General features: G+C 41.7%; 16 protein-coding genes, 1 long non-coding RNA gene and 2 pseudogenes across 22 annotated transcripts; 8 read left to right on the forward strand and 11 right to left on the reverse strand.

The window, feature by feature from the left end:
- Window positions 1-12,846: 12,846 nt before the first annotated feature.
- LOC115690794 (pathogenesis-related protein PR-4-like) lies at window positions 12,847-13,824 on the forward strand. The gene is made up of 2 exons (XM_030617257.2): window positions 12,847-13,266; window positions 13,407-13,824. Exons 1-2 carry the CDS (start codon window positions 13,000-13,002, stop codon window positions 13,569-13,571), a joined length of 432 nt encoding a protein of 143 aa, XP_030473117.1. The 5' UTR covers window positions 12,847-12,999; the 3' UTR covers window positions 13,572-13,824.
- Window positions 13,825-18,418: 4,594 nt separating this feature from the next.
- Window positions 18,419-19,067, forward strand: LOC115690817 (pathogenesis-related protein PR-4-like). The gene is made up of 2 exons (XM_030617297.2): window positions 18,419-18,698; window positions 18,776-19,067. The coding sequence occupies exons 1-2, from the start codon at window positions 18,438-18,440 to the stop codon at window positions 18,935-18,937; spliced, it is 423 nt and encodes a 140-aa protein (XP_030473157.1). The 5' UTR covers window positions 18,419-18,437; the 3' UTR covers window positions 18,938-19,067.
- Window positions 19,068-22,073: 3,006 nt separating this feature from the next.
- On the forward strand, window positions 22,074-22,661 carry LOC115665400 (pathogenesis-related protein PR-4A-like; annotated as a pseudogene).
- Window positions 22,662-24,692: 2,031 nt separating this feature from the next.
- LOC115665401 (pathogenesis-related protein PR-4-like) lies at window positions 24,693-25,280 on the forward strand. The gene is made up of 2 exons (XM_030587292.1): window positions 24,693-24,953; window positions 25,116-25,280. The coding sequence occupies exons 1-2, from the start codon at window positions 24,693-24,695 to the stop codon at window positions 25,278-25,280; spliced, it is 426 nt and encodes a 141-aa protein (XP_030443152.1).
- Window positions 25,281-26,892: 1,612 nt separating this feature from the next.
- On the forward strand, window positions 26,893-27,480 carry LOC115665399 (pathogenesis-related protein PR-4-like; annotated as a pseudogene).
- A 9,102-nt stretch (window positions 27,481-36,582) lies between these two features.
- On the reverse strand, window positions 36,583-37,305 carry LOC115664894 (uncharacterized). The gene is made up of 2 exons (XM_056312713.1): window positions 36,984-37,305; window positions 36,583-36,866 (listed from the first exon to the last, which is right to left on the reverse strand). Exons 1-2 carry the CDS (start codon window positions 37,303-37,305, stop codon window positions 36,583-36,585), a joined length of 606 nt encoding a protein of 201 aa, XP_056168688.1.
- Window positions 37,306-46,531: 9,226 nt separating this feature from the next.
- LOC115666675 (probable prefoldin subunit 4) lies at window positions 46,532-48,681 on the forward strand. The gene is made up of 3 exons (XM_030588360.2): window positions 46,532-46,694; window positions 46,780-46,890; window positions 48,239-48,681. Exons 1-3 carry the CDS (start codon window positions 46,686-46,688, stop codon window positions 48,497-48,499), a joined length of 381 nt encoding a protein of 126 aa, XP_030444220.1. The 5' UTR covers window positions 46,532-46,685; the 3' UTR covers window positions 48,500-48,681.
- Window positions 48,682-49,322: 641 nt separating this feature from the next.
- LOC115666674 (PRA1 family protein F2-like) lies at window positions 49,323-50,911 on the reverse strand. Its single transcript, XM_030588358.2, has one exon. The coding sequence runs from the start codon at window positions 50,838-50,840 to the stop codon at window positions 50,202-50,204; it is 639 nt and encodes a 212-aa protein (XP_030444218.2). The 5' UTR covers window positions 50,841-50,911; the 3' UTR covers window positions 49,323-50,201.
- A 1,122-nt stretch (window positions 50,912-52,033) lies between these two features.
- On the reverse strand, window positions 52,034-53,363 carry LOC130134578 (uncharacterized). Its single transcript, XM_056312546.1, has 3 exons — window positions 53,195-53,363; window positions 53,019-53,098; window positions 52,034-52,350 (listed from the first exon to the last, which is right to left on the reverse strand). Exons 1-3 carry the CDS (start codon window positions 53,267-53,269, stop codon window positions 52,260-52,262), a joined length of 246 nt encoding a protein of 81 aa, XP_056168521.1. The 5' UTR covers window positions 53,270-53,363; the 3' UTR covers window positions 52,034-52,259.
- Window positions 53,364-53,578: 215 nt separating this feature from the next.
- Window positions 53,579-57,759, reverse strand: LOC115690821 (uncharacterized). The gene is made up of 5 exons (XR_008816832.1): window positions 57,597-57,759; window positions 54,975-56,266; window positions 54,767-54,820; window positions 54,326-54,410; window positions 53,579-53,645 (listed from the first exon to the last, which is right to left on the reverse strand). It is a non-coding gene; the product is annotated as an uncharacterized LOC115690821 (long non-coding RNA).
- A 1,606-nt stretch (window positions 57,760-59,365) lies between these two features.
- Window positions 59,366-65,758, reverse strand: LOC115690822 (uncharacterized). The gene is made up of 14 exons (XM_056312545.1): window positions 65,607-65,758; window positions 65,367-65,429; window positions 65,062-65,232; window positions 64,704-64,859; window positions 64,356-64,495; window positions 63,260-63,346; window positions 62,618-62,746; window positions 61,921-62,070; window positions 61,661-61,732; window positions 61,417-61,485; window positions 60,644-60,745; window positions 60,339-60,486; window positions 60,143-60,222; window positions 59,366-59,722 (listed from the first exon to the last, which is right to left on the reverse strand). Exons 1-13 carry the CDS (start codon window positions 65,635-65,637, stop codon window positions 60,212-60,214), a joined length of 1,329 nt encoding a protein of 442 aa, XP_056168520.1. The 5' UTR covers window positions 65,638-65,758; the 3' UTR covers window positions 59,366-59,722; window positions 60,143-60,211.
- Window positions 65,759-74,111: 8,353 nt separating this feature from the next.
- On the reverse strand, window positions 74,112-80,193 carry LOC115690823 (uncharacterized). The gene is made up of 14 exons (XM_056312714.1): window positions 80,163-80,193; window positions 79,912-80,049; window positions 79,607-79,777; window positions 79,274-79,405; window positions 78,858-78,997; window positions 77,766-77,852; window positions 77,111-77,239; window positions 76,426-76,575; window positions 76,170-76,241; window positions 75,803-75,871; window positions 75,074-75,175; window positions 74,746-74,916; window positions 74,573-74,652; window positions 74,112-74,205 (listed from the first exon to the last, which is right to left on the reverse strand). The coding sequence occupies exons 1-14, from the start codon at window positions 80,191-80,193 to the stop codon at window positions 74,112-74,114; spliced, it is 1,566 nt and encodes a 521-aa protein (XP_056168689.1).
- Window positions 80,194-81,817: 1,624 nt separating this feature from the next.
- Window positions 81,818-87,391, reverse strand: LOC115690816 (uncharacterized). Its single transcript, XM_030617296.2, has 13 exons — window positions 87,231-87,391; window positions 87,047-87,109; window positions 86,748-86,918; window positions 86,232-86,363; window positions 85,807-85,946; window positions 85,535-85,621; window positions 84,879-85,004; window positions 84,172-84,324; window positions 83,671-83,742; window positions 83,007-83,108; window positions 82,645-82,815; window positions 82,477-82,556; window positions 81,818-82,157 (listed from the first exon to the last, which is right to left on the reverse strand). The coding sequence occupies exons 1-13, from the start codon at window positions 87,259-87,261 to the stop codon at window positions 82,103-82,105; spliced, it is 1,383 nt and encodes a 460-aa protein (XP_030473156.1). The 5' UTR covers window positions 87,262-87,391; the 3' UTR covers window positions 81,818-82,102.
- A 2,170-nt stretch (window positions 87,392-89,561) lies between these two features.
- LOC115690824 (uncharacterized) lies at window positions 89,562-91,092 on the reverse strand. The gene is made up of 2 exons (XM_030617303.2): window positions 90,375-91,092; window positions 89,562-89,912 (listed from the first exon to the last, which is right to left on the reverse strand). Exons 1-2 carry the CDS (start codon window positions 90,946-90,948, stop codon window positions 89,833-89,835), a joined length of 654 nt encoding a protein of 217 aa, XP_030473163.1. The 5' UTR covers window positions 90,949-91,092; the 3' UTR covers window positions 89,562-89,832.
- Window positions 91,093-92,311: 1,219 nt separating this feature from the next.
- On the forward strand, window positions 92,312-95,484 carry LOC115690806 (receptor-like protein kinase ANXUR1). Its single transcript, XM_030617281.2, has one exon. It carries the CDS (start codon window positions 92,691-92,693, stop codon window positions 95,274-95,276), a length of 2,586 nt encoding a protein of 861 aa, XP_030473141.1. The 5' UTR covers window positions 92,312-92,690; the 3' UTR covers window positions 95,277-95,484.
- An 834-nt stretch (window positions 95,485-96,318) lies between these two features.
- On the reverse strand, window positions 96,319-98,192 carry LOC115690808 (40S ribosomal protein S15-4). The gene is made up of 4 exons (XM_030617284.2): window positions 98,062-98,192; window positions 97,791-97,939; window positions 97,575-97,632; window positions 96,319-96,741 (listed from the first exon to the last, which is right to left on the reverse strand). Exons 1-4 carry the CDS (start codon window positions 98,062-98,064, stop codon window positions 96,493-96,495), a joined length of 459 nt encoding a protein of 152 aa, XP_030473144.1. The 5' UTR covers window positions 98,065-98,192; the 3' UTR covers window positions 96,319-96,492.
- Window positions 98,193-102,516: 4,324 nt separating this feature from the next.
- On the forward strand, window positions 102,517-103,563 carry LOC115690807 (histone H1-like). Its single transcript, XM_030617283.2, has 2 exons — window positions 102,517-102,672; window positions 102,767-103,563. Exons 1-2 carry the CDS (start codon window positions 102,613-102,615, stop codon window positions 103,304-103,306), a joined length of 600 nt encoding a protein of 199 aa, XP_030473143.1. The 5' UTR covers window positions 102,517-102,612; the 3' UTR covers window positions 103,307-103,563.
- A 607-nt stretch (window positions 103,564-104,170) lies between these two features.
- Window positions 104,171-109,002, reverse strand: LOC115690830 (uncharacterized). 4 transcript variants are annotated; one of them, XR_008816831.1, is made up of 10 exons: window positions 108,510-109,002; window positions 107,983-108,252; window positions 107,385-107,511; window positions 106,848-106,909; window positions 106,510-106,740; window positions 106,064-106,185; window positions 105,486-105,624; window positions 105,089-105,268; window positions 104,619-104,690; window positions 104,171-104,524 (listed from the first exon to the last, which is right to left on the reverse strand). XR_008816831.1 is itself a non-coding variant. In XM_056312544.1 (9 exons), the coding sequence occupies exons 1-8, from the start codon at window positions 108,882-108,884 to the stop codon at window positions 105,107-105,109; spliced, it is 1,488 nt and encodes a 495-aa protein (XP_056168519.1). In that variant the 5' UTR covers window positions 108,885-109,002; the 3' UTR covers window positions 104,533-104,690; window positions 105,089-105,106. The 4 variants fall into 4 exon arrangements, 2 of the variants coding, with proteins under 2 accessions (XP_056168519.1, XP_030473165.1); XR_008816830.1 differs by having other exon boundaries at window positions 104,615-104,690; XM_056312544.1 differs by lacking the exon at window positions 104,171-104,524 and having other exon boundaries at window positions 104,533-104,690.
- Window positions 109,003-109,979: 977 nt separating this feature from the next.
- Window positions 109,980-114,306, reverse strand: LOC115690797 (protein WVD2-like 2). Of its 3 annotated transcripts, none has more exons than XM_030617264.2 (7): window positions 114,152-114,306; window positions 112,306-112,777; window positions 111,789-111,877; window positions 111,591-111,693; window positions 111,425-111,496; window positions 111,160-111,270; window positions 109,980-110,635 (listed from the first exon to the last, which is right to left on the reverse strand). In XM_030617264.2, the coding sequence occupies exons 2-7, from the start codon at window positions 112,771-112,773 to the stop codon at window positions 110,321-110,323; spliced, it is 1,158 nt and encodes a 385-aa protein (XP_030473124.1). In that variant the 5' UTR covers window positions 112,774-112,777; window positions 114,152-114,306; the 3' UTR covers window positions 109,980-110,320. The 3 variants fall into 3 exon arrangements, with proteins under 3 accessions (XP_030473124.1, XP_030473123.1, XP_030473122.1); XM_030617263.2 differs by having other exon boundaries at window positions 114,141-114,295; XM_030617262.2 differs by lacking the exon at window positions 114,152-114,306 and adding an exon at window positions 113,039-113,408.
- Between the last annotated feature and the right edge of the window lie 9,920 nt (window positions 114,307-124,226).

Raw genomic sequence — 124,226 nt, forward strand, 5'->3', positions numbered from 1 at the left:
GCCATTGCCACTTCAGGCGCTTTTTTGAAATAAGATTTATTTTGAGCCCTTATTTGAGAAAATAGGGACACTTCATATGCTTATTTAGAATATTCCCTAATTACAATGATATATCAAAAGTTTCTAGCAACGTGAAAAGTTTTTAATTGCTTGTGAGACAACCTAGTTCTGATACCTTGAAAGTTAAGTTTTTCACTAACAAAATTTAATTATCTAAGAAAAAGTTTAGTAGTTAATTATAAGCACGTACTTACTTTTCTGGTATGAAAAGTTACTTTTGGACCTGAAGAGGTTTCTCGTTGTCACTAGATAATATATTGTAGTTTCTTTTACGTGCAAATTTATTAATCATATGGAAATTTACTAGTATTCATAAAATTAGATTTCCTCTATTAAGCTTACCAACATTACTGGAAACTTCAGGGTACATGGATTTCTTTAGCAAGCCCTTCTTTAAATGAGATTTTCAAACTTTGGCTAAGTTAAAACTTAAGACCATATCTCTTTATCCATTAAGCAAAAAAATTATTTAAATTACGAGATAAAAGATAAAAAAATTACAGTTCAAGAAACTAAAGTTCACGAAATTTTGTTTCTTATTGATATATTGATACATATCAATGACGAATTGAGTGAACTTTTAAATCGAATTGCTTTCATGATTGTCCTGAATTAAGTGGATTTGTTGAATCCATGAAAGATATCTTATTAGAAATAAGTGTATCCCAATAGCAGGTAATAAAGCTAAATAAAACGTAAATGGTCTATCTTTTAATAAAATGTGGTTTTCAATAATTTTTATTAAGGATTTGATTGTATTCTTAAGATAGATATTAATTACTTTGTAAGAGTATCATGATTTTTTTTATTCTGTTGAGTTTCTTCATAACTGAGAGCAAGAAATATAAAAAAATTTAGTGAAATAAGCTATAAGCTATTAAAACTATCTTTGTTTTTCTAAATTAATGATATCATTTTAAGTAAGAACACTATATCATCAAGGAAGATATTCATATTGAGAATACTCTCTCTTGCCCTTGTTATTAAGTGTGCAAAGTTCTATGCTTGACATGTGCTTTATATACGATTATGGTCACCTTCTTAGCCCAAGCATCACAGGTGAAATAAGGCGGAATCGGAACCAAAAGCCAAGCAAGTTAAACTCGATGAGTTTAACACCTCCAACTCAATATGCATGCTTCTGTTTCCTCGCTGACGTTCGGGATCTGCAACATAAGGAACTATGCCGCGAACGACAGCAGAGATCAGGGAAACAAACCCAGAAGCATTGCTCCAAGATAAGAACTCCACCCATGTACCTTGATAAAGCCGCATCACTCGAGGAAACGCAAATCGTTTCTTGACATAGAACTGCTTAATCAGTCACTCTTGTGAAGTCCTACTGTTTCTAGTTCGATATCAGAAGCTACTTTCAAGATGCCGCCTTTGTACTTACCAAGGAAGAAGACAAGAAACGAGAGCACTTGAAAAGGAGAAAGAAACAAAAACACGCTTTTGATATATTACAGAATAAGCCTTGTGTTTTCATCGTTTGCTTAAATGACAGAAAAAATGCTTCCAAAAAAGGACATTGATGATATCTTTACTCGTCTGTCATCTTCTAAATAGGACAAATTAAATTTGATTTTTTTTTTCTAATGATGAGGAACGCCACCACTTTTGAGCCCATAAAATACCCCACTAATCTCATGAATCAAATAAGATGCGAGTTAAAACCTGGGCGGGTGAGCCATATATGAAACTTGAATTTGGCTGCGTGGACTATGGAACCTATGTTGTGCATCTAGCCCGCACATACAAGTCTTCTTCTAAACACTAAGTCAAACCCAAATGGTTTCGTTTAAGCTATGCACATATCATAAATAAGTCAAATTTTTGCAGGTAAGCTACACTTTCGAATCAGCACACATGTATACGTATATATATCGACGTAAATAAGAAGACATGCGTATCTCTTATGTCATTTAAAGCTAAATGTAGCTTCTCCTATAGACTTTTCTGAAATACATACTATAAAACATAGCTTGCTTCATTACAAAAAATTTCACTAAATGCAGTAAAGAAATTTATATGATGTAACAATATAACAAAATACAGATCACCTCAAATAATACAACGTACTTATGATATGTAGAGTTCTATTTCATGCTTTTAAAGTCCACTTAAATCAAAATTGAGAAAAGTGTCAAAAAATTCCTAAACATTTTGCATTTGTACCAATTTAGTTCTAAACCTTTTGACCTAGTGTCAATTTAGTCCTTCTAGCTAATTTTGGCAGGATAATGCTGACGTGGACGTCGGCCAGCTTACGTGGCACTGCCGGTGTTATCTTGGACAATTTTTAATCATATTTTAATATTTTTTGATTTTTTCTTTTTTCATTTCTTCTACTTTTTGCCGCTGACCGACCACCGACCATGGCCAGGTAGGCTAGCCTTACCTGGACGAGGGTCGTTGTCACTTGCCACAGGCGAGGTTCGGCCGATCCTCGCCTGGGCGACGGCTCCTCTGGCCAAATCTGGCGAGACCGGTCCTCGCCCAGGCCAAGACGGGCTCGCTAGCCGTCACTTTCGCCCGGGAAAGCAAACTTGACATATAATTGAGAAAGGAAAATAAAATCGAAAGTATCTTCAGAGAAATCCGATTGATTGAAACCATACATTGCAAAGTAAAGAAAGAAAACTGAAGGATATATGTAATTATTGTATAGCGTCGGTGGATTTGGAAGCATACAATAATAATTCATCTGCATGGAGATTGCAGAGCTTGCAGACACGACTGTGCTCTTCATGAGACAGCAAATCTTATCTTTGTACCAATTGGATTGTGTGGATGAGCGATTTCGTGCACATGTTTCACGACTCCTATTATTTACCACCAAGCCTCGGAAGAAATTTGTCTTATTCTTACCCTTTTTGTTACTTGCAATTTTTTACTAATTAGACGCGACTACTAGACGAACCCGCTCAAATAACGCGCGATGTTTTGCTAGGTCATACGGTCATAAGAGTTATGGAGCTCAACATATCGATTTCAAAAGAGATGACGTCAGAGACGATCTATGATGACTACATTTTCTTTTACGTCAACTAACGGGACTGCACTTTTAATCTTGTAATCGAACACTATAAATGATCATGTATTCTTGAATTATCTATTACCTCTTCCTATCTAACTTATCGGGGATAAATAAGGTATATATTGCAAGGTCAAGTATTGAATTCCTAAATAGTCTGAAAGCTACTATTGTGCCTTTGCCGTCAGAAGCGGTCTAAATCAGTCCAAAACATTCTCTCATTCTTTCTCCAACAATCAAATTATGCGAGTTTTGACTGGCTAGCTTTCTATGGTGTTCCATGAGTTAGCGTGATTGAAGCTAGCCAGTCAAATCGGTTCCGAGACAAAAGAAGAAAAACTTTGCATTGACCCCGCGTGATCGACAGTTGAAATGGACTCAGATCCGACACACTCGGTTTCGATTCGAACAAGTGATTCCTCGATCTTGGATTCTCCATTAGACCTGCACTTAGTAGCTGGGCTCAAACCTCTCTAATGTTAGCTTGAAGGCCCTAGTTAAGTTAAGATGATACGCGTGTATGCCGTCCTAAATTTTCCGCCAAATGTACCAAATTCGGCTTTAAGATAAGCCTTTCGTTATGCTCCGTGTTTCAGTCGCTATCCAATCATCGTGAATGGAGGACCCTCCGATCCCAACCTTTCGCCTTTTCTATGGTACCACATAATTGGGATGCATATAACTTTACTCCCAAATTTTTTTTGAAAGGATTGATACTACAAAAAATCCAAAATTGATATACATGTGACAAATTTATCAAAAACTAATATTTTGACCAACAAAAATCCCGAATTGGTACACATGTAACAAATTTACCCAAAATTAATTTTTTGACCATTAAAAAATCCAAACTGATATATTTGTGATAAATTTACCCTCCGTTAGTTTCCGCTAAATTGGATTAATACCACGAAAAATCACAAACTTATACACGTATGACAAATGGAGGATAAAACTCCAAACTGGTATACCTGTTATTTGCCATATGTCATCTAACTTAGCAATTTGACGGTAAAATTTAATGAAAATTAACGGAAGATAAATTTATCACAAGTGTACAGTTTGGAGTTTTTAATTGTCAAAAAATTAGTTTATGATAAATTTGTCATAAACATACCAATCTGAAGTTTTTCGTAATATTAAGCCTTTTTTAAAAATGACCAGTTTTCAATTAGGATCACATCGCATAGGTTTTCCACAGGTCTGTTGCTTGATGTAATAGTTACTCCCTGCCTCGCACAAATTCCTTTTCCCAGAAGGATCGAAGACTGATGTAACGAAAATGATGTAAGAATTTCCTAATGTGGGCTTTATTAATTGAAATTAACTGAATTAGTTTGGTCTAATAACGGTAAGATATATGGGTTCTTAATAAGTCTAATATGGGGCTGGCTGGTGTGGGCCGAGTACGGCCCGGCCCGTAATGAGAGGGCCCGTGATCGAAGACTCTATAAATAGCGCTCAAGTCCCTCCCCTAACCTAATAATGCACAATTTGACTCACATACGGATCTAGAGAGAACTTTCTTCTCGTGAGTGGCAATCTCATTAGGCCAGTGTTCTAACGAAGGGTATAGGGGAGAACAACTTGAGTTCGTGTTCGGAAACCGTCGCAAATTCCGCGTCAATTTCGATGGATTCCAAACCAGGTACGCGAATCAACAATTTCTCCATTATAGTATTTTGGTTTCTGATTATAGTGATCCTGGGCGTGCCATTTTCATGGCCAACATGTGGTATCAGAGCCTGCCATAGATTAGAATGAAACATGCGGATTAGGACCGTTTTCGTTATGTCCGAGAGGTTTTTACCCATTTTCGAAATTTTTTGTCGGTTGAATGTAAAATTTTATTACATATTCGGAATCTACTCGTTGAGACGAGAAGATTGATAGGCGGCGCGTCACCGGAGGAGGACGCACGCGCCCTCACGTGCCGACACGCACCGTGGGCGCGGGAGGCGCATGAAGGCCACGCACGGCCGTGCCAAACCGGCGCGTTTTTCGCCAATAACCGCAGGCTAACGTCAGCATGACATCAGCGAGGGTGCGGATCCGGTTGACTCGGATCCTGACTCGACCCAGATCCTGAACCGACTCGATCGTTGACCCGACCCGAGTTCGACCCGACCCGATTGTTGACCCGACCGGTCAACCGGTCGGACCGGCTGTTCAGACCGGTTTGACCGGCTGAACACGCGCACACGCGCCGCGCCTTTCGGAGGCGCGTGAGGGCGTGTCCGACGTCCGTTTTGGACGTTCTTGGTACCGACGCGCTCGTATCGAGATTCTCTAGATTGTGATGTATTTATTTTACATTTTTGAAGCTTTTACAGATGTGAAAATACGTATAGAACCCTATATACACGTATTTTTAGGGTATTTTTGTGTATTTTCTTGTATTTCTCTATGGTTTCGAAAATACATATGGTAGCTCACATGTATATCACCACATAAGGATTGTGTAGAGTGTAATTCATTGTCTATCAATGAATGGAACAGTATAATTAGCATGACATGTAATTTCAGAGACATACGCCCCTGTCTTTACGTCTAGCATTACATGTATATAGTGAATGTGATACATAAAGTTCATATCCCCAGTATGAGAGATTTTCAAGGATTCAGTTGGGTAGTGACCGCCAAAGTGGCACACTTGACTGGGTTTGAGAAATATCGGTCTCATATTGTGGTGGGATGTCTCCTATTCTATTGCGTGATCATACTCCCAAATGAGGTGATCTTGTATTGGTTCATGGAGGGGTGCATGTATAGCATGTGCTTGAGAAATAACTGATCTTAGTGGTTCATACACCTAAAGGTGGTGATTTCACGAAAGATTAGAATATTTTCTCATGGCCGCTGTCATGTGGAGAGTGTACAACTGCATGTCATATTTTCTGCCCAAAGGTGATTATGTGATGATGTATGTAACTCTCTGGATAAGTACTCACATGATGCTGATTGTATTATTTGTTTGTTAACCAGTCACCTTTTCTGTAAACGGCAATTCCATTTCCATTGAGGTCCTTACTGGGTTGAACTTTAAGAAATGGAAAGAGGATTTTCTATTTGGAATGGAGCTGACGGATGTTCACATTGCTCTTACAAAGGATAAGCCGACAGATATCACGGCCACCAGTACTGAAGCTAAGAAAACGAACTATGCTGCCTGGGAAAAGAGCAATCGGATTTGCTTATTGACAATGAAGAAATCCATTCAAGAACACTTAAAAAGTGGTTTGCCAGCTGACTGTACTGCTAAGGAAATGATGACAGCCTTAGAGGCTAGAAATCGCATTTCATCTAATGCTGAGGTTGGTACACTTCTTCAAAAGCTCTTCAATATGAAGTATGATGGTACTACTGGGGTTAGAGATTATGTCCTTAGGATGGTAGACCTAAAGACAAAGCTTCAAGCTCTTAATGTTTCCATTCCTGATGCTTGCATTATACATCAAGCCCTGAACATCCTTCCACCTGATTTTGGGATTATAAAGACAAATTACAATTCCCAAGATGAGACTTGATCAGTGAATGACTTGATAGCAAGGGTGGTGGCAGAGGAAGAGAAACTTAAGAAGTAAAAAGGGTATCTAGCCTTATATATTTCTGGTTCCCACAAAAGGAAGGATAGGAAGTCCAAAAATCGTACTCATAAAGGAACTCATGACACTACCGGTCAATCTGACAATATGGGTCCAAAGAAAACATCCTTCAAAAGGGATGATGACCACTGCTTCTTTTGTAAGAAGAAAGGTCACATAAAGAAGGACTGTGGAAAGTTTAAAGCTTGGTTGTCCAAACGTGAGCCTACAGGTAATGATTCTTTGGCACTTGTTTGTGAATCCAACCTATCAGAAGCACCATCCAGTTCTTGGTGGCTCGATAGCGGTGCAACTAATCATGTTGCGTTTACCATACAGGGATTCATAAACCGGAGGAAGCCAAATCAGGATAAGTCAAGACTCACCGTGGGAAATAACGAGAAAGCTGATGTTGTGTTTGTGGGAGATGTAATCTTGAATCTAGACTCTGGTTTTAGATTAATGTTGAAAGACACTTTTTATGTACCTTCATTTAGACGGAACTTAGTTTCCGTATCGTGTTTGGACATGTATGGCTACTCTTTTGAAATCAAGAACAATGTTATTTCTTTGTTTCTTAATTCGAATAAGGTTGGGTGCTGTTATATGTCCAACGGCTTGTACAGATTGTGTTTGTCTCCCAATGACATATACGTCGCTTATACTGCTGAAAAGGTTATTTCCAAAAGACCACTACCTAAGGAACAGTCTTATGCATTGTAGCATAAACGGCTTGATCATATCTCTAAGGATAGAGTAGAAAGGCTGATAAAGACTAATATCCTGCCTGCTCTTAAAGATGACTTAGAGACATGCGTAGACCGTTGTAGAGGTAAAATGACCAAGATAAGGAAGAAAACTCAGTCAAGTTCGACTGTTGGAGGTCATTCACACCGATATAAGTGGACCCTATACGGCAACCTTGTGTAGAAATTTTTATTTCATTACATTTATTGATGACTATTCTCGATATGGCTATCTGTACTTGATTAAAGAAAAGTCTGAGTCTCTTGACAAGTTCAAGATTTTCCTGACCGAAGTCGAGAAACAGTTGGGAAAGGTCATAAATGTTGTTAGATCTGACCGAGGTGGAGAGTATTATGGCAAGCATGGCGATGCCGGACAGCTTAAAGGGCCATTTGCCAAATACTTAGAGGATTCTGGGATAGTGGCTGAGTTCACTATGCCTGGGAGTCCTGAGCAAAATGGTGTAACCGAAAGGCGCAATCGCACCCTTATGGAAATGGTGAGGAGTATGATTAGTAGGACAAATTTACCTGGTTTTCTGTGGGGTGAAGCTTTGAAAATAGCTTTGTACATTCTGAATCGTGTACCTACTAAAGCTGTTCCATTGACTCCTTTTGAGTTATGGACTGGACGTAAGCCTAGCTTAAACCATCTTAAGGTTTGGGGATGTCCTGCAGAAGTAAAGTTATATAATCCAACATTAAGTAAGTTGGACTCCAGAACCACTCGGTGTTACTTTGTATCTTACCCGGATCATTCGAAAGGATATCGGTTCTATAATCCCAATGGAGGCATAAGAATTATGGAATCACAGACAGCCGAGTTTCTGGAGTTTGATGTGGCCGAAAAAAGTGGCTGCTCATAGACTATTGAGGATAATAGTATAGTGGATAATGTTGTATCTTTATCTCCTCCCATACAGATAATTGTGAAGACTCCCACACCACAGACTGAACCTGTTGAGGCTCGGGATCTTATTGTCGAGACAGCTCCTAATGAAGTTCCTCAAGGCTCTCAGGTGCAGGATGAGGCTGTTGCTGCTCCAGTAAGGAGATCCGTTAGGAAGAGACGATCAGCTATACCACCGAACTATTTAGTCTATATAGGACAGCAAGACTACGATATCGGTTCTGTGGCTGATCCAGTGACTTATGTGGAAGCTGTTTCTTGTCCTCAGTCCGAACTGTGGTTGGATGCAATGAGAGATGGAATACAGTCTATGAAGCATAATGGTGTTTGGGAACTTGTTGAATTACCGGAAGGTCATAGACCCATTGGCTGCAAATGGGTGTATAAGACTAAAAGGGACTCCAAAGGAAAGATTGAGAAGTTTAAAGCCAGACTGGTAGCCAAGGGTTTCACTCAGAGAGAAGGAGTAGACTATGAAGCAACTTTTTCTCCAGTCTCTTCTAAAGATTCTTTCAAAGTGATCATGGCATTGGTAGCTCATTTCGATATGGAATTACACCATATGAACGTTAAAACTGCCTTTCTCAATGGAGACCTTAATGAAGAAGTTTATATGATGCAACCCAAAGGCTTTGCGGCAGATGATTCAGGTACGCTTGTATGTAGACTGAAAAAGTCTATTTATGGTCTCAAGCAAGCTTTTAAACAATGGTACTTGAAGTTTCATAATGTTATCGCTTCATTTGGTTTTGTTGAGAGCAAAGTAGATCAGTGTATATACTGCAAAGGTCAGTGGGAGGAAATTCATTTTCCTTATACTCTATGTGGATGATATCCTGCTTGCAAGCAGTGACCTTGGTTTACTGCATGAGACAAAACAGATGTTGTCAAAGAACTTTGATATGAAGGACCTTGGTGAGGCGTCTTTTGTCCTTGGTATTGAGATTCATAGGAATCGTTCTCGCCGACTATTGGGTTTATCTCAGAGGGCATATGTTGATCGTATCTTAGAAAGATTCAACATGCAGCAATGTAAGCCAGGAATTGCTCATGTTATTAAGGGTGATAAGTTGAGTCTGTCACAATGTCCTCATTCCGATTTTGAGAAAGCCCAAATGAAGAATGTACCTTATGCTAGTGCACTTGAGAGTATTATATATGCTCAAGTATGTACTAGACCAGATATTGCTTTTGCAACAGGAATTCTAGGCAAATATCAGTCAAATCCAGGACATGATCATTGGGTTGCTGCCAAGAAGGTTTTGAGGTATTTAAAGAGGACAAAAGACTATATGCTGATTTACAAACATGTTCAGGACCTACACTTAGTTGGGTATTCGGATTCAGACTTTGCTGGCTGTCAGGATGAAAAGAAGTCGACAACGGGTTACATCTTTAAGTTAACAGAAGGTGCAGTATCATGGAAAAGTGAAACAGAAATCAATGACATCCTCTACCATGCAAGCAGAGTTTGTAGCATGCTTTTCGGCCGTTACTCAGGCAATTTGGCTCCGGAACCTCATTAAGGAGTTGACCGTATTTGATTTTGTGGATAGGCCCATACAGTTGTATTGTGACAATAACTCTGCAGTGTTGTTTGTTAACAACAACAGAGGTCTCAAGGGGTCTAAGCATATAGATGTCAAGTACCTGACTATAAAAGAAAAAGTTCAGGATGGTGACAATACAGTAGAGCACATTTCAACAGATGATATGATTGCAGATCCGCTAACTAAAGGCATTCGCCCTTGTGTATTTGATCGACATGTCATGAACATGGGCTTAGGAGTATCATGGGATATTGTTAATTAGTTGGAGCTGTTTAGTCTTGTGTTGCTCTTATGAAGTTTGTATCTAATTTTGTTACATTTTGTAATATTTGAATATGTATCAACTCTTTTGCATTCAATGAGGTATTTGTGAATGTAGATTTATCAAGTTGAGTACATATATTTGATGAAAATCTCGAGGCATTGTGTAAACCTTGAGTACAGGCTATAGGGCATTCTTGGTATTAGCCTTAACGATATGTCTTGTTACACATAAAGTACAGTTAACTATCAAGGTAAGACATATGCAGGTTCGTTGGAACCATGAAGGATATTCTCTGGTGACACACTAGGTTTTGTGACACTTAAGGAGAGAGAATTTGGACTAACAAAATGGATGACACATGAAGTATCACTCATTTTGAGGTATTATCCATTTGACACACTACCATATTGAATCCATATCAGTAAAGTTGAAAGCACTCGTTACCATGGAAGGCTTTGCGTGAGTACATGCAGTTACCGCCATGATTCGGTGTTCGAGACTTTATGGGATCGGATTGACTATTAAGAATAATCTCTAGACCAATATAAGGGTGCGCACACAGTTCTGTTTCAATTAATATCGCCCAAGTGGGAGAATGTAAGAAATTCCTAATGTGGGCTTCATTAATTGAAATTAACTGAATTAGTTTGGTCTAATAAAGGTAAGATATATGGGTTCTTAATAAGTCTAATATGGGGCTGGCTGGTGTGGGCCGAGTACGGCCCGGCCCGTAATGAGAGGGCCCGTGGTCGAAGACTCTATAAATAGCGCTCAAGTCCCTCCCCTAACCTAATAATGCACAATTTGACTCACATACGGATCTAGAGAGAACTTTCTTCTCGTGAGTGGCAATCTCATTAGACTAGTGTTCTAATGAAGGGTATAGGGGAGAAGAACTTGAGTTCGTGTTCGGAAACCATCGCAAATTCCGCGTCAAGTTCGATGGATTCCAAACCAGGTACGCAAATAAACAATTTCTCCATTATAGTGTTTTGGTTTCTGATTATGGTGATCCTGGGCGTGCCATTTTCGTGGCCAACAAATGAAACGCAATAACATCGCTCTCCCATCTTCTTTTTGACTTCTCTACCTTGCCATATCATTGCTTGCGTAAGGTGGATAATTCAAGAACACCACCGAATCGTCTTACACTCGATAACATGAACTGCCGAACTTTGTTTGTGGTTTAGTAGATCATTGTGGTTAGATGAATGCATTGAATGATTTGAACTCATAACATTTTACTTTGATATTATGTGAAATTTTAGGGGATAACTTTCAACTATTCTAAAAGCTTAAATTATTATATGAAGACGTGATTAATTATTTAAATATTCTAACACGGCCATATGATCGAATGAGTAGTGCCCACGATCTAAGTAGCACCGACACGCGACACGCGACACACGACACGCGACACGACACGACACGTGACACGTTATTTCTCAAAAATACAGAATTCCGACACGTTGCGACACGTTGTATATAAAAAGTAAATTTTTATATATACATGATAAATTAATTTGATTCAAATTCACAAATAAATAAATAATAAAAAAAGGAGCCTAAAATGAATTTACAGTAAAAACATTAAACCACCATTTGTTAATATAATTCATTGTTTCAATTTAACAAATTCAACTACATTCAATTTCAATAATCCATAAAACTTGGAGAAAATAAAACAAGCAATCCAAAAACCACCATCAAATTTAAAATTTAACAAAAACAAAAAAAGCAATCCACACTTGATCATCCCTCTGGAGGATCACAACCAGAGGAGGCAGAGGCCTCTTCGAAAAGAAACATACATCTGAAGGTACAAAAAGAAAAGGGGCAAAATGACCGAAACTACCCAAAGAGAGCGATCATTACTAGCAATGCAAAAGGGGAACGACGTCGACTGCGACGGTGGTGGTGGGGTAACGAGGAGGCGACGTCGGCGGCGGAGGATACCCTCCGGCGAAATATCGCTGGTACCCCTCGAAGGGAGGTTGAGGCGGTGGCGGCACAGGCCCTGGGCAGGCCTCGAGCGGCAGCGCCGAAGGGTAATTTGGTGGCGGGTGGGGAGCAAACGGTACCCAGCAAAAAGCGAGATGCAAGAAAACGTTCAAGAAAAGCAATCACGGCGGAGGAAAGGGTCTTGAGGAGATCCGGCGGAAGAAAGGGTCTTGAGGAGCTATGCGGAGGAAAGAAGCTTAGGGCAGACAGAAGTAATCGAGCTTTCCCTTCTTTTTTTTTCTTTTTACTTTTTTTTATAAATTTACATTTTGACCCCTAAATTTTTTGAAATTTGTAAAATTAACCCGTGCGTGTCGAAAATCGCGTGTCGGATTCCCGACTCGCGTGTTACCGGCGCGTTGTCCGCGTGTCGGATCTCCGACACGCGTTGACCGCGTGTCCGAGCGTGTCCGCCACGTGTCAGAGCGTGTCGGACACGCGACACATGTCGGACACCGATTCAGAAGCTCAAATAGCGTGTCGATGCTTCCTAGCCCACGATTCGAGCGCATGTGTTTCCGGATCCAACGAACCCAAGTCGATACCTTCCTTTACGGCATGTCCGAACGTCGTGTCGTGCGAAAGGAAGAAGAGTCCAACAGGAAAAAGAGTCCAAAGCTGTTTCCTTTTAATAAAGCTGTGTAAAAACCCTAGAAACATCAAAGGTGGTAACCATCACAGTTCAAAGAACCCCACCTCGCACGTTGAGCGGCCCTAAATTGTGCCGAATCACAAGGGCTATCCCGTAATGTTCCACTTCTTATCCCCCTCAAATATAAATCTCTGTCACCCTCCTCGCGAAAACCGCACAGAAAATCATCAAAGTGCAGAAAGAGAGAGCAAGAAATGGAGGGTGATCACAAGTTGAGGCTCTTCCTGGTGGTTTTGGCATGCGTTGCCGGAGCCTCTAGAGCGCAGAGCGCTTCCAATGTCAAGGCGAGGTACCATTACTACAACCCCGAGGAGAACCACTGGGACTTGAACGCCGCGCACGCCTACTGCGCGCCGTGGTACGCGAACCAGTCGATGGCGTGGCTCCAGAAGTGGGGTTGGACCGGGTTCTGCGGCCCAGCCGGGCCGACCGGGCAAGCGGCCTGTGGCAAGTGCTTGAACGTGAGCAACACCCCCCTCCCACCCTCTTTCTCAGTTTGGTTAATGAGCAATCAATCTTTTTGTCTCGTTTGGTGTTTCAGACCCTCGTGCGTTCCTCTTTGAAACTCAGGTTTTATTCATGGTGTTCTACTGCATGGCAGGTGACGAACGCGAAAACCGGAGCTAAGGCGACGGTGAGGATCGTCGACACTTGCAGCGACGGAGGGCTGAAATTGGACGCCAAGGTGTTCCGAATGCTAGACACGACGAAGGAAGGATACCATTTGGGCTATATTATGGCTAACTACCTGTTCGTGAGCTGTTAATCCATGGGACTTTCATAATCAGAATCAGCGGGTGATCGGTAGAGAGTTCTGGTTCCTATGCCTGTGTGTACTTAATTACAACCGTTGACTGATCTTATAATAAAAAAAAAATGGGTGCTTTTCTTCGTACCTTCTAGGGAACTCTTACCATATGAGACCTAAGTGTGATTTGTCCACTCTCTTATTTTGTCTTTTTTTCCCATGTAAACCGTGTCTAATGGTATTATATATAGATGTAATTATATATATGAAATTTATATCTTAGGCACGAAATTATTTTCCATTTTCAGAACGAAATTTACCGAAATAATTATGCGAAAATCAAGTTGCGAAGACTAGGGTGTCAATAATTGTACTAAAGTTCATTATTGTTGCTAAAGTTACCAATCAAAACAAACTTGTACGTACAAGTGAGATAAAGTTGCATTATTGATGGTAAATAAAGTTCACCCGGAGAGTAAAATGGAGCCATCGTACCATTCTGCCAAATGGTGCAGTCGACATCAACGAGGAAATTGCATTATCCATGTAAAAGCGATTTTTCAGAGAACTTGCTTGTGTTGTCCATTATAATAATAATGCTCATGCCCAATTTTTTTCCAATGATATTAGCGATGTTATTTTAAAGATGTTGTTCAAATTTTCGTGCCGATATGGTTTAACATTTAAAATTATGGAAAGCTTTCGCAAGGTCCGACCTATTTTTAAGAACTAGGGTTTCAAGACGAGATTTTTTGGTTACGATATTCCTGACTAGTTTGCTCGGCTCGTTAGCTCTTTTTGCTTCGTGCATAACTTGATAACTTACATTTTTCCTAGTAAAATTAGTTCCGTTCGATTCACTACTTCTCTTAAAACTTTTGAACTCCAGATTGAGTGTGGGATTTCCCCATACTTCCATCTTTTGTATCATGTGAAAAATGTAAGATGCTGGTTGTGATGTGATGCCACGGGAATATGTTAGGAATATCCTGTCCAATTTCCACGAAACACAAGAGACCCTTTCCAAGGTACGACTGGAAAGGCGATATTGATTCGTGATGGGTCATCTTTATTTCATCTTTGCAGTTCTGGTCCCCTTGAACTTATCACGATTCAATTGTCCATGAAATCCAATCACATGCAATCTTAATCTCATCATGACCTTCGACTCATAATTAGATTCGGGATGCAATCGTCCAATCTAACTGCGGTGATCATGAAACCAGTATTGCACACGGACCCAATTCAGCAACCAGTTTTCGAAGTAAAGATTAGCCTAAGTCGATAAGGATAAGGATGTAGTCGCTTGTCCAACCATCCTCAAGATAATAGTCCTCGTCAAGGTCATATTCCAACTAGCATTTAGCTATTAGCTACGACCGCAGTGACGACCTCGTCGTTCCAGGTCTAGGCTCTCCGGGCTCTTTTTAGGATCTCGACTTCAATGGATATAATTGTGACTAGAATCAGATATCCTCTATGGTAATGCTTAACGAGGGTTACCGATATCGTTTGTTTATTCGCGCCCTCCTCGATAGATAAAGAAAAGCCCTGACTATATTATCTTTAAAAATGTCGTTTTAATTTTCGTGCCAGTACGGTAAACTATTTAACATTTTGCAAGCATTCGTGAGGTCTAACTCATGATTTCTCTTAGATGTTTGCTCGGCTGGTAACTCTTTCTTCTTCGTACGTGTCGGGGAGAACTGGAAAACAATTCACCAAAAACTAACCCAATCCAGAATCAATATCTTCCCCAAAACTAAATTGACCAAAATTGACTTATTCCCAACAACAACTAGGAAAATATTCCAGCAATACAACCTCGCAATATGTAAATATAATGCTGAAATGATAGGGGGATACAGGCAACGGCAACACCAAGATTTAACGTGAAAATTCAATGCGGGAAAAACCACGCACGACCAATAAACTTCTACTAATCACGAAAAATAGTAGCATACAAAAAGGGTCCTTCTCTAGTTACATACTAGAGGCTCAACATTAATAATACAACAGTTTTTTCATCACCATAAAGATGAATTAATACAAATGAAAAAAGAAACCCAAATCATAATTGAGAATTTAGAGAAGGTACCCACCAAATATAATCAATCAATTCGTAACCTTCGATATCACGAATAACATATTGAAATTTGAGCCAATTCCAACATAGTTTGACCTTCGAATCAGGCCGCAAAGCCGCAGCCTTTTTTTCCTCTCTTCCCCTCTTCTCTACGTGCTCCCGGTGAGCAGCTCTCCCTCTCTCTCTCTCTCTCTCTCTCTCTCTCTCTCTCTGTCACTCTTTTTTTCTCTCTGCTCTCTGGCTCTCCACGAAGCAGCACCTCTTTCGTTTTCTTTTGTTTGCTTTTACAACTTTTTTTTTTGTTTTATATGTCAACTGGGCCCCACAAATGAGGCGGACCCAATCAACAGTACATAACTCGATAACTTAAATTTTTTCAGTAAAATTAGTTTCATTAGATCTATTAATTCTCTTAAAGTTTAAAATCCAAATTGAGGTTGTGACTCCCAAATACTTCCATCTTTCATATCATGTAAAAAATGGTGGCGTTGCTTATGATATGATGCCATAGGAATGTCTTAGGAATGTATAAATTTTGATCCTTCCACATTAAAAGTATTTGGATTTCCTTTTCCCCGAATAGTCAATAATTGTGAAGGGCCATCTCTATTATCAGATCACATAACCAGAAGATGTCACAAAACCGGTTAGCATCATGGCGTTATTAGGAAAATTGATCATAATTTGATCGCAAGTATATAAATCTTAGCCATCCGTTGAAAATATTTTTAATTATATATATGTATAACGAAATTTTGTATGAAATTTACGACAAAATGCACTTGACTACAATCGGTTATAACGGTGGATAATTCCTCCGAAAGTCGAAGACCACTACTGCATCTCGCCTTTTGTAAAAATCTCTTATGCCCATTCTTCTTGTCGATTCCCGTACCCTACTCTTTGAAACACTTTCGTGTTTGCAATAAGGGATGATGACATGACGTAATTCCTTAATTACCTCAACTTTCTTTTCATGTTCAGTGCGGCCTTTAAATTTTTTTGTATTCAATCTAGTCTTTGATAAAAAATTCAATCGATGTAGTCCTTCCATAAAAATTTTTAACATCGTTAGCCGATGAGGCCAGTATTTCTGTTAACTAGAAATTAGATTTGCCATGTTGGCTTCCACGTGGCTCACATGTGCCTTCCGCGATATATCCCGCAATCCCTCATTATTTTGGCCCAAGAAGAAAGGAAAAAAAAAAAAAGATATGCTAGCTTGAAAAAACGACGTGGCAGTTCCCATCATTATTTTGACCAAATAAACGCTAACGTGATAGTTCACGTCAACATTGAAGAAAAATTAAAAAAGTTCAAAGAACCACATTAACATTGAAGAAAAGTTATGGTTAACCCATATCATTTCTTCACTTAAAAAATAGCTAAAAGGAACATTTTACCCTCATAGCTTTCGCATGACAAAAAATGTTTCAATTTTCAATTGACATGAGGACAGTAACGTATCAAAAGCCGCAAACTAGCCTTATGTGATTGCTTAACAAATTTATCTGAGGGCGCTCGTCCATAAAATCCTTAACACTGATATATTTTACTTAGGCTCCACATTTTGAAAAATCAAAATTTCTGTACCTAATAGTGCATGCACGAGCAGTGCCCTAAAAGTATCAAAACATTAGTCTACTTAATTGCTTATTTCTCTCTATGAAGTCTCCTGCATATATAATTACACGTGACTTGGTCTTCTTGGTCCTCCACCACCACGTGCAACCTTAGACTTATCAAAACCTTGGAGTCGTAATTAGATGTGAAATTAAACTTACGTGGCAATCATCCAATTTAACTGCGGTGATAATGAAATCTGTATTGCACATGGACCGAACAAGATAGAATTCAACCTTTTGATCATAGGGATGAGTAGGTGGTAATAACTTTTTTCTTTGAAGTGCTAGTCCGTTCTGCAACCAATTTTCAAACTAAAGATTATTCCAACTCCATGAGGGTCGAGAACGTTAATCTCTTTTTGCTTGTTCTCGCCCTTACCAGTCCCAAAAATACAAAAGTTTTGAATAAGCCGGTTCATCGAGAACAAAAAAAAAATGGATGAGCTGTGATATCGAAACACATGTATCATTTATGGAAGCCATTTAAAGATAGAGGTGATCAATAGGAGGGCGGCCCATTCAGCCCGCCTAGACCCGAAAAGCAAATGGGCAAATTTGGGCAATGTCCTTACATGAGAAAGCTCAGCATGTCCAAATTTGAATCAGTTCAGCCCAATCCAGCCCGAACACTTATATGTACATTTTATGTTATGGGTACATTAAGCCCGACATTTGGACCGGCTTCGTGATCACCTCCATTTTTGAAGAATTGGTAAACAAAATCGGTTAAACTTAAATTAAATGTGTGAAAACTTTGTGTGGGGGACTTTTCTTTGAAAAGTATGACTGAGTTAATCTGACTGAATTAGTCTTCACACGTTGAATATGTATTGCCTCCCACTAATCTTGGTTATGGGGGGACTCCATGAAAGCATGTATGTTCAGAAACGAAAAACAGTTTCCAGTCAGGACAAAGACAGACACATATGTTCTCGTGTCGATACGGCTGCTCAGAATTCTTCCGACGGGTAACTTTAATAATTTCGAAAGAGCTCTCTCTCTCTCTCACTTTAATAATTTTAGAAGAGCTTTTTGAAAGAGCTCTCTCTCTCTCACTTTAATAATCCTGAAAGAGCGCGCTCTCTCTCTCTCTCGTCCCCTATAAATCCACCGTCCTCTTGAAGCACAATCTTACACAAGAACGCATCAGAAACATCAAAAACATCACATGGTATGGGGAGGCTTTTTAGCTTTTTCATGGTAGTTTTGGTTTCTGTCGTGGCCGCTGCTCTTGCTCAGAGCGCTTCCAATGTCTTGGCAACGTACAATGACTACAACCCCGAGCAGATTGGGTGGGACTTGAACGCGGCCCCCGCTTACTGCGCGACCTGGGACGCGAATAAGCCCCTGGCATGGCGCAAGGAGTACGGTTGGACTGCCTTCTGTGGCCCGATCGGGCCTCGCGGACAGGCATCTTGCGGCCAGTGCTTAAGGGTAAGAACTAAGAAGCCACAAAGATGTACCACGATGATGTAATCTTATGTAAAGGTTTACGTCTTTGGCATGCACAGGTTACCAACACGAGGACCGGATCTCAGGAAACAGTGAGGATCGTCGACCAGTGCAGAAACGGAGGGTTGGATTTGGACACCGGTGTGTTCCGCAGGTTGGACACTGATGGAAATGGCAACGCTCAAGGCCATCTTATAGTGAACTATCAGTTTGTCACTTGATAAAAGCACATGCAAAATGCAACCATTTCAAGAGTTCTCCATAATATGTGTACCGCAAGAAGATCATATTAATAAAGAACAATAACAGTAAGTGCTTTCAATCAGCAAAACCTGTGGCCAATCTCTTCCCTTGAAATATACTTCCACCTTTTATATCATGTGAAAAATTTAGATGTTGGTAATGATATAATGGCATGGGTATATCTGATAAATATTTGCTTCTTTTTCACGAAATAGACGAGTCCCTTTTTAGTTATAACTTTTGATCTTTCATGATTAAATTATGGCTTACGCTATTATCACCCCTCAAATAGCTGTAGATACAACCTAAAATTTAAATGGTCCAAAATAGCCCTCATTGAGACTTCATTACCGGTAAGATTGATGAAAGAGGAAAAATTATTCATCTCACATAGGCCAATAGATCTAGTAATTTCAATTTACCTTTCCTAAACTATTGTTTCTTCTTCTTTTAGGTTCAAATTGGAGAAGTTTACATGTTTATTGCTTTTTTACAAGAATCATCTAAGATACGAGCATTTTGATAAATTTAATGATCGAGATTTTAATTTAAAACAATATCGATAAAGTTTATTTATCAACAATATTTCTCCAAAGTTTAATATGGAATAACTCGTTGTAGTATACAATTCTTTAATTCAAGTTTTTCTTGAACTCTTATAAGTATAATTTATATTTAAAATATGTTAATTAACAAAGTTAAACTACAAGATACAAACTCACTACAAAAAAATCCTTAATAAAAATCAACTTGAGCACATTAGTAAATAGAAGAGAGGAAATGAAGTCTGCATATATAAAAACGAGTGGAAAATAATATAAGGTTGTGAAATCGTTGTTTTGACTACCACGGACAATCTTATATTTTCATGATAATGTGGGGTTTTTGCATTTTAAATAAATAGAACTTTCAGCATTTCCATTTGTGATTTTGATCGATAAGTTAGCTTGAGATTATTTTCATCAACTCAATAATTTATGGAATGTTATAGCCATTTAGAAGTTGGAAATTGCGTGAGCCTTTGGCTTTCTTTTTCCCCGAATAGTCATTAATTGTGATGGGCTAGCTTTACTATCAGATGACATAACTACATGATGCCACAAAACCGGTTGGTACACTGGGATTTTCTATAGTTCTTTCGTTGCCAAGGTAATTGATCATCTCTAGATTGCAAATAAATAAATCTTAACTGTTCTTTGAAAACATTTTGATGGTATATATGCTTAGCAACATTTGGTATAAAATTTACGAATGCACTTCAATACAATCAGTTATGACCGTTGATTGATTCCTCGAAGAGTCGGAGACCACTTCCACATCTCATCTTTTGTCTTCTTGTCAATTCTCCTATCCTATTCTTCAAAACAACTTCTTCTTTTCAGTAAGAGATAATGACATGGATAATTCCTGAACTTTTCTTAAATGTTCAATGTAATCTTTGAACCTTTTTTTTTTTCAATCCAATCAATGTAGTCCTTCCGCTATAAAATTTCAATATTGTTAGCTGACGTGGCCATAGTTTTTGTCAACTTGACGTAAGATTTGCCATGTAGGTGTCCGCATGGTTTACATGTGGCTTCCACAATATATTTCTCTCATTATTTTGGCCCAAAAAGAAAGGAAAGAAAAGATCTGCTAACTCGAGAAAACAACATGGCAGTCCACATCATTATTATGGCCCAATAAATGTTAACGTAGCAGTTCACGTGAAAAAAATGTGGTGATATATGTAATGGAAGGACTACGTTGAGCGGATTTTTGAAAGTTTAAGGAACCACTTGAAACATTAAAGAAAAGTTCGTGAACATTTACTCTTCTTGTTGAACCTTCATTGATGCGTTCTGAAAATTACACAAGAATTACTTTTACATGACAATGAATTTTCTTATGATATCTCATATATTAAGATCTCGTTAATGAGTGTACTGGGGCACCTGTTAACAGCATACCCATGATACAAAATGTTTCCATTTTCAAATGACAGGAGCAAAGTAGTGTATTAAAAGCTGCAAACTGACATTATTTAAGGCTCCGTTCGTTTGGCGGAAAATATTCTCCCGGAAAATATTTTCCGGGTTTTCCGGTGTTCGGGGGGCGGAAAACGTTTTCCGTGGGAAAATATTTTCCTTCCCCCCTCACAAAATAGCCTAAGTCTACGGAAAATGACTTCCGCTTCTTCAAAAGCGGAAATCATTTTCCAGAGCTTCTTCTTCTTCTTCTTCTTCTTCACTAAGGTCGCCGGTCGCCGCCGCCGGTTGCGGCCGCCGGTCGCCGGCCGCCGGACGCCGCCGCCGCCGGTCGCCGGCAAAAAATATTTTCCGAAACTTTTTCATATTGGTTGCCGAACACCGGAAAATTATGTTCCGGGAAAATATTTTCTAGGAAAATGACTTCCGGGAAAATATTTTCCAAAAGGAGAATATTTTCCGCCAAACGAACGGAGCCTAAATTACTTAACGATTATCCAAAAGGCGCTCATGATAAAAATCTCAACATTGGTCTATCTTGTAGAACATGCTTTATTTCGTTGCCCAGAACCAGTTTTTCATAGCTCAAACTTGCAGCAACACGAGAAGTTTGAGCTAAACTTTAGTTGACTCGCTAATCGTTTTCGAAAATACTTAGGGGCTGGTGGTGCAGACATTGACCCGGTTAAGCTCGTATGCAATTCCATGCGGGGGCAATGATTGTCAATCCGAATGGACTTCGAAAGCATTTGTCTATATGATCATTGTCTGGAGTACAGTCCAGCTACTACAATGGACAAAAACCTAGTGTGCTTTGTTTGGCAAGTAACCAACCAATGAGCGGAAACAATTGGAGTATCCAGAGCACTAAATTTTAATTCATGTCGTTGCGCTATTTGCACGTGTTGTCGTATCAGTGCAGCCACTGGAGTTCCAATCATCGTGATCAGCACGGTAATATCTAAGGAAAATATATCTAGCCAAGATAAAGACATAGACATAAGTTCATATGGCTGCTCAGGATTCTTTCAAGGGGTCAACCATTTGGTAGTTTCTGAAAAGCTCTCCCTCTCTTTCGTCCCCTATATATAAACCCTCCTCTTGGACAACGATCTTACAGAAGAACATATACGAAACATCACACGGTATGGGGAGGGTCATTATTATTTTCGTGATAGTTTTGGCATCTGTCGTGGCCGCTGCTCATGCTCAGAGCGCTTCCAATGTCTTGGCAACGTACAATGACTACAATCCCCAGCAGAACGGGTGGGGACTTGAACGCTGTCCACGCTTTTTGCTCGATGTGGGACGCGAATGAGCCCCTCGCATGGCACGAGGAGTATGGTTGGACCACCTTCAGCGGCCCGGTCGGGCCTAGCGGGGAGGCCTCTTGCAGCCGTTGCTTAAGGGTGAGAACCAAGAAGCCTTACGGATGCATGGGGATGATGCAATCATATGCGCATTTATAACTTCGATCCGAGCATATGATCCAAATATGTAGTCTTAGTATTCTAGAAAACATTATTTAGCGGACTTTTTAGGTAAAGGTTCATGTCTTCAGCATGCTCAGGTGACCAACACAGAGACCGGAGCTCAAACGACAGTGAGGATCATCGACCAGTGCAGCAACGGAGGGTTGGATTTGTACACTGGCGTGTTTCAAATGTTGGACACGGACGGAAGTGGCTACGCTCAGGGCCATCTTATTGTGGACTATCAGTTTATCACTTGCTAAAAGCACATGCAAAATGCAACCATTTCGAGAGTTCTCTATAGTGTGTGTACCGCATGGAGATCATAACGATTATAAGTGCTTCAAATCAGCAAAACCTACTACTAGTCTCTTCCCTTGGAAAGAAACTTCCATCTTTTGTATCCTGTGAAAAAATGTTGATGTTGGTTATGATAAGACGCCATGGGGAATATCTTAGGAAAATTTTTTGTTCTATTCCACGGAATAGACGAGTCCCTTTCCTGGTATAACATTTGATCTTTAGATATGAAACTTAACATTATTTGGATTCCTTTTTCCTTAAATATTCATTAATTTGTGACAGGCTAGCTTTACGATCAGATGTAATAACAAGATGCCACACAACCGGTTAGTACCGAGGTATTTTTCTATAGAAAATCATTACTATGGAAATGAATCATCGCTGGATTGTAAATTAATATATCTTAGCCATTCGTTGAAAGCCAGTCAATTATATGTGTATGTGTGTAGCGACATTTGGTATAAAATTTACGACAAAATATAGTTGAATACGTTTAAGGCTGTGTTTGGTTGTCCGGATTTCTAAACAGGATAAGACTGGATAGGATAGGATAAGAAATCTTGGAATTTCTTCATATCCTATCTATTGTTTGGTGGACTACGGATTTAAAGTCGGATATGATAATTTTTTTTTTGGCTATTCACGGGTCCGGAGGAGTCGGTGAAGGAAAAAAAGCAGAGAAATTTTTTTGGTGAAAGAGCACAAGGTGTGGGGATGAAGATGACGGCGAGTGGAGCGTAGGGTTTCTGGAAAAATAGGCATTAGAAATCCTATCCAGGTTTATCCCACCCTCCCTCGAATTTTTTTATCCGGGCTATAACCGGTCTATATCCGACCTTATCCTATCCTGGACCACCACCAAACATAGGATAGGATAAAACATATCCTATCCTGACTTTTATCCGATCGACCAAACGCAGCCTTAGTTTTGACAGTGGATTGATTCCTCAAAGTGTGGAAAACCGCTTCAACATCTCATATTTTCATCTTTTGTAATTATCTCTCGTGCCCTTGCCGATTCCTCTCCCCTACTCTTCAAAACACTTTCTTATTTTCAACCAGGGAAAATGACATGGGGTGATTCTAGAAAAGTAGCCTTTGAACTTTTCTCCTTCAATCTCATCCTTGAATTTTCCAAATCCAATCAATGTAGTCCCGCCGCTAAAAATTCCAATATCGTTAGCTGACGTGGCTATAGTTTTTGTTAACTTGACATTAGATTTACCATGTAGGCATCCACCTGACTTACATACACATGATAGAAAATGTTTCGATTTTCAATTGACATGAGAAAAGTAGTGTATTAAAAGCTGCAAACTGACCTTATTTAATTGCTTAGCGATTATCTAAAGGCGCTCGTCGATAAAAATCTTAACATCGATCTAATTCGTAGAACACGTTATATTTGTTGCCCAGAACCAAAATTTTCATAGCTCGATGTTGCAGCAACACGAGAAGATTGTGCTAAACATGTCGATTTTAAAAAGACTTGAGGGCTAGTGGTGCAGACAATGACCCGGTTAAGCTCGTGTGCAATTCCATGCGGGGGCGATGATTGTCAATCCTAATGGACTTCGAAAGACGTCGTCTATACGTGTATTGTCTGGAGTACGATGCAGCTACAATGGTCAAAAACCTTGTGTGCTCTGTTTGACAAGAAACCAACCAATGAGCGGAAACAACAGGAATATCCAGAGAACTTAAATTAGTTCCATGTCGTTGTGCTATTCGCACATTCGCTTTTGAATGTCGATATCGTATCAGTGTAGCCACTGTAGTTCCAATCATTGTGATCAGAACGATATAATCGAAGGAAATGTATCCACGTTAAGATAAAGACATAGACATACAGTTCATATGGCTGCTCAGAATTCTTTCGAGGGATCAACTATTTGGTAGTTTCTGAAGAATTCTCTCTCTCGTCTCCTATATATCGACCCTCCTCTTGAACAACGATCTTAAACAAGAACACAGCAGAAACATCAGATGATATGGGGAGGTCTATTAGCATTTTCACGGTAGTTTTGGTTTCTGCCGTGGCTGCTGCTCTTGCTCAGAGCGCTTCCAATGTCTTGGCAACGTACAATGACTACAATCCCCAGCAGAACGGGTGGGACTTGAACGCGGTCCACGCTTTTTGCTCGACATGGGACGCGAATGAGCCCCTCGCATGGCGCGAGGAGTACGGTTGGACCTCCTTCTGTGGCCCGGTCGGGCCTCGCGGGGAGGCCTCTTGCGGCCGTTGCTTAAGGGTAAGAATCAAGAAGCCTTACAGATGCACGGGGATGATGCAATCATATGCGCATTTATAACTTCGATCCGAGCGTATGATCCATATATGTAGTCTTAGTATTCTAGAAAACCATAATTAGCAGACCTTTTTAGGTAAAGATTTATGTCTTTGGCATGCACAGGTGACCAACACGGGGACCGGAGCTCAGGCGACAGTGAGGATCATCGACCAGTGCAGCAACGGAGGGTTGGATTTGGACACCGGCGTGTTTCAAATGTTGGACACCGACGGAAGTGGATACGCTCAGGGCCATCTTATTGTGGACTATCAGTTTATAAATTGCTAAAAGCACATGCAAAATGTAACCATTTCAAGAGTTCTCTATAGTGAGCGTACCGCATGAGGATCATAATAGCAACAATAACGATAATTACAAGTGCTTCTACTCAGCAAAACCTATTCCTAATCTCTTTTTTCCCTTGTATATCCTGTTAATTTTCTGAGATCGTGTTCCTCTGCGTTAATGGCGATGACCTGACAAGAAGTTCCAAATGGTGGATCATGTCTAGCGAGACCAAAAGTTTTGTTGATGCTGTCGTGTGTTCCATTAGTCATAACAAGCTAAAGCTTGCGTTGGAATAAATGCTGCAACTCATTTGTGGAAGCGTGGAATAATCTCAAAAGTATCTTTGGTAGAAGTTACAGTTTAACAGAAATATTAGAAATTTTCCTTATATACTTTGCAACCTCACCCTAAAATATACATTTTAGAGGATCGGGCTACGTTAAGTTATACTTCGAGTGCAAGAAATATAAAAAGTGAACAACGCTTAGTTAAGTTGTCTTTTGAAATAGACAGAGCAAAATATCAAATTTTGAGACTAAAGAGTGTTATAATAGATTTAAAAGTCGAAGATACAATGTGTAATTGAGAGAACGTTGATAAGGTTTTCATAATATTTTACAGCTCTGAAAATTGTCTCAGTTAGTTGCTAAATCACTATTATTATTGACATTCACGTTCTATGATTGTGTCGTTTACTACCATACTTCTTTGGAATGAAAAATCTATCTCGTCGAGGGAAAAAAATAATTTCGTTTAAATGTACGAGTAGGTGCTAAGTCACGAAAATGTGCAGATAATCCAACCCTGTCCAATCCCTTTTTGGCCCCGAAAATGTGCTAGGTCACAAGGTAGAGGTACTTCATGATTCAAATATAAGAGGATTTTGATGGATTGGTTTTTCACCTATTGATATAAGGTATGGCAAGATTGATTCATTGGAATCGATGTTTACTTACGGTCCGGTTACACATCCGATAATCAATGTAATGGATTAGCTTTAGTATGTTTTAAATACCTTGCAATCTCACACAAATAAAAATCAGAAATGTTGGGATTAACCATATATGGTGGAGACTTGACATGAAAATATATCATCAAGGATAGAGAAAAAATGAAATGGTTTGTAGAGTTCAAAGCTTAATGTTGCAGCAAAGTTTTGAGCTAAATTATAGTTGACTTAATCTAATGGATTGGGAAAGAATATGCCTATATGAGCATTGTCTGGAGTACAATCCAGCCACTACAATGGACAAAAACCTAGTGTGCCTTATTTGGCTAAGTAAACAACCAATGATCGGAAACATCTGAGTATCCAGATTACTTAATTTGTTTCATGTCGTGGTGCTATTTGCGAATATGCTTGCGAATGTCGTTATCGATTCGGTATAGCAACTGGATTTGCAATCATCATAGCACGATAATATCGAAGGAAACTGCATCCAGTCAAGACAAATGCATTGACATATGTTCATGTTTGCCGCTCAGAATCCTTCCGAGTGGAAACTTGATAGGTTCAGAAGAGCTCCCTCTCTCTCTCGTCCCCTATAAATCAACCCTCCTCTTGATGCACAATCTTACGCAAGAACACATCAAAAAACATCAGATGATATGCATGGGGAGGCTTATCAGCATTTTCATGGTAGTTTCGGTTTCTGTGGTGGCTGCCGCTCTTGCTCAGAGCGCTTCCAACGTCAGGGCAACATACCATTACCACTATCGCGAGCAGAACGGGTGGGACTTGAACGCGGAACGTGCTTATTGCTCGACCTGGGATGCGAATAAGCCCCTCGCATGGCGCAAGATATATGGTTGGACCTCCTTCTGTGGCCGGTCGGGCCTCGCGGGCAGGCCTCTTGCGGCCGGTGCTTAAGGGTGAGCACTAAGGACCCTCAAAGATGCACGACGATGGTGTAATCATATGCACATTTCGTCACTTCAACCCAACCGTGTGATACATACGTAGCCTTAACAATATTCGAGAAAACCATATTTAGTAGACTGCTTATGTAAAGGTTCGTGTCTTTGGCATGCGCAGGTGACCAACACGAGGACCGGAGCTCAGGCGAGAGCGAAGATCATCGACCAGTGCAGCAACGGAGGGTTGGATTTGGATGCGGGCGTGTTTCAAAGGTTGGACACCGACGGAAATGGCTACGCTCAGGGCCATCTTATTGTGAACTATCGGTTCGTCACTTGCTAAAAGCACATGCAGAAGCCAACCGGTTCACGAGTTCTTGTAGTCTGTGTACCGCATGATGATGATGATGATGATGATGATGATGATAGTAATAATAAGGGCGGCGTTAAATCCACTCCTCCGTTGGCTTATCTACCCACTTAAAAGTAAAAACGACAAGACAACCGAAACCGGGAGTTCCAAAGTTCAACGGTTTTATCCACCGGAAACAACGCACGGCCGGCCTCGGACGGTAACGAAGCAGGAAGATGCAGCAGCATCGGCCGCCAAAGCTCAGAAGCTAAGAGCTCGTCAATCCCAGTTTCTCTCTAATCACCACAGCCACATGCACTCTCTCTCACTTTCTCAGTCTTCATTTCACTTCTGTTCTGTCGTCGGTTGCAAGATCAAAAGCGTCATGCGAGCGATCTCTTGTGATTACGTTTTCTGAATTGATTGTGATGCGATGTTGCTCTCGGACACACGAAGGAGCCTCTCGACGCGTGCGCGAAGCTTCTGGAGATCAATCCCGAGTACTGCACCGCTTGGAATTACAGGAGGCTCGCGGTTGAGCAAAATTCTCTCCCCGCCCTCGTGGTCGAAGACTGGCAGCCAGATATGAAGATGTCGGATCTGACACGGCGCATGTGGCCAGCCGGGGGAAATTTGATAGAGAAACATCCGGGCATGGTTGTAAGTTGAAAGCGAAGAAGCCGAGCCACGATATGACGAGAGTGATGCCGGCGACGCACGCTCGGCCCTATTGCTCGTGACGATGCACCGCATCCAGTTGTGGACAGGGTGATGATGCCAAGGATGACAAGGACGGCGAGCATCAAAGAAGTGGGGGCTCCGGGGACCGTGGAACCCACGGCTACGGCCTCGGCCTGAGTTGTTTTGTCATCTCAACTTTCAATGGCGCAGACGAAGCCAATGCAGGAGTGGATTTAACGCCATCCTAGCAATACAAAGAAAAACCAAGTACTTTTAACCAACAAAACCTGAGATAGCGTTCCTTTGCTTTTTAGGCGATGACCTAATAAGAAGTTCCATATGGCGGATCTCTTTCAGTGAGACCAAAAGTTTTGTTAACGTTGTCGTGTGTTCCTTGATTTAAACAAGCGAAAGTTTCCACTGGGAAAAAATACTGCAACTCATCCTGTGGAAGCATAGAACGATCTCGGAAAGAGATAACACAATTTATGTGTTTAGTTTGGTTTTGGAGGAAAGTCATTGGAAAAATACAAAGGACTTCATGCGAGAGAAGTTTTCCAAAATATAAATAGTGTTTGGTAAAGTGTAATTTAAAAATAAGTTGGGAAACAACTTTGACTTAAATATAATTTGGAAAAAACTTCCCTTTGTAAATGACTTTTGCTAGTTTTTTCTATAACAAATCCAAAACCTTTCCAGCAAAACTCAGCTGCCGGCCGCTCGCCAGTGGCTGAGGCCTCGCCGGCAACATTAGGGTTTCGGAAAACTTTTCCGTAATTATGAAAGTATAGCGAGGGCAACATTGGAAGAAAAAAAAGTCTATTTGCATTTCAAAAATGCTCAAAGCTCAAAAATACCTTCGGACTTACATTGGGTTAAAGGATTTTGGAAATGCAATTTCATTTCCCCAAAACTCTCCAAAAAATGTGCCAAAAGACATTTACATTTGCCCAAGGGCATTTAGGGCTGTAAATGTCACGCCCCGTACCCTACGAAGCGCTAACATCCCTACCTTGGTCGATTATGGTGCGACGTCCCAGGATGCATCGCCGATCCAAACCCCATCAGAGATCAGACACAAGCGAAAACCACGTATATAAATATATATACACCCGAACAGATAAACACATGAGACTACAGATAAAACATCGCACCAACAGAAATGAACATTTCATGACTCACTTAAAACCCCTTTTTACAACGTACTTTATACAGATCAAAAGATTTAAACGAAGACAACAACTTCTAGCAGCCACCAGATCAAAAAGGTACTATGGCTGAGGAAAGGTGGGGTCAACTACAGGGAAGATCGCAGTCAAAAAGGTACTAGCTTCCCTAAAAGAGTTGGGACCTAAGCTAGGGCTCCCAATCCAGATCCGACGATTCTGAGGACTCCCCTGCTGATCTCTCTTGAGGCTCGGACTCTTCGGAATCCATATCCGTTGCTGCTGCCTCTTCGTCTTCGGTATCCGGTTCAAGCTCTGGGTCAAGATAAAGCCCTAACTCATCATCGGGTCCTATCTCTACATCCGATCCTACCTCTGCTACTTCCCCATGGTCTTCATCAGAATCTAGATCCATGTCCTCCAGTTCGTCTTCTTCCTTGGCAGCTTGGTCTAGGTCTTCAGCTATCACCTGTGGCTCCTGTGGCTCCCCATCCATACGCTCATCAACGCCATCTACATCGTAGACATCCTGATGATTGATCACTTCGCCACCCGCAATTATGGGTTCCATCAATCCATCCTGACCGACTGGCACATCAAAAGTCTTAAGGGGTTGCCCTAAGTTCCCGTCAGCATCCCTCAAGCACCAAGCCACATACTCCTGAGTCTGATGAAAATATTCGCCCACGTTTACAAACACCATGGATCGGTATCTTACATATGATTCCCCATTTCCTGCGAGGTACGTACTTGTATACTGATGTATCTGTACAGGGATTCCAAAAAGCGGTGGATTCGGCATCCTTACTGCTGGGGGTCTGAAAAGTTGGGTTATAATAACCGTGAGACGAATCTCAGCGAGTATAACCCCTAAACCTAGGCTAGGCTAACATGTAATCTCCTGACTAGAAATAAATATTTGAAACCATAATGCAACAACAATCAAATAATTCTCTGACCCTGCAGGTTAAGCAGTTCAATATATAATAATCACGGCATGTACGTGGCACACATTATCACACGTACGCCAATCACATGCTCATGTACCGAGTCTCACACACTCGCATGCCAGTCCATGCATGTTCATGCATGCAAATATCGTCAACATGTCACGTGCATTTCCCGGCCCACTGGCCCACACTGGCAATTGCCCAATTTATTATTTATTACGACTCGAGTCAACAACATTCACGGCCCGGTGCGTCTAGCCTGCTTCAAAGTGCATGAGGCGCAGCAACCGATCTGGCCCAGTGTCTCTAGCCTGCTTCAAAGTGCATGAGACGCAACACTGATCTCCTTACGAACCAGAGCCTACTTCAAAGTGCATGAGGATGGTCGTCTTCCGGACGTACCGGGCATCGTCCTACTTCAAAGTGCATGAGGACGGTATCGATCCGAAGGTCACGACCCGAAGGTCTTTAGGTGATCACACAACTCATTATTATCCGAACCCAGCGTATGACGCTTCAGGGTATTCTAGGTGATCACACACTCATGGCAGGCACGCATTCTCGCACAATTTCCCCACATGCCTCACACTAGGCATACATAATGCGTGTCCATGTTATGCAATGCAATGCAATGCACCATGAGCACCAATGAAATTCAAACACTCAATATCACAACACGTGCTCAATTGGCCCAATTAGTACCGTGTGGCCCAATGTGCGATTCACAATTCAATAATTAATTGCAAGCCAAACAGTGGCCAGTCGCACTCCACAAAAATCAGCCACACCACATGCGACATAGCAGTACTCAATAAATCACAATTAAGCACGAATTACATATAATCAGTCAACCCGGACATACCCGGCAATTCCACCAATGGGCTCCTAAATTGACCAATCAATCCAATTACTCTTCCCAATAAATTCTCATTGATCCACCACATTTTTCCCGATAATAATTCCTACCAATCGGTACACTAATTCCTCTCAGCATGTACTAGTATTCCTAAACCAGTCCAGAAAAATGCACTATCAGTCCTAATCCGGGTTTAGGAATTTTACTCACTTAATCCAAGGTCACGACGACGGGGAACGGCAGCCGATTACTGGTGAACAGTAAAATCGACGGCGGAATTCCCGGCGACGGCGTACGGACGCGTGAACAGTGACCGTACGGACGGCGTGAACAGTACCGTACGGCGCTACAGTGTCGGCCGTACGGGGACACTGTACGGACAGGTACAGTCGGCGTTGTACAGCATGGCTGGACGGCTGGGTGGCGACGGAACGGCGATCCAAGCTCCGGCGAAGCTCCGGCGGCCCTATTTGCCGGACGGGAAAGAGAGAAAAAGAGGAAGAAAGAGAGAGAAATAGAGAGAGAAAGGGGCCGGACAAGGGTGAGGCTAAGGCTGGGGGCTGAGGTGGTCGGCGGCGAGGCACGGTGGCCGACGGCGGCGCTCCGGCGGCCGGCGGTGAGTTCCGGCAAGGCTTGGCCGAGAGAGAACAAGAGAGGGAGAGAGATTTCGGGAGAGGGGGCTGCTGGTGGGGCTGCTGGCCGAAGGAAAATGAGGGAGGAGAGAGAGATGAGGTCAGCTGGTCAATAAAGTGGCCTAGGGGCGACACGTGTCGCCGATCCGGCGGTTTTGACCAAAATACCCCTAATCTAACGGTTTCGGTTGATCCTATCCAAATAATTGAGGGGCAAAAAGGTCTTTAGCCCCAATAATGCAGCTGATAATCCATTTTTAATTATCCCAAATAATTTCCCAAAAATTCGGACCAAAAACAACCCAGCGGCAAAACTGTCATTTTTCCGGTCCTGGGGCGAAATTCCAATTTTCGCACGTATCAACCTCAGATATCCATGGCCAACATAATATGGTGTCGGAATCGCAAAAATAGCCTCTTAAGCCCTTGAAAATTGACTGCAAAGTTTCGGGAATAAAATAATATTATTTTTCCAATTTTTGTCGAAATTCCAATTTTTGGCCATAACGACTCCTGGTATGCGTGGCCACCCAAAAATGGCGTCGGCCTCGAAAAATAACCTCATTTGGCCTCGAAAAGCAACCATGGCATCCCGAGGGGCAAAATCGTAATTTTTCACCCCCGGACCGAAATTTCAATTTTCAACTGTATTAACTCAAAATATGCGTGGCCAGCATAATATGACGTCAGATTTTCAAGAATAGTCTCTTAAACCATCGAAATTCGACATCGAAATCCGGGCCCAATTTCGTGATCAAAACTCGCTCGATTTTCAATTTCAGGGTCTCTCACTAACGGGCGGCTGTCTAGAGGTTACGCGTATCGACCTAGGGTTATCCGAGTCATGACGGTCCTAATCATTGAGAGAATGAGAAATTATCACTAGTCCCAGAGCTCACGATCGTCCGATTTAAGTTCAGGACTGGTTGACCACGTGTACTCTCGGTTGTACAGAATCACCTGCGATCCGATTGTACATCGTTGGCCTTGGCCAAACCCAATCCGTCACCTTTCCTAAGATCGTTCCACATTGGTTCATAATATTCTCTCATCATTTCTCGTGATCGGTGTCCGCTTCGCGATCGGGTCCTTGGTCCACATACCGCTTTCTAATTAGCCATACCCTATTGGTTAGTATCCCGAGAGTGATCAGTTTCTGGGCGAGACTTACTAAAATGAAATGCGAAATATTGTTAATTTTATTGATCCCGGAATTACATCGAAATTCGGGCTATTACAACTCTTCCCCCCTTACAAAAATTTCGTCCTCGAAATTTGTAGTCTACACTTACTCCTCAAACAAGTGGGGGTGTTGACGTCGCATGGCCTCTTCGCTTTCCCAGGTGGCACCTTCCGTTCCGTGGTGCTCCCATACAACTTTGACCATTGGGATCGTCTTATTCCTTAGCACACGGTCTTTCCGATCTTCGATCCTGACTGGCCTTTCCATGTACGACACCTTGTCGTCCACGTCTATCTCCTCATATCTTAGAACGTGAGTCGGATCTGGTTCATACTTTCTTAACATCGACACGTGGAAAACATTGTGTACTTGGGACAGGTTAGGCGGCAAGGCAAGTCGGTAAGCCATATCACCAATCTTTTCCAATATCTCAAATGGCCCGACGTACCTTGAACTGAGTTTTCCTTTCTTTTCGAATCGGGATAATCCTTTCATTGGTGACACCCATGGTCTCCCACTTGAAACTCCAAGGGTCGTCGTCTTCTGTCGGCATAATTCTTTTGGCGACTCTGCGCTGTCCTCAGTCTGTCCCGAATGATTTCCACAGCTTCAACTGACTGCTATACTAACTCTGGGCCTGTGATACTTCGCTCACCTACTTCATCCCAGCACAGGGGCGTCCTACACGCCCTACCATATAAGGCTTCTAACGGTGCCATCTAAATGCTCTGCTGATAGCTGTTATTGTAGGCGAATTCCACTAAATGCAGCTGTACCTCCCATTTGCCCTGAAAATCCACTACACAAGCTCTCAGCATATCCTCTAAGGTCTGAATCGTTCTTTCCGACTGGCCATCAGTCTGCGGATGATAAGCCGTACTGAACTGTAACTTGGTGCCCAAGGCCTCTTACAGACTTTTCCAAAAATTCGCTGTAAATCTCGGATCTCGATCCGACGTGATCGTCACTGGTACCCCATGAAGACGTACTATTTACCTCACATACAATTCGGCATATCTTTCCAACTCAAAGTCCTTTCGCACAGCCAGAAAGTGCGCTGACTTCGTTAAACGATCCACTATGACCCATATCGAGTCATGTCCTCTCTGACTTCGTGGCAATCCCGATACGAAATCCGTCGTGATATGCTCCCACTTCCATTCAGGGATCTCTAACGGTCTCAATAAGCCACCTGGCTTGCAGTGCTGTGCCTTCACTAGTTGGCACGTCAAACACTTGGCCACATGCTTGGCCACATCCGTCTTCATCCCGTTCCACCAATAATGTTGCCGCAGATTCTGATACATTTTCGTACTCCCCGGGTGGATACTGTAATTGCTCCTATGAGCTTCCGATAAGATTTCTTCCTTAAGTTTTATATCATCCGGCACACATAATCGCCCTCTGAACTTTAGAACTCCATCCTCGGACACTTGAAAGTCCGGTTTCGTCTTAGCTGCATCCATCTCAATAATCTTTTGGATTTCTTGGTCCGTAAACTGTAGTTCCTTAATCTTGACCTAAATTTCTGGCTCAATCCTCAAGGCGGCCAGCAAATTCGATACTCGACTCATCTCGAACTTAAACTCGGAATCCCTGAGTCTTTCCAGCAAGGTCCACTCCCTGACCATTAAATGCGCCAAACTAGACTTTCGACTCAAAGCATCTGCCACTCGATTGGCTTTCCCAGGATGATACAGAATGTCGCAATCATAGTCCTTTAGAAGCTCCATCCATCGACGCTGCCTCATGTTCAACTCTTTTTGCGAAAATAGGTACTTGAGGCTTTGATGATCGGTGTAAATCTGGAATTTCTTTCCACACAAATAATGTCTCCAGATTTTGAGCGCAAAAACGATCACAGCTAATTCCAAATCATGCGTCGGGTAATTCATCTCATGGAGCCTTAACTGACGTGACGCATATGCTACCACTTTTCCATGCTGCATCAGGACACAACCAAGTCCTCTTAGTGACGCATCGCTATAAACCTCAAATCCTCCTGGTCCAGATGGAATGGTCAACACGGGAGCAGTTGTCAATCTATGCTTCAGCTCTTGAAAACTCCTCTCACATTTATCATCCCATACGAACTTAGATTCCTTCTTTAGCAATCGCGTCAATGGCATGGCTATCGACGAGAATCCTTCTACAAAACGTCGATAATAGCCGGCCAATCCCAAAAAGCTTCGAATTTCTGTTACTGAGGTCGGCCTAGGCCACTTCATTACTGCTTCAATCTTAGCTGGGTCAACAGATATTCCATCTCCGGAAACTATGTGTCCAAGAAACGCCACTCTGTTTAACCAAAACTCACATTTACTGAACTTGGCGAACAGCTTGTGTTCTCTTAAGGTCCATAGCACTTCTGCCAAGTGTACTTCATGCTCTTCAGGGCTCTTAGAGTACACTAGAATATCATCAATGAAGACTATCACAAACTGGTCCAGGAATTCTTTGAACACCCGATTCATTAAATCCATGAAAGCGGCTGGGGCGTTCGTTAGTCCAAAGGGCATAACCAAAAACTCATAATGCCTGTATCTGGTCCTAAAAGCAGTCTTAGGGATATCCCCGTTCCTGATCCTCAACTGATGATACCCGGTCCTCAAATCTATCTTAGAAAACACTGAGGCTCCTTGTAACTGGTCAAACAGATCATCAATCCTTGGCAGTGGGTACTTATTCTTTACTGTCACTTGGTTCAGCTGCCGGTAATCTATACACAATCTCAGAGTTCCATCTTTCTTCTTGACAAACAGGACCGGCGCTCCCCATGGAGACGCACTAGGGCGAATAAAGCCTTTGTCCAGTAGTTCCTGTATCTGGACCTTTAACTCTTTCAATTCTGATAAAGACATTCTATACGGTGCTTTTGAAATCGGTTCCGTCCCTGGCGCCAATTCAATCACAAACTCCACTTCTTGCTCAGGCGGTAAACCCGGCAATTCTTGAGGAAACACCTCTGGGAAATCGCATACTACGGGTATATCCTCCAACTTAGGTTCCGCCATTGTCGGATCCACTACGTTTACCAGATATCCTTCACACCCATCATCCAACAACTTGCTCACCTCAAGCAAGGAAATCCAAGAGATCGAGGTTCCTCCTCGGTTTCCCTGAAATACAAAACTAGGACATCCATCCGGATTAAATTGGATCGTCCTATCGCTGCAATCCAATACAGCTTTCTGTCGGACTAACCAGTCCATTCTAATGATCACATCAAAATCGAACATGGCTAATACTACCAAGTCGATACGTTCTTCCTTACCCCCAATAATTATCTTACAGCTAGGGCATCCAAAAGAAACTAACGCCCTATCATTCATAGGTGTCGACACGCAAAGCACATTCTCAAGCAACACAGGTTCCAGACCAACCAACTTAATAAACTGCTCTGAAATGAAAGAGTGGGTCGCCCCCGGATCAAACAATGCATAAGCAGCATGATCACATAAGGAAATCTACCTGTGACCACGCCTGGCGCATTCTCAGCTTCTCTGCGCGCCATGGCATAAACCCTTCCTTGAGCTGGTGGTCGTCCTTGATTAGCCGGTAGGGGAAGTCTGGCTTGGTTTCCAATTCGTGGCGGCGGTAGTCTGGGCGGTCCTGAGGGTTGCATCTATGGGCAGTCGCGAATCTGATGCTCCATGCTCCCACACTTAAAACATGCCCCAAATCTACTCGGCTGGGGATTCGGCTTTCCAATTGTCCGTCTAGCGGGTGGAACAAACCGCCTGTTTCCTGTCATAGGTCTCTTCCCCATACGGCGGTTGTCTCTGATCTGAGCAAACCGCGATCCAGAAGCGGCTGCTCTTTCTTGCTGATCCCGCTCTATAATCTGTGCCCACTCATACATTTCCCCGAAATCCTTGATATTGTGCGATACAATCTGGCTCCGGAGATCTGGCTTCAAACCATCCCGGAATCTCCGAGCTTTGTCCCGTGGGTTCTCAACCATAGTCGGTGCGAACTTGGCCAATCTTGCAAATTCTCTTTCATACTGATCAACGGTCATCTGACCTTGGCGCAGTCGCATGAACTCCATCAACTTCTTCTCTTGGGCGACTTCCGAAAAGTACTTTCCATAAAAACTTTCAACAATCACTGCCCAATTTAATTCTGTACCTTCCGGGAATACCCTACCCCTGGTGGCTTTCCACCAATCATTCGTACTGCTCTGCAACTGATACGCCGCTAGCGTCAATTTCTCTGTGTCGGTGCACCCCAATACCTCAAATGTCTTTTCTAATTCCTCTACCCAATCTGGGGCAGCTTCGGGGTCACCTTTACCATTAAACTTTGGCGGCTTCATTTTCAGAAATTGCTCCACCAATTGGGGCATCTGTCGGGCTGTCGCTGGCTGGGCCTGTCCTTGCTGGGCTTGATTACCTTCATTGCCAGCAATCGGAGCGGCCTCAGTTGCCTGAGCATAAGCTGTCACGCCCCGTACCCCACGAAGCGCGAGCATCCCATCTCCGGTCGTTTGTGATGCAACGCTCCCAGGATGCGTCACCGACCCAACGCCCAATCAGAGATAAGTCACATGCGAAAACAACGTATATAAATATATATATATATATATGTATATACACCTGTACAAAACAACACACGTGAGACCAAGGTAGAACAGCCATCAAACAAGAATATACACTTGTACTGTTATAGTGAAAGCCTTTTTACACTATCCATTTGTACAACTCCAAAAACCTCAACATCAGTATTTAACTGCCACTATATCAAAAGGGTAGGTGGCACAGGTGGTTAGGCTAACTAGGATATGAATGCTATTCAAAAAGAGACAGTCTTCGCTTCCCATGGTACCGGCCTGCTCTAGCGCTCCCAGTCAGGGTCGAACGACTCGGTAGAATCATCTGGCAACTCCTCGAAGGCATCTTTACGGCTGGGGGTCTGAAAAGTTTCGGTTTACACAACCGTGAGACGAATCTCAGTGAGTTCAACCCCTAAACCTAGGCTAGGCTAGCATGCAATCTCCTGACCGGAAATAAATATTTAAATCACAATACAACGACAATCAAATAATTCTCTGACCCTACAGGTTGGCAGTTCAATATATAATAATCACGACACGTACGTGGCACACATTATCACACGTACGCCAATCACATGCTCATGCACCGAGTCTCACACACTCGCATGCCAATCCATGCATGTTCATGCATGCAAATGTCGTCGACATGTCACGTATATTTCCCGGCCCACTGGCCCACACTGGCAATCGCCCAATTTATTATTTATTACGACTCGAGTCAACAACATTCACGGCCCAGTGCGTCTAGCCTGCTTCAAAGTGCATGAGGTGCGAGCAACCGATCTGGCCCAGGTGTCTCTAGCCTCGCTTCAAAGTGCATGAGGCGCAACACTGATCTCCTTACGAACTAGAGCCTGCTTCAAAGTGCATGAGGATGGTCGTCTTCCGGACGTACCGGGCATCGTCCTGCTTCAAAGTGCATGAGGACGGTATCGACCCGAAGGTCACGACCCGAAGGCCCTTAGGTGATCACACAACCCATTATTATCTAAACCCCGCGTAAAACGCTTCAGGGTATTTTAGGTGATCACATGCTCATGACAGGCACGCAGTCTCACACAATTTCATCACAAGCCTCATTCTCGGCATTCATAATGCGTGCCATGAAATGCAACATGAGCATCCACATAACATAGGCACAGGCACACAGTTCAATCAAAGTCATTCCACAGTGCCTAATTCACAATCCACGTGCTTACTTGGCCTATTAATATCGTGCGGCCCAATTCCAAATACACAATTCAAGCCATCAATTGGCCAATCACACTTCGCACGATTCAGCCACACAAGCACGCAACATGGCATTTCACAATTAAACACAATTGATCACCAATCAATCAACAGCCAATCATTCTGGGTAATCCCGGCCATTCAGCTAATAACTCTTGATGTTCAATATAATCCGGTACATTCCTCAAAAATATGGACAGCCGTTATTTCCTCAATCCGAGCCCAATAATTATCTATAATAATCCCACTAAATTCCTCGGATTTTATTTCCACCAATCAGTCCTCAATCCAGTCCGAATTATACACTGATAATACCTAAACCAGTCCAGAAAAATGCACTATCAGTCCTAATCCGGGTTTAGGAATTTTACTCACCTAATCCAAAGTCACGACGACGGGGAACGGCGGCCGATCACTGGTGAACAGTGAAACAGGTGGCGGAATTCCCGGCGACGGCGTACGGACGACGTGAACAGTGACCGTACGGACGCGGTGAACAGTAACCACTGTACGGACGCTGTACTGACATGCTGGGAACGGTGGCCGGCGCGACGGCCGTACGGACGGCAACCGTACGTCGCTACAGTACCGTCCGTACAAGACACTGTACGGACGGGTACGGTCGGCGTCATACAGCGTGGCTGGACAGCTGGGTGGCGACGGAACAGCGATCAGAGCTCCGGCGAGGCTCCGACGCGCCGGCGGTGCTAACCTGAGAGAGAAAAAGAGAGAAAAAGAGAGGGAAAGAGAGAGAGAAATGGGTCGGACAGGGACAAGGCCGAGGCTGGGGGCTGTGGTGGTCGACGGCGGGGCACGGCGGCAAGCTCCGGCGAGGCAAACCGAGAGAGAGAAAATGAGAGAAAGAGAGGATGATCTGCTGGTGGGGGTGGTCTGGCCGTGAGGGAGGGTGAGGAGAGAGAGAAAGCAGTCCAAGTTGGTCAAATATATCAGCCCACAAGTGCCACGTGTCGCCGATCCGCGAAAAATGACCAAAACGCCCCTAATCTAACGGTTCTAAAGAGATAGGCTTAAATAATTGAGGGGCAATTAGGTCTTTGGTGCCAATAATGCAGCTAATGACCTCTGGTAATTATCCCAAAAATATCCCAAAAATTCGGACCCGAAAATAGCCCAGGGGCAAAATTGTCATTTTTCCGGTCCCGGGGCGAAATTCCAATTTCACACATACGCGTTCCATATGTGCGTAGCCAACATAATATGGTGTCGGATTCGCGAAATTCACTTTCTAAGCCCTCGAAAATCGACTGCGAAGTTTCGGGAATAAAATAATATTATTTTCCCAATTTTTGTCGAAATTCCAATTTTTGGCCATAACGACTCCTGGTATGCATGGCCACCCAAAAATGGCGTCGGCCACGAAAAATAACCTCAGACGGCCTCAGAATCAACGCTGGCGTCCCGAGGGGCAAAATCGTAATTTTTCACCCCCAGACCGAAATTCCAATTTTCAACTGTACTAACTCAAAATATGTGTGGCCAGCATAATATGACGTCAGATTCCCAAAATAATCTCTTAAGCCATCGAAAATCGACATCGACATCGAAATCCGAGCCCAATTTCGTGATCAAAACTCGCTCAATTTTCAATTTCATGGTCTCTCACTAACGGGCGGCTATCTAGAGGTTACGCGTATCGACCTAAGGTTATCCGAGTCATGACGGTCCTGATCATTGAGAGAATGAGAAATTATCACTAGTCCTAGAGGTCACGATCGTCCGGTTTAAGTTCAGGACTGATTGGCCACGTGCACTCTCGGTCATGCAGAATCACCTGCGAATCCGATTGTACATCGTTGGCCTTGGCCAAACCAAATCCGTTACCTTTCCTAAGATCGATCCACATTGGTTCATAATATTCTCTCATTATTTCTCTTGATCGGTGTCCGCTTCGCGATCGAATCCTTGGTCCACGTACCGCTTTCTAATTAGCCATACCCTATTGGTTAGTATCCCGAGAGTGATCAGCTCTGGGTGAGACTTACTAAAATGAAATGCGAAATATTGACAATTTTATTGATCCCGGAATTACATCGAAATTCGGGCTGTTACATAAGCTGCGGCCCTTTCCTGATCCTGCAATCGCATAACACGCCGTATCTCCCTTAGGGTATTCATCACATCATCAAACCTCGGATCTCTAGCCTCACGGGCTCCCTCGCTAGCCTGGGCTTGGGGCTCCTTTCCCCTTCTCCTGCTTGGAGTTTGAATGATATCCTCTAGTCGGCGGTCTCGGTCCTCTTGGCCTCCTGAACTAGGCTGACCCTGAGGTTCCTTACCCTTTCTTCTACTCATCTTGCTACCCGGCTATACAACTACCGCTATAATTCCATTAAGGAATTAAAGACTTAAACCAATCTATCCCGGTCTAAGTCCTAGGCGGTACCAAAACAACAATCAAACAACCAAGCATGCGGCCTAACAAGAGCCAATCAACACATCATCCAAGGAGTTCGCGTACTCACCTCAGTCCTGCCGCACCCGCACTTTACGGGTCATACCGATGAGCACTCAATCAAACACAGCCGTCAGGAGATGCATGTAGCACACAAGGTCACCCTACTGGCTACCCATGGTCTCATCGCTCCTTATCACTCCAGGCTTCAACCAGATTGGACCGAGCTGACCTTGCTCTGATACCAAATCAAACGAGAATGTCACGCCCCGTACCCTACGAAGCGCTAACATCCCTACCTTGGTCAATTATGGTGCGACATCCTAGGATGCGTCGCCGATCCAAACCCCATCAGAGATCAGACACAAGCGAAAACCACGTATATAAATATATATACACCCGAACAGATAAACACATGAGACCACAGATAAAACATCGCACCAACAGAAATGAACATTTCATGACTCACTTAAAACCCCTTTTTACAACGTACTTTATACAGATCAAAAGATTTAAACGAAGACAACAACTTCTAGCAGCCACCAGATCAAAAAGGTACTATGGCTGAGGAAAGGTGGGGTCAACTACAGGGAAGATCACAGTCAAAAAGGTACTAGCTTCCCTAAAAGAGTTGAGACCTAAGCTAGGGCTCCCAATCCAGATCCGACGATTCTGAGGACTCCCCTGCTGATCTCTCTTGAGGCTCGGACTCTTCGGAATCCATATCCGTTGCTGCTACCTCTTCGTCTTCAGTATCCGGTTCAAGCTCTGGGTCAAGATAAAGCCCTAACTCATCATCGGGTCCTATCTCTACATCCGATCCTACCTCTGCTACTTCCCCATGGTCTTCATCAGAATCTAGATCCATGTCCTCCAGTTCGTCTTCTTCCTTGGCAGCTTGGTCTAGGTCTTCAGCTATCACCTGTGGCTCCTGTGGCTCCCCATCCATAGGCTCATCAACGCCATCTACATCGTAGACATCCTGATGATTGATCACTTCGCCACCCGCAATTATGGGTTCCATCAATCCATCCTGACCGACTGGCACATCAAAAGTCCTAAGGGGTTGCCCTAAGTTCCCGTCAGCATCCCTCAAGCACCAAGCCACATACTCCTGAGTCTGATGAAAATATTCGCCCACGTTTACAAACACCATAGATCGGTATCTTACATATGATTCCCCATTTCCTGCGGGGTACGTACTTGTATACTGATGTATCTGTACAGGGATTCCAAAAAGCGGTGGATTCGGCATCCTTACTGCTGGGGGTATGAAAAGTTGGGTTATAATAACCGTGAGATGAATCTCAGCGAGTATAACCCCTAAACCTAGGCTAGGCTAACATGTAATCTCCTGACCGGAAATAAATATTTGAAACCATAATGCAACAACAATTAAATAATTCTCTGACCCTACAGGTTAAGCAGTTCAATATATAATAATCACGGCATGTACGTGGCACACATTATCACACGTACGCCAATCACATGCTCATGTACCGAGTCTCACACACTCGCATGCCAGTCCATGCATGTTCATGCATGCAAATATCGTCAACATGTCACGTGCATTTCCCGGCCCACTGGCCCACACTGGCAATTGCCCAATTTATTATTTATTACGACTCGAGTCAACAACATTCACGGCCCGGTGCGTCTAGCCTGCTTCAAAGTGCATGAGGCGCAGCAACCGATCTGGCCCAGTGTCTCTAGCCTGCTTCAAAGTGCATGAGACGCAACACTGATCTCCTTACGAACCAGAGCCTGCTTCAAAGCGCATGAGGATGGTCGTCTTCCGGACGTACCGGGCATCGTCCTACTTCAAAGTGCATGAGGACGGTATCGATCCGAAGGTCACGACCCGAAGGTCTTTAGGTGATCGCACAACTCATTATTATCCGAACCCAGCGTATGACGCTTCAGGGTATTCTAGGTGATCACACACTCATGGCAGGCACGCATTCTCGCACAATTTCCCCACATGCCTCACACTAGGCATACATAATGCGTGTCCATGTTATGCAATGCAATGCACCATGAGCACCAATGAAATTCAAACACTCAATATCACAACACGTGCTCAATTGGCCCAATTAGTACCGTGTGGCCCAATATGCGATTCACAATTCAATAATTAATTGCAAGCCAAACAGTGGCCAGTTGCACTCCACAAAAGTCAGCCACACCACATGCGACATAGCAGTACTCAATAAATCACAATTAAGCACGAATTACATACAATCAGTCAACCCGGACATACCCGGCAATTCCACCAATGGGCTCCTAAATTGGCCAATCAATCCAATTACTCTTCCCAATAAATTCTCATTGATCCACTACATTTTTCCCGATAATAATTCCTACCAATCGGTACACTAATTCCTCTCAGCATATACTAGTATTCCTAAACCAGTCCAGAAAAATACACTATCAGTCCTAATCCGGGTTTAGGAATTTTACTCACTTAATCCAAGGTCACGACGACGGGGAACGCCTGCCGATCACTGGTGAATATTAAAACCGGCGGCGGAATTCCCGGCGACGGCGTACGGACGCATGGACAGTGACCGTACGTACGGCGTGAACAATACCGTACGGTGGCTACAGTGCCGGTCATACGGACACTGTACGGACAGGTATGGTCGGCGTCGTACAGCGTGGCTGGACGACTGGGTGGCGACGGAACGGCGATCCGAGCTCCGGCGGCTCTATTTGCCGGACGGGAAAGAGAGAAAAAGAGGAAGAAAGAGAGAGAAATAGAGAGAGAAAGGGGCCGGACAAGGGTGAGGCTAAGGCTGGGGGCTGAGGTGGTCGGCGGCGAGGCACGGTGGCCGGCGGCGGCGCTCCGGCGGCCGGCGGTGAGTTCCGGCAAGGCTTGGCCGAGAGAGAACAAGAGAGGGAGAGAGATTTCGGGAGAGGGGGCTGCTGGTGGGGCTGCTGGCCGAAGGAAAATGAGGGAGGAGAGAGAGATGAGGTCAGCTGGTCAATAAAGTGGCCTAGGGGCGACACGTGTCGCCGATCCGGCGGTTTTGACCAAAATACCCCTAATCTAACGGTCTCGGTTGATCCTATCCAAATAATTGAGGGGAAAAAATGTCTTTAGCCCCAATAATGCAGCTGATAATCCATTTTTAATTATCCCAAATAATTTCCCAAAAATTCGGACCAAAAATAGCCCAGGGGCAAAACTGTCATTTTTCCGGTCCCGGGGCGAAATTCCAATTTTCGCACGTATCAACCCCAGATGTCCGTGGCCAACATAATATGGCGTCAGAATAGCGAAAATAGCCTCTTAAGCCCTTATAAATTGACTGCAAAGTTCCGGGAATAAAATAATATTATTTTTCCAATTTTTGTCGAAATTCCAATTTTTTGCCATAACGACTCCTGGTATGCGTGGCCACCCAAAAATGGCGTCGGCCTCGAAAAATAACCTCATTTGGCCTCGAAAAGCAACGCTGGCGTCCCGAGGGGCAAAATCGTAATTTTTCACCCCCGGACCGAAATTCCAATTTTCAACTGTATTAACTCAAAATATGCGTGGCCAGCATAATATGACGTCAGATTTCCAAGAATAGTCTCTTAAGCCATCGAAATTCGACATCGAAATCCGGGTCCAATTTCGTGATCAAAACTCGCTCGATTTTCAATTTCATGGTCTCTCACTAACGGGCGGCTGTCTAGAGGTTACGCGTATCGACCTAGGGTTATCCGAGTCATGACGGTCCTGATCATTGAGAGAATGAGAAATTATCACTAGTCCCAGAGGTCACGATCGTCCGATTTAAGTTCAGGACTGGTTGACCACGTGTACTCTCGGTGGTGCAAAATCACCTGCGATCCGATTGTACATCGTTGGCCTTGGCCAAACCCAATGCGTCACCTTTCCTAAGATCGTTCCACATTGGTTCATAATATTCTCTCATCATTTCTCGTGATCGGTGTCCACTTCGCGATCGGGTCCTTGGTCCACGTACCGCTTTCTAATTAGACATACCCTATTGGTTAGTATCTCGAAAGTGATCAGCTCTGGGCGAGACTTACTAAAATGAAATGCGAAATATTATCAATTTTATTGATCCCGGAATTACATCGAAATTCGGGCTGTTACTGTAAAAGGATTTGACAAAGCCAAAAGAAACGCACCATTAGTCCTTCCGACTAATTTTGACAGGAAATCGCTGACATTGCGGTCTAGTCAGCGCCGACCGTCCTATGTGATATGATCGACACTTACGTGGACAATTTTTGCAATTTTTTAAATTTTTTGAATTTTTTTCCTTTCTTCTCTCCGCCGGCCATCACCCAACCTCGTCAATGCTAGCTTCAAGCAAGGGCCACCTTCGCCAGCCCAAGCGCAGGCCAGCCTCAAGCAAAGGATGCCTGCGCTTGGGCTGGCGAGGGTTGCCCTCACCTGGGTGGGCATGGGCCGCCCTCCCTAGGCTGGCGAGGGCTAGGGTTCCCTTGTCAGATATGGCGAGGGTTGCCCTCGCCCGATCCAGCAAGGGCGGCCCTTGCCAGCCTAGGCCTGGCCATCCCTCACCCAAGGCCAGCGACCTTTTTCGGCCATCAATGAGGCCCAGCAATGGCCAACGGAGGGAAAATGAAAAAAGAAAGAAAAGGAAAGGAAGAAAAAAATAAAAAAAAAATTCAAAATATTAAAAAAAATTGCAAAAATTATCCACGTTAGCGCCGACCGTGATGTGTAAGACATTTGACGTTGATTAGATCGACATGTCAGCAATTTCCGATCAAAATTGACCGGAATGACTAAATTGGCAAATCACTAAAAAGTTTATGACTAAATTGGAAAATCATCAAAAGTTTTAGGACTAAATTGGCATAATTGAAAAGTTTATGACTAAATGGTATGTTGTCAAAAAGTTTAGGACTAAATTGACACAATTGAAAGGTTTAGAACTGAATCGGCTATCGTACAATAAATTTGTGACTTTTGGACAATTTTCCCAATATGAAATGTAACAAAATTGTCACAAGATTGTTATCTATCTATGGTCTGTCACATATTCGACAAAAATTTTATGTACCTTGCAATCTCACACAAATATCAATCAAACATTTAAAAAAGGGACTAGCAGGTGCTAAATCATGGAAATGTGCAGACAATCCAATGCTATCCAAACCCTTTTAGTCCCAAAAATCGTATTACGTCACGAGAAAGACGTAATTAACAATTCAAACTTAAGAGGATTATGGTGGGTTCATTTTTCGCCAATCAATGTAAAATATAACAAAACCGACAAAAGATCGTTATTTATTTAGGGTCAGTCAAATTCGATAACAATTCACGACCAAAAAAAAATTCGATAATAATTATATGGATTAGTGTTATTATATTTTATGTACCTTGTAATCTCACACATATATGATTCAATTCCGATAAAGAGATCAAAAAGAAAAGAAAAGAAAAGGGACTTCAAAGTATGAAAGGGGAATGAATCCTCCAGGGAGCCCTAACTAAACACCTTGAGAAGAAGCCCTGTTTTTCTGCTGCAATCACCAGTCAATCATGCAACAGGTAAGAATGTCTCTCCAGAAATCAATCGATTTCGGAAAACCCTAATTTCCATTTCTGACGATGATCGAAACTTTGATTCATGGAGGGCGGGGGATCGGAGACGGAGGTCACTTGGGACGATCAGCAGAACATCAACAGGTTCTCCAAGCTCAACAACCGGTTCCACGAGCTGGAGGACGAGATCAGAATCGCCAAGGTGCCGCCTTTCTTTCGTTCTGTCGATGGAAGCCGGTCTTCAGTTGGTCTTTCGTTTTTACCGTGTGTTTTCCGTTGCTGGGTCGGATGGGTTGCTGCATCAGATGAGAAGGGCGTGTGTGAACTAGGGGGATGTGCGCGGGGGAGTAATTTCTTGTGGGTTCTGGCTCGTTGAATGTTGGTTTTCCTGAAAGTTGGCTATAGTTGTTGATCGGAGGTTGATCTTCAGTAGAAATTTGAAAGTAGCTGGTAATTGTTACTGGGTTGGATTTGATGCTCGGCTTTTAAGCCTGTGTTCTTTGTTTCTTGATGAGCTTTCTGTCGGCTTCAGCTTCTTGGGATAGTGAGATTGTTCCACTCTTAAGCAAAATCAGGCATTAAAAATTGTTATATTGCTGAAGACAAATTTGAAAAGCAGCTTTCTTGAAGTAAAGAGAGTGAAATATCCTTTTTTGGGATTTTGGACGAGATTAAACCCGTTACTCGTGGGATTATGTAGTTTGTGGGAGTGCATTGTTCGTAAATCTTTTGGTTGGTATGACAAAAATGCTTGAGCAAGAAGCCGCTTTGATGATTTCTGTGTGAGTTATGCTCAACCTTTACCTGTTTACGGCAATGTGCAATAAGTGGTTTTTCGATAGACCCCTAGGAAATGGAGTTGGCAAATCTTTATATTTGAAACACTCCAAAATTTTGGGATTCAAATTTTCGAGCTCCTTCATCTTTATCTACATTTGGTAGAAGGTTGAGTGAGTGAGCAGCTTTGACATCTGACCTTTTCATGCACTGGTAACTGATTTTGTTGTTCGTGAATGACCTTGTATTTACTTTGGGCATATAAATTTAACTAGCAAACCTGATAAATGGATGGATGTCTTATCAGAGAATATTGGTAGTATGTACACATTCAATGGCATTACTGGATGAACGGGAGTCTCTGATTTGATGTTTTTGAACTCACATTACAAACAGATTCTTAACATAATTAAGAACTCAGGATATTTCTGTGCCGGTAAAATCATACTAAAGTCATGGAAGCATATCGATCTGTCTTCTATGACCAGCCAATGGATATTTCTGTGCTGTTACATTCTGGTGAGCTTGTGGGTGCTTGAGTTTGCGACCCCTCACAAGTATTTAATTTTCTTGCTCTCTAGTATTTACTTAGCTTCTTTAGAACACCCATTTTGCGAAAGAGTCTTGTCAGTTCTCTATTATCTTTCTGTGAGCTGATTCAGATCTAACCTTGTGCTAAAGGATAGAAGAAGTTACGACTCACTCTTCTCACCCCGTATCCCTCTAGCCCATGTCACCTGCTTATCTCCTCTCAATGTTCAACTTGTTTTCAGGAAACAAACGACAATCTTGAGGATGCGAGCAATGAGTTAATTCTTACTGATGAGGAGGTAGTGCGCTTCCAGATAGGGGAGGTTTTCGCTCACGTGCCAAAGGATGAAGTGGAGAGCCGAATCGAAGAGATGAAAGAAGTAACTACGAAAAACTTGGGGAAACTGGAAGAGGAGAAAGATTCTGTGCTTGCGCAGATGGCCGAGTTGAAGAAAATTTTGTATGGGAAGTTCGGGGACTCCATCAATTTGGAAGAGGATTAACATAGCTGTCCCTGTTGGTTTTCCTTTGGTTTCTGTTGATTGAATCATTTCTCATTTGCTTGCCGGCTTCAGGAAATTTAGAATGCTTGCTGTAAGATCAATGCAATAGCCTGGTTTGTGATCTGCCAACTGCCATTATGAGTAACTTATCGTGTTCTTAAATTCTTACTTTGTTGCCATGAGTTTTGGTCCCCTTTCTGATCAGTCACTTGAATTTGTCATCCTTCCTTTAGTCTTAAGCTGCGGTACAAGACTGTTTTCTCTACTTCTGGGGTTTCCTCTTTCGTGCGAATGTTACTCCCCCTAATTTTACTTTCCAAACACATACCGTGACACTGATGTAGAATCACAACGTGTGGCATAGGAGTACCAAACTCAATACGAAATTAATTTGGTATTATACTTTCTGGCCGATATATTACCTGTAGGTAAACAAATCAGCAAGGTATGAAGTGAGGAGAGGGTTAAGTCATGACTCGTCAGCGCACAATGAGAGAAGGGTCATTGTAAGATTCATTTGGGATGTACCCTGTCATAGTTCTAAGTCTGCTAATTTGTGGCGAGTTTGTTTTGAACTAACTAAAGAACAAAGCTAAGTGCTTTTTACAATTAAAGCTCGACATTGCACAATTTTCAAGTTCTTATTAGTAGCTGGAACAAGTTCAGCAATCGACGTCACGCACCGCACGCTTTTCACAAATAGAAGGCAGAAAAGAACCATAGATGGGTTAGAGGATGAAGGCGCACACGCAAGCAAGGCACTTTAAACATTCCACAGAAGGATATGCAAGCATGGTCTTCCTAACATTCAAGACTTTCATAATTAAACCATGACAAGTATTGAAACATCTATTCAAAGGCGCAAATTTCCAAATGTTCAGGTATTGCGAGAAATGGGAATTGATATCTACAGTATTTTAGGTGAAAAGCAAAAGAATGATTGACCCAAAGAACAAGAATTAAGGAAGGTGTAACTGAATACATAGCCTAACCCTCTCCAAATCTGCAATCCGTCCATCATATTGACCTGAACTTCTGGCAATAAAAGCTGCTTCTGAATCGGTGGCCAAGAGATGTTATGTATGGACATTAGCTGAGGCCATGAACGGCCAAGTATGGTCGCCAAATGTCGGCATTGTTCCCAGTTTGCAAGATCTTCAGCTCGCATTTACCGCAGCAGGCAACAAGAATGTCCAAACAGAGAGAGAGAGAGGGGGATGCACTATCTCAGCATAATCAAAACGACTAGCAGTCATGGTTAAACTGAATGATCCGACTACTCTCGCAACCCAGTGCCGCGCAGGGCATATTTATCCCAAAATTCAAGTCAATGCTAACCAAAACACGAAGTCATTTCGCAGGATGAACCATACCCAACTGAAGCAATCCAATGAATCTAAACAAATGTTTTCCCAATTACATTCTACCAGCAATGAAGCCTGTCCTCTATCTTCTCTTCTCAAAGCATGAGCATACCCATCAAGCTCCACCCACGAAACAGCATCAGATCCAAAAAATTACCTACACCTCCCAAGCCCCTCAAATCAAAAACCCGTGTGAAGAAACCTCCTAGCCTATTAGAAACAAGAGCAAGAACACACCACCAAAAACAAGAACTACCTCCAAGTTCCAACACCCCAATATACCAACTTTAATAAGCCTTCAAATTCCGGAATTCACCATCTAAAATCACAAAGAAACTTCACGTCCGAGTATAAGAAGTGGGTCTCAAGGGTTGGTTGCCAACAACAGAGAAGAGCCCGCTCTCTTCTTCATCCACATACAAATCCTCCGAATTCCTGAACCCAGCATGCAATCCAATCACAAACACCCCAATCGCCAACGAGATCAACACATTCAGCCCCACGCCGGTCAAAACCAACGCGATTGCGGTCACCACGCTCAGCCCCGCGAGCACGACCCTGTCGTCGAAGCTGCGGCCGAGGACCACGAGGGGTTGGTCGACGGAGAAGTAGAGGGCGTACCAAGCGAGGAGGACGGCGGTGAAGACCATCAGCGCGACCGGGTGCCACAGGAGGCCGAGGAAGACGGCGAGGAGCGTCACGATCGCGTAGTTCAGGCGGAAGTGGCCGAGGTTCTTGGCCACGCGGGAGGCGGCGTCGGTGGGGCTGTAGGGGAGGGAGAAGGAGGAGAGGTCCAGGAATTCCCGCCAGGGGCGGCGCGTGGGGAAGGGGGCGGCGGCCCGCGACGTGTAGAAGAGCGCGGCGGCCGGCCTTGCGGCGGCCGGCCTTGCGGCGGCGGAGGGGGCGGCGGCGGCGGAGGCGGAGGCGGAGGCGGCGGCGGTGGCGGTGCCGTAGTTGGGAACCGCCGCCGGCTTCATCGTAATCGGAAGAGAGGGAGAGGAGAGAGAGAGAGAGAGAGAAGGGAAGTACAGCTGAGACAGATCTAAAGAGAGAGGGAAACATGGGGAGGAGGAGTTGTTCTTTTTGATTTTTTTTTTTTTGTTACTTTTTTTAGATTTTCAATAAAAAAATTATAATAGTATATGTTTTCTTAATTTATATATAATATTTTTTTGGTCAAAATTTATATATATAATATGCACATACATATATATGTATGTATGTATGTATGGATTGGATCCAATACACGAACGTGAAGGCCATTAACTTCTTTGCTTGCAATTGCAGGAAAGAGCAGCAACCTCTCCAACGTAGTACTGTGGGAAAAGCATCTGTTCACATTGCTAAAATATCATGACTTTTCCAGCTAATTTTTTCTTGAAATTCTGAGAGACCGCCGAAGTAGTTTGATGAAACCTTAAACGAGCGATCAAGGTATCTAGAATGTAACATCGAAAAAGAATTCAAATAGATGTGATCGACATGATAAGATCATCGCAGCACGTGACAATGTTAGATATCCAAAACACAGAAGTCTTTTCCTAAAGTTGGCTAGTTTTAGAACTTCCGAAAGAGTTGTACAAAACACAAAGGGAAAATGACACAAATAGTCTATAAACTTTATCTTAATGTGCAATGTGATTCATAAACTTTAACCTAATGAGCAATGTGGTCCCCGAACTTTTAATTTGTTCAATGTGATTATTGAACTTTTTATGTTACATGTTTAATTTAGTCCCTAGACTAGATAATTCATGAGTTAGATTCAGTCTAGAAATATAATAATTCATGATTATTGAACAAATTATAATTTCAGAGACCACATTGCCCATTAAAATAAATTTTAAAGACCATTTGTGTAATTATCCCAAACACAAATGGTGATAAGTTTTTTCCGTGTACTTACCTAAAATTAGGTCTTGGAATAAGTCTCAAAGATCTAGTTTTTGTATAAGAACCATCAGATCCACCAAAGACTTTCGGCAGAAGACTAGATAGATTGACACCAGATGGACAACAGGTCATTAGGAGAAGAAAACGTTGTCGACCTGCAATTCTAATTGAAACAAACTACTTTTCTTGTTTTTTTTTTTTTTGTCGATAGAAAAGCCGAAGACCATATCGATCCCCGACACGATTCGAAGAGCCGGCAAACCATTCCCGACAAATCAAACATGCAAAGAGAATATCAATGCCAAACCTCAGAAATCTTTCACAAACTGGGCCATGCTCAGATCTTCTGACAAAAGGGAAACACTGAACGAAAGAACCGAAAACTGTACGGGCTCGTACCAAAACATGTTCATGCAACGGATTGACGAAAGTTAATGCTTCTTTCCTGACTTTCTAACAGCAAGTAACTATGAGGCAACCATAATCACGAGCACGTTCCTTACTCAGGCATCGAGCTCTTCCATCTTCATCATGTTTAAAGTCGAACTGATCCGATCCTTACCGCAGAACTTCCTTGCAGCTTCAAAAGCTTCCCTGTACAGATGAGAAAGCATAAATAGGACTAACTTTAAAATTGCATACATGACATGATTCATTTTAGTCTCTAGAAGTCGAGTGCTCAACCATTTATTATGGATGCATAAGTTGTTAGATGCAGCGGTGCTTCAATATTTGCATTCGCTAACATAGCCATCTAATTGAGACATAAGATTCTCTGTGCTCTGACGAAAGAGCGAGCAACAGAATTTAGCATTTGCTTAATAAACCTGTGGACCAAATACTAGATATGACTGCCTCTGGAAACTGATACTTTCGCGTTATGAGCACGAAATCTTCTCAATCACCAAGCGTAACACCACAGAATCGCGTTCAACTTTGACAACTGTTCAATGCTTTCGCCATTTTACCAAAAGCAGCTGGTTCGCTTAATTACTCTTCCCCATTCTGCATCATTAATCAGGCACATTTGATATTGACATTCCTTTCTACTCTTTCGCATTCTGTAGCCTTTCCTTATTGCGCATAATCTAGCTCCAACAGTTCGCCGGGCATATAGATTCCATAGGACCATTGTCGACATCACGATGTTATTCTAATTAAATTTACAGCTAGGACACGGGTGAAGGTAAGCCTAAAACTATAACAGTGACCTTTACATATTGTTTCTTACTCCAAGGTTGGAGAAATTGATTCGGCCTAACCTGAAAGCGTTTACAAGCTCCTCATTTTCAGGGTCAAGCTTCATAGCCTCATAGAAAGAATTGGCAGCTTCCTCAAACCTCTGCCAAACATATCACCGCCATGTACAGTCATAATATGTACAAACAAACTACTTTCTGTTGATAGACTAAAGGGATAAGAATTAGCAGAAGTGTACCTGTAGTAAACGCAGAGCTGCACCTTCCCTATACCAAGCTTTTGGCCAATCTGGTTTAAAGGCCTTACAGGCCATTGCATCAACTAGAGCATGTTCCACTTCCCCCAAGCGAATCCAGCAAATACTTCTATTAGAAAGCAAAGTTGCATCATTTGGGTCAAAGCCTCTTGCCTGTAACTCCCAAACCAAATGAGCAGTAAAATTCAGTCAGATTGAAAGCTTTTTGTTTGATTTTAAAGGTCACTTTGTAAGCAAGCTCTGGAGTCCAATAAAACAAAAAGAGATTCTTCTTTCGCAATACTTGAGAACCAAGTTAAACACGTGAAATCCAAATTTGTCGAACTTATGACAAAAGACATTACTCGTGTATAACCATCCAAAGCTGCTCAATAGTCTTTTCTTCTGTAAGAATCATCTCCTCTTAATTTGGCCTCTGCAGCTTTCTGTTTGGCTTCTCCGACTCTCCTGAAGAAGTGATATGTCACATAACAAAACAGATGGAAACTCATACTTCCAATATCTCTACATTCACAGAAGGTAAGCAATCTCCAAGCCCACCCGAATCAGTCAAATTATGGATCAAATTTTACATTCACAGTCAAAGTACAGACTGTAGACTTGTGATTGATTACTCCACCCACAGTACTTCACAAGAAAGAAGAAAAAAAGGAATACCCATCTTATACATTATACAATTATGACGATCATGCTACTACAGTCTACATCCAAATTTTCTATCAGCAACTTTTTGATTTATCTCTTCAATCGGTATTCATATAAGTTCTTCCTAGATGAGTTGCTTCAGGTCGATAATGGAATGGCAAACAAATAGCTTTTATTTTCATTGACCATATATTTCATTTTGTTAAGCTGAAAAAAAGAAAGTAAAACGAAGTTACCTCTTAAGGAAAAAAGCGACGCATTTCACGGATGAACTAATCATCCTAACCAATAAAATAAGGGAAAACACAAACACTATCTACGGCAAAAAACAATAAACTTCAGAGATCTACTAATCTTCCTAATAAAACAGATCAGGGAAAAACAAACTAAGTTGTTACCTATCCAATGAATTGACATATGTCAGGTAATTTAAGGAAAATAACTACATGATTAACAATATAAAACTACAATACACCATTACCTTTGAGATCTTTTGCTTTGTCAATGAGGCGTCCTTTTTATTACTACTTTCCTCTGCTTTGCCGACTTCTTCCTGCAAATCGAACTATTGAGCTAGTCCACAAAACAAGAGAAATGACAGAAGAAGTGTGACTTTACTACCAAATATTGCTCCAACTGAAGGACTCCCTTCACACAAAGGACTAATTAAAGAGCTCCCTACAAGTCTTTTGTCATTCTACATTGACTCATAGTTTATATCGACAATAAGGAGAGGCTTTCTACCATATTGTTACAAAAGTCATTTCAGTCTAATTTTCCTTCAAAAGTTGGTCAGGCGTATTCTTGTCCAAAATTCTCTTCTACAACGAGCATTACTCTCAACCTATGAGACCCCAGAGACGCAAAAGAACTCTTTCTCGTCCCAACAGTGAGCAACAAAACACAAACCTCCATTTTCAGCCCATAGGGCATTGCTGACATTAAAGATCCAAGGATCAAAGCCTGCATTTATAAACAACAATTCAATCAGGAAAGAAAACGTGGATGATCTGGTGAAGCTAAAGTACTAGAAAATTCGTGAATTCTGGAAGTTTTGATTTCAATCAGAGGAAGCAAGAAAGTTAAAGAAAACCAAACGAGACGAGGGCCCCAGTACCTGCATATCACCAGTTTCAGACGGCACATACTACAAAATTCCATCCACGCTCCATTCTGGGATAGTTTGAATTGTAGAGGTCTTCGGAAAGAGAATCTCCACAGCTGCACGATTTCCTCTTTGGGCTGCAACATCTATATGCTTTATCCCATACTGTGATGACAACAAGAAAGCATGATACATGATGAATTGCATGATACACGATGAATAACTCATCATCCAAATAATATCCCAGGACAAGAGACAAAATATTAAAATTTTCCCAGGAATAAGCGAAATGAATGCAACGACGATAATACTGGAGATGAGGGATCAGAATTCCAGATTAAGTAAATGAATAGCTACTGATAAAGCACTAGACCATGCAAAAATTTAAGCAATCATCAATTCAGAAAAAATGTTTATGATACATCATAAGTAGTTCCTATAGGCTGGAGACGATGGGGTCAGTCCATGGATTTTTTTTCCTTTTGCCATATTTGCATCAAAACAAGCTTTCAAAATATGCAAGTAAGTGAAGTTTTATAAATATATAATGCAAACTTCCGGAGAAGTAAAACTCTAAAGCTTTCGACCTGATCTGCAATATCAGCATCAGCTCAAGCCTCTAATAGACAATTTACGATTTCTAGTTTCCGAAAATAAGCAGCAACGAGCAGTGGTGTTCCTCCTTCGGCCCAACTCATATTTAATTTAGTGCCCGCCTGCATGGACAGCGAAATGCAATAAATATTACCAGGTACGATTTTTTATAACTTCTATGGGCACATAGATGAAAGGATGATGGATATGCCAATGAAAGCAAGCACAAAAAGATATTCACAGCAGCCAGAGTACTGTCTCTGCATTGAGCAACCTGTTTGCAGTAGAAATGAAAGTGATGGCAAGAAAAGGGGTGTGCATATCATATTCTGCTAGTGAAAACTTGTTAATAACAAACTGTAATCAAGAGCGTTAGAATTAACAGAATCAAACGGGCAATATCAAAGGAAACAAATAAGGAAGCACAATTACCATGTGAAAATCTGATTGAACATTGATTAAAACAATATAATGCCCATCAACCTATAGAGGTTGTCTAAAAATATCATGCATAAGATGGAAATGAAAGGACCGCTTGGACCTCAGGAAAACTGAAGTAACCAAATAACATTAGTGTATGTAGGAGATAGGTTAAACATTGAATGTGAAAAAGTTCTAGAAACCTGAATTAACAGCTTTACCCATTCAACCGAGCCGGCTACTATTGATGCAGAGAGTGGAGCTAATTTATCATCATTTTGAGCATTGGGCTGCAAAACAAAATATTAAATTAAACACAAAATGCTCATAGACATCCCAAAACTCTTGGTCCTGTCACTGCTATGCAATCTTCAGAGTACGATGCAGATATAAATGGAAAAGAGACGGAAAATAGCAATTATCAATTAGCCCAAAGAGTAAATATGAATTAAAAAAAATAGCTATAAACACAGTCATAGAAATTATTCTCGAACTTTCCACCCCCAGTATCTCCCATATGTTGCCAAAAGTCTATGGAAGTCTGATGCTTATCATTTGGAATCAGAATGTTTAGATGGATGTCTATTTTCAGTTTTAAATAACTTGTCAAAACTACTCTAGCAACATCCTTACAAGTGTAGAAGTCTCAATTTTCAAGTCCAACCACCCACATTAGTACCAATTACCAATTCATGCAAATACAGAAATATGGTTCATGCATGAAGTAAACATGATAGTCAGTAAAAAGTTACTCAATATAGGTCATATAGTCTAAGCTGATGAGTTATGTGGGACCATCTATAAACACACACATGATGTGTGTATACTTAGCTGATTGGACAGTCTGTCAAACTTTTCCTCATCATCAAGAAAGCAGAATCTACCATAATGTGACACAACATCGATAAATTTGATCGCGCGAATACAACTACTCAATGAAAAGCCACAAAGAACGCAACATAAATGGAAAGATATCACATAAAACCAACCGTACTTTCTATGGAGTGCATGTTAAATTGATCTAGAAATAAATTTGCTGTTCTTTTTTTGGTCACTAATTTGCTGTTAGTGTGTATAGAAATACCTATTTAGACAAAATATCATTGTCACACAGATATTAAAATGACAGCATGAGTAATATGCTTGTTCCAATAAGAAAATATCTGCTCCTTATCTACAAACAATCATCCAAGACCAGCTCCATTCAACCGATCATCTCGATCTCCCTCTTCTAGATGGAGGTGCATAAAAGGAATTTCGCAAGCTAACATCGACATGATGTTCTAAAAGAACATTTACAGCATCTTGTTCGGCATGACCGGCAGCCTGAATTAAAGGGGTGCCAAAATTGCTTTGAGAATCAATATGGACACCTTTAGAAAGTAGAAACTTCAGCAATTCTGTGGGCCCTGCAAACAATTAGGCACAGATAAAGCATGTCTATCTTCAATTGACCATAACGCGTGCAACTGTTTGTGCATGTGTGTGTGTGGGAGGGAGGGAGGGAGGGATGGAGAGAGAGAGAGAGAAAAAGAGATTGCTAACCTAATCTAGAGAATTGAGGAATTATGATTATTAAAGAACAAAATAATCGCCCTAAAACTATAGGGAGCGACTTACCGATTGCAGCAGAGATATGTAGAGCTGTCAAACCTGCTTTCTCAGGCATGGCAGGATGGGCACCTTGCTCTATTAGATACTTTGCAGTTTCAGTATGCCCTGATCGTGCCGCATGAAAAAGAGGAGTCTGGCCTACAAGAACAGCAATTTCAGAAAATTATTTTTATCCTAGTTGTAGGTAAAACTGATCGTGAGTCCATAAAAAACAGTAACAACGAAAGCGTCATGGTCAAAAGATGCTCGGCCACATTCCAATAAAACTTAACTTTCCCATCGAGTTCAGTAAGTCAAATGCAAGTAAGTCACTATTATCTACAATTTGTTTGTGAACTCCATCATAAAAATTGCATCCGCTGCCTCAAGTCAAGATGCATAAACTCCACACATTCAGAAGCTAAGAATTATTCACAAATTCACAAAATCGACAAAGCAATAAATGGCTTTAAGTGTGATACCATCTACGTCGATCGGGTCAACATCAAGCTCTAATTCATCCAACAAGTACTTGCATACTTCAAATTTCCCCTCCATCGCAGCAAAGTGAAGCGCCCCGCGATTTCTCATGTCCTTACAAACAGCAACAGTTCTTGCCATCTTCGCAACATTTTCAACAAATGTAGTGCATAATGCAGGGGACCCAAAAGGCCGAAAATCCAAAAAAATAGGATTTAAAGCACCCAAATAAAAAGAAGAAGAAGATGCCAAGACATATACTCTTGAGTAGATGAAGATTCCCAGTGCAGGCAGCAGTTAGAAGACTCAAAACTCCTGGCCTCACTGCAAATGGGCACGCGAGCATAGATATATAAAAGCTTTGGACAACAAAATAACACGCGATATACACTATATGATAGGATTCTTGGCTCCAGCCGAGTGATCATGACAGTAAACACATCTTCATCCATTACTGTTGCGAGAGAGACAGACGGACGGACGGACGGACGGACAGACCTTCGGAGGCACGAGAAGCACCAGGGGCCATGATCGATGTCTCGCGAACCGCAGAGGCGCAAGAGTCTTGCTTTGAGACGATGAAGAATGAAACGACTGACGCTGCCAAGCGAACGAAGCAGAGAAATGGCGAAAAAAAAGGCCACGTCTTTCCAGCTTCTTGCCATGCAGGGAAACTCCGGCCCGTTTCATCAGTCGTGCGAGCCGGGTAGAGAAGGTGGTCGGGTCGGTTAAATCGGGTACCTGATTCGCCAAAAGTTTGCGGGTCAAAATTTGGATATGGAGCTTCAAGATCATCATAGAGCAAGATTGGCCTTCCTTTTGAGCCAAAATTTGTGGAGCACGGAATGGGGTTCGACCGTTGGAGGTTCATTTTAGCTACTATCTTATACAAGTATAGAAACATATATGCTGCAAATCAGGTGCATTTTTTGGCATTACTTCAACTCGAGTTCCGATTGGGATAATCAACAATGGCTGAGTTTGGGTTCGGGTTTGGGACTAGTTTAGCCTTTCGAACCGGCGATGATATTGTCACCGTTAGACCAAGCCGACCCCAAAGTCATGCCACTACATAGGCATCCAAACATTCTCTACGCTTTGTTTCGCAGTCATGCATTACCCATATATGGCGAATCAACTGGGGTTAGGGGGAAGTTTGAGAGGTTTGCGGTTAGTGGCATTGGAGAGGGTTCGCACAATCCTCATGTTGGGTTGCTATGCGCAAAGGGTTGTACGGCATTCAATGTTCGCGGCGAAGGATCAGACGACCAAAGAGATTGACCATCAGAGGAGTGTCTGTGGATTTCGAAACTGACTGAACAGAAAAACTTCTTGTTTTGGTCTATAGACAAAACATATGAAACAGCAAAAACAACACAGGCTCACATGATGATATGATACCAGAATCCAGAATCCATGAAACCTAGAAGAAGAGTAATGATGCCTCCTGTTTTTAGCTTTAATAGCCTCCACTCATGTTCCTCACTTCTTTCCTGAATTTCCAACAGAAAGTTACTATAAGGGCTTGTGGTCTCTTTTCTGGGCAGTGATGCATGGCCATCCCAAGCACCTTCCCTCCAGCTCAAGTGTCAGAATCCTCTGTCTTCGCCTTGCTCGAACTCGAACTCTTTTGGTCCTTACCGTGAAACTTCCTTGCATCTCCAAAAGCTTCTCTGTGATGACGACAAAGCACGAATGAAGAACAGGCATGGAACTTGAATTCCATGCAAGCTAGAACATGCGCAACCGCATGTTCTAGCTTATTTGCTCGATGAAAGCAGGGTGCAATATTCAAATTCTACATCTTTGATCAGGCACATCTGATGCTGAGTTTCCCGAAAATGTTTAGCTTTTAGCATTATCTTTGCGCTCTTTTGTACAATAGCCTTTCATTATTCCACAGAATCTAGCCCCAAAATTTAGCTGGACATAAAAAATTCCATTATCAGCATCACAGACTCACAATGTCTTTCTAATTAAATCCGCAAATAGGACTTCACGGAAAACCGGAGAAGTTAAGGATGATGACAAAAGAACGACATAGCCACATATTAGTTTTTAATACCAAACTGGAGCAACCAGTTCAGCCTAACCTGAAAGAATTTGCAATTTCCCAATTCTCAGGATCAAGTTTGACAGCCTCGTAGAAAGAATCAGCAGCTTCATCGAACCTCTGCAGCACGTTTCACAGTCTATATGGTCAGTAGTTAATTCAACCTACTTTAATTTCATACATTAATGGACCCAAGAAGAAGTGAAAGCATGCCTGCAGTAAACTCAGAGCTGCACCTTCCCGATAGCAAGCTTCTGGCCAATCTGGTCTAAGTGCTCTACAGGCCCTTGCATCAACTAGAGCATGTTCTGCTTCCCCCAAGCGAATCCAGCAAAGACTTCTATTGGAGAGCAAAGTTGCGTCGTTTTGGTCAAAGCCTCTTGCCTGGAATTCCAGAACCAGACGAGTAGTTCAATCCAGTCAGATTGAGAGTGCTTAACATGTTTCGTTTTTAACGTATTTATGAAAGGTGTGATATCTTCATTGTTGATAAAAGTTATCATGGAAAATGTCGAGAAGAATTGATGACAGGAGAATTTACTTGCGTATAAGCGTATAAAGCTGCATGATAGTCTTTTCTTTCAACCGCCGCATCTCCTCTTAATTTGGCTTCGGCAGCTTTCTGCTTTGCTTCTTCACTTTCCTGAGAAAGTGAGCATGTCACAACACAAAACAATGGAAAATTGTGCATTCAATATCTCCACATCAGTCTATTCACAGGAGTTGAGCAATCGCCAAGCCCATACAAATTAGTCACATCATGGATCAACGTACATCCACGTTCAAAGTGTTTTCTGCTTGATGTGCTTCACCCGCAATATGATTGATAGACCATTCAGACTAAAAGTAGCTATTTCCCCAACTGAGATCAGCTAAGGTTCAGAGTGTCTAAAATGCAGAGTGGATGATATGTCATGAAGGAAGAAGGAATAAAAGACAAAGAAAGACCAGTAGTGCAACCCTATGGTTATAGGAGACCATCTGGTTCTCCTCCATTTCTCCTAATGAAGCATCAACATTGTCACACAAAGCTGAGAAAATATTTGATCACCTACTGAAAGATGGGCTCGGAGGAAACCTTATCAATTGCTTATAGCCAACACTGCTCCATTCTTTTTCAGAATCCTCCAAACAATATCTCAAGACCATGACATATACTTTCTCCACATCTATAGAGAATATATGCGAATACTTCTATTGATTCTTACTCTCTCTGTGCATTTCATATAAAAAAATGTCCATTCAATGTAGGTAGAGCAATTTAAGGAAAAAAATTAATGATCAGCAATAAGTAAAACTACAACGAATTGTTACCTCAGAGAGCTTTTCCTTTTTCAATAAGATGTCCTCCTTACGATTTTCCTTTGCTTTGCCAATTTCTTCCTGCAAATCGAACTTTTGAGCTAGAACACAATAAAGATCAACTAGTGTTCTCATAAAAGAGAATAAGGGAACACACGAGGTACCCAGCATATTTTCAATGAACTGACATAGGTAGATTATATTAAGGAAAAGAAGTTGATGATGAAAATTAAGTAAAACTACAGCGAACTGTTACCTCGGAGAGCTTTTGCTTTGTCAACAAGTTGTCCTTCTCCTTACTTGTTTCCTCTGCTTCCCCGACCTCTTCCTGTAAATTTAACTTTTGAGCTAGAACATGATACAAGAAGCACAAATATTCCAATTTTAAAACAAATAAAAGCGAGATACACCAAAAACAAAGGCTAGAATATCCATCAAAATTTGGAAATTTTAAAAAAAATTCACATGAAGCAAGAGGAGGTAAAAAAAAGCCATACACGGCAGAGACCTCAATACCTGCGTATCACCACATTCTGCCTGCATGTGCTCCATGATTCCATCCACACTCCATGGAATAGTTTTAATTTTTGAAGTCTTTGGCAAAAGAATCTCCACGGCTGCACGATTGCCTTTTTGTGCTGCAAGTTGTATGGGTGGTTTCCCATTCTGTGATGACAAGAGCAAATCATGATCTTTAATGAATGATCCACTGCCAGTAAGAGCAACAAAAATACTCTTGAAGTTCCAAAAAGACCTTCCATGAATCTATTTCAATAAAGGTGAAGAAAGTGATAAACGAGATTAGCGATTAGGAGTTTAAGTTAAGTGTTTATAGTGGCTTTTCTTATTTTTTTCTTGTATTGTTTGAATTCTGCCTTCATTCAATGCCAAAGACCTATTCAAAATATATAAAGAGTAGTCATTTAGAAATTTTTCATAATTTTTAGATCTTAGATATCTTTTGTGTTTTCAGATTCTGAAGTGAAAGTAAAATGTGATTGCTTTTATTTTACACAAATCACACGTTAATAATTTGGGATGAAGCATGGACCACGCAAAAATATTAAGCAATCATCAATCAAAAGAACTGTTCCTTTTTTCTGCAAGTTACTGCATTTGCATTTAAACAAGCTTTCGGAAGAAGGGGGGAGAGAAAGTAGTTATATGAACATAAAATTAAAACTTAAGGAGTACTAAAGCTTTAAATTTTGACCTCGTCTCTGACATTGGGATCAGCTCCAGCTTCTAGTAAGCAACTTATGATATCGGGTTTCCCCATGAAAGCAGCAACATGCAGAGGTGTTCCTCCTCCAGGAAAAGTAACATTCACCTTTGCACCCCACTGTATGGACATCAAAATTATGTGCACAAGGGAGTTACAACGCTATACGTAAGCACATAAAAGCAAGCAAGGGCATTAGTCGGATATCCAAGCAGCCACAGGCCCACAGTACTGTTTTCAAATCGAGTATAAATGGTACTTTAAACAATAACCCTTCTGTAAATCTTCAGGATTAAATTGAGTCTTCAATGGAACTTGAATGTTAACAAGAAAGGGATGTTGATTCCATTATGCGCTACTATAATCGGAGTTTAATTCATAGAATAGCACACAGCATTAAGAAGGCAAGACTAAAGGATACGAATAAGCAAACATAAATATCAGTGGAGACTCTGACTGACTGAAACTTGAGTAGGGCAATATAGTGTCAACTAACCTACAAATAATTGTTAAAAGATACAATGGGTATGATGGAGACAGAAAGGCAGCTTGGGGTACAAGAAAATTAAAGTAATCAAACAACTGTATATTCAGGATGCTATTAACTCTTAAATGTCTAAAAGTTATACAAACCTGAATCAACAGCTTTAAGCATTCAAGCGATTTGATAGTGACAGATGCAAGGAGCGGAGTTAAACGATCAACAGTTTCCGCATTAGGCTGTAAAACAAAAATAACAAAATTAAATACCAACTGCTCCGCCACATCCCAAAACTCCTTTTCTGTCACTGCTAAGGAATAATCTCAGCATGACGCTGATCTAAATGGAGAAGAGACATGAATAGCAATTTAACAATGTGTTAGGCAAACAAAGAAATGATTCTCAAATGTTCCACCGTTGGTTTCTCTCTTTTGTTGACAAAAATGTATGCAAGCTGTTCTTTGCCATCTCGAATCATAGTGCTGTCACGGGTGTCTGTTCGTTAAAATCCTCAATTACATCCAATTTTCAAGATCTTGTCAAAACTGCTCCAGCAATATCATAGCAATTATATGTCATATCTCAACTTTCAATCCATCCATCCACTTCATCGTTAATGCATCCAAAGATGACGATGTGTCCATGATGAAAATATGTTTGCCGACAAGATGTTTACTTGGAATACAGCACATGCTCTAAGTTGATTAAACAAGTCTCAGATTTTTCCCTATCATCAAACAAATTAAGGAGAATCCACCGTAATCTGGAGGGAATTTGACAATGGAAATACAACTGCTCAATGAAAAGCCACTTCAACCACTACTGACCAAACATAAATACAATGGTATTACATAAAATGTTAGAACATATAAAAAATATCTAATTTAGATAATTTTAATACATGCAGTAAAATAAGAACATGAAAGCTAACTCCGTGCATTGCGCTGGGCCACACGCTTATTACTATAGCATCATCACAGAACAGCTCAATTCCTCCAACCAGGCAACCATTTCCACCTTTCTCTTTCTTCCTCTCTTTATCTCTCTATGATCGATTACAGAAGAATATATTTCTTGCCTTTTGTTCATGAAGACAAGTGCACATGCAGAAGGCATATGCACGAAGTTGCTACTCTCTCTCTCTCTCTCTCTGTCTCTCTCTCTCTCTATGAATACAGATATTCAAGCTCACAAAAGTCTGCGATGAAAGAGAGAAAATTCAAGAGATTACGTATTTCTCAAGCTTACGTTAGCATGATGTTCTAGGAGAAATTTTGCAGCATCTAGCTGAGCACAGCCAGCAGAATAAAATAAAGGACTGCCAGAAGAGCTTTGACAATCAATGTTGACCCCTTTAGAAAGTAGAAAGTTCATCATTTCGATGTTCCCTGCAAAGAAATAAGCACAGATAAGCATGTCCATCTTCCGTTGACCATGACAAGATGCAATGTGCACACGCTCATGTTTTTCATGCATGTGCGTGCTTGCGTGTGTGTGTGAGAGACAGAGAGAGTTCGCTAACTTAATATAAAAAATCATAATTGTTAGCTTTATCTGGGAAAGCAATTGCGGCAATTGGTAAACGTAGATGCTTACCAAATGTTACAGAATTTGACTTACCTGACCCAGCAAAGTAATGCAATACTGTCAGACCATCGTTGTTGGGTATAGCAGAATCGGCACCTCGATCTATCAGATACTTTGTTGTTTCAATATGCCTCGATCCAGCAGCAAGATGAAGAGGAGTCTCACCTGAAAAAGAAACAAATTTTCAGAAAATTATTCGTCTCCTACTTGCAGGTATTAGTGATAGTGAACCATAGCAGGGTAGCCACAACCCGATAAAAAGCAGTAGCCCGAAAAGACTGAAGTTTCGCAAAACCAGGCTTCCATGCTTATACACAAATCTCAAAAACCGACAGAGCCAAATAGATATAGCTAAAAGCGGGGATACCCTCAACATCTTTCGGGTCCACATCAAGCTTCAACTCCTCCAACAAGTACTTGCACACTTCGATTTTGCCCTCCATCGCGGCGAAATGAAGCGCCCCATGTCCCTTGTCATCCTTGGCATCCGCAATAGTTCTTGCCATCCCCCTCCCATCGTTGAGTTGCGAAGCCAACTCTGTTTCACCACATTATTCGACGGATGCAGCGCATTATGTAGCAATCCCAAAGCGAAAGAAACCAAAACTCAGGCTGAAAGGGCGGGAAAAGAAGGAAAGAAAATGGCGCAAGAAAAAAGAAGCCAAGATGTACCCTTAAGTAAGCTAAGATTTCCAGCACCAACTGCACCCAGAAAACGCAGGACTTTCGGGCACACTGCAAAATTCGGTTCGAGAACAGAGTTAATGAACATTTTACCATCATTAAAAGGCACGCTGCAGTCACTGCAAACTAAAATGGTGAAAATATTCTCAGTTTCCTGTTCAAACGGGTGATAATACGCACTCCTCTTTCTCCCATCCATCACACACACACACAGAGGGAGAGAGAGACCTTTGAGGGGAGGGGACGCAGGAGACGCCATGGTCGACGCTTTCACAGAGCTCGAAGAGTAATGAAGTATGATCGGTCGATGTGGGTGTGACAGGAATCTTGAAAGGGCATTGCCTTTTTAACGGCATCTGGTGGCCAAACCCCGCGCAAAATCTCAGTGCGGAGAGCGGGCCGGGGCTAATGCTGGTAAGTGACAGTTGTGGTAGTTAACAGTTAGACGTTGCTGACTGAGTTTCTTGTTTAACTGAATACCAGGGACGAAAAAGTACATTGAAAGTCTTAGATTTATACGTATAGAGCGCAATCAAGTCTTTAATCTCTCTTTTTTTATGCGCTTTGTAGCATAAGTTTAGGACCCGATTATACTTTCTAATAAAGATTTACCACTTAAGCAAAACAATCAAAAAAAAATTTATTTATTTACAACATAAATTTATTTCTCGCAAGATTTAGTACTCTGTGGCGTAATTCATTCAAATTTTAGAGGGAGTTGTTTTTTGGCTTGTCTTGGCTTACAATTCACTTTGTCAAAAACAACACTTAAATTTTTCACACAAGAAATAGAATTTAATTTATTCGAAATTTGAGAAGACTTCAAAAGGCACAATCAAAATGCTAAAAGGTGAAATCAAAATAGCTACACACCAAATTGTCTTACACAACCTGTTTTAGTAATGAAATGAAATGACCCACATAAAACTGTTGCTTGCTGAATTGGTCACGTTTCCGTAAGGTTAACAGATTGAGGACGGAAATGGAACTGGATAAATAATGAAAATATCATCAGATGTAGACTCCTATTTCCTTCATTCCTTGCTGGGTTGTATGATGAATTATTAAACAACAGATAAGTGGATGTATGGAAGTGGATGAGCATTCTCTTTTAGTCATTCATGGCTGCAAGCGGCCAAGCCGGGCCGGGCCAGGTAGGGAAGGTGGTTGGGTCAGTTAAATCGGGTACCCGATTCGCCAAAACTTTGTGGGTCAAAATTCGGATATGGAGCTTCAAGATCATCATAGAGCAAGATTGACCTTCCTTTTGAGCCAAAATTTGCAGAGCACGGAACGGGGTTTGGCCGTTTGAGGTTCATTTTAGCTACTATCTTAAACAAGTATAGAAACATAAATACTGCAAGTCGGGTGCATTTTTTGGCATTACTTTGACTCAAGTTCCGATCCGGATAATCAACAATAATGAAGTTCGGGTTCAGGTTCGGGTTCAGGTTCGTGTTCGTGTTCGTGTTTGGGACTAGTTTAGCCTTTCGAACCGGCGATGATTTTGTCCCCGTTAGACCAAGCTAGCCCCAAGTCGGGCTGCTACATAGGCATCCAAACATTCTCTACGCTATGTTTCGTGGCCATGCATTGCCCATTTATGGCGACTAAATTGTGGTTAGGGGGAAGTTTGAGAGGCCACGGCTAGCGGCATTGGAGAGGGTCGCACAATCCTCGTCTTGGGTTGCCATGCACAAAGAGCTGTATGACGTTTGTATTGGGTTCATCAACGAAAAACAACGCAGCGGAATATAGAACCCTAGACAGGATCCATGTGTATATTGATATCAAAATGGAATTTCGATACGTACCTTTTGCAGATCGAAGATAAATCAGCAACTGATTGTGTCTGGATGAGCGCCCCAAGTGTTGCGCCTCTACCGGTATCCACACACACGAACGGAATTCTCCAACGATCCACGTGCTAGCGAAAGATCTTGAAGTTCCTTTTTCTTGAACGCCTTTTGCTTTTCGATACTCTATCGAAAAACCCTAGACAGAGAACGATTCTCTATCTATTTATACAGCCTCATTATCTAGCGGAATTAAAAGAAGTGGGCCGGGCTATTTGGGCCCGCCAAACCGTCCACCTTCAATCGTACGTTTAATCGTTATCTCATAACGCGCACGACCGCATAGATAATTTAAATATGAGAATAAATTAAAATCTACTTCTTAAGTAGATCAAGGCGCATAGACAATATTAAATCCGTTCGCTATTGTGTGCGACCCTGTAGGTTCACTAAACATTAGCAGTGTGCCCAAAACTCTTTTGGCCCACAAGTCATAAGCGGTCTCTAGCAAGACATTATGACTACCTAAGTATAGTGAAGATCGGTTTTCCGACACAACCTAATCCACAACTAATATTAGAGTATCAACCTTGATTCTTAGGGCAGACCACTAACAATCTCCCACTTGCACTAGAACCAATCATATAAACTAAGTCTATTTGTCACTTGATTTCCGAGTTAAGCATAAGGCAGGACAAGTGTCATCCTTATATAGCGTAAACTCATTTTCCCGATACCGCAGTTAGACTGTCAAAACAAGTAGTTGACTCTTCAACTCACTTGAGCATGGTCATGCATTTCACAGTCTCAACTCTACGGGAGGCCAGGAAATCATACCCTCGTTATATGAGAGGGACAAATCCCATCTTGTCTACTCACATCACTCAGCACGCTTCATGACATACCCGGCCATTACCTTTATAATCACCTGTTACGGCTGACGTTTGATAATGTTAAAGCACGCCAATCCACGTCTAGGAAACCATGGCAGACTCGGGTCAAAGGACTATACTCTATAGCTGTGATGAGAAATACTAATGACATTATATAACAATCCTACAGTATTCTCATAGCCGGTCGGTCCAATACAATGTTCTCCAACATGTATTCCATGTGATCAACTTTATATCTCTATATTCATGACCCGTGAAACTTGATCATCAGTTGACTCACATGCTAGTCTCAAACGCCATTTGCGTCCCAATGCACAATGGCAATTGACTAGGGACATTTAGAATATTAATATCCACTCTATTAATAGAGTTTCATGATCAAATCACGTATTTGATTATCTATTAAGGATATTCAATATTCAGGGGATAAAGATTTCGCATTCAATTATATACTCAAATTAAATCGAAATCAAATATAATATATATATTTTATTAATGAACAATGAAAATGTATATCACATATACTCCCACTCACATCAAGACCAATCACTAATGTGTCTAAGGCCTAAAGCGTTACAATGACGCTCATACTTAGGTTGTGGAAGAGCCTTCGTCAACGGATCAGCTGTATTCAACTCCGTTGCAACTTTGCACAACTTGACATCACCTCTTTCAATGAATTCTCGAATGAGATGATACTTCCTGAGTATGTGTTTGGTCTTCTGGTGAGACCTAGGCTCTTTACCCAAAGCTATGGCCCCATTACTGTCACAATAGAGGTCCACTGGAATCGAACTAGTGGGACTGATTCCCAGTTCTTCTATGAACTTTCGAATCCAAACAACTTCCTTTGATGCTTCTGAAGCAGCAATATACTCAGCTTCTGTCGTAGAATCTGCAAGAGTTTCCTGCTTGGAACTTTTCCAGCACACCGCTCCACCATTCACGCAAAAGACAAAACCTGACTGCGATCGAATGTCGTCTTTGTCGGTTTGGAAACTAGCATCAGTGTAACCATTTACAGTGATCTGTTCCTCACCTCCATAGACTAAGAATAAATCCTTAGTTCTTCTCAAGTACTTAAGGATATTCTTAATAGCAATCCAGTGAGGTTCCCCTGGATCTGACTGGTATCTACTTGTCATGCTCAATGCATAAGCAACGTCAGGACGAGTGCATAACATAGCATACATGATGGATCCCACAGTTGATGCATAAGGAATCCTACTCATGCGGTCTCGCTCATCTTGTGTTGAAGGACACTGAGTCTTGCTAAGACTTATGTCATGTGTCATCGGGAGAAAACCTTTCTTGGAATCTTGCATATTAAACCTATTGATGACTTTGTCAACATATGTACTTTGACTCAGTCCAATAAGTCTCTTAGATCTATCTCTATAGATCCTGATCCCCAAGATATAGTTTGCTTCTCCCATGTCCTTCATGGAGAAAAATTTTCCTAGCGATGTCTTAACTGACTAAAGCATAGGAATGTCGTTTCCAATGAGTAGTATGTCATCCACATACAACACTAGAAACACAATTGCACTCCCACTAGACTTCTTGTATACACAAGCTTCTTCTTTGTTTCTAATGAAGTCAAACTCTTTGACAGTTTCATCGAAACGAATATTCCAGCTCCGTGATGCCTGCTTCAATCCATAAATAGAACGTTGAAGCTTGCATATCTTCCCAGTGTTATCTAGTGTTGTAAAGCCTTCAGGTTGTGTCATATACACATCCTCCTCTAGTTTTTGATTAAGGAAAGCTGTCTTTACATCCATTTGCCATATCTCATGGTCATAATATGCAGCAAACGCTAGGATAATCCGAATGGACTTAAGCATGGCCACTGGCGAAAAGGTCTCGTCATAGTCAATACCATGAGTTTGTTTGAAACCTTTAGCTACTAGCTGTGCTTTTATAGATATGAACATTTCCATCCATATCAGTTTTCTTCTTGAAAACCCACTTGCACCCTATAGGTTTGACACCTTCGGGTGGATCAATCAAAGTCCAAACTTTGTTTTGATACATTGAGTCCATTTCGGATTTCAATGCCTGAAGCCATTTATCAGAGTCTGAGCCCATCTAGGTTCGTCATTTTCTATTAACAATAGATGACGATGTTCTGTCACGTGAAAACCATATCTCATAGGCTCACGATGTGTTCTTTCAGACCTACGAACTATAGGTGCCACTGGAGTAGACTCTACAACTCTTTGTAGATCTAATTGAGGTTCCTCATGAACTGGAACACCCTCTTGTGGCACGATAACTTCTTCGAGGTTTACCTTACTCCCACTGGTTCCTTTAGTAAGAAACTCTTTCTCTAAAAAGACACCATTTCGAGCAACAAACACTTTGTTCTCTCGATGGATTGTACGATAATATCCTTTCGTTTCTTTAGGATATCCCACAAAGAAGCATTTATCGATTTGGGTCCAAGCTTATCAGAAAGTAAACGTTTTACATAAGCTTCGCAACCCCAAATCTTTAGAAAAGACATACTAGGAACTTTTCCTGTCCACATCTTATATGGTGTCTTCTCTACAGCTTTTGATGGATTTCTATTTAGTGTAAACGCAGCTGTCTCGAGTGCATATCCCCAGAAAGATAATGGAAGATCTGAATGACTCATCATTGATCGAACCATGTCTAACAAAGTTCGATTTCTCCTCTCAGAGACACCATTCCACTGTGGTGTTCCAGGAGAAGAGAGCTGTGAAACAATTCCACACTCTTTGAGATGGTCATTGAACTCTTGGCTTAAATATTCTCCTCCTCGATCAGATCGAAGAGCCTTGATACTCATGCCAAGTTGATTCTGTACTTCATTCTGAAATTCCTTGAACTTTTCAAAGGAGTCGGATTTATGTTTCATCAAGTAAACATATCCATATCTACTGAAATCATCAGTAAATGTAATGAAGTACTGATAACCTCCTCTGGCTGTAGAACTTAGTGGTCTACACACATCAGTATGTATAAGGGCCAATAATTCTTTTTTTCTCTCACTTTGATTAGTAAAAGGAGCTTTTGTCATTTTTCCAACTAAACAAGATTCACATGTATCAAATGATTCAAAATCAAATGAATTTAATAGTCCATCGCTATGAAGCTTGTGAATTCGTTTCTCGTTTATGTGGCCTAATCGACAATGCCATACGTAGGTTGGATTCAAATCATTAGATTTAAACCTTTTTGTATTTATATTATAGATTGGCACATCAAGATTTAGAACATATATCCCATCCACAATATGGGCGCTACCATAAAATAATCCATTAAGATAAAACGAACAACTATTGTTCTTTATATCAAAACAGAAACCTTCCTTGTCTAAACAAGAAACAGAAATAATATTCATGTGTATAGCAGGTACATAGTAGCAATTATTCAGTCCTAAAATCATGCCAGAAGGTAAAGCTACATCATATGTTCTTACGGCTAATGCAGCAACTCTTGCTCCATTCCCAACGCGTAGCTCCACTTCACCTTTTGTAAGTGTTCTACTTCGTTTTAGTCCCTGCACATTCGTACAAATGTGAGTACCACAACCGGTATCCAATACCCATGAAGTAGAACTAGTAGTAACATTTACTTCTATAACATAAATACCTGAATCGGAAGTCTCACTTCCCTTTTTCTTCAGATCCTCCAAATATTTCTTGCAATTCCTCTTCCAATGTCCATTCTCCCCACAATGGAAGCATACAGCATCAGCAGTCGGACCCGGTTTGGTCTTGGATTTGGGTTTGGGCTTAGTGCCCTTGCCCTTACCCTTGACCTTACCTGGCTTCTTAAAGCCTTTCCCCTTTTGAACCATGAGAACATTAGGGGTAGGGTCCTTCTTGATATTCTGCTCAGCAGTTTTGAGCATCCCATGCAGTTCAGTCAAAGACTTGTTCAGATTATGCATGTTATAGTTCATAACAAACGTGTCATAATCTTGAGGCAATGACTGAAGAATAATGTCAGTAGCCAACTCTTGGTTAATGGGAGAGCCCAGTCGTTCCAGGTTTTCAATATAACCTATCATCTTTATGACATGTGGGCTAACTGAGCTCCCACTTGCTAGCTTACACTCAATTAAGGTCTTTACCGTTTGGTATCTTTCAGTGCGTGCCTGCTCCTGAAACAAATTTTTCAGGTTCATGATCATATCATAAGCATCCACGTTCTCAAACTGCTTCTGAAGGTCTGAGTTCATGGTAGCTAACATTAGACATGATGCATCCGATGCATCATCTTTATGCTTCTAATAAGCATTCCTTTCAGCATGGGGAGCATTGGAAGGAGGTGCCTTCTGAGGGAGTGGTTTCTCCAGGACATAATCCTTTTTCTCTTGCTTGAGAACAATTCTCAAGCTTCTATACCAGTCCAAAAAATTCGAACCATTCAATTTGTCCTTCTCAAGGACAGATCGCAGTGAAAAGTGTAATGCAGAGCTATTTTCCATTATCTACAACAAATATGCAAAGTGAATTGTTCATTAATATTATAAATAATAAACTCCAACTATACTTTTATAACATGTGTCCCAATAAGTATAGTGGACCAAGATCTATATTTTACCAAGACTCGAATAAACTTTGGCTTACCGCTCAAGACTAAATTATTTAGGTAGACAACTATTTGTCAATTGTATCGAATACAACTCTTGGTTATTGGGGTTGACATCTCATATCTTATCCCCAAACACTATGTCTCAAGGCCCAAAACCGTTTTGATAGCCTCGTTAAGTAAACCAATCTTGACTTATGGATAACCATTATCCATCCTATTTTACTCAAATAGTTAAAGATACCCTGCTTTGGCAAACCCATCTATTGACGATTCAAGTCTTAATAGGTGTATGATTGGAAAGGCATCATATTATTACTTAATTTTATTAGGGACTCTTAATGTTTATTTAGCGATGAATGTATGCATGTGATAAACATAAACGAAACATCACTTATAATAATAGAGGTACATCAATCATACGGGAACGACCAATTCCATGCAGGGGTCAAGGGGGCTGCGCCCCCTTGCGGGGTCGAGGGGCAGCACCCCCTTGCGGGATCAAGGGGCAGAGCCCCTTTCGATACGTACCTTTTGCAGATCGAAGATAAATCAGCAACTGATTGTGTCTGGATGAGCGCCCCAAGTGTTGCGCCTCTACCGGTATCCACACACACGAACGGAATTCTCCAACGATCCACGTGCTAGCGAAAGATCTTGAAGTTCCTTTTTCTTGAACGCCTTTTGCTTTTCGATACTCTATCGAAAAACCCTAGACAGAGAACGATTCTCTATCTATTTATACAGCCTCATTATCTAGCGGAATTAAAAGAAGTGGGACGGGCTATTTGGGCCCGCCAAACCGTCCACCTTCAATCGTACGTTTAATCGTTATCTCATAACGCGCACGACCGCATAGATAATTTAAATAGGAGAATAAATTAAAATCTACTTCTTAAGTAGATCAAGGCGCATAGACAATATTAAGTCCGTTCGCTATTGTGTGCGACCCTGTAGGTTCACTAAACATTAGCAGTGTGCCCAAAACTCTTTTGGCCCACAAGTCATAAGCGGTCTCTAGCAAGACATTATGACTACCTAAGTATAGTGAAGATCGGTTTTCCGACACAACCTAATCCACAACTAATATTAGTGTATCAACCTTGATTGATTCTTAGGGCAGACCACTAACAGTTTGATGTTCGCAGCGAAGGATCGGACAACCGAAGAGATCGACCATCAGAGGAGTGTCTGTGGATTTCGACACTGACTGAACAGAAAAACTTCTTGTTTTGGTCTATAGACAAAACATATGAAACAGCAAAAACAACACAGGCTCACATGATGATATGATACCAGAATCCAGAATCCATGAAACCTAGAAGAAGAGTAATGATGCCTCCTGTTTTTAGCTTTAATAGCCTCCACTCATGTTCCTCACTTCTTTCCTGAATTTCTAACTGAAAGTTACTATGAGGGCTTGTGGTCTCTTTTCCTGGGCAGTGATGTATGGCCATCCCAAGCACCTTCCCTCCAGCTCAAGCGTCAAGATCATCCGTCTTCTTCGCCTTGCTCAAAGTCAAACTCTTTTGGTCCTTACCGCGGACCTTCTTTGCATCTCGGACAGCTTCTCTGTGAAGACGACAAAGCACGAATGAAGAACGGGCATAGAACTCGAATTCCATGCAAGATACGATTTATTTAGCATCTTAAAGTTAAGTGCGCACAACCGCATGTTCTAGCTTAATTGCTCAGTGAAAGCAGGGTGCAATATTCAAATTCTACATATTTGATCAGGCACATCTGATCCTGAGTTTCTCGAAAATGTTTAGCTTTTAGCATTTCTCATTATCAGCGTCACAGACTCACAATGTCTTTCTAATTAAATCCACAACTAGGACTTCACAGAAAACCAGAGAAGTTAACGATGATGACATAAGAACGAAGTAGCCACATATTAGTTTTTAATACCAAACTGGAGCGACCTGTTCGGCCTAACCTGAAAGCATTTACAAGTTCCCAATTCTCAGGGTCAAGTTTGACAGCCTCATGGAAAGAATCCGCAGCTTCATTGAACCTCTGCAGCATGTTCCACAGTCTATACGGTCAGTAGTTAATTCAACCTACTTTAATTCCATACATTAACGGACCAAAGAAGAAGTGAAAGCATGCCTGCAGTAAACGCAGAGCTGCACCTTCCCGATAGCAAGCTTCTGGCCAATCTAGTCTAAGTGCTTTACAGGCCCTTGCATCAACTAGAGCATGTTCTGCTTCCCCCAAGCGAATCCAGCAAAGACTTCTATTGGAGAGCAAAGTTGCGTCGTTTTGGTCAAAGCCTCTTGCCTGGAATTCCAGAACCAGACGAGTAGTTCAATCCAGTCAGATTGAGAGTGCTTAACATGTTTCGTTTTTAACGTATTTATGAAAGGTGTGATATCTTCATTGTTGATAAAAGTTAACATGGAAAATGTCGAGAAGAATTGATGACAGGAGAATTTACTTGCGTATAAGCGTATAAAGCTGCATGATAGTCTTTTCTTTTAACCGCCGCATCTCCTCTTAATTTGGCTTCGGCAGCTTTCTGCTTTGCTTCTTCACTTTCCTGAGAAAGTGAGCATGTCACAACACAAAACAATGGAAAGTTGTGCATTCAATATCTCCACATCAGTCTATTCACAGGAGTCGAGCAATCTCCAAGCCCATGCAGATTAGTCACATCAAGGATCAATGTATATTTACATTCGAAGTGTTTTCTGCTTGATGTGCTTCACCCGCAGTATGATTGATAGACCATTCAGACTAAAAGTAGCAACTTCCCCAACTGAGATCAGCTAAGGTTCAGAGTGTCTAAAATGCAGAGTGGATGATATGTCATTAAGGAAGAAGGATCAAAAGACAAAGAAAGACCATTGGCGCAACCCTATGGTTACAGGAGACCATCTGTTTCTCCTCCATACCTCCTAAGGAAGCATCAACATCATCACACATATCCTTTATCGCTTGCATATAGCCAACACTGCTCCGTTCTTTTTGAGAATCCTCTAAACAATTTCTCTCGAGACCATGACATATACTTTCTCCACATCTATAGAGAATAGATGCAAATCTTTCTATTAACTCTTACTCCCTCTGTGCATTTCGTATAAAAAATGTCCAATCAATGTAGGTAGAGCAATTTAAGGAAAAAAGTTCATGATCAGCAATAAGTAAAACTACAACGAACTGTTACCTCAGAGAGCTTTTCCTTTGTCAATAAGATGTCCTCCTGACGAGTTTCCTTTGCTTTGCCAATTTCTTCCTGGAAATTGAACTTTTGAGCTAGAACACAATAATGAAGCACTAGAAGGCCAATCTCAATGTAAACAATGCGAGAACACTCGTAATTTCACTACCAAATATTATCCCAACTGGAGACTGCCTTCAGATGGGACTAATTTAAGAGTTCAGAAATTCAAAGATCAACTAGTCTTCTTATAAAAGAGAATAAGGGAACACACAAGGTAACCAGTATTTTTTCAACGAACTGACTTAGGTAGATTATATTAAGGAAAAGAAATTGATGATGAAAATTAAGTAAAACTACAGCAAAATGTTACCTCAGAGAGCTTTTGGTTTGTCAACAAGTCGTCCTTCTCCTTACTTGTTTCCTCTGCTTCCCCGACTTCTTCCTGTAAATTTAACTTTTGAGCTAGAACACAATACAAGACACACAAATATTCCAATTTTAAAACAAATAAAAGCAAGATACACCAAAAACAAAGACCAGAATATCCATCGAAATTTGGAAATTTCAAACAAAATTCACATGAAGCAAGAGATAAAAAAAGCCATACACGGCAGAGACCTTAATACCTGCTTATCACCACATTCAGCCTGCATATGCATCATGATTCCATCCACACTCCATGGAATAGTTTTAATATTTGAAGTCTTTGGAAAAAGAATCTCCACGGCTGCACGATGGCCTCTTTGTGCTGCAAGTTGTATGGGTGTTTTCCCATTCTGTGATGACGAGCAAATCATGATCTTTAATGAATGATCCACTGCCAGTAAGAGTGACAAGAAGTCCCCAAAAGACCTTCCATGAATCTATTTCAATAAAGGTGAAGGAAATAATAAACGAGATTAGCCATTAGGAATTTAAGTTAAGTGTTTAGAGTGGCTTTTCTTTTTCCTTTCTTGTATTGTTTGAATTCTACCTTCATTCAATGTCAAAGACCTTTTCAAAACATATAAAGTTTAGTCATTTACAAATTTTTCATGATTTTTTTATCTTAAATATCTTTTGTGTTTTCATATTTTGAAGTGAAATCATAATGTGATTGTTTTTAGTTTACACAAATTACACATTAACAATTTGTGATGAAGCATGGATCACGCAAAAATATGAAGCAATCATCAATCAAAAGAACTGTTCCTTTTTTCTGCAAGTTACTGCATTTGCATTTAAACAAGCTTTCGGAAGAAGAGGGGAGAGAAAGTAGTTATATGAACATGAAATCAAAACTTAAGGAGTACTAAAGCTTTAAAGTTCGACCTCGTCTCTGACATTGGGATCAGCTCCAGCTTCTAGTAAGCAACTTATGATATCGAGCTTCCCCATGAAAGCAGCAACATGCAGAGGTGTTCCTCCTCCAGGAAAAGTAACATTCACCTTTGCACCCCACTGTATGGACATCAACATTATGTGCACAAGGGAGTTACAACGCTATACGTAAGCACATAAAAGCAAGCAAGGGCATTAGTTGGAGTTCCAAGCAGCCACGGTACTGTTTTCAAATCGAGTATAAATGGTACTTTTAAACAATAAAAACAGGTAAACGGACATAACCCTTCTGTAAATCTTCATGATTAAATTGAGTCTTCCATGGAACTTGAATGTTAGCAAGAAAGGGATGTTGATTCCATTATGCGCTACTATAGTCAGAGTTTAATTCATAGAATAGCACACAGCATTAAGAGGGCACGACTAAAGGATACGAATAAGCAAGCAGAAATATCAGTGGAGACTCTTGACTGACTGAAACTTGAGTAGAGCAATATAGTGTCAACTAACCTATTCTAATTGTTAAAAGATACAATGGGTATGATGGAGACGGAAAGGCAGCTTGGGGTACAAGAAAATTAAAGTAATCAAACAACTGTATATTCAGGATGATATTAACTCTTAAATGTCTAAAAGTTATACAAACCCGAATCAACAGCTTTAAGCATTCAAGCGATTTGATAGTGACGGATGCAAAGACCGGAGTTAAACGATCAACAGTTTCCGCATTAGGCTGTAAAACAAAAATAACAAAATTAGATACCAACTGCTCCGCCACATCCCAAAACTCCTTTTCTGTCACTGGTACGGAATAATCTCAGCATGACGCTGATCTAAATGGAGAAGAGACATGAATAGCAATTTAACAAAGTGATAGGCAAACAAAGAAATGATTCTCAAATGTTCCACCGTTGGTTTCTCTCTTTTGTTGCCAAAAATGTATGCAAGCTGTTCCTTGCTATCTCGAATCAAAGTGCAGTCATGGGTGTCTGTTCGTTAAAATCATCATTTGCATCCAATTTTCAAGATCTTGTCAACACTACTCCAGCAATATCATAGCAATCATAATGTAACATCTCAACTTTCAATCCACCCATCCACTTCATCATTAATGCATCCAAAGATGACGATGTGTCCATGATGAAAATATGTTTGTCGATAAAGACGTTTACTTGGAATACAGCACATGCTCTAATTTGGTTAAACAAGTCTCAGATTTTTCCCTATCATCAAACAAATTAAGGAGAATCCACCGTAATCTGGAGGGAATTTGACAATGGAAATACAATACTCAAAGAAAAGCCACTACAACCACTACTGACCAACATAAATACAATGGTATTACATATAAAATGTCAGTGCATATAAAAAATACCTAATTTAGATAATTTCACTACATGCAGTAATTTTTGAAAATAAAAGCTAACTCCGTGCATTGCGCTGGGCCACATGCTTATTACTATAGCATCATCACAGAACAGCTCAATTCCTCCAGCCAGGCAACCATTTCCACCTTTCTCTTTCTTCCTCTCTTTATCTCTCTATCATTGATTACAGAAGAATATATATCTTGCCTTTTGTTTATAAAGACTGGTGCACATGCAGAAGGCATATGCACGAAGTTGCTACTCTCTCTGTGTGTGTGTCTCTCTCTCTCTATGAATACAGCTTTTCAAGCTCACAAAAGTCCGCCATGAAAGAGAGAAAATTCAAGAGATTACGGATTTCTCAAGCTTACGTTAGCATGATGTTCTAAGAGAAATTTTACAGCATCTAGCTGAGCACAGCCAGCAGAAAAAAATAAAGGGCTGCCCAAGGAGCTTTGATAATCGATGTTGACCCCTTTAGAAAGTAGAAAGTTCATCAATTCGAGGTTCCCTGCAAAGAAAGAAGCACAGATAAGCATGTCCATCTTCAGTTGACCACGACAAGATGCAATGCGCAAGCGCTAATGTTTTTGTGCGCACGCGCGAGCATGCGTGTGTGTGTGTGTCTGTGTCTGTGTGTGTGTGTGTGTGTGAGAGAGAGAGAGAGAGAGAGAGAAAGAGATAGCTAACTCAATATGAAAAATCATAATTGTTAGCTTTATCTGGGAATGCAATTGTGGCAATTGGTAAACGTAGATGCTTACCAAATGTACAGAAATTGACTTACCTGACCCAGCAAAGTAATGCAATACTGTCAGACCACCATCATTAGGTATGGTAGAATCGGCACGTCGATCTATTAGATACTTTGTTGTTTCAATGTGCGCCGATCCAGCAGCAAGATGAAGAGGAGTGTCACCTGACAAAGAAACAAATTTTCAGAAAATTATTCGTCTCCTACTTGCAGGTATTAGTGATAGTGAACCATAGCAGGGTAGCCACGACCCGATGAAAAGCAGTAGCCCGAAAAGACTCGAGTTTCACAAAACCAGGCTTCCACGCTTATACACAAATCTAAAAAACCAACAGAGCCAAATAGATACAGCTAAAAGCGGGATACCCTCAACGTCTTTTGGGTCCACATCAAGCTTCAACTCCTCCAACAAGTACTTGCACACTTCAATCTTGCCCTCTATCGCGGCCAAATGAAGCGCCCCACGTCCCTTATCGTCCTTAGCATCCGCAATGGTTATTGCCATCCCTCTCCCATCGTCGAATTGCGAAGCCAACTCTGTTTCACCACGTTATTCGACGGATGCAGCACATTATGTAGAAATCCGAAGGGAAAGAAACCAAAACTAGGACTGAAAGGGCGGAAAAAAATAAAAGAAAAGGACGCAAGAACAAGAAGAAGCCAACATGTACCTTTGAGTAAGCCAAGATTTCCGGCACGAGCTGCACTAAGAAAACGCAGGACTTTCGGACACGTTGCAAAATTCGGTTTGAGAACAAAGTTAAAGAACATTTCATCATCATCGAAAAGCACGCTGCAGTCGCCGCAAACTAAAATGGTGAAAATGTTCTCAGTTTCCTGTTCAAACGGTGATGATACGCACTCCTCTTTCTCCCAGCCATCACACACACACACACGCACGCACAGAGGGAGAGGGAGAGACCTCTGAGGGGAGTGGACGCAGGAGACGCCATGGACGACGCTTTCACAGAGCTCGAAGAGTAATGAAGTATGATCGGTGGATGTGGGTGTGACAGAATCTTGAAAGGGCATGCCTTTTTAACGGTTTCTTATGGCCAAACCCCGCGCAAAATCTCACTACGGAGAGCGGCTGGTAAGTGACAGTTGTGGTAGTTAACAGTTAGACGTTGCTGACTGAGTTTCTTGTTTGGTACTAACTAGGGGTGCGCAAAACGGACGGCTCAAACCGGGAACCGCCTGGACCGGACCGGACCAGCCAGTTTGGTCCGGTTCCCGAGAGTATCGGTCTAGTTCCCGATTTCTAAAACTGGAACCGGTGTCCGGGCAGTCCGGTTCCCGACCGGACCGATTACATATATATATTTATTTTTTATTTCTTAAAAAACTTAACCTACGCTTTTTTGGTTTGTCTTTTCAATTTGAGGATCATTATTGATGTTTGATCATCCATGGTTGCAAAACTTAGGGTCCTTTTACTAAGATCTTTTTCTAAAAAGTAGTGGGGAACACAAATAGATAGCATCAACTAGTGGAAAAAAAATTGATCGGTTCCATTGGACCTGACTGGAACCGGACTGGACCACCGGTTCGGTCCGGTTCCCAGTTCTAGGATCAACCGGTCCGGTCCCCGATTCCAAATTTTTGGGAACCGGTCCGGTTCCCGATTCCACCTTGAAACCAGACTGAATCAAGAATCGATCACCTCTAGTACTAACTGAATTCCAGGGAGAAAAAGTACATTGAAAGTCTCAGACTCATACGTACAAAGCGCAATCAAGCCTTTAATCTCTTTTATTATTATAAATAAATAAAAACTTGAAATTGTACTTTGTAACATAAGTTTAGAACTCGACTATACTTTCGGATAAAGATTTACGACTTAAGCAAAACAATCAAATGATTTATCCGTTTACAACATACATGTATTTCTCACAAGATTTAGGGCTTGGTTCAAATTTAAGGGAGATTTGTTTTTGGCTTATCTTGGCTTACAATTCACTCTGTCAAAAACAACACTTGAATTTTTCACTCAAAAAATAGAATTCAATTTATTCGAAATGTGAGAAAACTTCAAATGATTATATTTCTGTCGTTTATTTATAATCAGTAAGTTAAGCAGCAAAAGGCAAAATCAAAATGCTAAAAGGCGAAATCAAACTAGATACAACCTGTTTTAGTAATGAAATGAAATGACCCATATAAAACTGTTGCTTGCTGAATTGGTCGCGTTTTTGTAAGGTTGACAGATTGAGGACGGAAATGGAACTGGATAAATAATGAAAATATCATCAGATGGAGACTCCAATTTCCTTCATTCCTTGTTGGGTTGTATGATGAATTATGAAACAACAGATAAGTGCATGTATGGAAGTGGATGAGCATGCACTTCTAGTCTTTCATGGCTTTGCTGAAAAGGGAAAAAGATCCAGTCAATCTGCTATGCTCATCAGAGAAGAAATGTGAGACTTCAACCATGATAGTCGAAACAAAATCATTTCTCTTTTTGGTCCGTCGACGAGCCAAGACTGAGTAGATCAGTCACACAGCTCAACGACCAAGGCCAGGCATACCATTCTTGATGGATGGCGAAACCTTACGACAGCAAGCCTCACCTCGGACAAAACTGCATAGAGCTCATTACCAAGAACACAATATGCGACTGATGGACAAAATTCGTACAAGCTCAAAAAGGAAAACCAAAAAACAAGAAAGGTTGATGCCGTCGTTCTCACTCAAATGGCCTCCCCTCACATTCGACAATTCTTTTTTTCCTGATTTTACAGCAAAATTTGGCACGAGGCATATAGTCTTTCTCAGGGAAAATGGCGCATGGCTATCACAAGCAATGTTCCTTCGACTCGAGCATCAAGTTTTTTCTCACGGCATCTCAAGCATTTCAAGTCATGAACTCTTTTTGTCCGTACCATGGAACTTCCTTCCAGCTTCGACAGCTTCTCTGCAAAGACCATAAAACATGTCAAAAGTCTAAACTCATATTTCATGCAAATTCTAGTTAACTGAAAACCACAACTGTAATGCATTTGCCAGAAACAGATACTTTTGCATTTTAGACCATGAAATCTTCTCCACGTATAGAAGAAACAGGATATGGTAGTGTCCCGCGACTCTTTGACACTATCACTCTATCTCGCTATCACAGCCAGTTTTCAGAGGCTTTAGTGTTAGGCACACACAAACTTCTAGCTTTAACCCAAAACAAAAATCTAGTTACACATTAGTTCTTAATTAAAATTGGAGAAGTTTGCTCAGCTAACCTGAAAGCATTTACAAGCTCCTTATTTTCAGGGTCTAGCTGGACACCCTCATAGAAAAAATTGGCTGCTTCTTCAAATCTCTGCAGAAGATTCCAGTCATACATAGGTACAAAAAGGCACAGACACTAATGCCAATGATGGACTACTAGAGAATATGTGAATCCATGCCTGCAAAAGACGCAAAGCTGCACCTTCCCTATAGTAAGCTTTGGGCCAATGTGGTCTAAGTTCCCTACAAGCCTTTGCATCAACTAGAGCATGTTCAGCTTGTCCCAAACGAATCCAGCAAAGACTTCGGTTGGAAAGCAAAGTTGCATCATTTGGATCAAAGTCTATTGCCTGTAATAACCAAATCAAAAGAGTGGTTCAACTAAGTCAGATTGAGAGCATTTCACATTCCGAGGTATTATTTTAAGCGAGATTTGATATAGTAGCCAGAAGAAGTTTCCGTCTTTGCTACACTTGAGAAATGAGTTGATTACATGAGAATACATACTTCGCAAGGCAGTAGGATCAGAAGAAGAATTTACTTGTGTGTAAGCGTCTAAAGCTGCTTGATAGTCTTTCCTTCGAAAAGCATCATCTGCCCTTGATTTTGCTTCTGCGGCTTTCTGTTTCGCTTCTCCACTTACCTGAGAAAGCAAATATATCACAAGATTAAATAGACAGAAACTCATGCATGCAATATGTCCACATCAAACATTACACGTAAAGTAAGTGATCTACAAGCCTACATGAATCACATACGTGATGGATTAACCAGGTATATCCACATTCAAAGGCCTAATTTGGTGAGTGAAAGCTACTACAACAATCATTTGATAGACAACAAAAAGACACTAAGTCCATGAAATCTTGATCCAACTTTCCGCAATCTCAACCGCTAAAGACAAACTTTTACAAACAACATTAGGTATCCCTAATCACCCATCTTCAATTCATTATGCTATCAAAATTACTTCGTCTATGAGTTACTTGCAAATCAATGGTAGAATGATAAAGAAACTGCTAGCATTTTCATTAATCATCTGATTAAATGCATCAAGAAAGAAAACGTCATTACAAGATACAGAAATCAAAGATCATCTAGCCTACCTGACTAACAGAAGTAGTATAGCACAAACTATAAATACAATACTATAAGGAAAAAGAGAACGTGATCAACAAGAAGTGAAAAGTACAATGAAGCATTACCTCGGGAAGGTTTTGAACTTTCAATGCGGTATCCTTCTCTGTACCAGTTGCCTTCGCCTTGTTGACTTCTTCCTGCAAATTGTAATTTTGAGCTAGAACACAATACAAAAACAACAAGAAACCGATTTTATATCAAGTAAATGCTTGAAAATCTGTGCTATTACGAATATACTTTCGTTCCAACTGAAGGACTCCCTTCAGATGATGAACTTGTGGATGCCTTAGTACAACAATTAGTAATTGAAAAGCAGATTAAAAAAAGGATCTTTCTTAATAACATAGTAAAGAATCTTTAATATAATTTCTTCAAAATGGATTAGCATATTCTTTCCCAAAATTCCACTCCAATTAAAAAGAACGTGTGAATTATGTCATCAAGCAAAAGCACTAGTAAATGCAGATAAGTTGACATATATCTTTTTCTGTACAACTCCCTCCAGTCCAATGACACAACGGAGGAAAAAGCCACCAAAAGCAAAAGTTTTAAGTCCCAATAGCTACCTGCAAATTACCAGCTTCAGTCTGCATATACTCAATGATTCCATCTGCACTCCATTTGGGAATACTGTGAACCTGTGTAGTCTTTGGAAAGAGAATCTCCACAGCTGCACGATTGCCTCTTCCTGCTGCCACCTGTATAGGCTTCAGCCCATCCTGCGATGACAAGAAGAGACACGATGTTTGATTTCTGTCAATTAAACCATTTTAACCGATAAGCCTGTGAACTTGACATTATACTGCTGCTTCAAAAATTCATCCCCAGAACCTAATGCAGATAAGACCTTTAACATTCTTGGTTAAGTAAATCTTCAACTTGTTTGGATAGAATTAAGTTTAAGTAAAAAGTACTTTTTGCTTTCCTGCCAAAATTTAATATATTATCCAAATTGAAAAAATTAGAAAATATATATATATGAGAATCTACGTTTCAACAATTGTATATTGTGAAAGCTTCAAGCATTTAGGGCTCAAAAAAAGTCAAAGTGCATCTGCAGCAAGATTTAGATTAACCAAAAGCATTGAACCATGCAAAGCTCTGAAGCAATCATAAACATCTATTTGCAATCTTTAGTATAAAAAGAACTCTTTATCAACCATCTTAACTTAACATTATTATATACAGAACAAGCTTTCAGAAAATGCAAATGGATAAAACGATAACATAAATACAAATATTAGGTAAATTAAAGCCTTTTAAAGTTCTCAACCTCATCCATGATATTGGGATCAGCTCCAGCATCTAATAAGCAATTTATGATTTCCGGGTTCCCATTATCAGCGGCAATGTGCAAAGGTGTCGCTCCTCCAGCACTAATGTTCACCTTACCACCAGCCTGAGCGAAAGGCAAAATCACAAGAACCATTACAAGAGATAAAAGCAAGCACAACCGCACAAGGAAAGAAGATTCATGGCATCCACAGCATAGTCTTTCAGTGGTGCATAAACTGTAGTTTCCAAAAATCAAAAGATGCATTCAGATGGAAGTCCTAGTAAAATATCCAGAATTAATCGAGGTTTATGATGAAATTTTTGCAAGAAAATAGAAGTGCAATTCTTCATCTGCTAGTTAAACAATGTTAAGAGAAAATTTAACCAGAGTGTTAATACAAAATAAGGAATAATAGCATAGTTTACAGAACTAACAAGGGAGATCAAAAGAAAAAAGGAAAGACAAGTATCAAGGAAGGTTCTCATTGAACCTTGAATAAAGCAGTAAAATGTCAAGGATCTTATACGCACAGATAAGGATAGCAAAAGAGAAAGGGGGCTGGGGGCATAGCCTCCAAGAAAACTGAATTAACAAAAAAGACTACAGTATATCCAAGACACAAGTTAAATCTTAAAGGCCAAGAAATCTAGAACCTGAATCAACAGCTTCAAGCATTCAACAGAACCAGCAGCCACAGATGACAAGAGCGGAGTGATGCTATCATCAGTTTCAGCATTAGGCTGCAAAACAAGATATCAAAGTTATATACAAAATGCTCACACCACATTACAAAACTCCTGTCTACGTAACACCAACGAAAATGCCCAGAATAAATCCCGAAATCTCCACACACGCACTCTCTCTCTCGAAACTACTCTTTTTTTAAAGAGATAAGTATAAGAAATGACGAATTTGACAAGCTTACATTAGCATGATGTTCCAAGAGAACCTTTACAGCATCTTGTTGAGCATGACCAGCAGCCCAAATTAAAGGGGTGCCAGCATCACTTTGAGAATCAATATCAACAACTTTAGAAAGTAGAAACTTCAACATTTCAATGTCCCCTGTAATCAAGTTAGCACAATCAGCATGTCTATCTTCAAATGATACCATAACAAGATTGTGTGTGCGTGTGTGTCTTTGATTTTTTTTTTCTGCAGAGGGGGAGGATAGAGGCTTGCTAAATCAACTGGGATCCAAACGTGTCTATCTTCAAATGATACCATAATAAGATTGTCTATGTGTGCGCATTCGGTTATACTTGGAGGGGGAGAGAGGCTTGCTAAACCAACTGGGGAACCATACATACTCGAACATAGCAGTTTCCAAAAACACAGAAACCAACTCACCTATTCCAGCAGAATGGTGGAGCGCTGTGGCACCTAAGTCACTAGGTATATCAGGATTGGCACCTTGCTCTAGTAAATATTTGGCAGTTTCAGTATGGCCTTGCCGAGCCGCGTGAATAAGAGGAGTCTCGCCTACAATAGAAAAACAGATTCCTATGATAAGCTTGTGTGTGAAACAGAGATTGAACTATTAGCCAGCATAACCATGGCCAAACAGAAGCGAGAAAAGATTTGTGGTCAAATAGATACTCAAAGGGATATGCAGTGCAAACTTAGATTCTACAACATCAGAATGCCAATACCTTAGTACAAGAAACTCAACGAATTCAGTGCATAGACACAACATACAGCCGCTACAAACCATAACTACTTTCGGGCTCAGCTCCAGCAAATATCATTAACCTCACACAACTAGAGAGAATTTAACCATTACACACACCGCCACCCCAAATCAACAAGGTCATAAATAGTCAAAAACAGATTAACACATAACAAATAGCTAAAAAAAGGGGATACCATCATCGTCTTTCGTATCGATGTCGAGCTTCAATTCCTCCAGCAAGTACCTGCAGACCTCAGTCTTGCCCTCTCTCGCCGCAAAATGCAGTGCGCCCCGCTTGTTCGCGTCCTTAACATCCGCTATAGTCCTCGCCGTCCCTTTCCCATCGTCGAGCTGCGACGCCAACTCTGCTCTCCAAACTCAGCAATTCAACACAAATTGCAGTGCGCAACACAGAGAAAACCCAAAAAAAAAGGGGCCAAAACCCAAACTCGGGTATTGAGAAAACAACAGCAGTGCCAAGACCAAGACATACTCTTGAGCAAATCAAGATTCCCAGTTCGGGCTGCATTCAGAAAAAGCTGAACTTTTTGCCTCACTGCAACAAATTAGCACATGAACCAAGTTACAAAGCATAACACAAAACAAAAAACAAAGCATTTCTTCATCTGCTACACACCCACATTCAGACAGACAGACAGACAGACAGAGAGAGCGACCTGCTAGAGCATCAGATGCGTCAGCAGACATGATCGATCAAGGAAACCAACAGTCTTGGTCTGCTTCTTCCTACGGAGCACGAAAGATTTGAACTTGCTCGGCAGTTCGTAGGTGGGTGCTGCTGCGTGCGCTTCCGGAGTAAAGAAGAATGGTGAGAACTCTCCGGGGCTGCGCGACAGAGACAACCCCTCCTTGCGGTGGACTCAACTCGGGTCCGAGACTCCGAGTTGATTCCGGTTCGCGTGTCCATCGCTCGGCCGGTCCGGACCGGGATGAACCGGAATCCCTTCTAGCGGTGCTCGGGCGGGCCGGGCTTTAGTTTTACAAAAATACGGGTCGGCCCGAATCTGTTGGGATGGAATTCCCGAGCCCGGTAAGTGGCTTTTCCTTTTGGACTCTCTCTTTTTGTAATTTATCAAACTTATTAATGATCCAATAAAATTCAAAATAATCTGCCTGTTTTTTTCCCAAATAATTAAGGGATAAGTGCAGCTAAAACTTGTCACAAAGCAAAGGTGCAATTGAATCCTAAAATTTTCAAAAGGTGCGATTAATTCCTAAAACTTATCGAATTTGTACAATCGAGTCATTCCGTAAACTCAGTCCAATTTGGCTAACAAAAAATGCCGACATGGCTTTTTTATTATTTTTTCTCTCCCAAGCGGCACTAACATGATTAAAACGACATCGTTTTGGTCGAAACCTAATTTTTAATACAATTTTTATTTAAATTATATTTTTTTTTAAAAAGGAAGAAGCAAGCCAGTTACCGCCGTCGCCCACCATCGTCAGGAAGGGCCAGCAATGGTGGGGGAAGGGTCGGCAGGGGTCGCCAGGCCCCAGGCCCTCGCCTGCTAATTCTTTTTTTTTTTCCTCTTTTTTGTATTGTTTTTAAATTTTGCTTATTTTTAATATAATTTAAATAATTTTTTATTGAAAATTAGATTTTGATCAAAACAATGTCATTTCAGTCGTGTCATCGCCACGAATGATAGAGAAAATAATAATAATAAAAAGACATGTTAATTTTTTTCGTTTGTCAAGTTGGACGAAATTAACAGAACAACTCAATTGCACCAATTTGACAAGTTTTAGGACTTAATTGTACTTTTTGCAAATTTTGGGACTCAATTACACTTTGAGGACAAATTTTAAGACTTCCAATGAACATATCCCAATAATTAAAATGATAGTGCTTAATTATCTACTTTAAGTCTAAAGATCACGGCTTGATCCCGACAAGAAATTATCGATCTTCGATTTATGTTAATCATGGGGACTTACTTGATATGATTAAATGAGAGATTTATTTTCAAGTCACTCCACTGGACTCTAATCTCTTGACCGGACTCTTATGAAAAAATGCAGCGATTGCAACTAAAATATTGTTATTCTGAATAAATTTTGCTTTTAAGCAATGTATAACAATAATAAGAAACTTTGATTATTGCAAACAAAAGGAAGAAGAAGAAAGGAGCAGACACAAATCAATGGAGACGAACACAAAGCAGCTCCAAAAGGCAAAACGCTGCACTGGGGACGGGTAGCCAAACAGTCCTTAGAAGCTGCTGCTTCCCCGGCGTTCGACCAATAGGGACCGGGAAAAGGCGTCGGCGTCCCTGTTTCTGTTGTCTCAGCGATGGCTTACGAGCCGTCGCCCGCAAATGGAGGAAAGGCTCGCCCGAAACCCGTCCCTCCATATCAATAGCAGCTAACCAGATAGGCGACGAGGGAGCATGCTGTCGCTAACAAGCTTGAGGAACGGAGATTGAATGCCTTTAGCGACGGCTCAGGACGTTGCATGTTCTCTGCTGATAGCAACGACGTTCTTCTGCACGGTAATTCGAAATCGTAACTTCAACTAACAAATAGTTGCATTCATAGGTAGGTGGGATTTGCACAGCTTTCTAACTTGTGCTTATAACTCCACCGGTGACTCGTCCTCGCGTACGTCAAGAATGCTTAGTTGAGTCACGCGAGTGATAAGCTTCCATGATTATCTTGTCAAGATCAATGCTCTTTCCAGATCCCACGTACCTTTTTTAGTTAGTTACTCAATCCGTTCGACCCCATAAACGGCTCGATTAAGCTGATTCACTGCTCACATCGTTCTGGTCGGCCCAACTCGACATCCGACCTCCATGCATGATCTAAAATCCAACATCAGAAAATGGATACACCCGAGCGTCACGACATACAACTACACTTAGCAGGTACAAGGCTATCGTACCACGATTGGCTTCTGATAGTCACTCGAAAGTCGAACATTTTCGCCATCTTCTGAATCACGCTACGCGAATTTACTAGTAAAAAGAAGGGCCGAAAGCAAAGAGAAAAAGAGCAAATGCATTGTCTTGGAGGGACAGTCATTGAGAAGGCAAGAAGCAATATCTGTCTTCTCGGTTATATTCATTTACACAGATTAACAAGCCCCAAGGAAAAGCCATATCCATCAACCTCGTTTTGGCTATACATCAAGTATCATCAAATGAAACCCTAATTTTAGTTTAAGCTTCTCTCTCATCCTCCTCAGTTTTTTTCCTCTCTTTTTTTTTTTCTGTACAAGCTAGTCGTCCCACAACCACACACCCATTTGATTTTTCAGGATGATTGCCTTAGAGAACATGCCACAGCTTGAGCCCAGTGCCTCAGTTTGGTCTTCACGTGCTGAGGATCATCACCTATATATATACGTACACATTTTTTTCATTTCAAAGGAAAGAAGTCAACAGGAAACAAAGTCTATCAGACAGATATTCATATCAGATGACTTAAATTTGGAAAGTTCGTAAAATCTAATGAAGTGACTTCGGCAACAAGCTAAAATAACATGAAACGACATGTAGATTGATTTCTAGCTAGGGCATCTAACCTAATTTTGAAAGCTTGGAATGCAAATGAAGCTATTATTTCCTGTGGACTTTGAAATTGTTCGAGACCATTGAAGAAGATAATGGAGATTTGATTGTAGTAGTTGATAAATGGATTGTCAGTTGTTTCAATGAAGGTGTTCGCCATTTATAAAGTTTTGTAGATGAACCATTTTTCTCATATCCTTCATGAAACAACTGCATTTTCATGAGAATAATCTCTAGCTATATTTTGTTGATTTTCATTGGGATAAATCATTTCAAAAGCCATACCTGGATTACAAATCTTCCAAGCGTCGGAGTCGCTCGTAGGGCTCTCCAAGGACATGGACCGCCCACCGAGCGAGGACGGCGACGATTGCCCTTGGCTCTGTGGCGTCGACCCAGGGCTCAGGGAGAGCTGCCGGTTTACCGCGAAGTAGAGGTCAAGAGCCGGCAGCGTGTTGCACAGCTTCTGCCCGTCCTTCTCCTTGAAGCCGAACCCGAGCTCGATGCTCCCCTTGAGCTCGTTCAGGTCCTCGTCCGTGATGTCCTCTGGCGTCACGCCGAGGCCGCTCTTCCCAAGGATCTGGCGCCGCCGCTTCTCCCACGCAATGTCGCGGGGGGTCTCGCACATGGACAGCTGCTTCGTCAGCCGCTTCCGGTTCTTCCACCGCGGCGGCGCCAGCGGCATGCGCTGCAGCTCCTCCAGGTCCGACGAGCTGTGCGGAGACCGCGGCGACGACGGGGCCGACGACGATGAGCAAGAAGACAAGGGCAAGACCTGCTTCTCTTCGCTACATTGGTCGACGTCCTCCATGTCGAGCTGTTGCTCCTGCAAGGTGTTTACCGCTTCCGTGCTGCACATGTCGAGGCCCGGAACAGCACGGGCCTCCGGCCGGGGGGGGTTGCGGGTGGGATATCGGGAGTTAAAACTAATTTGTATTCAAAAGAAGAGAAAAAAATATTATTATTTGTTAATATTGGGTTGAATTTGATGATACCAGCTCAAAACGAAAAGAAGATGATGGAGAGAGCTTTAACGGAGGACAGCAGTGCAAAACCTAATTATGGTTAGAAGAGGCGTCGGTCACGCCCGTCCATTAGAAGGGTTGTGCTATTCTTGCACCGTCCATCTGTAACTGGAAAGACAACAGTCCATGGAAGTTACTTTTGAGGGTTACATATGAAAGGTGAAAAATGGTGCATCGGAAGCTTCCGTGAACGGGCCTGGTTGATTAACAAGCACATGTGTGATTAATCTGTTTCGGTTCATCGTCGAACAGGAATTGCAACGCGTGCCGTATGGTCGCAGCCAGATAACAACAAACCCTAAAAATGATCACTTCGGATGAGTCGTGTCGGTAATCCAATAAATTTAATTAATACATCTCATGCCTCGAACGAGACTTTAAAGAATCGAGAGTTAGGGCGTGTTTGTTCGAGTGAAAGAGTTTTCGGCGATTTAGTATTCTGGACTTTCACATATTTGGCTAACTAGAAATGATCGGTCAACGGAAAATCATTTATGGTCAAAGAAAATATGCATGCTTAAAGTTAGGAAAATGAATTCCCTAGCCTGAAAAAGGGAAAACATTATCCTGAAAAATGATTTCTCGGAAAACATTTTTCTTTTATCATGAAATTTTCTCATAAACAAACACGCCCTCAAATTTAGTTTACTTTTGAATCATGATTTTGCCCCTCGCATGATGTTATGTTACTATAGTTCACAATGGCGTTCTTACAATATTTATCGATATAAAACTTTGAAGTTGAAACCATCTTTCCAATATGCTTAAATGGAGAGACTTAGAGGGGTGAGCACAGGACTGCTAATTATTTTTGGGTAACCGCTAGATTCATCAGTTAAAGATGCAATTAATGTATTTGCATAACTGTGTGTGGTTATAGAATGATAGGACTCGATCTCAGGATACTATCAACAGCCATTTTCATGGCTTTATTCAGTTTTGATCGCGTTCGTGTGTTTGCTTGTAACCATTTAGAGGCCTTATGAGAAATCCGATGCTTTTGAGTTCGGTTCTATTCTTGCACATACTTCAGTTATGCCAACAACCTTGTACAACTGTATTATGCTCTATCCCTGGAGAGTTTTCAGGAGGACACTGCTAAATATAGGATTCTAGTTTTTCTGGATCACTACTCCAGGAAAAGTATCCACCTTCGCAAAACCAATGTGTCGGATCTCCCTCGCCTTCATCAACCTTTAACCGACTCCGACCTTCGGATCGATCCTCGGGTGAGCCTCCCAAATATGGGTAGCAGAAAATAGGAGCGAGAAGAGAGAGAGAGAGAGAGAGAGGTGCTCCATTCATCATACAAAAGCAAAACAAGAAAATTTGTCATGTTTTCTTGCCTGGTTCCGTTCCAGGTGAGGGCAAAGCATGTTTTGAGCTTCCATGGCTGATAGGAGCCATTCGGCGTGATCTCCAGGACAGAACAGAGAACCGAGAATCCGCTGATCATCCGTTTTGGCGTACAGGAATCCGTTTCTTTCTCTTCCATTTTTCCAAATGAATTCCGATTGATTAATCCAATACTAAATAGTTTTCCTGTACGCCAAGATCCTCCCTTTGTTGAGTAAACATGTACAAAAACATACAGATTTTGCTCTCTATTATTTCTGTATCCGTTCTTTTCGATTCCCTTTACGCGTCAAGTGCAGACCCCACCCCGTTGATCCTTAGCTGTGGGTCGACGGGCGGCGGGAAGGACGCCGATGGGCGAAAATGGGACTCGGATTCTAAGTACTTCACCTCCAACAACTCAACGGTAGAGAAAGCCACGTATCAAGACCCCTCTCTCCCCTCCGATGTCCCATACATGTCTGCCCGGATTTTCACCTCCGAAGCAACATATCAGCTACCCGTGAAATCCGGCAACCGCTACTGGGTCAGGCTCCATTTTTACCCATCTACGTATGGATCCCTCGATCCTGCAGATGCGTACTTCTCGGTGGTCGCCGGCAGCGTCACCCTGTTGAAGAATTTCAGCGCCTCGGTCACGGCTCAAGCTCTCACACAGGCCTACCTCGTGAAGGAATATTCTCTGGCACCCTTGGACTCGGATTTTGTGAACATCACTTTTGCGCCTTCAGATAAGCACAGTGGAGCCTATGCCTTTGTGAATGGCATCGAGCTGATTCCGATCCCGGACTTGTTCGACTCGGCACAGATGGTCGGGTTCTCAGACCAACCTGTCGATGCCAAGGCCGCGAATCTACAGACTATGTATAGGTTAAATGTTGGAGGCCAGTATATACCTCCGAGCAATGACTCCGGTACGCTCACTCGAACATGGTACGATGATACGCCTTATTTGTATGGAGCAGTGGCAGGAGTCACAAACGAGGCCGACAAAAAAGTTCAGATCCAGTACAATGATTTGCCTGACTATGTCGCCCCGGTTGATGTTTACAGAACCGCAAGATCCATGGGGTACGATAAGAATTTGAACAAGAACTACAATCTGACTTGGCAGTTTCAGGTGGACGCTAATTTCACCTACCTTGTGAGGATGCACTTCTGTGAATACTTCTTGACTAAGGTCAACCAGAGAGTTTTCGATATTTACATCAACAATCAGGTTGCCCAGGAAGCAGCCGATGTGATCGGATGGGCGAGTGAGCAGGGGGTGCCGGTTTATAAGGATTACGCAATTTATGTCGGCGACGGGAAGGGGGACGAGCAAATCTCGATAATGATGAATCCCTCTGTCACTGCAGATCCTCCACCGGAGTACTACGACGCTCTCCTAAATGGGCTGGAAATATTTAAGATAACCGATGCAACCGAAAACTTGGCGGGTCCCAATCCGGAGCCATCCGAGATGCTAATCAAGGCTGAGGCCGAGGCTGCAGCTAAGGCTAGTGAAGCAAAGGCTTTCACGTCATCAACAACGAGCAACGTTAAGTTGATCACTGGAGCGGCTGGAGGAGCGGCTGCGTTCGGTGCCTTGGCGGCAATATGCATCACAGTCTACGTAAAAAAGAAGAGAGTCCCCGGAACCGAATCACATACAACTAGCTGGTTACCTATCTCGGGTTTCTCCCACACGGCAGGAAGCAAATCGCACGCCTCTGCTGCCAGCCACCTCTCGTCAGAGGCTCAGTGTCTCAGCCGACGTTTCTCGTTAGCTGAAATTAAACAGGCAACGAAGAACTTCGACGAGTCTTATGTCATTGGGGTCGGAGGCTTCGGCAAGGTCTATAAAGGAGTCATTGATAAGACCATGAAAGTGGCCATCAAGAGGTCAAACCCTTCCTCAGAACAGGGAGTTAATGAGTTCCAGACTGAAGTGGAGATGCTTTCCAAGTTGAGACATAAGCACTTGGTGTCGTTGATTGGATACTGCGAGGAAGAGAACGAAATGTGCTTGGTTTACGACTACATGGCGAGGGGAACGATGAGGGAACACATCTACAAAGGAAACAACACACCACTGTCATGGAAGCAGAGGTTGGAGATCTGTATCGGCGCAGCGAGAGGACTTCACTACCTTCATACAGGGGCAAGGTACACTATCATTCACAGGGATGTCAAGACCACCAACATTCTCCTAGACGAGAACTGGGTAGCGAAAGTTTCAGATTTCGGGCTCTCGAAGACCGGTCCTAACATGGATAAAGGCCATGTTAGCACTGTGGTGAAAGGAAGCTTTGGGTACTTGGATCCCGAGTACTTCCGCAGGCAGCAGCTGACAGAGAAATCGGACGTTTACTCCTTCGGGGTTGTCCTCTTTGAAGTTCTGTGTGCAAGACCTGCATTGAACCCTAGCCTCCCAAAGGAGCAAGTAAGTCTTGCTGATTGGGCTCTGCACTGTCAAAGAAAGGGAATCCTTGAGGATATCATTGATGCTCAGCTCAAGGGCAAGATCAACCCCGAGTGCTTGAAGAAGTTCGCGGAGACCGCCGAGAAGTGCCTCTGCGAGCACGGACTCGAGCGTCCCACCATGGGAGACGTGCTGTGGAATCTCGAATTCGCTCTCCAGTTGCAGGAGAACGCGGATGGTTCCAGCCATTCCTCTCACCGAGCAGGAAGCAATGTTTCCGAGGAAGTCGCTCCACGACTAGACTTGAACAGTCTGAGCATCGGCAGCGAGCACGAACTGAGCCAAGATTCAGACGACATGAACGCTATTTTCTCGCAGATAGTCAATCCGAAAGGCCGATAAGGACAATGTTACCGTCCCATTCGCCAATTTACCTAGATGATTCTGACTTTATTTTCTGGTTTTTCTGATAGTAACACTAAGTGGATGCATGTTGAAGGTAACACCAGGTGAAGCTCCATCTGTACTTGTGAAGTTCAGTGTGAATTGACAGATGTTGTGGGTTTTTCTTGCAAAAGAATCTATAAATTGGCATTACTTATTACCGCTACTACTTTGTGTTTTCTCATCCTAACCTATCAACTGTCAACCTATGACATCCAAGCTTTGTCCCACTGATAGTTTTACTTTTACTTTTCCATTCTTCGGTGAGCCAACGTAACAGAGACCCAGCAAAGTCAAGATGCGAATACCATCCATCGCCATATGTGGTTGATTCCGCCGGATGATCCAGTGACTAGCTAGTACTTACTCATTTTACCTCCCACTTGATTACGTACACTTGGCAGTTAATGAAAGGCAGATATCGCGATAATCTGGAAATATAAACAAATCGGGGGGATATAATTTGGTAAATTCCTACTTCCATTCCAATAAGGAATGCAAGCAAGGAATCTAATCCAGGAATGTTATCAGTCCACATTAGATAGACCTTTCCGGCTCTGATTTACTTGCGAAGATTTAATTGCGAAGAGCGAAATGACATGCTCACGCCTCTTGCCTATCTAAGTTCTGCTCAAAACCTCATCGAGAACTTGTATAGAGAAGGATTTCCGGCGACGCCGCAGTGGATAAAGGTCAAAACTAATACTCCAGGAGTACACAAGGATTTCTCGAGGAAGAGTCCTCAGGGGAAACTTTTCTAAATAACACTAAGGCAGGAATTGTATCGACGGTAGTTTCAGAAATACTCGATGCTCCATATTGCATTGGGCCTTCCAACATATTCCGCAAGGTAACGATCTTGCAAAAACGAACAGTTGCTATCTGATCGACATTAACAAAACCTATACATTTGCAGCCTTTTTCTTCCCACACCTATCCATTTCCTTACTCAATTACTCCCAAGCATCCAAGGAAAAAAATACATATAAGATAGTAGATGTAAACGAGAAAACTGGGTGAAGTTCCGAATTCAAATTTAAGGTTCGCCGGCAACAAAAGCACAACAAACTTAACTAGAAGGACATCAAAATTGAGTATCAAAATCTAGTGTCTCCAACAACTGCTTCAAAATGGACGAACAATAAGAAAATATGTCATGGAACACACTGTGTTTTTACTTGAGGGGAATGAAGCGAGAGGAATGGGTAGCACCGATACCGGGTCTTCCATGCTTAACGGGTTTATACGAGATGGAGAACTCAGCAAGATAGTGGCCAATCATTTCAGGTTTGATCTCAACTTGATTAAAAGTCTTGCCATTGTAAACTCCAATGATGCTTCCAATCATCTCGGGAACTATGATCATGTTCCGCAGGTGGGTCCTTACTGGTTCGGGCTTCTCACCCGCAGGGGCCTCCCTTTTCTATTGCAAGGTTCGAAGAAAGACCCATATTAGTATCATGTGCTAAGTAACCACATTAATGAACGCCCATTGCAAAGACATGTGAAGGTCTATCGGGTGATTTGCAAATATAAAATCAATTAAAGAACCAAGCTCTTTATCACAAAAAATGATGTCTGGCTATGAAATACATTGGACCTCAAAACTGGGGGACTAGGTCTGGGGCAATTTCCACCACCTTAAACCTACTTAAACTGTTGGCCAAAAAAAAACCTGCTTATCTAAAAACTTCTTAGAAGATGCAACATCAGACCTACACAGAAATCAGGATCAGAAGATCATGGGCGGTTATCTCATTCAAAAAGTACAACAATATCCTGTGATGCCATGGCATGGCCCATTGCAGTCAAGGGAGATGAGAAGCTAGCAGCGCTAGTGAGATTAGATTATCATGGCAATAAAATGTTGAAGAGTCCAAGCCATCGCAAGCATGTTTTAAACCACTTAAACAAGACTTTCTTTCACTGTCCGACGACGAACCCGTGGAATTCCTTTGAAGCTACGACGCTACGCCTTAAATCCAAACCCAAAACTTCAACTAGCCAAAGTACTACCATAACACAATGCACATCACCTTCAAAAGAATGACCACCGACCTCGGTGCAAGTTTTAACAGCTATTCATAATTACCGAGAGAGGAAAGCCCATCTTAGCTGACTATTTTATACGGCCTACTCGACGATCAAAACCGCATCGATGTTCTTTGAATCTAAATTCAACATCGAACAATTCCCTAATTCATATCATGTAGCATTTTATATTACCCAGGAGAGAATTTAAAAACCAGATCTTACCGCCTTGCGCAGCTTCTTGATCAAGGCCATCGGCTTCCGCTTCAAACCTCTCTGGAACCTACCCAGTTCCGCAAACAAAACCGACCTCAGACAACCATTTCCGGCACATACAAAAAAAAAGAAAAAAAAAAGCACCGAATGCGAAAAACCAGACACTTCGAGCCCAAAACTTCCCGATTCAAGAAACGGAAGCAGCAAAACCCAAGATAACTTTACCTTCTGCGAGCTCGGGCGGTGAAGAGCTTGACGAGCTCGTCGGTGGACATGTCGAGGAGCGCATCGAGGTCGACGCCCCTGAAGCTGAACTTCTTGAACGTCCTCTTCTTCGGCTGCCCTGCGACCGCGACATCTGCCTCCACATCCGCCTGCGGAAACCGGAGGAAGGCACGAGGAAACAGGACAAAAGAACCAAACTTTACCGGTCAAAAACCTCGTTGAATTCGGAGAAATCAAGGAGAGGAGGAGGAGAACGGAAGCGAGGATTCACCATGTTCGATGGAGAGCCGAGGTCGAGCGAGCGAACGCGCTGTGCTGCAGCTGACTGTGAGGAGATTAGGGTTTTCGCAGGAGGTGGATTGCGCTCGCTTTTTCTATGGCGAGCTTTTATATGGTCCTCGCCACGCGGATTCGGGTCGGGTCAGGGTCAAGTCGGGTTTCGGGGGGGCCTAAACTTGTTTTCCCAGTCGGACCCCCGCCGTGGCCCAGGCCATTGTTTTTAATTTAGGATAATGACGTAAATGGTCCTCAAACTTTGACACAACGTATAATATGATCTCTAAAATTTAGCCGAATGGGCAATATCGTCCTGAATTTTTAATTTGTTCAATGTAATCCTTGAACTTTTGATACACGTTCAATCTAATCCCTGAATTATATGAAAATGTTTGATGTTGTCCCTGAACTTGAATAAATAGAATGATAATATTAAGCATTTTCATATAGACAAGGGACTAACTTGAAAATGTACCAAAATTTTATGGATCACATTTGATAAATTAAAAGTTTAGGGACCGCAAATAAAATATTGAGCTAATTTAGTTTATGGACTATATTAAACAAATTCAAAATTCAGGAACTATATTGTATATTGGGTCAAAACTCAAGGTACCTGGACATGGTCGTCGTGGACTCAAGAACAAGCTCAAAGTCCGAGTCTTAACCTCAAGAAATCTAGGCCCAACTTATGTGGACCCAAGCTTGGGCACCAATGACTTGGATGCAAGAGATGGGTACCTGAGCACATCCGTCGAGGACCCGAGCCAGCCTTTGTGGACCCGAGCTTGGCCTTAATAGGCTCGGGTTGGGGCAACGGACAATATCTTGAGCTTGGCCTCAATAAACCTAAATGTCCCCCGTAGTGACTCGAGTGCAAAAGCTAGGTAACTTGGCATGCCCATTAAGGACCAGGAACGGGCACCGTGACTTGGGTACAGGAGTTGGGTACGTTGGCCCTGGTGGCGAACAAGGGTCTTGGGCCTAGCCTTGAGAGACTTGGGCCCGGGCGTCAATGACTCAAGGGTGGGAACTGAATACCTAAGCATGGTCGCTAGGGACTTGTGCCCAGGTGCCGATAACTTAGGTACAAGAGTTGGGTACCTGGGCATGGTCGCATGGAATCCTAACATGGGTACCAATGTCCCTCGGTCACCCTTTATTGGACTAGGGCCTGACCTTTATGGACCCATTTTCTGGGCATTAGTGACTAAGGGAGAACCGGGTAACTAGGCATGGCTGTCGGGGACTGCTGCGGACTAGAGTGCGGGCATTGGGGACATGGCCCCTATCTCTGTGGACATGAGCCTGGGCGCCGATGACTTGGGTGTAGGAGTCAGGTACCCAAACACGACCATCAAAAACTCGGGTAGAGGTACCAAAATCTTGGGCCTAGCCTTGAAATACCTAGCCTAGGCCTTTGTGGACTTGGGCCCGACCAAAGAGGAACCAATCCTGGCCTTGATGAACCTAAACCTAGGAGCCGGTTACTTGGGCATGGCCACCGGGTACTCAAGCATGGGCATCAGGGTCTCGAGCCTAGTCTCCGAGACCCGAGTTCAACTGCCAAGGACTCGAACACAGGCATTGCAGTTTCTATGCTCCTGTCTAAGCATTAATATCTAGTCATATTTTGAAAAATTATTTCTAATTTTTAAAAGAGGAAGCAAATGTTTTTCTGTCAACTATGAAAAAAAAAATTCATTGATTCGTTTTCCTGATCAATCCAAACATCGAAGAATAAGGAAAATGCTTTTAACAAAAAAAAAATTCTGTAAAATAAACGTAGTCTTATTTACGTTTGTCTTTCATGGTGAGGTATGATGAGCTCTCAAATTCAAACGTACGGAGAAGATTGGAGATAAACCGCGATGTCAACCGCGTAGCGACATTTTACTTGGTATCTCGGCCGTGCTAAGTTGATTCCTCTTTGTACTAGTGTTTTGTGTCATTGTCGTTTCCCATCTGAAAAAGAAAACGGTTAATCGTTATTACTGCCCATAGCTACGATGATCATATCCAATCCGGCGATCCTCCCAATTATACGGAGTATAATACTTTCATGAATAGTATATGAAAATCGGCTTCATGCATCATTGATTTATTGCTCGTAGCTACCCACCATTTCATTAACCACCAAATAGGATGAAGCGGCCCGTGGAACTTTCATGTTCGTTTTGGACTTTTGTGTTCGTCTGGGTTAGTGTGCGCTCGATTAATCATAATCAGTATGACTTGATTGTACTTATTTTATGAAGATTTAGAATTCGATCGGGTTCTATCCATGACAAATTATTCCAATTGTGATTAGGGTTTCAAAATTTGATCAATAACAAAGATTTAGAATATGATTAATCATGATCAACATCATTGATTTAGAATTTATTATTAGTGTTTCGAAATTGCCATTTTTCTTGATTTGAAAACAAACAATTTTGTTCAACAAATTGAAGGCATTTTGATCATCTTCGATTTGATATCACTCCAATTGGTATTGTAAAAGATAAAAGGCCTCTACCTTCCATTTAAACAAGTACCCAACAACATATTACCTAGTCTTTTTCGTCTCGTGGCATGCTACATCCGTGGTTCGGTTTCCCTCCAATCAGGTAGTACCGCTAGCAAAGCTAGGTCCGATTGGCCGGTAGCATGTTTTGTAAATTGTATTCATTATTCGAGGTCCTCTTTTTCTAAACATGCATAGTATAATGGCGCAAATATCACGTTGAAGTGATTCCTTACGTGTTAAGTGAATCGATGTTGTCACGATCAATTTGTAAATTGTAGCCTGAACAGTTGCTCAAAGATTTCTTGACATCGCATGAATTGATGGTGAATTTGGTTCTCTTTCTGGAATGAGCGTTTCCATACCGCGTCGTCATCTCTCGATTTTGCAAAGTCAAACTTGAGCTATGGAAATAAACAAATTGTTCGACGCAATGTCGACATTCCGATCACATCCAATTATGCAGAGTCCAAACGATAAAAAGTCTTTCTTCCCGAGGCAGTCAAGGGTTTTCTTATTGCTCATAAGTTTCATAACATCCCATTAAATTTGTAGCAACTACTTTGACTCGTATTAACAAAACCCGTTTCAACATCGTAGTATTTTGTTGATTTGAAAATGTTGAATCGTTAACCGTTTTCACGATAATCGAGAAATAAACCGTTGCTCCATAAATACTAACGTTTCAATCGTATCCAATTTAGTTTCGTTCCCAGTAGTTTGGAGTATGCAAGATGAATCATGGGGTCTTCCCGACACGTGTTTAATAAGATCGGTTATAGAATTCTCTAAATCCCATCACACTAGCTTGGATTGCCATCCCCAGCTTCTATAGACGACAACGTCAGTCTCGTTTAGAAATCACACTTACACCTCTGGAAAAACATCGGTACATAAAAAAGACCATGCGCAGCTCCCACGAACAACGTCGCCTTCCCAATCAATTCGTCCCGAGTAAACCGTTGTTCCGAAAACTCTAACGTTTCAATCATATCCAATTTAGTTCCATTCCCAATAGTTCAGAGTATGCAAGATGAATCGTGAGGTCTTCTCAACACATGTTTAATGCAAATCCATCATAAATTCTCCGATCCTATCGTGTCGACCTAGATCGTCATCCCCAGCTTCACATACGACGAAGTCAGTCTCATTCAAAAATCACACCGACACCTCGAGAAAAAAACCGATGCATAAAAAAGACCACGAGTAGCTCCCACAAAACTCGTCGCCTTCCCAATCAATTCCTCCCAAATAAACCGTCATCCCATAAACGCTGACGTTTCAATCATATCCGGGTCAATTTCATTCCCAGCAGTTCGAAGTACGAAAGATGAATCACTGGGCCTTCCCGACACGTGTTTTAATGCGAATCTATCGCAAAATTCTCCAATCCTATCGCGTCGGCCCAGATCACCATTCCCAGCTTCACATACGACGACGTCGGTCTCGTTCAGCAAATCACACCGACACCCTCCGGGGGAGAAAAAACCGATACAAAGAAAAGATCACCGCTCAGCTCCCGCGAACCCTATCGCCTTCCCAATCAATCGCTCCCGCATCACCCAACCCAATTGAAAATCACCATGCAAAAAACCCACCACCACAAAGCACACCTCTCAATCCATCCCACCATCAAAACCCCATTGAAATCCATCCACTCCATCTTCAATCTCATTCATCCCAAATCAAAGCCGAAAACACACCCTCTTGAACAAAGTGCCTCCTCCCCCCTCCCCACCACCACTCTTGCCACTATCCTGAACGAAGGCGGGGGCACACGCTAATCCTTCGCTTGACCACGAAACGCCGCTTCCCGACCGTAGATGAGCCCCCGCGCCCATCCGACGGCCCGCATTCAAACCCACAAGCGGCCTCGATCCGTGTCGCTCTGGCTCCGCCAATCAGATCCCTCCGTACCATTCTCTCTCCTGCTATATAACGTCGCCTGCTCGTCAACATCTCTCTCTCAAAACTCGCCATCTCTCTCTCTCTCCTTCTGACCGTCGACGCGCATACGCAAGCTCTGCTGTCTGCGCTCCAATGGCTGCCGTGACCGCGAAGAAGGCTCGATCCCCGTCCTCTCACCCTCCGTTCTTCGAGGTATGAGAAGTTCTGGGTCGTCTTCAAGTTCCGATTTTTCTCCGCATTTCGTGGCTAATTCGTGTGGGTGTTGTTGTTGGTGGTGGTGTTGCAGATGATATCGGATGCGATCGTGACGTTGAAGGAGCGGACCGGGTCGAGCCAGTACGCCATCCAGAAGTTCGTCGAGGAGAAGCACAAGAAGCTGCCGGCCAATTTCAGGAAGCTCCTCCTGGTCCAGCTCAGGCGCCAGGTCGCCTCCGGCAAGCTCGTCAAGGTCAAGAACTCGTTCAAGCTGCCCCCCGCCGCCGCCGCCGCGGCCAAGCCCGCCCCCGCCGCGTCCAAGCCGAAGGCGAAGGCGGCGGCTGCCAAGCCGAAGCCGAAGCCGAAGACTGTTGCGAAGACGAAGGCGGCTGCTCCCAAGGCGAAGGCCGCCGCCGCCAAGCCCAAGACGGCCGCGAAGCCGAAAGCCGCAGCGGGTGCGAAGAGGAAGGCTGCTGAGAAGCCCAAGCCCGCGGTGAAGGCCGCGAAGACTTCTGCGAAGGCCACGCCCGCCAAGAAAGCTGTGAAGAAGGTCGCCCCCGCGAAGCCGAAGAAGACGCCGGTGAAGAAGCCGAAGAGCGTGAAGACGCCGGTGAAGAAGGCGAAGAAGTGAGCGGAGCCCGGTGGGGTGCCGGGTTCTTTGACTAGCGTAGGGGGTTACGGATTTTAGGCGAGGATTTCGGTTGTGTATAGAAGATGGTCTCTGGCAACATATGACATAGCCCTTTTCGTTTTCTCTTTTGTCCCCCTTTTCTTTTTCTCTTGGTTTTTCTCGAACCGTGCTAACTCTATTCTTGTTAGTGCATATGTTTCCATGTAAGCTTCTAGGCGAAAGATTATTAAGATGGTTTTCTTGTGTTTGATAAGAAACATTCTACGGGGAGAATCGAAACGCTCTGACTTCTGCATCTGGGTCTGGCGTTTCCTTTTCTTTCCTCGTCGCACGCTTCACTGTTCTGTTTGTTCTCGGCGATGTACAGTGAACAGAGGAGGCATCGATTAATCTTACGTAAAGATTCGAACGATAAAGTGGGCATCGTGTGTTGGTCTCTTGTGGACCAAGCCAGAACTGGGTCCACCGTTCACGGATGGTTCGCGTCTGTATCGATAATGTCTCGATTTTGCAGCAGTTTCTCCAGCCATAGTAGAGAGGGGGTTGTCTCTTTCGCAGCAGAAAGGGGGGGAAATGGAAACTTTTCGCAGCGCATTCCTTTTTTGAACTTATTGGGAGCCAGATTTGCTTTATGAAAGTCCGTCTTCTTTTGAAATGTTTTGAAACCGCCGAGAATTTCAAATGGGTATGCGGAACTGCCGACTTTATGGTGATTCTGCACTGTTTTCGTTCGAGTTTTTCGTTTAGGAATCACATCAAGCGGGAACGTGATGCTGAAGGAAAAAAACTCAAATCGTTGCCTGTAGTTTCTTATCTTGTGCCGATCATCATATGGGGTTTTTATTTATGTGTATTACTCGAATGTCTTGGAAATTGAGACGTCATTTCTCTTTTCTAAAAGAGAAATTGGAATAGCAGAGCTCCACAGGGTCGAGCAGGAAGCAATTGAACGGGATTGCCTTCATGTTCACGCAACTTAGGTCAGCTCTAGCACAACACTTGGTTTACGTTACACAGCCCGAATGACATGAGCTACAGCATTTTGCACGACTGATTGTTGCATGGTTTCCAAGTAAACATTGTGCTACTCCATTTGATTATTACCGATCGGGGACGATTGGAAAAGCCCGGCACGATCAGATCGGGCATATCGTTTCGGTGAAGGCTGACCCAGAGACAATCTCAAGCGAATCCAGTTTGTTACAAGTGATCCAAATCCTGCAAAGTGGAACAAATGACGGGGACTGCGGTCTGAATTAATATGAGAAAATTATGTTTTTGGCAGGATAACAGTGTCTAAGGAAGTACATACTCTTTGTAAGAAGCTTCTTCAGAGGGTTGATCTTGATGTCGCACCAGCACGGCACCAGATTTGTCCAATAACCTGACTCGAGAAAGAATGATACAAGTTAGAGACGGGCGTAAGTTTAAGATGAAACGGGCACAATTACCACGTCAGTTGGCCACTTGACATTTTGAATCATTGTTGCATTCAATATTAGAGAACACGAAACAGCACTTGCAAAGGAATGCACACACGTTAGCAAGAGCTAATATTATATTGGTTACAGTGGATATCAAATTTTATCTCTTGACTATCACCACTCGTAAATGTCGGCTAACCGTTCTGAGCAGTGCAATTGCACAAGAATTTACAAGATTTGTGAGATCCGACGATGTTCACTTAATGCACGAGCCAAGCACAGAATAGACATCGGACGGCATCTGCAAGTAAGTTTGGCTTCCGGGATTATGACTGCAAAGACAGCAGTTAAGACTCACCACATCTGAATCCCACTTTCATGCAGTAAGCTGATAATTCTGAATCCCATCCTTTTGCATTTCTGAGTCCAATCCAGGAAATTGTCCGATGTCGTGACCTTCTAGTTGTTGAAACTCATGGTGTAACCCAACAGCAAACTCCTCGGGCCGAGCTCCACTGCCTTGAAAGTAGTCAGCAATCTGCATCTCAAAGTATAGCAATTACCTTTATTGCACACGATATTAAAATTTCATTTCTATTGGAAGACAAAACAAATCCAATAGACTAGCAAAATAGAGAAAATTCTCTTTACAGCACACAGTTAAATAAATGTATATTGGAACTGGAAATCTAGAATCCAATGATAGAAAATCCCAGTTAAGTCAAAAGGTAAAAGCAGGACACTAAAACACATACATGATTAGCAAGAGCAATGCCGCTTAGAGCTGCTGACTCTAGGCTAGAACCCAGTAGCCAATCACCGCATATCCCAGCTCTTCCACGAGGGTCAAAGATGCAAGGGATCCCGGGGCTGTTCGTAGGTAGTGCAGCACCCCTGTACCAAATTATCTATGCTATTAAAATCATCATCAATATAAGTAGAAGCTTCAAAGAAAGGAGATTTAGGCTAGCCTGTATATCTGATTATCTTGCTTACAAAGCAATCTGTAGCGCGTGAGTTTCTCGAAAGTTAGAAACCATGTCATGATCCTGCCAGGTTTTCATTTTGATGGATCAATCATGGAACTTCTACAATTGATGGAACAGCCCGATAGTTTGGAGTGAGAAACTATCTCCATCTCTAGAGAAGTGATAGGCACAACTGATAATGATATAGGTCCAATGGTGTTAATGTCGGAAATCCAGGTTGTTCAAAAGACGGGACTCCATGTAATTTAACCACATATACAGGTCACACTGTCGTTTTGCCTTCGTATTGATCTTCGTTCGACGTTATAGCGAATGGAAGTTGAAACAGCAAGTAATTTACTCACCAGAGCTGGACGCGGGTATAAATTGGTCTAGGAAGCGATCCTTCTGGCAGTCCAAGAGCAATTTCAACACCGGCAAGCATACCCGCTTTCACCTTCTCAACTGTGGCAGCCGGGATATTTTCCTATGCGATACACAAGTTTTGCATTGAGTCAAACATGCATCCTTAATAGATGAAGAGGTGCGGTTTAATATCAAGCCCACATTAATTTTTTCAGGCAGAATGTTTTGTAGCAATTCAATAACTCCGAGTCAATTGACAAGCATTTCTGGCACTGGCATCCCAATCATTTTCTATGGTATGGATTAGTGGCCGGTATATTCCCTATGGAACAAGCACGGCCAACAGTTACTTGGACCAGCAGCAAGCGAAATATAAAGTGGCACAGCTTGACTATTTAAGACATGATAATTTCCCTCCTACTCAGATATACAAGTCATAACCAACCTGCGGGACCTTGTTTCGTTTCCCATAAGCTGATGTGCTGAAAAAGGTCCAACAGTGCGGGCCATTATCCAGAGACTTCAGAAGTTTTCTCGAATTATTGGCCATCCATGAGATTGAGTCAACACCTTTCACAAAAGCCCCTTCAAAAGGTGCAGTCACTGTGTTACTTGGAATAGGAAGTGGATCCTCAAATGCTGCAAGGAGAGCCCATATAGAACTAAGTTCTAGTCTCTGCATTAAAAGAAGGCAACATGAAGCAGTAACTCAATTGAACAGCAATTTCATTAAGCATAAGAGCTCAAGAACGTATATTTCATAGCATGATTTGACTCAAGTACCTTCATTTGCCTAGCAATTAACGGCAACCCTGAGGAAGCAAGTAGGCGATTTGCACATTTGCCTGTTTATCAGAGAATTTATCACCATAAGCAAGAGAAAGTACTCCATTCCTTCCAAACACTTCAATTAAAACTCTATAACATGCACATGAGCAGTTTCGAGTGTATAGAATATACAATCTCATAATGTGTAGAGTCAGATGTATCTTCTTCTACACAATTTGGTGAACCCGAGAGATAATGGCCATTAGAGAGGAGCACAAAAAAGTAAAACTATGAATCATCATTTCACAGAATAGAGATAGCCATACCAGTACATAACATAACATAAAGTCAACAATAAGCACGGACACAATCATATACCAGTCCTCAAGATGGGGATAATGAATAACATTGATTCACATACTAAACGGGAATAATTGCTGACCAAGTAAAGCAAGTGCACATTATATTTTAGCTGGATCCTGAAAATCAACTCAGAAATGGCACTAACTAATCCATAAGAAATTGGCTATTTAATGAGATACTGAAGCTTACCGTTATGTGCTATAACAATAGCATCAAACTGCCCACAATGCTTTCCATTCTCACTCAAATGCCACATTCCATTAAATGGCTCCAGTTTACTTATCCAGCAAGGTCTCACCACATTTACCATAGATGTCTGCATAAAGTTTCAAACTTTGGCTGGTTAGCACCAGAAAACTCACAGGGAAAGGAAAAGGCCAAAAATATGTCCAGTACAGTTCATGCCAAATTCATAAGAAAACGAATTATCTCTTCCACAAAATATTATCCAGTGAGACTGCAGGGTTGAATGTCCTGTAAGTGCTCGGCAGATCATGAGAACTCATTTCTCAAATATCTTAGCAAAACCACTCTCGAAAAGTCACCAGAGCATTGTTAACTACCAAAATAATATAACAACGTGCAAAGCTTAATTGAAGCACGGTCAAGGTCAAGTTCAATTAACTTCGACAAATAGCTCTCAGACTTTGCTTAGATTGCACCTTGACATCTTAGTGGACAATAAAGCATCATGATGTTCTTAATACGATGAGATTTTTAACAATGCATCAACAACAGCGGAAGAGGAAAGAGAACACAAGCATATGTGTAATGTCACATGAGTTACCTCTGACAACAATGAGTCAGCTAGAGGCCGCATTCCATTCACACCGATATATCTTGGTGGAGAAGAAGGAAGAGGAACAAACTGACCACCAGCTTCAAGCTCTCCAACTGCACCCTGCCACTCTCCGACCAGGCCTTTTTCCCGCCAATCATTAACAATCTCCACAAAACGAGCATCGCTCACTGTAAAAAACTGTGCTGCATGGTCGAATATCAGCTGCTGAGGTTCTATCACTCTTGTTCCCATTCTTCCTCCCAGACCATGAATTCCCTAGAGCAACAACATTACAATAAACCTCTGAACAATGTATCCTACCGCAAATTGTCATCCATGGTTACATCCTTCTAAGACAAACGTGTTTTCTTAAGCAGGGTCAAGCGTTTGAAACTTAAATTTCAGTGTTGAGTTGCAAGAGTAAAATGATATATAGCACAGGAACTTCAGGCAACACAAAAGTTTGGAACTTTACCTTGTCCCTGCATAAGATTCAGACGAAACTCCAAGGAGTAAGGAAAAAACTAACCAACCGTGTCGAAAACCGTGGACTTGATCCCTCTCTTCTCCAAATTCAGGGCACAAATCAAGCCAGACATGCCTCCACCTATGATTCCGACAATGGGGTCATCGGGTATTGGAGCAGTGAAATCCACCTGCTCTTGGTTGAAAGTTTTCTTGAGGATGGACCTCCTGGACGTCCCGTAAGACGACTTTCTGCGGTTCTTGGAGGTGGGTCTGCCGTCATTCACGGAATGCTTCTTGAAACTCGAACCGGGTCTTTTCTGGGAAGTGCAGAGTATGAAGAAGGGCTTGGAAGGGAGGGAGTGGCTTGTGGGTTTGGTGAGCTTGAGGGGTTGGAGGAGGAATGGAGTGGAGACGATGGACGGGAAGAGTGTAGTGGTCATGGCTCTTGGAAAGCAAAAGTGGACCGAGCTGATGCTTATCTCTCCCAAAGTTCTCTGCCTTTCTCGGATGCTGGTTTTTGCAGGCTGAACTGCGGGAAGAGGAAGAACCGGTCCCTTTTTCCCGAATGCCCCTTTGCCCTTTAAACTTAGTTTTTTGGACAAATGACACAAATAATCCTTCAACTTTATCCTCGTACTAAATATGATCTCTGAACTTTTAATTTATTCAATATGATCACTAAACTTTTAATTTGTTCAATATCATCTCTAAACTTTTAGTACATATTCAATGTAGTCCCTGAACTACATGAAATTGTTCAATATAGTCTTACATTGAACATTAAGCCAAAGTTCAGGAACTATATTGAATAAATTAAAAGTTGAAGGATCACATTGCATATTATGTCAAAGTTTATGGACTATTTGTGTCATTATCCCTAATTTTTAGCATGTTTAAGCATCAAATGAGACCAAAACTGGTTATTTGATCCACTTTCAAAGATTTCACTGCCCTTCGAGAGGCATTTGTCTTGCAGATGATTTTATATACCCTCCCTTCTTCTTACCTTCTTTTTGGAATACCATTCTTCGCGACCAATCTAGTCGAGGTTGCATTGACGGCCATCGATACTTTCTTGTACTTTTTACCAAGTTCTAACTTAAACCGTTCGATAGATTTTAAACAATATCTCACACAAATAACACAAATTTCGAGTAGATAGAGATTGGTGGATGCCTTTGTCGATCACCATTGCAGTTATTGTGTTCATCGTCGCAGTCATCAATGCTGCACAAAGAGAGAGCATCGATGTCGGGCGACACCGCCCTGGTGGGTCTCTAACGAGCGGAAAGCGAGAGCAAGATGGCGCTATCGCTTGCTTCTTAGGAAGAAAAAGGAAATTCTTTTGGTTCTAGCAGACTTCGATGTCTGTGCTTCTACAAGGTTCTACCGGAGCTTTCCTTTCACCTTAGAGGAGAGCATTTACAGGGCATTTCATAACAAGCAACTCTGTTCATATCGTGAGTCACAAAAGAAGCTTCATTCTCTTCCCTTGACATTCCAAGCACAACAACACGTAACAATTAAGTCTCATCAAAAGGAAAGGACAAGATATATAATTTCTATAACTACACACAGAGTCAAATTCTTTTTCCCCAGAGACTCCAGAGACACTAGTACTAGTACAGTTCATCATGGAAGGCACAAACTCTCCGAATATGTAACGATATAGCAAGCTCCTTTTTCCTCGACAGACATCGATGCGACAAAGTTAAATAAACATATACAATTCACCACAACAAATAAGCTGTCTTCAGATGACAAGAAAACAGGCTATTTTCCTTGCGAAAGCCCTAAACAGCACCGAGACACTCAAAGAGCAGTCCGCTTCACTTTCCCAACTGAAGTTAGATGTAAGAGAGAAAAAACGCTTCGCTCACGATTGGACCACGGCATCGGTAATTGTTTGCTCCGGGATATTACAAGGAGCTGAAGTTGTGTTCGCCGTCTCTTCTTCATGTGGCTGCTCTCTGACTTTAGCCGCTGTGTTACCATATCGAATCCCCACTTGATTCTTAGTTTTTGGAGTTTTGGGACTGTTGACAGAGCTGGGTTCTTGTTTGCAGATGCCGATGCTGTGGCGGAGTGCCCGGGCACAGACTTTGCCCTTTTCCTCTTGGGCAGAGTTGACTGCATCGCTGCAGCTCTTTCTTCGGCCCAAATTTGGCGACTTTGGCCGAGTGAGTGGCAGCTGTAACACGTATAACCATCCTTTTCATTAGAACTGGCACAAGAAAAGCTCAAATAGAAGTCAAAGAACGAATTTAAATAACAGGACCCAGCTCAAGTCGAAGTCCAGAACAGAGAAAGTCATTGGATAATGACTCAAACTAGACAATGAAGAAGTAATGAGACACAAACAGTACATGACCTAATTGGGTTTTCATTAGTAAATGAAAACAGTCCCGTGGTACTCTAAGAGTATTCAAGCTATTTTCCTGAACAGGCTTCTTACCCTACTTTTGTATAATCAACTAACAAGCACATGTGTATGTGAGAGAGAGAGAGAGAGAGAGAGATCCAAACTATTTCATATCTGGCTAGGCTCAAATATCAGAAGTCCTGTTACACACCTGTAAAATACATAGACGTAGAACAAGTAATAGAAACAGGAATATCTGGTGAACATCCCCAACAGTCTATGCCTACCAGAATCACTACTTTTGACATAACAGTTCTCCCATACTAACTAGAATAAGTATCCATCAATATTACCTTCTTAAGCTCAGTTTTTGGAGGAGGCGCTTCATAATAGAAGCTTGGCACTGGTTTCGCTCTAACAACCATGCTCTTCCTGAGCTGCTTGATAGCAGCCTCTTGCTCTTCCTGAAAAATCCATCATACAAAGGACAAATCAGATTAGTTAATCAACCATTTCTTAAAAAGTTCAAATTGAAGTTAATTGTTGGAACGAAGAGGAAATGAGCAAAGTCAGAACATAAGCACAAGCAAAAACAAGAAGTACAGAAAAAGAACATACCTTGTTCCTTGCTTCACATTGACTTTTCTGTGCCTCCAGAGCCTGGTGTTTTTCCTCCAATTTCATGTAAAACTAAATGGAGAAACATGCAATGATTAGGTGAAAAGAAAATGGACGTGGCAGTAGATGCCAATGAAAGGGCAATTACAGGTGCCGTCAAACTTACCTCCTTCCTTCTCTCAGCACGTTCACTGGACTTAAATGACGGAGCTGAACCAACAGTTATCTTGGCTTTGACTGATTTTACTGTTCGCACAGATGCAGCAGCTCTAAGCAAAGTTAAGGACAACAGAGTTGATACTAATATAATAAGTATGAGCCATTCCTTTTATTGGGCGATCAGTATACTATTCATAAAGGATACGAGGAAGCGACAGACCAATTGTCGTCGTCATCTTGATGCTTCTTATTACTAGATTGCAGTGGCTTCCTTGAAATTGGAGGTGTGCTTGGCTGGATGACCCAAAGAAGAAGGAATAATCATTAGATCAAATAGTTCTAAGAAAATTCAGGATTTGTCGACTAAAGCATATATCCGTGCTTGGAAGGAAAGCGACGATGCTAACTAAGTGGATAGAATGGTGCCAAACTAAGAAAACTTTTAGTGCTCGATCAACACACACACAATCTCTTCATTCCAGAACATGAACAACATAAACTATCATCTATCAGGAATACAAGGTTAAAAAGAGTTCTTTCCACTGGTATTTCCTCCATATTATCTACTTGGAGTATGGAGGGTGTCTCGGAACTTTTGTATAGCTCAGACCGTTGTTCTTTACGCCTACCTTTAACATAAAAGACTGCCTTACTGCCGGCAAACCAGAAGTTAGCTTCTACAGAGCAGAGATGAAAAGCGAATAACATCGCACAAGAATTACCTGTGGACTTCTGAAAGGGGAATTCATATTATTAGCATTCGGTGAGTACACACTAACAGGAGATTCAGCTCCAAAATGTCGTGTTACACAGGTATTCCGCTTCTCAGTAGCCAGAGTGAACGGTTGGGGAACAGTATGATTTATGCGCCCGTTGGCACCGGATTTCGACACGGGAGAATTCGACTTTTTATTGCTGCTCATCTTCTGATCCTCTAGCCTCTCATTCTTTTCATCGGCCACGCCATCGTTAAAGTTCGTGCTCTTAACACCCAGCACCTCTTGCTTCTCTTGACATTCTTCGAGCGCCGAACTTTCTATTGTGCACTCCTTCACCTCATACTCCTTGACAGCGCTGTATTCTGCGATTCTGGGGGCAACATGGACTTTCTCGAAAGAAGCGCCATTTGCGATCATGGCAAGGCCATTAACCTTCTTGTCCAACTCCACATCTTTGAGTTCCCTCCCCATGGTACTGCGTGGTAAAATTAGAAGCAGCAGACAAGAAAGTTAAGAAAAGGAAAGGCGACATAGCAACCGGCACAAGGTAAAGGAATTCATTTGATCTACTTATATGCATCAGACTTAAATTACACACGATGTCTCCCAGAACAACCCAGAAATAAAGAAACAGCAAAGGGCAAAGAAAGAAATCAACCCAGAAGAACAGCTTTGTCTACCATGCTCTATAACAAGCTACACCCCAGGTATTTAAACCGTTCTTGATCGTGCTTACCTAGTTCCTTCCACAAGCAAAGCTAATCCTTCCATAAGAGAAGCTAACCCTGAACACCTTTCCTCCCTTCACAAGTTACGGTCAAAGCTCACCAAGACAAACCCAAAAAGAAGAAAACCTTATATTTTTCACTCAGATAGCTCTCTCGAACCATGGATCACTGCAAATCTAACGTTGGAAAGGTGGTGATGAAGCTCCCGAAGGGCCAAACAATATTTTGCAAAGCACGCAAACAAAAAGGAAACAACGCGAGCACGAGGGCAGACAAACCCAGAGAGACGTGCTAATTGCCTATTCTACTTAAATGGCCGAAAGTCATTTTCACACCACAAAGCTAGTTCAAAAAGCAGGGCGTTGAAAATTCCTCTCCCAACGTTGACTGTGCCTCGACCTTAACCAGACAGAAGAAGCTAGTTAGCACCCACCCCCCACCACCACAAAAACTCTTAAAGCATGTGCATACATCACCTGGTAATTCCGTGTTTAACTCAAGCAACAAAGCTAAAAAGGCAACAGCACAGCGGTTGTTCCTAAGCAGCATCAAGAACCAAAATTTTGGGACCAGAAAAAGATGTTCGGAAACAGGGACAGATTTTTGGAAAACAGGGGAGAACTAGAAATGCTGGGCTATTAATAAAGACACAAAAGATTAGCTTTTTCAGCGTTTTATCTGCTCGAAAGCGCAGAAGATGCGCCAAACAAGCTGAAAATTAGGCCCAAAAAAAAAAATTCTTGCTTCCTGGAAAAACCTAATGCACGTGAAATCAGCAGGACCCGAGAGGGAAATGGAAAGAAATGAACCCAAATTTGAGCATTGGAGGATCTAACCGGAAGAAACCCCAGTTGGCCAGATAGAGAAAGAACACCAAGAAAATCCCATTTTCACAGCACATATCACATGCATTAACTAAAGACAAACCCAAATAGAAAAACACCAGCAAGATAACAAAGCAGAGAAACCCAACACGCCATCCCATTAAACCGAAAAAGAAAAAGAAAAAGAAACACCACCGCAGCTCCTGCAATGAGAACCAAACAAGGTAGAGGGAAGACAACGATTGACCCGCATTGCAAGAACTAGACACAAATCCGAAACAAGAACCTCATGAGGACCTGAAAGGGATGGCACGCGAGCGATTCCCTTCGGCTCCTGGCCCGATCTGACAAGATCTTTCAACACCCTTCAGCCCCTTCTTCCTCCTCTTCTCTTCTCCTCAACCTCTCTCCCTCTCTCTTTCTCTCTCTCTCTCTCTCTGCAGAAAGCTAACGAAAATGCATTTCCATATGATTTTTTTTCTTTTGCGCCCCTGTTTTCTCTACCTAAGAAGAGAGAGAAAAGAAGGAAAGGAAAAAAAAACAGTTTTTTTAATGTTGTCTCTGCTGGTGGTGGTTATATATATAGCGCGGCTTTTCTAGTGGGCATTTTTCTTTTCTTTTTTTAAAACGGGATAACGACACGAACAACTCAGGATCTTTGGTCCGATATCCAATGCGATCCCTGAATTTTTAATTTATTCAACGTTGTCTCTAAACTTTGATCTCATGTTCAATGTGATCTTTAAATTTTTGGTACATATTTAATGTCGGTTTAGAGATCACATTAAACAAGTACCAAAAGTTCGTGAATCATATTGAGTAAATTAAATGTTTAAAGCCCACATCGGTTAAAGTTCAAGGACCGAACAACCCCTGAACTTTGACTTGATGTGCAATGCGGTCCCGAAACTTTTAATCTGTTCGATGTAATCTATGAACTTTAGCCTGATGTACAATGTGATCCTTGGACTTTCGATTTGTTCAATGTGGTCCCTGAACTTACACTAAACATGTACCAAAAGTTCAGGGACTACGGTGAACAAGTACAAAAAATCCAGGGACCATATTGAATAAATTAAAAATTTAGATACCACGTTGATCAAATTTCACGTGTCGCGTTGAATAAATTTAAAGTTCATTTGATCATATTACACGTCATGCCAAAATTCAAGGGATTGTCGACGTCGTTATCCTCGATTTCTTTTCCGTCTTCTTTTTTTTGGTGGGTCATGGATTAAATACAATTGACCCGTTGTCTGGAGCTTCAATTCTTATCCTGCCGGAGAATTTCGGTTGCGGACGGTGGCGGAAGCCCTTGGGGTCGTGTTTCTTGAACCGAACTAGGAAAGTACCCCCGTGGGGGGGTGGGGCCACACCTAAGGACTTTGGCTCCTGGTAAAGGTAATTGGTTAAATGTCATTATGAGGTGGTGTCTCTTTTCGTTTTGCTCGTTTGAATTTGCTTTTGGCTCCTTCTTTCGTTTCGTTCACGCACGGAAGGTGACTGCGGATTCAAAAAAAAAAAATTTGGGAGGGACCGGATGGAATTTATTGCGGGGTTTTTACACTTGTGTGGAGAGAGAGCGTTCTGGACACGGGGTCCTGATCTGACTCATCGGCGGACCTGATCGGATTCGATCTGGTCCGGTCGTGTTCGGAGTTTCGATGCCGTGCTGGATTTGGCTCCGTTTCCGCTGGAGAGGGGTCGATCTGGTTACCGGTTCCGCCGTCGGAATCGTCGATTACGGTTGACAGCTGAACCGGCGGGGTCAACTGGGATGTCGAGCCGGTCACTCGATTGATTTTCGGATTGATTTGGCCTGGAATATTTTATAACCTCCAAACCGTCGTTGAAACTTTTTTTTGAATAAATTTCTCGAAATATTCGGTCGTTTTTTTTTTTTTGCCCGACTTATTTTTCATTGTCTTAGTTTTCGCATCTTTGCGGATTTCGAATCAAACCCCAATCATGTTCGTCTTGCAATTAATTTAACACTCCAGATTTGAAAATTCGAAGATAGAGTAAATACCCAAAAAAAAGGGGGGGCCATGCAATGGAATGACACCGGAGGTGATTGGTTTTAAGACGGGTTAGTTTTAAAGTCAAAGTCTAGATTGAACCTTTTTTGGTCATATTAGGCCTAAAACCGGCCTAGGGCTACATCATCAGCCGATTTCCCCCCGTTTTTGCCCAAGAATCAAGTTCCTTCGGCAATCTTGTCGATTCATCCTAAATTTACTCTCGCCTCACAATCAAGCAACCATCTTTATACAGATCAGCAGTCGGGAAAAAGCATGTTCGATCCTCGCGGAACTCTTACGTCATCATCAGTAACTCGAGCTTTTGCATTTACTCCAAAGACATCTAGAGAAGCCTTAACCATCCATCCACCGTCCCCGCTCGATCAACTAAACTCCCCATCAATATCTCCCCTCATCTCAACAACGCCTCCATGTTTAACGGAGTCCCCAACCTAAGTAAAACAACCGACGTAGAATACAAGTCACGTCACGGCGGTGGTTAGCCTCCCTAATCCCGCAATTAATTAAGCAGACAAGGTTGGATTAACCCCAAAAAAAAGCAGCAGCAGCAGCAGCAGATCTAGCACGATTTCGTCCTCGCAAAAGGCGATTGAATCCCGGTTCGAAACGGCGTTCCGTTTTTCCTCTCCATTGGCGTGCGCCGTGCGGGGTTGGAAGTTTGACTCCGTCGGCTGACGCAGGAGACGTGGCTTTCGGGTCATTTTGTATTATTATTATTATTGAATATATCATCATCATTATTATATTATTATTGTTGTTGTTGTTATTAATTTATTAATGTCGTTATTATTATTGTTGCTGTTATTTTAATTTTGTGCAGGACTTGACCAGATACAGACGTGTCTTCCTTTCACCGGTTTTGTCCTCTTTGGGGGGTACCGTGTCAGAGATTCCCTCGTGGGCAATTTTTATTTTTGTTTTTAAAATTGGTTAGACTGTTTTTCTCCATAAATCCCTTCTCTTTTTTTTTTTTACAGATTTTTGGTTCAGCTGCATCAACGACCCAAAAAAAAAAAAATAGAGAAGAATAAATTAAATATATGAAAGATTAATATGTGGTGGTGGATTTCTAGCTCGGGTGTTGGGATGAATCTGCTCGGTGATTAAATTACTCTTGCTTTAAAATAAATTGAAATAAGTGCATTATAATTCACAAAACTTGCCACGAAAATGTAATCGATTCTTAAAACTTTTGAAAAGTGCAATTGAATCTTAAAATGTGTTATGAAAGTGTAATTGAGCCATAAAACTTTCAAAAAGTACAACCAACTCCTAAAATTTATCACGAAAGTGCAATCGATGCCAACGGACTTAATTGCACTTTTTGAAAGTTTTAGGACTTCACTGCTCTTTTGTAACAAGTTTTAGAACTTTTTATACACCTATCCCAAAAAATTTTAAATAATAAGCCACCAATCGAGATTCGGGTCCTAGGATTTATTCCAAAATTTTCGATTAAAGAAAAAAGAGGGAGTATACAAGCGACTCCTTAGCAGTATCTTTTTTTCTTTTTGTCATACAAGCTATATCATTTATATTTATATTCAAATTGAAATTAGTTATATTGTGATAATATTCGGAGAAAAACGAGAAAAACTTATCAAGTGAATTCATAGCCGTCAGAATGCCTGTCTATTTAATTTTTGGGTTAATATCACGAAAAACCCTAAACTGGTACACCTATGACAATTTTACCTCAAACTAATTTTTTGACCAACATAAACACCAAGCTGGTACACTTGTGACAAGTTTACCCTCAGTTTGTTTCTGTTAAATTTTACTGTCAAATTACTTTGTTAAATGACATGCGCCAATTAATTGATATACCAATTTTATATTTTACCCTCCATTTGCCACAAGTGTACCGGTTTGTGATTTTTTTATGATATTAATTCAATTTAACGGAGGGTAAAATTGTTATAAATGTATCAATTTATGATTTTTAGTAGTCAAAATATTAGTTTTGGGTAAATTTATCACAGGTGTACCAGTTTGGGGCTTTTTATTATCAAAAAATGATTTTGGGTAAAATTATCACAAGTGTACCAGTTTAGAGTTTTTCGTTATATTAATCCTTAATTTTTTATACGACTTTCGAACAAAAAAAAACTTTGTTCCCCTTCATTAAAAAACGGGGGATTTGATGACTTTAGTCTTAATCGGAATAATTAGGAGAAGATTCTATCCGTGGCCGTGAGCGTGACGTTTAAATCGTTGGGCAGTTAATCACTAATTAAATCCCAAATTTTACTTAATTTTGCAAAATTTCCCCCCGCAAATCATCATCATCGTCTGCCCCCTTTTCTTCCTCATGACGTCCTTTCAACGAAATTGTAGGTAATGCTACTCATGATGCACGCGCCTCGGCCAAGGTACTAATTAGTCATCGAAATAATTAAACAGAAAATTAATTTAAAAAAAGGGGGAGAAAATAGTTCATTTTACAATTGTTTATATTTTTTCGTCTTTGTAATCATGGGAAATTAGTTTAATTTGGTTGGGGTGTCGCATCGTGGCGTATCTCCGATAAATCTTTTACTAAATTAGTTTTAAGGCTCTGGGTAAGTGCAACCAACTTAATAATGCACTTTATAATAAACGATTGTTCCTCGTGCATAATCCAAATTGGCAACTTAATAATGTACGGCCTGTGGTTTAATCTCCAGGTCGGTGACAGTCGGCCGGGGATTTCCAGCACCCTGTTCGAATCCTGACAATCGCATGCAAAACTGCTCCAGGTCGGGGCCACCTACACGGGCCAGAGGTCCGAATTTAATCGGTTCCCGACTTTCTCGAGATCTACTTTAGAACCACCGAAAGACACACGACGCTCCATATTTCCCTGGACGCGCATTTTCCGAGCTGTCATCGAACTCGCGTTTTTAGGAGGACTCGAACGGCGACGGTATCGGAGTATTGGCCACGAATTATGAACAATAATTTAATTTGCGAATGTCGACCCCATCAATCTTAATTAAGCGATAGCGATGGAAACTAACTCGATGATACGCAAGAACACGTCCATATCAGAAAAGGCTATGGCTACCTAATGCGCCTTTTGATTTAGGGCCTAATCGCTTGCGATTTAATCAAATTTTAGGGACTACACGTATTGCTTTTGTTATCGTTCGGGGGACCTCCAAAATCTTGGATGCGAGCGAGAGACAGGATGGGAAAGATTGTCCAATCCAACTGTGTGCTAGATGTACCTTTTGAACCCAATTGCTACTGCTAAGGGAGCCTCCTTCTCCCTGCTCTCTTTCTATTTTCAACAATTCAGTAAAAATTCCTGCTTTTACTAGTGATTGCTCATAAAGTCTGACCTACCTTTTTTTTTACTTTAAGGCTTATTTATTTTAACTTCTCCTACATAAACAAAAATGATAAGTAAACGTATAGTCCATGAATTTTACTTTAAGGTGTCAATATCGTCTCGAACCAGTGATTGATCTAATATAGTCCCTGAACTTTATATTAATATGCAATATTGCCCTTGAACTTTTAATTTATCAAATATGGTCCATGCACTTCGGTATAGTTCAGTCTAGTCTCTAAACTACATGAAAATATTCAATGTTGTCCCTGAAGTTGAATTTATGGAAAGACAACATTGAACATTCTTATATAGTTCAATGACTAAATTGAACATATTTAAAGGTTCAGCGACCACGTTGAATAAATTAGAAGTACGTTTCACATAAGGCTAAAGTTTATGGATCATATTACATAAGTAAAAAGTTCATGGACGACATTACACATTAGTCAAAGTTCAAGAATCATTTGTGTCACTTTTCCTAAAAAAGGTTACTAATTGATTTTATTCACTAGAACTTAGTATACCATTTAACGTTAATCAATTCATGAAGCGCCATAGATGATTCCATATCTTAGTATTCTTACATTTTTGAAAGATTTCGAGAGTTTCGAGTTAAGTAAAAGTTAAATTATAAGAAACGGGTGTATCCGTCGCAACTTAGAAAAGGTCTAATGTAGCCTTCTAATTTTCGTGCCGGAATCTAAAATTTTTTCAAATTTCGAAAAAATAAACGAAAGACCATACCTGGACGTGCACGTCATAGATATTTAAAAATTTCAGGGATTTAAGACTAAAGGAAAGTCATGGTTGCGTTCCTCGAAAGATTTGAAAAAGAATAAAGTCGGAAGTGAAAATCGCTCCGAACAAACTCGTAAAACCCGAAAGTAAAGCGAAAGTTTAAGCCGGCGAATCAAAGATAAACACAGAGAACTGAGTCCATTAGTAATGCTTTCCACATTCAATTGCCTGTTCAGAAAGATGAATGTCACAACTTATATATAGCCAATGTGCAAGCAAAACAGTCGTCCTCCCAATCTGCTAAAGGCGGAATTTGCTTTCTTGTGCTTGTCCATACTCAAAAAGCCAATTGCTTTATCCATTTTTAAAACTTTGCACGATAAAATATATAGAGCACAACCTCCCCCTTCACTATTCCTTCACCCGCTTCTCTAATTTGAAATTTCACAGGGCTTTTTTCTCTGTGGCTCTACATTTTTTTCACTTTTTAAGACACTTTGAAATTGGACAGCCTTTTCAAAAAACCCCACATGTATTTCAACATTTGGTGTTTCTGCATCCACTGGGGACCAAGGAGGCGAGGCACTGTCTTTTTCCTCCACGCGCACTTATCTCGGTTAGGAAATCTGCAGCTCTTTTGAAGGTCATCCATGAATGGACTTCAGGAAAGATTCCACTCCGTGACAACGCTAGTGTCTTGGCTACAAAGGCTGTTTTTGCTCATCTTTTCCTTGGAAAATTTCAACTGCAAACTTCTGTTTTTTGTTTTTGGAAAAAAATCTGAACAGTATGGAATGGTCCAGGATGCTGTGGTCAAGACTGGAGACTGAAGAGTCAAGTGACTTTGGACAAGAATATCAGTGAACTGTCCGCTATGAGACCAGGAGACATTCTTTGTTTTGGCCCCTGGAAATGAATTTTCGGAGGCCCGAGGAACAAGTCCTGAAGCCCCTCGTGGGTGTTCCCGTAAGTCACAATTTCAATTTGGGATATATTTTTATGTCAGACCGAGAATTTAAACCCTGGATGCAGTATTATCGTAAAATACATTTTTTTTTGTGGCAAATTGGAGCAAGCTCAATCTCAGAGGTGCCAGGAATGAATTCACAAAAATTGAAATTAAAGCGGACTGAGATGCGGGTAATAGGAATGAGTTGGAGCTGCTTCAATTGTTGAAGGTTATATTGAGTGAGAACTCTGATCCGAAGATTCAGAGGAACAAGAATTAGAAGTAGGACAGAATTGATGGGAGGCGCTCTCTTGTATTTTATTCAAGTTCACAGGAAAGCATAGTACATGTTTAGTTGGAAAAATTTCATTATTCCTATGTTGTCTATCGCTGTTTTCACGCGCGGGTCATTAGCTTGAGAGTCGATGGTAGTCAGCCGTAAATGGGTTAAACGTCTTTTCTTTCTTTCTTTCCTTTTTTCTTTTCTCGAGGCTAAACAAAAACAAGGGTTTGTATTATAATTTGATGTGAAATAGACAAAAGTGGGGTTTCAGTACTGTATTAATTAGACAATAGTTTATATGATGAGAGGTTATACATGCTGTAAAATGATTATTGGGTACAGGGGACCCTTTCTAAAATTAAATAGGGAAGAAACAAAAAGGAAACTACAGAGTCAAGGCACAGGTCCTGTGTGAAAATTAGGCTGGAGTGGGAATGCATCCACTGTTCTTAAGCTGAACTCCATAAATCCACGCGTACCTAATGCAACGAACCCAACTCTAGTTAACCGCGAGGACATTAGAAGCCTCTTCACTGCATAAATTCCAACATGAACATTTGTACTGAAAAGACCACAATTCAAACTCTACTACCTGCCCTCCCATCTTTATTTCTGTCCCAGGCAGGGACTGTGCAGATGTTAATGAAACGTGTGGCTGTGTGTGAATGTTGGGAGGGTGCTCATTGACTGTCTTTCATGGTGGTAGTAGTAACTACAGATGCAGAAAGTGAATGATGATGGATGGAGGAGAATTGAAGAACCCCCCGTTTCAAAAATCGGTGGACTTTATGCCCACCGTGTCCCCCCCCCCCCCCTTTTGACTATTCCCACTTCTCTTGAAAATAATGCTGCACCGGTCAAAAAGTTCCCACCATGTTCTTCAAATTTACGTTCTTTAAATAAAGAATCAAGGGAGGATAAGATCAGTTTCGTTCAAGTTTCCTTGTATTGGCACACCATAATCGTTCCATAACTCCCATATAAACTATGGTTATGGGGCAGGCATCATCACACTCCACGAGGAGGAAGAAAGTCAGAGGAATTGAAATTCAACCTTGCGTGTCATTTTCTTTCACATCTGGTTTAGACTTATCGTTACAAAACTGTAGAATTCATTTCTCCGAGAATTGATGTATAGAGCTCGAAGGCGGTTAAGAGATATATTTTGGAGATTCTATATCTCTTCCTTGATTCTCTATATCTATCAATATTGTGCACACGTATCCGTTGATTATGCATGTTCCCGATTGATTACGATTAACGTGACATCACCTTGTTATCTTGAATAATCGTCTTGTAAAGCCCATAAACAGATTCACGTATTCTCCATCATAAACTCACCCTTCCGCAAATCCCTCATCTATGGCAAAAACTCATCAACACGGACCGCTCCACGGAAAACACTCTTCTAATATACAGGAGAACTCTCATTCTCATCAATACAGCAAGATGCATACATGTTGAGGTTGGAGTGACTTTTACAGCAGGAGACCCAAATTGAAGTAGGCGATTTAGGTCAAAGTGGGGGGGGGCTCTTTGTTCATACACGACGATTACCCTTTTCGAAATTTTCCGCCTGTCTCACCGGGGCTTGACGGGGAAGATCAAAGATGGCCCCTCCGTGTCGTAAATTCTAAGATCTTTGTCATGTACTGGGGGCACCTCTTTATGTCAGCCTCACACCTGCCTCCTTCGACCCCATATTCTTCCCCCACATTTAATTAAAAGAAGGATTCTTTCTCGAAAAATAAAAATAAAAATATAAAAATTGAAGAGAACAAAAAGCAAAAAGTATGTGTAGAAGTTGAACATAAAGAGAGTATTATGTGAAAGTAGCAAATTGGCAGCAAGTCTTGACAAAACAAAAGGGGAATCAAATTTGGCTTGCCTTTTTCAAGAGCCCATGTTGGACCCCCCCTCCCCTCCCCCAAATGCCTATTAGCTTTTATTATCACTTTGAGTTTCATGTGAAGGCAATCATAGTGGTGGGTATGCGAATTTACACTATGTTAAGATTTTGTGGGATGCATCTTCTTAGTTATTTGACATTGAATGTGTAGGAAAATTGACATAATTTAAGGTTGGTGAAGGGTAACTTTCGCATACCCTTCTTACCGTACATTATGTCTTACCTAACTATCATGTCTCTTGATTGTAATAATAAAAAGGATTTGGTAATCTCCCCTTCTAAGCTTTAAGCTTGAACCTGTAAAGTCCGGCGGGGTTGCAACCTCACTTGACCTGAGAGAGCTGGTGTTAGTAAGACGATTGTGCTTGGAGAAATGAGAAATTTTAACCTCAACGTAGGTATCGTGCTAATTCACGAGAAAGCTTTTTTATTACAAACCATCCAGTCTCATACCGTTGGTGTACTTAGGTTGAACAATAAATACGATTATCAACTGAACTCGGGTTACATCGGGCTCTGAAGCCCAACCTCACTCGTTTCCTAGGTCAACTCGGGGCCAATTGGACCCGGTCGGGTTTTATAACTAAAATGACCTTACTCAAACCTGTCTATATTGGTTCGTGTATTCGGTCGGCAGGACGGTGATATCGGATCGGGGATGTAAACCTTTCTTCCGCTATATAAAAGCTAGTTTAGGATGCTATGCTACCTATCTGTGCATACTAAAAAGAAAAGAGAAAGAAGAAGGAATCTGCCGACTTACGGATCATGCTGAGTTGAGTTCCATGTACCAAACTGATTCGGACGACAAAGTGGGTGTGGAAAGCACACACAAGCAACATGCACGAAGTTTCCATGCCAAAAAAATATAAAACAGCATAGGTTCCATTCCATTATGGGCCCATTTTCACCGAATTTAAGATCTGGGGCATGCTCGAAATCAATTTTTTCTTCCATTTATTTGTTTATTTATGTCTTCCTTGCACGAATGGGAATCTCACCGAATTGAATCGAGACCCCTTTTGTCTAATCTAACGTGTCACATTCTGCATGAAAAGCTGTAGGTATGTATGCACACTGTCATGGCCCATCACCCGTGTCTATTTGCAAATCTTCATCACCGACTGATCCGTCC

The sequence above is a fragment of the Syzygium oleosum genome, unplaced genomic scaffold (assembly GCF_021117445.2).
Source record: "Syzygium oleosum isolate NSW1041296 unplaced genomic scaffold, Sole_v2.1 Sole_v2.06, whole genome shotgun sequence".
In the NCBI taxonomy this organism is placed as follows: Eukaryota; Viridiplantae; Streptophyta; class Magnoliopsida; order Myrtales; family Myrtaceae; genus Syzygium; species Syzygium oleosum.

Coding starts and splice junctions, on each gene's coding strand:
- LOC115690794 (XM_030617257.2), top strand. CDS start 13,000: ATGGAGGGTGATCACAAGTTGAGGCTCTTCCTGGTGGTTTTGGCATGC. Junction 13,267..13,406: donor CCTGTGGCAAGTGCTTGAAC/GTGAGCAACACC, acceptor ACTGCATGGCAG/GTGACGAACGCGAAAACCGG.
- LOC115690817 (XM_030617297.2), top strand. CDS start 18,438: ATGGGGAGGCTTTTTAGCTTTTTCATGGTAGTTTTGGTTTCTGTCGTG. Junction 18,699..18,775: donor CTTGCGGCCAGTGCTTAAGG/GTAAGAACTAAG, acceptor TGGCATGCACAG/GTTACCAACACGAGGACCGG.
- LOC115665401 (XM_030587292.1), top strand. CDS start 24,693: ATGGGGAGGTCTATTAGCATTTTCACGGTAGTTTTGGTTTCTGCCGTG. Junction 24,954..25,115: donor CTTGCGGCCGTTGCTTAAGG/GTAAGAATCAAG, acceptor TGGCATGCACAG/GTGACCAACACGGGGACCGG.
- LOC115664894 (XM_056312713.1), bottom strand. CDS start 37,305: ATGCCCCAATTGGTGGAGCAATTTCTGAAAATGAAGCCGCCAAAGTTT. Junction 36,867..36,983: donor GTTCATGCGACTGCGCCAAG/GTCAGATGACCG, acceptor GTTTGAAGCCAG/ATCTCCGGAGCCAGATTGTA.
- LOC115666675 (XM_030588360.2), top strand. Junction 46,891..48,238: donor ACGAGATCAGAATCGCCAAG/GTGCCGCCTTTC, acceptor ACTTGTTTTCAG/GAAACAAACGACAATCTTGA.
- LOC115666674 (XM_030588358.2), bottom strand. CDS start 50,840: ATGAAGCCGGCGGCGGTTCCCAACTACGGCACCGCCACCGCCGCCGCC.
- LOC130134578 (XM_056312546.1), bottom strand. CDS start 53,269: ATGGCCTGTAAGGCCTTTAAACCAGATTGGCCAAAAGCTTGGTATAGG. Junction 53,099..53,194: donor CAGCTCTGCGTTTACTACAG/GTACACTTCTGC, acceptor TATGTTTGGCAG/AGGTTTGAGGAAGCTGCCAA. Junction 52,351..53,018: donor GAGCTTGTAAACGCTTTCAG/GTTAGGCCGAAT, acceptor TCATCTGTACAG/GGAAGCTTTTGAAGCTGCAA.
- LOC115690822 (XM_056312545.1), bottom strand. CDS start 65,637: ATGGCGTCTCCTGCGTCCCCTCCCCTCAAAG. Junction 64,860..65,061: donor GGACCCGAAAGATGTTGAGG/GTATCCCCGCTT, acceptor TTTCTTTTTCAG/GTGAGACTCCTCTTCATCTT. Junction 62,747..63,259: donor GCTTAAAGCTGTTGATTCAG/GTTTGTATAACT, acceptor ATGTCCATACAG/TGGGGTGCAAAGGTGAATGT.
- LOC115690823 (XM_056312714.1), bottom strand. CDS start 80,193: ATGGCGTCTCCTGCGTCCACTCCCCTCAGAG. Junction 79,778..79,911: donor AAATCTTGGCTTACTCAAAG/GTACATGTTGGC, acceptor GTGGTGAAACAG/AGTTGGCTTCGCAATTCGAC. Junction 77,853..78,857: donor TCTTAGAACATCATGCTAAC/GTAAGCTTGAGA, acceptor TTTGTTTTACAG/CCTAATGCGGAAACTGTTGA.
- LOC115690816 (XM_030617296.2), bottom strand. CDS start 87,261: ATGTCTGCTGACGCATCTGATGCTCTAGCAG. Junction 86,919..87,046: donor GAATCTTGATTTGCTCAAGA/GTATGTCTTGGT, acceptor TTTGGAGAGCAG/AGTTGGCGTCGCAGCTCGAC. Junction 82,816..83,006: donor CTTTAGACGCTTACACACAA/GTAAATTCTTCT, acceptor TGGTTATTACAG/GCAATAGACTTTGATCCAAA.
- LOC115690824 (XM_030617303.2), bottom strand. CDS start 90,948: ATGTGCAGCACGGAAGCGGTAAACACCTTGCAGGAGCAACAGCTCGAC. Junction 89,913..90,374: donor TTGGAAGATTTGTAATCCAG/GTATGGCTTTTG, acceptor GTATATATATAG/GTGATGATCCTCAGCACGTG.
- LOC115690806 (XM_030617281.2), top strand. CDS start 92,691: ATGTACAAAAACATACAGATTTTGCTCTCTATTATTTCTGTATCCGTT.
- LOC115690808 (XM_030617284.2), bottom strand. Junction 97,633..97,790: donor ACCGCCCGAGCTCGCAGAAG/GTAAAGTTATCT, acceptor GGAACTGGGTAG/GTTCCAGAGAGGTTTGAAGC. Junction 96,742..97,574: donor TCAAGAAGCTGCGCAAGGCG/GTAAGATCTGGT, acceptor ACCTTGCAATAG/AAAAGGGAGGCCCCTGCGGG.
- LOC115690807 (XM_030617283.2), top strand. CDS start 102,613: ATGGCTGCCGTGACCGCGAAGAAGGCTCGATCCCCGTCCTCTCACCCT. Junction 102,673..102,766: donor CTCACCCTCCGTTCTTCGAG/GTATGAGAAGTT, acceptor GTGGTGTTGCAG/ATGATATCGGATGCGATCGT.
- LOC115690830 (XM_056312544.1), bottom strand. CDS start 108,884: ATGACCACTACACTCTTCCCGTCCATCGTCTCCACTCCATTCCTCCTC. Junction 107,512..107,982: donor CTGACTCATTGTTGTCAGAG/GTAACTCATGTG, acceptor AACTTTATGCAG/ACATCTATGGTAAATGTGGT. Junction 106,186..106,509: donor AACGAAACAAGGTCCCGCAG/GTTGGTTATGAC, acceptor TGTATCGCATAG/GAAAATATCCCGGCTGCCAC.
- LOC115690797 (XM_030617262.2), bottom strand. CDS start 113,073: ATGGAAGGATTAGCTTTGCTTGTGGAAGGAACTAG. Junction 112,778..113,038: donor TTGCTTGTGGAAGGAACTAG/GTAAGCACGATC, acceptor TTTACCACGCAG/TACCATGGGGAGGGAACTCA. Junction 111,878..112,305: donor CCCCTTTCAGAAGTCCACAG/GTAATTCTTGTG, acceptor TGGGTCATCCAG/CCAAGCACACCTCCAATTTC.